Genomic DNA, 141,264 nt, shown 5'->3' on the forward strand with positions numbered 1-141,264 from the left:
AAAGCTGGGAGCCTGGAGGCTGTGTTGGGCTGTGACTGGCGGTGAGGGAGGAAGGGGGAACGTGATGATGGGCCAGACTGGGGCCTGCCCTGTGATACGATGCTCCTTGCGCGGCTGGACACGGTGTGGAGGGAACCAAGACAGAAGCCAGGCCCTGGAAATGGGCAGGAGAGGAATTAAGGGCAGATTTCATTCACTTCTGTCTCCAGCCCGTCCCGCTCTGCCGAGCCCTCCACTGGGTTGTCTCAGAGGCACCTCGAACTTAACACGTCGGACCCCTCACCCCCACCCCCAAGCACATGAACAAAAGTAAAGCCTGCCCCCTCCGGTTCGTCACCGTCTCGGTCCATCCTCCCAGTGGCCTGGGTCAGGTACTTTGGCACCATCCTTGACTCTTTTTAAATTTTATTTATTTATTTATTTATGGCTGCCGCTCGGCTTGCGGGCTCTTAGTTCCCCAACCTGGGATCAGACCCAGGCTGCAGCAGTGAAAGCGCTGAGTCCTGACCACTGGGCCGCCAGGGAACTCCCTAGTTTAATTTTTCTTATTGTGATAAACAGCGCATGACATAAAACTTACCATCTTAAGCCCTTTTTAGTCGCACTGTTGTGTGGACGCCCCTTATCCTTCTGTCTTCTGCACCCCGTCAGTCCAGCAGTGTAGCGTGTGAGCTCTGCCTGCGGAAGATCTCCACGGTCTGGCCTGTCTCCCCACCCCCGCCGCGCCCACCCCGGTCCAACCACTATCACCTCCCGCCTGGACCATCTCAGTCTCCTCCTCCTGGGGCTCCCTCCATCCCCTGCCCCCCACCGGCTATTTCCCTCACTCAGCCAGCAGGACCCTGTTGTAACCTGAGTCAGCTCACGGCCCTTCTCTGCTCAGAGCCCTCCGGAGCTCGCCCGAGAACTCTGCTCACCAATGCGCTAACCACTGGGTGAGCTGTGAGTGTTAAAAATGTCAAAGACTTCGAAGGAAGGGGGAAAAAAGTCAGTTCCCCATGAATACTATTTTTATATGGATGACACGTTGAAATGATCATGTTTGTATATATCATATTACGTAAAATGTATTATTGAAATTAACATACGTTAAATTCACCTCTTCTTTCCGCTAGAACATGTAGAATCACATGTGTGGCCTGCATCGCCTTTCTGGGGGGCAGCGCTGCTTCAGAAGGCACCTCCCCTACTGGGTTGTCAGAGGGTGAATGAATGCACATAGTAAAGCTTTGAGGGCAGTGCCTGATACGTCTAATGCAACATGTTAGCCGTTATTGCTTTTTAATTGTGGGAAAATGTGCATACCATAAAAGTTACCATTTTCACCATTTTTAGGTGTCCAGTTCAGTGGCACTAAGTACATTTATGGTGTTGTGCAACCATCACCTGTATCCATTTCCAGAACTTTTTCGTCATTCCAAACAGAAACTCAGTACCCATTAAACAATGACTCCCTGTTCTCCCCTCCCACCAGCCCCTCGTAACCTCTCATCTACTTTCTGTTTCCATGAATTTGCCTATTTTATGCATCTCATTTTGAAAATTATTTTATTTTTTTATCTTTTGGCTGCGCCCTGCGGCATGTGGGATCTTAGCTCCCCGACCAGGGATGGAACCCGTGCCCCCTGCAGTGGAAGCGCAGAGTCTTATCCACTGGACCGCCAGGGAGGTCCCATATGGTCTCATCTAAATGGAATCATACCATATTTGTCCTTTTGAGTCTGAGTTATTTCACTTAGCATAATGTTGCCAAGGTTCATCGATAATGTAGCATGTATCAGAATTTCATTCCTTTCCAAGACTGAATAATATTCCAGTGTGTGGCTGTACCGCATTTTGTTTCTATCTACATCCCTCAGGTGATGGGCACGTGGGTTGTTTCTGCCTTTTAGCTGCTATTATTTTTAGTTCATGATCTGACCCCTGGCTTTCTATCTATCTAACCTCATCTCCCACTAACTACTCTCCCCCTTACTTACTCCACTTCAGCCTCACTGGCCTCCTTCCTTGACTCAGACACGCATCCACCTCAGGGCCTTTGCGCTTGCTATTCCTCTGCTCCATGATTCCCTCCCTCCCCGCCTCAATCAAGCCTGCCTTTATTACTCTAGTTAAAATTACAGATACCTTGTCCTTCTTTTTCATTGCTTTTCCTCCACAGCACTTAGCAACTTCTGACATAATATTTATTTTACATTTATATTGATTTTACATGTCATAATCTTTTGTAACATTTGTATTTTAAATATTGATAATTCTATACATGACATATTCTAATATCTATTCAATATTTATTCAATAAATAAAAGCTAAATACATGTAAATTAAATATTTGTAAATACTTAGTATAATCTGTTATATTGTTCTTTCTTTGTTTCCCTCCTTACCCTCCTCAAAAATGTAAGCTCCACGTGAACAGGGATCTTTGTTTTGTTCACAGCCGTCCCTCCAGCTTCTAGAACAGAGCCTGGCACGCAGCACATATCCCACGCTTTAATTGCTGAATGGATGAATATTTCGTGAATGAGGAACCTGGGAGGATGTGAATGAGCCAAAAGAAAGTGTGTTAATTGGGGAGAGGAGAGGAAGTTGGGAAGAGCAGAAAAAGGGCCCCGAGGCTTAAAAGCTGGTGTGATCAGGCCCTGGGTGAGTGTGAGGGACACTAGGAACAGGCTGGCAGAGGAGACACAGTGAGTGCTTTGCGGGGGGTGGGGGTCTGAACTTTACCTGAAATGTGGTTCCGTCATTTGCTGGGTAACCTTGAGTCAGTGACTTGCCCTCTCTGGGCCTCATCGCCTCATCTGTAAAAAGGGAGAAGAGCAGCTGTTTGTTCGTGAATGCAACATGAACATACATATTTTCTGCATTTCTGCCATGTGCCGGGCACTGTGGTAGATGAGGCAGGCAGCGTCCTCACCCTCATTGATCTATTCCAGGCCCCCACCTCCAGGGTCCTGTAGAATTAAGCACTGTGGTGAACCGCAGTTCCTGTCGTCAGGTTAGCTGTAGGCTTCAGCTTTCCTCATCGGTAAGGTAGGGATAGAGGTACCCACCGTGCATGGTTGTCATGGAAACCCGGTATCCCGTTTATGGTAATGGCGATTTCTAAATGGGGGCTTTGTTATTGGTGTGGTCTTGGGCTCGAGATGCAACTTGGACCCTTCATCACTGAGCTTATGTTTCTTTTCTTTTCTTTTTTTTTTTTTTTTTGACCACACCACGCAGCTTGCGGGATTTTAGTTCCCCGACCAGGGGTTGAACCTGGGTCCCCCAGGCAGTGAAAGCGCTGAGTCCTAACCACTGGACTGCCAGGGAATTCCCATGGAGCTTATGTTTCTTTTCAAAATATGAACTTGACGTGGCTTAGAACGCATTTTGTGGATGCTAAATCTCTGGCCTTGGATGTGGCCTCAATGCTTCACTAGGCTTTTCTGAGTTGGGCACACCTGTTGTACTGTGAGGCGTCCAGAGACTCAGTTTCCTCTCCTCTCGTCTCTGGAACTTCAGCAAAAGATTCTTCGTTCAGCAGGCTGCTGAGTTAACCAACCTTCATTTGGGGGGTGTGTAAGTTAGCACAGGTCATGCTAGCTGCTGTAACAAATAAGACCTTTATTCTCAGTGGCTTCAGTGTACTAAGTGGCTTCAAAGCATTTTTCTCACACATGTTATAGACCAGTGAGGGTGTTTCTGGTGGGGCAGCCTCATGTGAACTCACTGAGAGAACCAGACTCCTTCCCTAGAGTGGCTTTGCCCTGCCCTAAGCCTGTGGAGTCCACTGTAGATGAAGAAGTGTGGAGGGATGTCTTTTGTGGCAGGCCTGGAGAGTACGAATGTCACTTTCACTTATGTTCTGTTGGCCAGAATTCAGGCATGTGACCATACCCAGCTACAAGGGATGCTGGGAAATGTAGTCCAGGAAAGAAAATGGTTGGGGGAAACATACAGCAGTCTTCACCATAGTGGGTGTGTATTTGTAGATGCCTGCGTGGCCAGTGGAATGAGTGGGAAGGTCTCAGTCAATGGGAGGGGACATCTGGATTAGCTGTTTTCCTGACCTTTGGACCTGCAGTCTCTGATAAGACATATATTTCACACCATGATCCAGGAGGGATACACACACACACACCTGAAACAAAGTTTTGTGGAACACTTAGCTGAACCATCTTTGAGTCATTCAATATGTTTTTTCAATTTTCCTTCATTTGTTTCAGTGATGGTTGAGACTCACTATACTGATTTCATCATTGCTCAAATTTTCCAACTCACAATTTGAAAAGCGCTGAAAATGAAAGTAGAAATGTGAGGAACCGTATGGGCAACTTCTACACTCCTGAGAGAGTACCACCTCAATTCCCCATGCGTCCCAAGCCCAGTTCCAGAAGCGCGTTGGAGGCATTGGGGCAATTCTGGAAGGTTAGAACACTTAGAACAAAATCTACTCGCTTCCCATGCTTACTGCCCCCCCACCCCAGCTACTTCTCTGACATCCTTTCCAGTGCCCTCCACCCACCTCACAATGATCTAGTTGTTCTTGGTGCCTATCAGACACATTCCTGCCTTAGGGCCTTTGCACTCACTGTTCCCTCAGCCTGGGATGCTTTGCCCCCATCTGTTTGCATGGCTCCCTTCATTTCAGTCTCTGCTTCAGTGTCACATGTATTGACCAGCCTGTTTTAAAACTAAAGCCTCCCCTTCCCCATCATTCCCTTATCCTGCCTTTTGAGCTCCTCCTGGCCACTTGCCACTAGCCAAGATCACGTAGATGACTTTTTTTTTTTTTTACCAATTTATGGTTTGCTTCTTCCAGGAGACTTTAGCTCTATGAGGGGTCTCCCAGGGCCTGGGGCATAGTAGGTGTTCACTGAATATTTGTTGAGTGAATGAATGCAAATGTTTTGGTTTTGTGTTTTCTTCTCCCTGCCCAGTGGGAAAGCAGCTTCCTCTCATCAGCATTTTGGGAAGGTGAATTGTCCACAGGGTGTTGTAAGAGAGGGTCTGGGTGGGGGTCGGGTGAGAGGGGGAGAACCGAGCTGGGAAAGCTGTTCCCAGGAATTCTGTGGAATCAATAGCTTGGTTGCTTGACGTGAGAACATATGTCTATAGATGATTATTTCATAAAAGAATCGCTTAGGAACTGTGTGTGTTTTTCTGTCTCCCTGCTGAAATAACAGTCCTAAATCTCACCTCCTAACCAACTTAACCTCCCAAGGCACCGCAGAGCGTGGCGGGGCAGAGGGGGGTTCCCTCAGGTCCCTCTGGCCTGATTTGCTCTGTGTGTGTGTGTTTTCACTTTTTGTTGAAGTCTAAAGGTTTCTGTGTTTGCTTGGTTTTGTGTTTTGAAGTATAAAGGTATTTCTGCCTCCGAAATCAGCACTTTACACACTTAAAAAATTCTACAAACCCAGCACATTTCACATGCCTTTGTGGTTTGTGTGTTTTCTTGCCCGTTTTTGGCTTTGGTGGGGTTGGGGGGTGGGGTGTGGTGGATGGAAAGAGAGGCTAAAGCGTCACACTCACCTCTCACACGTGCAGCCCCCATCCCAGGGCCAGTAGTGGGTACAGAGGGCAGTGACCCAGGGACGTGCTGGGGGTGTCCCCCCTGGGTCATGGAGGGCACCCAGGAAATTCAGCGAGGGCTGGAGGCGGGGGTCCGGGCGCTGCCCCGTGCGTTTGGGGGGCGGGGGCCGTGCTGAGGGAACATGTTCTGGGAGGATGTGCAGCCTGGTAAGTGCAGGTTGGGAGTCATGGTCCGGGTGGGGGTGGGGGTGGGGGTGGGGATGGGCCATGTGACCGGTTCCTTCCTCCCTCTCTCCCTCCCTCCCTCCCTCCCTTCCTCCCTTCCTTCCTGTTTTTCCTTGCTTAAAATTTTGAGCAGCTTTATTGAGATATAATTCACATAACCATAATTCCCCCATTTAAAGCATACAGTTCATGGTTTTCTGGTACATTCCCAGAGTTGTGCAGCCATCCCCACAACCTAGTTCCAGAACATTTTCATCCCCCCAAATGGGAACCCCGTCTCCTTAACAGTTGCTCCCCATTCCCCCTTCCATCCAGCCCCTGGCAAGCCCTAACCTGCTTTCTGTCTCGTGAATTTGCCTGTTCTGGACATTTTCTATGAATAGAACCCTACACTATGCGGCCTTTTGGGTCTGGCTTTCGTGCAGTGTGTTTTCAGGGTTCATCCACGTTGGAGCATGGATCAGTGCTTCATTCCTTTTTTTTTTTTCTTTTTAAACATTGAGATATTTGCATACCATGAATCTCTCCCCTTTAAGTGTGCAATTCAGTGGGTTTTAGTACATTTACAGAGTTGTGCAACCATCCTCACAGTCTAGTTCTAGAACAATTTCATCACCCAAAAGGAAACCCTGTATATTTTCCCCTAATCCCTGGCAACCATTCATTTACTTTATCTTTGGGGATTTACCTTTTGTGAACATTCGTACAAACGGAATCGTGCGAGATGTGGTCTTTTCTGTCCGGCTGCTTTCATTTCACGTATTGTTTCCAAGGTTCATCCACGTTGGAGCCTGGATCAGTGCTTCATTCCTTTTTATGGCTGAATAATATTCTGTTGTACAAGTGTACCGCATCTGGTTTATCCACTTGTCAATTGGTGGACATTTGGGTTGTTTCCACTTTTTGTCAACTGTGAATAAAGCTACTTGGTGGCTGTTTCTTCAGCTGAGGTGGGAGATGGCATCTCCAGCCACCCCCTGCCCAGGCCTGTGCTTCCTTTGTGTGCTGACAGGTACACAGGCTTCCCCTTCCCTCTCTCCCTCCCCGCCCTTCCTCTTTTCCTTTCTCTTCCTCGTCTTCCTGTTCTTCCTGTGTTGTATCTCCCCCTCCCCCGGCCTCAGCCGAGGGCTTAGGAGTCTGGAAATCATTTCCAGGGAGCCCTGGGCAGTCCCACAGGGCGGTTCTGCTCTCCCAGCAGGGAAGCCTCAGCCCTGCCTGGCCTGCCACCCCTGGGAGGGAACAGAGGGGACAACCAGATCCTTCTAACCCAGCCCCAGGGGAGATGTGTGGGGACAGGGCCACATGTAGGAAACAGCTTTTCTTTGGGGCTTAAAACAATTTTTTTTCCTTTTTTTTAAATAGGAACAACGCACCCAAGTAGAAAACTCGAACAATATCAGAGATTTCTAGTGAAAAGTCTCCCTCCCTCTCCCACCTCCCAGCTATCTGTACCCACATCCTCTTCCCAGAGGTAAATTTGGGGCCCTCTTTTCAAACAGACATTTTGTGCATGTGTAAGCATCTCTCCCTCTCTCTCTTCTCCTTCTCCCTCCTTCCTTCCCTCCCTCTCTCTTCATGCCCCACCCCCCCCATTTTTTAAGGCACTAATGACAAGTTATTCTAACACTGTTCTGCCCTTTGCCTTTAGCTTTTAATGATATATCCTGGAGGTTCTAACTTGTCAAGTTCTGTGTCTTTCTCAGCTGCATGGTATTTATTCCATTGGAGGGCCCTAACTTGCTGAACCAGTCCCCATCTGCTGGAAACTTAGGTTAGTTCTAGGCTATCACAAACAAGACCACAGTGAGGTACCGTGTGTACACCTGTTGATTTGCATGAATGTGAGTTATGTGAGTACCGTGTAAGTTAAAAGCCCAGAGGTGGAATTGCTGGGACAAAGGGTGTGCAGAAGAAAAAAAAAATTTATTAATGAAAATTTCCAACTGTATACAAAATTAGAGAGAACTGCATAATGCACCCTCCTTACTTATCCCCAGGTTCCATAGATCGAGATCTGGCCACACTTGCTTGTATCGATATCTTTTTTGTTGCTGTTGAAGTATCAATATTTTAAAGCAAATCCCAGATCTCCTGTCATTTTAATTCTACAAACTCGTGTGTATTTAAAAAGCAAAGCTAGGCATTTTCTTACATAGCCACGATGACATTGTCAAACCTAGTAAAAATTATGGTCATTTGGTATCATCAAGGGATGTGCTTTTTTTTTTTTTTTGGTACGCGGGCCTCTCACTGCTGTGGCCTCTCCCGTTGCGGAGCACAGGAGCTCCGGATGCGCAGGCTCAGCGGCCATGGCTCACGGGCCCAGCCGCTCCGCGGCATGTGGGATCTTCCCGGACCGGGGCACGAACCCGCGTCCCCTGCATCGGCAGGCGGACTCTCAACCACTGCGCCACCAGGGAAGCCCCGGGATGTGCTTTTTTTAATGACTTTTTTTTATGGAGATGTGATTCACGTACCATAAAATTTACTGTTTGAAAGGACACAGTTCAGTGGGTTTTAGTATATTTACAAGGTTGTACAACCATCACCGTTTTCTGATTCTGGAATATTTTCATCAGCCTCGAAAGAAATCCCATTTCCATGAGAAGCCTCCTCATTTCCCCCAGCCCTCCTTCCCCATTACAAGCCCGTGACCACCATTAATCTACTTTCTGTTTCTATAGATTTGCCTGTCTGGACATTTCACATGAATGGAATCATACAGTATGTGTGTGGTCTTTTGTACTTGGCATCTTTCACCGACTATAATGTTTTCAAGGTTTGTCCATGTCGTAGCATGGATCAGCGCTTCATTCTTCTTTCTGGCTGATTAATGTTCTATTATATGAATATACCAGGTTTTATTTATCCACTGACAGACATTTGGGTTGTTGCCACTTTTTTGTCTCTTGTGAATATGCTGGTATGGGCATTTGTGCACAAGTCTTTGTGTGGTTGTATGTTAATTCTCTTGGGTCTATACCTAGGAGTGGAATTCCTGGGTTAAATGATTACTCCGTGTTCAGTTATCGAGGTACTGCCGGACTTTTTCCCCCAGCGGCTGCACCAGTTTACTTTCCCACCAGTAATGCATGAGGATTCCAATTTCTCTCTTCTAACATAACCATCCTACTGGGTGTGAGGCGGTATCCCATTATGTTTTGTTTTTTAAAAAATTTTTTATTTATTTTTGGCTGCATTGGGTCTTTGTCGCTGCGCATGGGCTTTCTCTAGTTGCAGCGAGCAGGGGCTACTCTTCATCGCGGTGCGCAGGCTTCTCATTGCCGTGGCTTCTATTGTTGCAGAGCACGGGCTCTAGGCGCGTGGGCTTCAGTAGTTGTGGCACGTGGGCTCTAGAGCGCAAACTCAGTAGTGGTGGCGCACAGGCTCAGTAGCTCCGCGGCATGTGGGATCTTCCCGGACCAGGGCTCGAACCCATGTCCCCTGCATTGGCAGGCAGATTCGTGACCACCGCGCCACCAGGGAAGCCCCCCATTATGGTTTTTACTTGCATTTCTCTAATGGCTAATGATGTTGAACATCTTTAAATGGGGTGGGGGTGTGCATCTAAATTCTCATCTCTGTTTCCACTTGGCGGATGGGACCACTGTTTTTCACTGCCTTGTCTTTAATTTTCCCCCAAACACTCTCCTTCCCTCTTCCCTGCCTGTTTTCTCTGCCCCTGCTTTCTGTGTCTTGAGTGAGTAGTCTTTGTGTACAGAGACCTCCAATCCTTCTTGCTGCCTGTCATTCAGGGGATGAAATCTGGGCTTCATGGTGGTGTGGGCTCATGCACTTCTCTGGGGCAGCATGCAGTGTGCAGTGTAGGGGGTTGGTGGTGTCAGCCTGCCCAGTGGGGACCCAAGCTCCACCCCTTACTTGCTGTGTGACTTGGGGCCAGTGCCTTCACCTCTCTGAGCTTCAGATCCTTGAGGTTAGTGGTGAAGCCCATTTCTTTCCATCTTCCCTTGTGCTTTCTCCTTCTTTTCTTTACTAGATACTTATGGAGCATTTTGCAATTCACATCCCCAAATGGGAGTAACATGTATCCCTTAGCTCACTTATTCAGCAGTTATTTACTAAGTGCCTATTGTATGCCAGGCACTATTCTAGGAGGGGGGATATAGCATGAACAAGACAAAAATTCCCGCTGTCTGGGGACTGACTGGCTGGTGGGGGAGACCCATGATAGGACTCATCAGAAGGTACTGAATGCAGTGGAGAAAAAGGGAAAGTGGGTGGAGAGGGCTGGTGGTGCGAGTGCCCTCGCTGAAAATGTGACATTTGAGCAAAGACCTGAAGAAGGTGAGGTGGAAGCCCCGTAGCTATCTGCAGGAAGGGTGTTCCTGACAGAGAACAGCAAGTGCAAAGGTCCTGAGGCAGGGAAGTGAAGATACTTGCCCCAATTCACAGCTGGTAACTTGTGGAGTCACAGTTTGAACCAGGCAGTCTGGAGTTAGAGTTTGTTTTTGTTTTGTAATGAACTTCATTAAGCTATAATTTATATTTAATGTGATACATCCGTTTAAAAATGTTTTTAATTTAATTTTTTTAATTGAAGTGTAGTTGATTCACCATGTTTCAGGTGTACAGCAAAGTGATTCAATTATACATATATATATTCTTTTATTTATTTATTTTTGGCTGCATTGGGTCTTCGTTGCTGCGTGCGGGCTTCTCATTGTGGTGACTTCTCTTGTTGCGGAGCACAGGCTCTAGGTGCATGGGCTTCAGTAGTTGTGGCTCACTGGCTTCAGTAGTTGTGCCTTGCGGGCTCTAGACCACAGGCTCAGAAGTTGTGCCACACAGGCTTAGTTGCTTCGTGGCATGTGGGATCTTCCTAGACCGGGGCTCGACCCATGTCCCCTGCATTGGCAGGCGGATTCTTAACCACTGCGCCACCAGGGAAGCCCCATATATATATTCTCTTTCAGATTCTTTTCCATTATAGATTATTACAAGAGATTGAGTGTAGCTCCCTGTGCTATACGGTAGGTCCTTCTTGTGTATCTATTTTGAATATAGTAGTGTGTATCTGTTAATCCCAAATTCCTAATTTATTCCTCCCCCCAAGTGATTCATCCATTTTAAGGGTACTTATTGGATGCATTTTGACAAATCAGTACTATTGTGTAACCGCCTTCCCGGTCAAGGCACAGAACATTTGCTAGCGTTTGATGTAAGCAGAATCACACAGCCTGTATTCTTTGGGGTCTGGCTCCTGCCACCCAGCACAGTGATTTTGAGGTTCATCTGTGTTGCGCATCTTAGTGGTTCGTTTCCTTTTGTTGCTGTGCAGTAATTCCATTGTGCAGATATAATACATTGCGATCTGTTTATCCCTTCGGCTGTGGGTGCACCTTTGGGCTGTTGCCAGTGTTTGGCCATTACACACGAAGCTGCTGTGAACATTCGGGTACTAATCATTATGTGACATATGCCGTCCTTTCTCTTGGGTAAATACCTAGGCATGGAATGGCTGGGTTGGATGGGGATATGTTTAACTTTATTAGAAACTGTCAAGCCATTTGACAAAGTGGCCGGAACATTTAACATTACCCCATCCGTGCATAAGAGTTCCAGTTGCTCCACATCCTCACCACCACTTGCTGTTATCAGTCTTAAAAATTTTCAAATGGGTATGTAGTGGTGTCTCATTATGGTCTTAATTGAAATTTCCCTCATGACTAAAGATGTCGAATATCTCACTGGCTTAGGCGCCATTTGTAGGTCTCCTTTCGCTCGTTTTTAAATTGGGTTGTTGGTCTTCTTATTGTGTTGTAGTATTTCTTTATATATTCTGAATATATGTCCTGGTCTGATATATGTGTTGTGAACATTTTCTCGCAACATGTGAGTCCGTTCTTGTTATCTGCAGTAGGTGTGTTCTGTAAAGTTGACAAAGTCGCCACATTGGGGTCTTTTCAGAGATCCTGCTGGCTTTCCAAGTGGCGGGTAGCTAACTGAGGCCGCAGCTGATGTGCCGCTGTGGTGACTCCCCCCACCAGCTTACATCCCAATCCAGATACCTCTCAAGACCACCCTGTCTCTTCCGCAAGCGCCCTGGCATCCCCGTTCCCACCTGATGCCTCCTCTGGTGCTTCTCTTTAAATGGCTTTATGGGATGTAGTTCGCATACCCTCCAGTTCACCAGTGGCTCTTCGTATATTCACAGAGTTGTACCACCATCACCACAATCAATTTTTGAACATTTTCATTCCCCCCTAAAAGAAACTGGGAACAGTCCCCTGCCAGGTGGCCCTGGACAGACAGGCAAGGGAGAAGAAGGTTGAGGAGGCCCATGTCGCTGGAGCTGAGTGGAAAAAGGAGGGAGGGAGGGCAGGGAATGAGGGCAGTGGGAACAGGGCCAGTTCCTATGTGGCCTGGTGGGCCTCCGTGAGGACTTTGCTTTGACTCCGAGTGAGTCAAGAACTCTGCTCGGATTCAGGGCAGAGGAGGGACAGGAGGTGACTCAGGGTCAAACCAGATCCCTAGACTGGGAGTGGGGGTGGGGAGACTGTTGCGGAGGCTGCTGAAGAAATGCAGGCATGATGTGGGTTCGGGAACTATTTATTGATTTTTGAATTGAATGAAGGAATGATTTCAGCAGAGCAGTAGGAGGCATTTGCTGAAGCAAATGTGCAGGGAAGAGGGCTAGAAGGTCAGTCCCAGCCACACTCCAAAACCAGCCTCTCGTGCTTCTGCCCCCTAGAACAAGCAGGGTATCGGGAGGACCCAGCCACTTAACAACCGAAAGCCCGGCTTCCAGGCAGACCTACTTTGTGACCTGGGGCATGCTCAGGGGGCTGTTGCCTCAATTTTCATTCTGTAAAATGGGAATAATCAAGTGCCTGGGTGTGGTTAGTACATGTTCGGTAGTTTTCTTTTCTTTTTAATTTTGAAATAGAGTGTTCATACAGAAGAGTAGAAAACGTGTCTTCCACCTGACAATGATCAACTAACACTCTCACACTTTTTTTTTAAACAGCTTTATCGAGCTTCAATTCACATATCATACCCATTCGCAGAGATGGTAACCATCACCATTTCAATTTAAAACATTTTCATCACCCCCCAAATAAACACTGTGCCCCTGAGCCATCACCCTCCCCCGCCGCTCCCATCCATCCCAGGCCTGGCAGCCACTGATCTACTTTCTGTCTCTGTGGATTTGTCTATGCTGGACATTTCATATAATCAGAATCATATAATATGTGGTCTTTTGTGCCTGGCTTCTCTCACTTGGCGTGATGGTTTCTCTGTTCATCCATGCTGTAGCATGTGTCGGTGCTTCCTTCCTTTTCGTGGCTGAGTAATATTCCATTGTATGGATGGACCACATTTTGTTTCTCCGTCCATCAGTTAATGGGCATTTGGATTGCTTTTACCTTTTGGCCATTATGAATAATGCTGCCGTGAACATTTGTGTACATGTTTTTCAGTGCATACGTATTTTCATGTTTCCTGGGTAATGTAGCCAGGAGTGGAATTGCTGGGTCATAGGGTCACTCTGTTTAATCCTTCAAGGGGCTGCCAGACTGTTTCCCACGTGATCACGCCATGTTACATTCTCCCAGTAGTAGATGCGGGAGACAGTTATTCTTTTGTATTCTTCTGTCTTCTCCCCCTTTGGGGGAAACTTTCTGTTGAATTACAACATGGAGAAAAGAGCACACATCATAAATGTCCAGTTGGATGAATTTTTTGCACATTGGACACACCCATGTAACTGGCTCCCAGATTTAAAAACAAAACACACAAAAACCCCCCAGAACATGACCCCCTTCCAAAAGATTTCCCAACCCTTTCTGGCCCCTCCATATGCCCCCCACTCCTCCAACCCCCAGGGAACCGCCATCCTGATTCTAACTCCATAGTTAAAAGTGGGTGTGTACTTTACACATGAAACCATACAGTGGTGTTTTCTTTCACTCAACATGATGTTTGTGAGATGATGCCATGTTGTATATACCAGTAGTTTGTTCCTTTTTCATTGCTGTGTAGTATTCCATTATGTGATGGACCGCAGCGTATTCATGCATTCTTCCGTTGATGGGCATCTGGGTTGTTTCCAGTTCAAGGGTGCTGTGAACATTCTAGAATGTTCTACACCTGCCCCATTATTCGTAAGGGTGGAATTAGAGTAGCCCCAGGCTCTGTGTGATGCCAGGTAGAAATTATCTGTAGGCTCCCCTCCCTTCTTGACGGAGGTGTGCCCCCATCGCATGTTCTAGAACCCTCCTTTCTGAGTGAGGGTTGAAAGCCATCATGGCAGTCCCTGCTGCTGGTGTTGGTTATGTAACTCTTGGTCTGTGGACTTGAGCGATGTTGTCTTCCACAGCGCCTGTGAACGAGCCGCCCACAATGTCAGTGGGGATGCGGGCGTTGTCTGGGGGTCCTGCCCCTGTGGAGGGTTCCTAACCAGCTTGACAGGGTTCATCGGGGTGGTGTCTGTACACATTCTGCACACTTGCTTGGAGTTTTTATCGTCTTCCATATTGGGGTGGCTCCTGGCATTTGGGGCAGGAGCCACTGGTGTAGACTGATTGGATTAATTTGCCTCCTGGGTTGGTGTGCAGGGTGGGGCGGGTGGTAAGTCCTGTGGAGCATCCCCCCACTGTCCTGGGAAGATGCGCCCGCCTCCTCTCTCTCTCCGTGTCTGACTGTCTCTGAGACGTTCTCTATGGCATCGGCCCCATCAGCACCTCTGCTCAGTTCTTCCTTCTCTGAGCAGCTTTCTGTGGTGAGGCCCAATTTCACCCCTCCCCCACCTGTGACCTTTCACCTCCTCTCCCATCTGCCCCTGACAGGTTCCCTCTGGGCCCCTGGGCCTTGCTCTCATCCCAGTGGCCGGTCCCCCATTGTGAGCCCTGCCCTATGGGTCCCTGGTCAGCCTGTGATGTGTCCTCCCTGCCCACCACGCCCTCCCCCAAACCTGGTCACACACCTACTCTGTTCAGAATCAGCTGTGACCACTGAGAATGGTGCCCCTCTGTCATTCAGTCCATGTTTACACAGAGGGAACACAACAGACCGAAACCTGGGCTCACCCGCTCCTCCTTGCAGCGTCAGGCAATAGATAAGATAAATCAGAGTCACGCGTGAGATAGTAATCAGAGCTTTGAAGTAAAGCAAAGCAGGAGAGGGAGGTGAAAGTGCTGGGTGAGGGGGTGGGGATCGTGACTGCCAGCAGAATCAGGTTGAGCCTCACCGATCTGGTGCAAAGGTCCTGAGGCAGGTGTGTGCCTGGGGCGTCGGAGGAATATGGAGCAGGCTGGTGTGGGTGGAGGGGAGTGAAGGAGGGAGAGAGGGTGAGAGGTGAGGACAGAGGTGGGATGGGGTCAGATGGTCACAGTAAGAACTTGGACTTTGATTCTGAGTGAGGCAGGAGCCATGGGAGAGCTCCGAGCAGAGGAGGGACGTGAGCGGACTTGCATTCTAACATGATTCCTTTGGTCACCATGTGGGGATGAGATTGTAGGAGAACCAGGGCAGAATCAGGGGGACAGAGGGGACAGAACCTGGTTGATGTTTGTCACAGCCAAAAACCAGCATCACTGTGAACCCAACTCCAGAATTGATTCAGATTTCCTTAGTTTCCCCCTAATGTCCTTTTTCTGTTCCAGGACTCCACCTAGCACACCGCGTTATACGTTGCGTCGTCATGTCTCCTTAGACCTCTCTTGGCTGTGACAGGTTCTCAGACTTTCCTTACTTTTGATGACCTCGACATTTTGGGGGACTACTGGCCAGGGATTTTGGAGAATGTGCCTCTCTCGGGATTTGTCTGATGCCTTTCTCGTGATTAGACCAGGGGTTAGGGGTTTGGCAGGAAGACCACAGAGATAAAGTGCCCTTCCCATCTTATCACATCATGCTATCCACTTGACTTATGATGGCTGACGCTGATCTTGATCGCCTGGCGGAGGCCACAATACTTTTGATTCCTTAAATAGCATTATATTTATCAATAGTCATTACTAATGATAAAACCTAAAGTCTCTATTTTGAATGATGTTCTTGATAATTAAAGTTTCAGTCAACTTTTTGCCAGTTCTGCTGAAAACATCACTGATTTTACTTTTTTTTTTTAATTTATTTTTGGCCGCGTTGGGTCTTCTTTGCTGCACAGGCTTTCTCTAGTTGCGGCGAGCGGGGGCTACTCTTCCTTGTGGTGCGCGGGCTTCTCGTTGCAGTGGCTTCTCTTGCTCCGGAGCACGGGCTCTAGGCACACGGGCTTCAGTAGTTGTGGCACGTGGGCTCAGTAGTTGCGGCTCGCAGACTCTAGATCGCAGGCTCAGTAGTTGTGGCACACAGGCTTAGTTGCTCCGTGGCATGTGGGATCTTCCCAGACCAGGGCTCGAACCCGAGTCCCCTGCATTGGCAGGCAGATTCTTAACCGCTGTGCCACCAGGGAAGTCCCTGATTTTACTTTTTAATGTGGCTTAAAAAGAGCTTACAATAGGAACAGCTTACAATAGGAATGGGACCATCGTCTTTATTTTCTGCTTACATTAACTGTGTTTTCTTTTTTTGAGATAACATTCACATAGCATAAAAATTAACCATTTTGAGGGGGAAGGGATAAATTAGGAGTTTGGGATTAACAGATACACACTACTATATATAAAAGAGATAAACAACAAGGACCTACTGTGTAGCACAGGGAACCATACTCAATATTTTGTAATAACCTATAAGGGAAAAAGCAACTGAAAAATTATATATATATATATATATATATATATATATATATATATATATATATATATATGTATATCTGAATCACTTTGCTGTACACCTGAAACTAACACAACATTGTAAATCAACTATACTTCAATTTTAAAAAGTTAACCATTTTAAAGTGCACAGTTCAGTGGCTTTTAGTACGCTAATAACGTTATGCAACCATCACCTCTATCTAGTTTCCTGCCAACCCACCTATCTAGGATAATTTCGTTGCCCAAAAGGAAACCCTGTACCCATTAAGCAGTTTCTCTTCGTTTCTCCTCCCCCAGCCCCTGGCAACCCCTAATTTGCTTTCTGTCTCTGTGGATTTGCCTTTTCTGGACATTTCTTAGAAATGGAATCATACGATATGTGACCTTTTGTGTCTGTAGCTTATGATTTTTAATCTTTGGGTTTCTTTGTGAGTCCTTTCTTATGCCCTCTGTCTCTTTTTGTGAGGATAGTTTCATTAAAAGTTGATAACGTGATCTATAAGTCAAGTTACTTGAGAATGTATTGTCAAGCAAAGGGACATCACGGTCTCTGCTTTGGGGACTTTGTACCCTTCTGAGGCACCTTGCTGCCTGGACTGTCCATCACCTTCTGCCCAGCATCAATCCATCTATTGATTACCTGTCCAGCTGAATATGTTTTATCTCCGAGATTAGGGAATAACTAGAAATTGACATTTTACTAATGGAAACGAACAGAGAGCCCAGGATGAGTACGGACATCTGGTCTGAGGCCAGAGTGGCCAGTGGCCACATTGATGGGGAAGGGAGAGACTTAATAAACCAAGCTGGGGACCAAAAACTAGTCATTCATTTGGAAAGAGATGAAATGGGATCCCTGCCTTACACCGTATACCCCCAGATGGTTTAAGGATTCAAAGTCAGATGTAAACCGCCAATCTCAGTTTAGACTTTGGGGAAAGGCCAGGTTCTGAAACAAGACACACAAAGAGCTGCTGGGTGAGGAAGAGTTGAAGGCTTTGCACATCTCAGCTATTTTTCTCTGTCTCTGAGGCTCTGAGCAGCAGCCCTCCCTGCATGGTCCTGGGCGGGAGGCCAACCCCTCTCCTAATAAGATAATTAGTAGCTTTGGGACCATCAGAATACCTTAGCGAGAAATGGCCTTAGCTGGAGCAGTTGCTTGACCAACCAAGAGAGCTGGTGTAAGGGCGCGTGTGCACTTCACATCCTGCCTGGCCGCCCACTTTTAGCTGCTCTGCCCTGCTGTCCGGCTCAGATTCCAGCGGGCCCTTGACTCTGCTCTTTCCCCTACGCTTCCTGGTCAGTCCGTCTGCAGACCCCGTTGCTTTGCCATCAAATCCAGTCTCCAACCACTTTTCGCCTCTTCCCCTGCCACCATTGCCTCCTCTCTGGGCTCCCTGCTCCCATCCTCGCCTCCTGCAATTTGTTCTCCACTCAGCAGCCGGAGGGATCCTGTGAAAACCCAAGTCAGGTCACGTCCCCGGACTCACCCAGAATAAAAGCCCGAGTCCTCACCACGGCCCACCAGGCCCTCTGTGGCTGACCCTCACCGTCTCCTCAACCCCGCTTCACCTCCTTGCTGTTGCTCAAGCATCCCCAGCATGTTTCTGCCACAGGACCTTTGCATCTGCTGTTCCTTCTTCCTGGACCACCCTTCCCTGGGTGTCTGGATCGCTCCTTCCCTTACCTTCTGCACATCAGCTCAGACTCCCTTCTCTGTGAGGCCGCCCCAACCACTTTCGCTAAAAATGCACCTGCAGCCCTCCCCGCCCCCTCCCCACAGCACCTTTCTCCCGCCTCCTTGCTTTCCTCCTCTCGGCACCATGTCTTTGTTCATGGTCTGACTCCTGTCCTAGAACGTCACCAGGAGAGTAGGGATGTCTGTTGTCCTTGCCGCTGTCTCCCCAGCAGTGAGTGGGGCAGTGGAGAGTCCTGGGAAGGACGTGACCTCAAATCAAATGGATCTCTTTGGCCCGAGTGGGGAGCTGAGTTTAGAAGGGACCCGAGAGGAAGCCAGAGGCCGGTTAGCGACTCCCCTGCAGCCCTCCAGGGGTGAGCACAGATAGGGTTAGACGGACGATGCTGCTTGTAAGTAGGCCCTGGAGGAGGGTGGGGGGCATTTGTTAAGAAACAGGATGAAGTGTGGCATCTTGAAACCAGGACCACAAACCCATGACTGGCTCAGGACCTGTCCACCCAACTCCCTGGCCCTCGTGGGGTAGACCTCAGGCCCCCACTTCTCAGGACTCCCCAGTGGTTCTGCCTCAAGCATCATGTGAGAGAAATCGGGCCATGATTAGGGAAGGCTCCTGACAAGTTCAGGAAGAAAAGAATTTCCGCCGGGGAAGGGTAGAGGGAAGGGAGGTCGTGCCAGCAGATGCCCAGTTTCGCAGCATTTTCCTGGACACTGGAAATGAGGCAGTGGGGTGTCCTGGAAGGCAGTCCAAGGATTTGGTGTCCCAAAGTCTGGGTTCAAATCCCAGTGCTTCCTTTTACCACTGAATAGCTTTTTAGTTTGTGTGCATTTGGCTGCAAGTAACAGTTTACGCTGATGAGTGATGGCGGAAACTGTCCCCTTTTTTTTTTTAACACATTTTTAAAAATGTACTTTTTGGGGAATTCCCTGGTGGTCCAGTGGTTAGGACTTGGAGCCTTCACTGCTGTGGCCCGTGTTCAATCCCTGGTCAGGAAACAAAGATCCCGCAAGCCTCGGGGCATGGCCAGAAAAAAAAAAAAAAAAAAAAACTTTTGGTTTTTGGAATGGTTAGGACATTGGCTGAAAAACCAAAAACTATTTTTGAAAAATTTGCAGTGGAGTGTCTCCGTCCCATCTTTGTCCCATCTGCTGGGTCCCCCTCCTAGTTCATAAGTGGGTTTAGTGCTGTAGAGATCCTTCTGGAAGTTCTTTAGACCTAGAAAGGCATTTAGGATATATAGTCTTTTTTTTTTTTTAAGTGGATGTATAGTTGATTTACTAGAATATATATTCTTGTATCTCCTCCCCACTGTCTTTAAGCGGATGGTGACGTTTTATACACACTGTTCTGCATTTTACTTTCCGCACAGAACAATAGTCATGGAGAACTTTCTCTGTCAGTATATGGAGAACATCCTTGTTCCTTTTTTAAAAATAACGTCTTTGGGGCTTCCCTGGTGGCGCAGGGGTTGAGAGTCCGCCTGCCGATGCAGGGGACACGGGTTCGTGCCCTGGTCCAGGAGGATCCCACATGCCGCGGAGCGGCTGGGCCCGTGAGTCATGCATGGCCGTTGAGCCTGCGCATCCGGAGCCTGTGGTCCGCAACGGGAGAGGCCACAACAGTGAGAGGCCCGCGTACTGCAAAAAAATAAAAATAACGTCTTTATTAACATATAATTCACATACCATGAAATGTACCCATCTAAAGTATACAATTCAGCACTTTCTAGTATATTCACAGGTTATATATTCAAGATTATATAATGTGCAACCGTCACCACTATCTAGTTTCAGAACATTTTTATCACCCCCCCCAAAAAAAAAAATTTTGTGCCCAAGAACAGCCACTTCAAATTCCTCTCTCTCCACAGCCTCTGGCAACCACTAATCTTTCTGTCTCTGTGGATTTGTCTATTCTGGACAGTTCATAAAATGGGATCATACAATATATGGTCCTTTGTGTCTGGCTTCTTCCACTCAGCATGATGCTTTCAAGGATCATCCGTGTTGTACTGTGGTGTATCAGTACCTCATTCCTTTTGATGTCCGAGTAATATCCCACCATACCGAGAGACCACGTTTTGTGGATCCGTGCACCCATTGGTGGACATCTGAGTTATTTCAACCTTTTGGCTATTATGGATAATGCCGCTATGGACATTTGGGTACAAGTTTTTGTGTGAATGCATGTATTCATTTCTCTTGGGTATCTATGTCGGAGTGAAATTGCTGGGTCACGTGGTAACGGTGTTTAACTGTTTGGGGAGTTTCCCAGACTACTTTCCACTGAGGCCCCGCCATTTTCCATTCCCACCAGCAGTGTCTGAGGGTTCTGCTTTCTACACATCCTCACCAGCACTCATTATTGTCTGTCTTTTTGGTTGTAGCCATCCTAGTGGGTGAAGCAGTCTCCACTTGTGGTTTCGATTTGCATTTCCCTGGTGGCTAATGGTGTTGAGCATCTCTCCATGGGCTTGTTGGCCATTTGCATCCTTCATTCTTTTTTTTACAGCTGCATAGTATTCCCATGTAGATGGACCCAGTTTAGTTAACCTGTTTTCCACTAATGGCCAGTGGATTACTTCCAATATCTCGCTGGTAGACACACACCTTGCCCTAAAAACCTCCTAAATGTATAATTTTGGATATGTCAGGTTGTACCTGTAGGATTAGGCCCATGAGTGAAATCTCCGGGTAAAGGGTAAATAAATGTGCTATAATCTTGACCAGTATTTCCCTGTACAGTTGATTCTCGTTCCCCCATGCCATATTTGTGAATTCATCTACCTGCTAAAATTTCTTTGTAACCCCCAGATCAGCACACCGGGTGTTTCCCAGTCATTTACAGACATGTGCAGAGCAGGTGAAAAATTTGAGTCGTCCTGCGTGCCTGTTCCCAGCTGAGATGGACCAGGGCGATCCTCTGTCTTCTTGTTTCAGCTCTTACACTGTAGCCAAGTGGCTTTTTCTTGGTCTGTTTAGTGCCGCGTTTTTCACATTTGGGGGCTTTTTGTTGCTGATTTAGCTGTTTAAAATGCCCCCCAAACATTGTGCTGAAGTGTTGACTAGTGTCCCTAAGCTCCAGAAGGCTGTGATGTGTCTCAGATGAGCTTCGTTCAGGTGTGAGTTACGGCGCCGTTGGTTATGGGTTCGCTGCGAATGAATCCGCTGTATATATTAAATCAGGTGTCTTTAAACAGAAACACACGTTAAAAACAAGGTTATGTATTGATCGGTTGATGAAAATGTTGGGACCAGAGGCTCATGAGAAGCTGTATTTCCCCCAGGAGCAATAGTTCCTTATTCTCTAATTCAGTGTTTGTGGCAACTTTGTAGAACATAACTGCCATGAATCACAAGAGTTGGTTGTGTAGGGTTTTCTTTGTTTTTTGTTTTTTTAAGCTGTGCTTCACCGGGATACAAATTAAGTATAATAAAAGGCACAAACCTTAAGTGCGCTGCTTGATGAATTTTGGCAAATATTACCTATGCAACCATCACCCAGATCTAGCTACAGACCGTTTCCTTCATCACAGAAGATTTCCTCGCAGACCTTCCTAGTCAGTACTTAGCCCTCTCCCCCTCCTGCTGCCCCCTTAAGGCAATCACACCTCCGATTTTTTTCCCCATCAGTTTCACTAGAACTTTACTTCAAGGGGATCGCACAGTGAATGGTCTTCTGTGTCTGGCTTCCTTTCCTCAGCATGGTGGATTTGAGATTCATCCATGACCTTGCCTGTATCAGTAGTTTATTCCCTTTCATTATTAAGCTGTATTCAAGTGCATGGATATAACATAGTTTGTTTCTCCATCTACCAGTCAATGGACACTGTGCTGTGTCCGATTTGGGGCTTTTGTGAATAATGCTGCTATGAAAATTTCTGTACAAATGTTTCTGTAGACATACTTCTCACATCCGTTAAGTCAATACCTTGGAGTGGAATTTCTGGGTCATAGAGTAGGTATATGTTTAACCTTAGTTAATTCAGGCTTTTAGTTGTCTCCTGGAACAAAACATCTAGTTGAAGGCCATTCCAGGGATATTTGGTAGCTCAGTGTTGCCAGGACGCTGGGTCTGTCTCTGATCCACTGGGCCTTCCCCCTCAGGAGTGCAAAACGGCTGCCGTAGCACTGGCCATTGTCACCATGCTTCACATCATTCTCTCAAGCAGGAAAGAGTAGGGGCAAGTAATTCTTCCCAATGTAAGGCTCTGTCTTTTTTATCCAAATGTAAAAATCTTCCCGTGTCCACACTTGGCTGCAAAGGAGGCTGAGAAAGGAAGTTTCTGGCAAAGGGGCAAAAGGCCTATACTTACCGTGAGTCATCCTCTTAGGAGGGTACATTGCTGAATGGAACCAAATCCAAGTTCTGTTTAAAAGGCTATCAGACTGAGACTGGATGTTGGACCCTCCTGAGCCTCGGAGAGGACCCCGTGAGACCACATTGTCAGGGGCCTGGACACTGGCTAGGAACTGGTGGCTTGTGTTCTATACAAGAGCAAGAGCCCCAGAAGGAAAACTAAAGAGACAAAAGCTTCTAGAGCAGTGGTCCTCGGACCAGCAGCATCAGCATCACCTGGGAACTTGTTAGAAATGCAAATTTTCAGCACCCCACCCCCCCACCCCCCCCACCCCCCGCCCCGCCGCCCCTGCCCCCAACCTGCTGATTCTGAAATCCATTCTTTTCATTCTTTATTTTAAAAGCCTTCCAGGTGATTCTGCCTGCCCACATTTAGGAACAAGTGGTCTAAAGCATGTGTGGAATGTTGTAGGGACTTTTCTTTCCCCTTCACTTCACTTAACTCCATTTTTTCCTGAACTTGAAGTGTTGATGCCCTGGGCAGCCCTGTGTCCGGTCAGTGTAATCCCTGCTCTTGTTCCCTTCACCCCACCCCGTTACCTGTTTCACTCCTCAGAATCTCCCCCTGTTTTTTATACACTCGTATTAAGAAAAAATGCAAAAACCTTTTCGGATCCCTGATTTTCTCGGCAAGTCTGTGACTTTGTAGCTGCATTTAGGAGAGCGGTGAATGGCAAAAAGGGAAGAGAGAGAACATACCAAACATTTCTAGTGTGTCACTACCTGTGTAAACAAGGCTTTTAGGAGCTAGACACCAGTTGCTTTATGAGCAATCCAGGTTTTACAGGGCACGCTTTTATGTTGTTAAACTAATTCAGGGATTTTAGAACTCTAAAGGTCACTGAACATAAAGGTGGTGTCGATTTTAATTGCTCTCCAAATAGCTCTTTCTTTCTCTCTCCCCAAAATTCTGGCTGGATGGATAGATGAAAAGAGAGATGGTGAGGCCTGGATCTGGGCAGGAATAGTGGTCATGGAGAGGAGGAGATAAAATGGAGAGATTTGGGAGGTGGAATGGGTAAGGCTTGGGCGAGGGACTTCCCCGGTGGCACAGTGGTTAAGAATCCACCTGCCAATGCAGGGAACATGGGTTCAATCCCTGGTCCGGGAAGATCCCACATGCTGCGGAGCAGCTAAACCCATGCACCACAACTAATGAGCCTGCGCTCTACAGCCCGTGAGCCACAACTACTGAGCCCGCGTGCCACAACTACTGAAGCCCGTGCACCTAGAGCCCGTGCCCCGTAACAAGAGAAGCCACCTCAGCAAGAAGCACGTGCACCACAACGAAGAGTAGCCCCATCGCTGCAACTAGAGAAAGCCTGCATGCAGCAATGAAGACCCAATGCAGCCAAAAATAAATGAATTAATTTAAAAAAAAAAAAGAAAGAGTTGGGTGAGTCAGAGGTGTGAGGTCAAAGTTGGTACTTAGTCTCTAGAGAGGGCTGTATCAGCTAGCTGCTGCCACATAACAAATAACCCCCAACTTTAGAGGCTGTTCTGGTTGCTGTTTAACAAATTACCCCAAAATATAGCAGCTTAATGGAACAATTGTATTATGCTCACAGGTTTTATGGGCCAAGAATTTGACATGGAATTTGACATAGTGGGTCTCTGCTCCATGATGTCTGCGGTCTTGGCTGGGAAGACTCGCAGGCTGGGGGCTGAGGGCTTGTTCATATGCCATGAATGGCACCTGGGCTGGGATGACTTGAAGATAAGACCGTCAACCAGAGCATCTACTCGTGGTCTGTCCATGTGTCTAGCTTAGGCTTCCCCATAGCGTGGTGGCCTCAGAGCGGTCAGAATTCTATTAAGGTGGCTTAGGGCTTCCAGGGTAAATGTCCTGGTGGACATGGCAGAAACTGAATTGACTCTTACGACCTAGCTTCAGAAGTCACATAGTGGCACTTCTGTTGCACTGTCCTGGTTGAAGTAGGCACAAAGTTTCCTCAATTCAAGAGGACTGGCAAGATCGCACTTTGGTAGATCATGGGAGGTTGGAGACATTGTTTCAGCCATCTTTGGAAAACACAATGCGCCACAGTGGATTAAAACAAAACGGTGATTCTAATGGTTGGAATTTGGCCTTGGGTACCTCTGGCTACTTCTGTCTTACCTGGGTGTGTACAGCTGTAGGTCAGCTAGGCGGCTCTGCTTCTAGGGCTTGGCTGGCTGTGAGCTGGGATGATAGAGGTGATGGGCATGTGTCTCTTGTCCTCCAAAAGGCTAGCCTGGACTTTGTCACATGGCATCTGGGCAAAGAGTAGGCTCAGAAACGCACACCATCACTTCCACCACATTCTGTTGGCCAAGGCAAGTCAAAAGGCCAGCCCAAGTTCAAGGGTTGGATAAGAAATAGGAGGAGCTCTAAACATGGGACTAGGGAGAAGAAGAGTTTTTGGCCCCAGTGGACTTTTTTTCAGATCCCCTTACCATCAGCCCTCTCTCATGTTGCTGGGCCTCTCTTCTCAATCAGCGGATTCACAGAGTACAGTCCTTGACCCACGGAAGGCTTTGAGAGTCCTTGTGATGGGCTGCAGAGATGTCTAGAAATGCCAACTCGTTTGTGTCAGGTTGTGTTTGACTGCAAATAACGGAAAACCTAACAGTGGCTTAAACTGTAAAGATTAAGAAGTCTGGAGGCAGGCAACCCATGAGGAGTTGTTAAGAACCTAGTCTTTTTCTCTCCTCTCATCAGTTATCCTCCGTAGGTAGGCTTATCAGCCTCAGATTTATTGCCTCATGATTGCAAAAGAGCTGCCACAGCTCCAGTCTTCTCAACTGTATTCAAAGCTGGAAGCAGGAAGCAAAAGACTTTCTCCCTAGAGAAGCTCTGTCTTTATATTCTGGAAGAAAAACTTCCCCAAATTCTGTCTTCCCCAGAAGATTCATTGAGCAGAACCCCACTCTGTACATTTTGGCTTTTACTTATTTGCAAAACTATGGCTAGCCTAGCTGCTAGGAAGCCTGGGAAAGTGAGTGGCTGATAAAGGGGATAGCAGTGCCCCTGGCCTCGTCCAATTATTTTAAAGCTATTTTGGCCACAACCCACAGTAGGAAATATGTACACACAGAGACACACATAATTGAAACCAGTATCACAAACTGGTGCTTTTGCTTACCCTGTGTGATGCTTTTTAGTATTTTCTATTCTATCCCATTCCATTTGACCCTATACTCTTTAACTTAAAAAAAAAAAATTCCTCGTCGCAACCTGCTAATTTGATTTCACAACCCTCAAAGGCATGACCCATAGTTTGAAAAAGACCGACTGACTCAGAACAGCGTTTGTTTACATCTTGGAATTGGCAGGGGTTACCCCAAGCAGCACCAGGCTTCTGTGAGCAAGGCGAGGAGGGGTGGGGAAACGGTGTTTGGAAAAGCAACAGCTAGACTTTGCCACATCCTCTTCTCCACCTATCACTTCCCATCAGCAAATGGTAGAGTTCCGTCGACTTTCATTTTTATGACTTGCAAATAACCCGAGGGTTACTAGCATTAAATTAAATCTAAATTAAAATTAGCCTGTTTCTGGAGCTTCGCGGGGACTTTTAATTCTGTATCCTGCTCAGCAGCCTGGCTTCTGCACAACTCCTGATGACAACGCAAAACTCCAATGGCATTCCAAGTGCCGGAGGAATTCACACGATTTTCTGGAAGGACACTTTGTCATTGTTGCATCATGGCTGTTCTCTTGAGCTGGTTGTGGTTTCGCAAGCCCAGCTTTTCCTGCTTTTTATAGCCCCGTGGTGGAGAATGAGGTTCTTCAGAATCACAGGGTCTGAGTTCAAATTCTGGCCTCACAGTGTGGTTTGGGGCAAGTGTCCTGACCCCTGGGAGCCTCAGTTTCCTGCGCTGTGGGAAACGTTCCTCCTGCCTCCCCGGGGACTGGGAGGAATCAATAGCTGTGGGGTTAGCCCAGGGCCTGATACCAAGGAAGCACTGGGGCAGGGTGGGCTCTTCCGAGATGTATCAGTCAGCTTCGGCTGAGTGACTTGCAGTAATGAGTGAGCCCTAGATCTCAGTGGCTGACAACAGCAAAGGCTCCTCTCTCGCTCACGTGTCCGAGCTTCGTGCATTGGCTGTGGCTCTGTCCGTGTATCCATGTCATGCCAGGACTTGGGCAGAACCACGCGATGGCTTTTAAAGCTTCTGCTCTGAAGGAACGCAAGACGTCCACTCCCCTGTGCGTAATTTGGGCTTGCAGCTTTGCATGCTAACTGTGTGTCCCCCGCCTCCCCTGGTCACTTTTTCAAAAGCTTTTTGAGTATGTGTGTGTCGAGGAAGGAGAAGGACGTCTAATGTCACCCCTGGTTGAGAACCACTAGTCATGATCTTCCCCAAAGTCAAGGACTGGGTCTGCTTTTGTTCATGACGGTATCCTCAGCTCTCCCCCGTGCTGGCCACAGAGCGGGAGATCAGTAAATGCCTCTCTCACCAGGCTGCTCTTTGAACGAATGATTGGGTTTGTTTAACCCCCTGTGCAAATTCATTTGTTCACCCCACAAATATTTAGTGACACCCTACCATGTGCCATGCTCTGTGCAGGCTCTGGGTGTCCCACAGGGAACAAAACAGACAAAAATCCCTGTCCTTGGGGTGGTTGACATTTTGGTGGGACAGACAATAAAAACTCAGAGAGACGTATGATTTTTTGATGTTCAAGTATTTTCAAAGTAAAAAATTTTCATTTTGGAAAACCACAAATGTGCACAAAGTAGAATAGTAAAACATGGACCCCATCAACCAACTCTTTGCCAATTTTCAGTTTTCTGCCACTCTGACAGACCAGCGCTGTCCAAGAGAGCTTTCTGCCACCATGGGAATGTTCTAGATCTGCGGTGTCCTGTGTGGTAGCCACCAGCCACGTGTGGCTGTCAAGCCCACGAAATGCCGCCACCGTGACCGCGAACTAAATGTTTAATTTCCTTTACACTTTTAAGGTAAATCTTTTTGATTTAAAACTTCCATATTCCTCATTGTTCCCTTCTTTTCCCATTTGTTTATTGCAGTAAAATATACATAACAAAACTTACCATCTCAGCCATTTCCAAGTGTGCGATTCAGCGACATGAAGTGCGTTTGCATAGTTGTGCAACCTTCACCCCCATCCTTCTCCAGAACTTGTAGCATCTTGCAGAACTGAAAGTCTGCACCCACTAAACAATAACTCCCGGTTTCTCCTCCCCTGCCCCCAGTCCCTGGCAACTGCCATTCTACTTCCTGTCTCTCCGTCATAAGTGGAATCAGATGGTATCTTTGTCTTTTTGTCACTGACTCACTTCACCTAGCTTAAGGTCATCCATGCCGTAGCCTGTATCAGAATTTCCTCCCTGAATGATACTCCATTGTAAATAGACACCACGTTTGGCTTCCCCATTCATCTGGTGATGGACACTTGGGTTGTTTCTACCTTTTGGCTCTCGTGAATAGTGTTGCTGTGAGCGTGGGTGTATACATATGTCTTCAAGACCCTGCTTTCAATTCTTTTGTGTATATATCCAGAAGTGGACTTGCTGGGTCATATGCTAATTCTATTTTTAATTTTTTGAGGAACCGCCAAAGTGTTTTTCACAGCAGCTGCAACATTTTACGTTCCCACTAACAGAGCACCAGGGTTCCAGTTTCTCCAGGTCCTCGGCAAGACTTGTTAATTTCTGGTTTTTTGATAGTAGCCATTCTAATGGGGGTGAGGCAGCATCTGTGGTTTTGATTGCATTTCCCTAATGATTGGTGGTGTTGATCATCTTTTCCTGTGCTTATGGCCATTTGTATATCTTCTTTGGACAAATAACTACTCAAGTCATCTGCCCTAATTTCATTTCATTAGCTTGAACTTAAATGCGCGTAGTCACACATGGCTCGTGGCTTCCGTATTGGACAGCGCAGGTCAGTATGCCCCTGAACTCCCAGAACTGGATTATTTTGCAGTAAATCACAGACATTTTATCATTTCACCCCTACGTATTTTAGGATGTATTTCTAAAAGGTAAGGACTCTAAAGGGAAAAAAGCAGAAAAACAAAACCACGATGCCATTGTTATACCTAGAATCTTAATCACAATTTCTTAGTATCATCAAGTATCCAGACAGCGTTCAAATTCTGTCTTTCCACTCTTAGTGGGTTCACTCGTGTCTTTCAAGGCTCCCTCTGTCTGCCAGGTTGAGAGCTGCAGGATCCTGGGTAGCCCTGTGCATGAATGGGCAGGGGGCACGTATCACTGGTTGTGTGCAGCCCACGGTCTCCCATTCAACACTCTATTTAGCCTCGTTTATCTCACCTAACAAATAGGGTAACAACAGGGGTTTGGAAGGACCCAAGGAGACCTGGTACCTGGCAGTTTAAGTCGGGCCACGTGCATAATCAAATGATATGTAAACCCTTCCCTATGGTAACTCCATTTTTAGTTTTTTAAGGAGCCTCCGTACTGTTCTCCATAGTGGCTGCACCAATTTCCATTCCCACCAACAGTGCAGGAAGGTTCCATTTTCTCTACACCGTCTCCAGCATTTATTATTTGTAGACTTTTTAACGATGGCCATTCTGACTGGTGTGAGGTGATACCTCACTGTAGTTTTGATTTGCATTTCTCTAATAATTAGCAGTGTTGAGCATCTTTTCATGTGCCTGTTGGCCATTTGTATGTCTTCTTTGGAGAAATGACTATTTAGGTGTTCTGCCCACTTTTTGATTGGGTTGTTTGTTTTGTTTTTATTGAGTTGTACCAGCTGTTTGTATATTTTGGAAATTAAGCCCTTGTCAGTCATATCATTTGCAAGTATCTTCTCCCAGGCTATAGGTTGTCTTTTCCTTTTGTTTATGGTTTCCTTTACTGTGCAAAAGCGTATAAGTTTGATTAGGTCCCATCTGTTTATTTTTGCTTGTATTTCTATTGCCTTGGGTGTAAACCCTTCAAAATGTGCTCAAGGGCCAAATGTGGCAAAAGGCACCAGGTGGAAAAGCTGGGGCCTGGGGACTTTTGTCCAACCTGACTGTGCTGTGGCCAGAAAGCTTTGGGAGTTGCCACGCTAGGTAAGATTCACATGGCAGCTAAAATGATTGTGTAACAGGATCTGTCGCTTACGAAATGCTCTACTGCACCTGAGGATTAAAGGCCTAAGAGCCTCTCCACTGCCGCACGCGAAAATAAGGACTATGATTGTGCCCATTTTACAGATGAGGACACTGAAGCCTAGAGCAGTGAAGTCACTTGCCCGACTTCAGCCCATGTGTGGGGAAGTGGGGATTTGAACTGCTGACTCCAACCCCAGACTGTCACCCCGTGCTGGGCCTCTTGGCATCAACCTGATAGCGACATAGATGCCAACCCTGGCACCTGAACGGGGGACCCATCTCAGAGGAACCCCGGACCTGCTGATCATCGACACATGGTTTTCTTTTTATTATGGAAACTTTCAAGAAGACGTAAATTAACTAGAATGGTGTACTGAAGCCCCCAGGTAGCCATCATCCAGCTCTCACAGTTACCAACATTTGCCATGTCTGTTAGCTCTCCTCCCCCACTCCAACTCTATGCTGATTATTTATTTTGTACAGTTTTTTAAAGGTAAAATTAACATGCGTTGAATTGACATGTGTTGACATACACAAATCTGAGCTGTGAATTTTTAAACCCCCATGTAACGGACACCCCATCACCATGCAGAGCCTTGCCGTCTCCCCGGAAAGTCCCCCTCATCCATTGCTCTGCTGTGACCGTCTGAATGAAAACACATGGATAACAGATTCTCACAGGCTGGAGCCTCCCACTGGACATTCACCCGCAGATCCCGTTTGGAGAGCCCTGTTCAGGAGACACCCACCTCCTGGCTCTACTTCTGGTCCGACGTTTACAGAACTTGGGCCACACCCAAAGCGTGGGGCAGGGAGGAGGGGAGAACCCACATGCAGCTGGCGGCTCTCACAAAGCCGCCTGGTCCAGGGCAGCGCACCTGGAATCTAGATGGGCCAGGATCCCGTGTTCCTGGGTCTTGTGACAGATGCTTTCTAGATCTTTCTGGGGCCTGGGGCTCTCCATAAAAAGGAGAAGCAGCTTCCGTTCCTCCTCTCTCTTCCATCTGCTCTCGCTTTATCGCTTTTTTGGATCTGAGCTATCCCAGGCATTCACAAAATGCTAACAAAGGCTGTCACCCAGCTTCATCTTATCTTGACGCTGTGGCCATGTTGGCTTCACATTTAAAAGAGAAACAATATGGGGCTTCCCTGGTGGCGCAGTGGTTGAGAGTCCGCCTGCCGATGCAAGGGACGCGGGTTCATGCCCTGGTCCGGGAGGATCCCACGTGCCGCAGAGCGGCTGGGCCCGTGAGCCATGGCCGCTGAGCCTGCACGTCCGGAGCCTGTGCTCCGCAACGGGAGAGGCCACAACAGTAAGAGGCCCGTGTACCGCAAAAAAAAAAAAAAAAAAAAAAACCAAAAAAACCCAATACGATGAGAGGACCGTCTGTGGGATAGTGATTAAGGGTGGGGACTCTGGAGTCAGCCTTCCTTGGCTCAGACCCCAGCCTGACCACTGACCACTGGAGGGATCTAGGGCATATGGCTCACGGTTCTGAGCCTCGCCTTCCTCATCTGTGGAATGGGGCTGCGAAAAGCACCTGCTTCATAGGGATTCAAAGATGGTGAACAGGCTAATCCGTGCAGAGTACTTAAAACCAGCAGCCACCATCATCGTCATCATCACAGCCACCATCATTATTGTCATCAGGTCAATCCTTGTTATTCGTGGATTCCATATTTGTGAATCCGCCGATTTACTAACATTGATAACCCCCGAATCAATACTCACGGCGCTTTCCTGGTCACGTGCAGACGTGTGCAGAGCCATGAGTCTATTTGAGTCTCGCGATGCACGTGCTGCCAGCTGAAGTTGAACGCGGCGACCCTCTGCCTCTCTGTTCAGCGCGAGAGCTATAAACAAGCATCCTCTTTAGTGCCCTGTTGTTTTGCACTTTTGTGCTTTTTGTTGGTGGTTTTGCTGTTAAAGACAGCCGCTCCCGTGTAGGGCTGAAGGGCCGCCCAGTGTTCGTAAGCACAGGAAGGCTGCGATGTGCTCTGGAGAAATCGCGCGTGTGAGATGGCCTGCCCTCAGGCGTGAGTTATAGCGCTGTTGGCCTTGAGCTCAGTGTGAGCGAATCAACGATTTATATTAAATAAGGTGTCTTTATTGTTTTTATTATTTTTAAAATAAATTTATTTATTTATTTATTATTTATGGCTGAGTTGGGTCTCCGTTGCTGTGCGTGGGATTTCTCTGTTTGCGGCGAGTAGGGGCTACTCTCATTGCGGTGTGCGGGCTTCTCATTGTGGTGGCTTCTCCTGTTGCGGAGCACGGGCTCTAGGCGCATGGGCTCAGTAGTTGTAGCACACGGGCTCTGTTGCTCCACGGCATATGGGATCTTCCTGGACCAGGGCTCGAACCCGTGTCCCCCGCATTGGCAGGAGGATTCTTAACCACTGCGCCACCAGGGAAGTCCCAAACAAGGTGTCTTTAAACAGAAACACACATAAACCAAGGGGATATATTGATGGGTTGATGAGAATGGGACCAGAGGCTGGCAGGAAGCTAACCCCGTCTTTCCCCAGGGACGGCAACTCAGTGGCCATAATCCCAAATTCACAGTGACCTTATGGGACATAAGCGCCTCAGATGACAAGACCTGACTGTATTTTGCTAGATTGAAGTGCTGAAGGATTATATCATATAATGTTATATACTATTGCATGATGTGTGTGTGTGTGTGTATATATATATATATATATATATACACACACACACAGCCACACACACACACACAGTATATGTAGATATAGTGCGGTGTGTCTGCTTATATATATGTGATAATGTACAGTGTTGTTTCCTGTAGTTTTAAACTTGTATTTGACCTCTCGTCTCTCTGGCTACATCCTTCTCCTTTTCACTGACTGTCCCACTCACAGCCTCTCTCTCATTCTCTCTCCACAGCTGGCCCCCGAAAGGACGCTCCCCACGTCCCCAGCTGGGGGCCCCGCGTAGACCTGGAGTGGACACCCCCTCCTTCCCTTCATGATTCGTTTGTAGCGCAGGTAACCAGCCAAGCATCCCGCTCATTCCCGGAGGGGCCGTGGTCCCCCGTCCACCTCCCCGGAAGGGACGTTCCTTCTTGGAAGAGCCTGGCTCAGCCACATCCTTCAGCCCCGCCCTCTCCAGCCCGGGCCCCCTGGGTCATTCGGGCCATTCCCCCAACCTCCATGCCATCTGCAGCCAGGATCTCCCTCCCCGCTTTCCGTCTTCTCCAGATTCTCTGCAGATCCTGCCTTGTCATTCCCTAGCCAGGCCTTGCCCACCTTAGGCTGGTTGGGAAGGGCAGGGGCTCGTAGGCCACAGAGCTGGTGACCTGGGAAGACAGTGGGTGTGGGCGGAGATATGAAGCCGGAGAGAGTGTGTTATCTTGCTGCACCGACGCAGCAAGAGCCTTGGAAGGGCCTCTCTGGGGCAGTCCCCGGGGCCAGCTCTAGAGGCGAGGGTGATTGGTGTGTGAGGCTCCGGGGCCGTGTGTGTTTCTGTTCTAGACTGGGCTTGTTAACCCAGGGCCCACGAAGTGTGTACGTGTGTGCATCGGTATGTGTGTGTCCCGTGACACACTTCCCCCTGGGAAAGAACGTGTGACATTTCTGGCCCACATGCATGTTTCTGGCAAGAGGGTCTTTTGCGTTCATCAGACTCTCCAAGGTACTGTTCAGAGAAGACCCTGAACTAACCATGTGGGGTCCCTCCCTGAGATTCTTTGTGTCACAGAGCCGTCGAGGGTAATAGGGGCTGTAGTGGCGATCAGGAAGTTCAGAGAATGCTGTTGGGGGTTAGGGGTTGTGACCCAGCTGAGAGCACAAGTAAGATTTTGTGTGTGTTTGGCGGGGGAGAGGGGGGCGGTGCACGACAGTCACCATGTCCTCACCATCCCCCTCCCCCTACCAAGAAGAAAAAGAGAGGCTAAGAACTCCACAGCCCTGGACTGGGATTGTGTGTGATTTCTCGTGTTCTGTCTGCGCGGTTGGGAGGGAAGGATGTGTGGGCTGATGGAAGGATAGGCGGATGGGGACTTCCCTGGCGGTCCAGGGGTTAGGACTCAGTGCTTTCCCTGCCCGGGCCCGGGTTCAGTCCCTGATTGGAGAACTGAGAGGATGCAAGCCTCTCAGTGTGGCCCAAAAAAGTAAAAAGGAGGAGTGGGTGGAAGGACGGGTCAGTTTGTGTGTTTGGAAGACGAGGAAGATGGGTGGTTGGGTGGAAGTTTGGAAAGATGGGTGCGTGGAAGCTTGGTGGGATGTCCGGAGCAGTGGTGGTTGGCGCAGGGGTGGATGGGCAAACACAGAGAACTTGTTTTCTCACTTGTAAAATGGGGCACACGGCATCCCTTTCCCATGGGGGCTGAACAAGCTAACATTTGTGAAACGCTTGGGACAGTGCCTGGCATTTGGTAAGCAGGAGACAAATGTTAGCCGTCCTCATCATTCCGACAGGCTCAGCCCGGCTCCGGCGGTTCCTCTGCCTCAGAGCGCCCACCCTCCTGGTCCCTCTCCCTCTCTCTTCCCTTCCTTGAGAACCACGCTGCATGTGTCTTCCAGGGGGACCCAGAACCCGGGCCCCTTCATGCCGCCTCCCCTCCCTCCCTCCTTCACCCAGTCACGTGTAGGACAGGAGCACAGGCTTGGGGCCAGACTTCTGGGTTCAGGCCTGGCTCTGCCACCTGCTAGCTGGGAGGCAGAGAACCATGGTCTCAGCTCTTCCTTTTACTCATCTGCAGAGCGGGGGTGGCAGGACTCACCTCGAGGGATACTGTGGGGATTAAATGAGTTACATGTGTGTGAAGCACTTAGCATGGGGCCTGCATGTGATCAGGACTCAGTCTGGGTTGATGTCATCACCATCGTCATCAGATGCTGGGGAGAGAGAGGGAGGAGGAAGAGGCAGCTGTCTGTCTCTGATCAGGAGGTTCTGGTACAGAGGGCACCTGCCCCACCCCTACCCATGCCCCTAGACTTAAGGGGACAGAAACCCTGACCCCTCCAGGGGTCTTGGCCCCAGGGAATGGTCCTTGCAGGGAGGGTCCTGGCACGCTGCCGACATCTAACTTGTCTCCCTTGCCCTCTTCCCGCCCCGCCCCGTCCAGTGGCGATGGATGATGAGGACGGGAGATGCTTACTAGACGTGATTTGGTGAGTAATGGTCTCCCCACCCCACCCCGCCCTCCCCCACCCTCTCCCTCCCCTCCCCTGTCCCTCATCTCCTCAAATGTCTCTCCTCTTCTCTCTTTCAGTGACCCTCAGGCCCTCAATGACTTCTTACATGGATCTGAGAAGGTGAGTGCTGGGGCAGGGAGAAGCATCCCCAGGGCAGGGGCCTGTGGAATTGGGAGCTGAGAGACGCTCCCCCCCGATTCAGTAGACATCTGCCCCTTGCCTTCCATGAGCCAGGCGTAACCCAGGGTTAGGGCAGGGAGTGAAAGAGCTGGCAAATCCCTGCCCTCACTCCATACACATCTCCGTGGTAAACAGAGCAGCCAGAGAGCTAATAAAGGTGATGGTGGGAAGCACCACGCAGAGCGGCATAAGGAATAATAATGGCACTTGCACAACAAAAGAGGTTTAAAAGAAATTGAATGGGAGGCAGAAGCAGGGGCTTCTCTAGCTGGCGTGAACCTGAGGGAGCAAAGGGAGGTGCCCATGGCACTCTGGGCAGGGGAAGGACAGGTAGGAAGGTTGGAAAGTTTGAGAAAGAAGGCCTGTGGGGCCGGAATGAAGGGGAAACTAGAAGGTGGTAAGACTGGAGTGGACAGAAGTCACCAGGTCATGAAGGGCTTGGAGGACCTTGATTGAGGAGTTCAGACTTTATTCTGAACGTGACAGGCAGTTCTGATGGGTTATTAAGCAGGAGAATGCCACATTCTGTTTGCACTCCAGAGAATGGAACAAAGCAGGGGAGAGTGGATGTCTGTTGAGCCATGAGGAGCTGTATCAGTCACCTACAGCTGCATAACAAGTTATCCCATCACTTAGTGACTTAAAACAACATTTGTTAGAGCTCTCAGTTTCTGAGGGTCAGGAACTGGGGAGTGGCTTAGCTGGGTGTCTAGCTCAGTGTCTACCCTGAGTAGCAGTCAGGATGTTGCCTGGAGCCGCTGTCATCTGAGGGCTTGTCTGGGGCTGGAGGATGTGCTTCCACAATGACTCACTGCCGTGGCTGTTGGTTGGAGACCTCAGCTCCTCACCATGTGGGCGTCCCCATAGGATTGCTTGAGTGTCCTCACAGCATGGCAGCTGGTTCCCCCAGATCAAGTGACCCAAGGGAGAGAGCCAGGAGGAAGCTCAGTGCCTTTTATGACCTAGTCTCCAAAGTCACACACTGTCACTTCCATCATACTGCATTTACTAGAAGCGAGTCACTAAGCCCGCCCACACTCACAGGGAGGGAACGGAGCTCTGCTCCTTGAGAGGGGATATATCAAATAATTCGTGGAGCGGAGGCGAGTGTGGAGTGGAGGTTGGTGGCCTGGGGCCCAGGGCAGGCACAGGAGCAGGTGCCAGGCGCTGGCTCTGGGATCTGTCTGGGAGGCAGAATCACTAGACTTGCTGGTGGATTAGATGGTGAGGAAGAAGGAGCATCCAGAATGCCTCTTGGACTTGACCTGAGCAGCTTAGTGGGTGGTGGTACCGTTCTCTGAGACTGGGAGTTCGAGGTGGATTGTAGAAGTCCAAGGGCGGCTATTGCATATACCAGTCTGGGGTTCTGGAAGAAGATCAGCTGGACGGAGAAACTGGGGAGGCTTGGCTGTGGACAGACATTCATTGGGCGCTTGGGGCCTGTTCTAGGCATTGCCCATGTCTGCGGGAACGAGACAGGTCCCTGTGCTCCTAGACACGGGAACAGCACGCACATGAGGTGCCCGGGTGGCAGGGCGTGCCGGGTGCTTGGGCTGGGCGGTGGAAGGAGCGACTTAGTAGGAAGGGACTGACGGTTGTCGGGAGGACGTGACAAAGGTGACAGGCCCTGCCAAATGTGTTACCAAAGACGCTTGAGCAAAGCCACGGAGGCAGGATTCTAGAGTTCAAGGCAGGCGTGTCGGGAGAGGCTCGGACTCAGTGCTGGGGTTGCCTCGCATTTTAATCTTGCAGCCAAGCCCCTTTCTTTGGGGCGTCTTTTCTGGAGGCGGAGTTTCCTGTACCCCTCAAATCTCCCCCTCAACCCCCCCACCTCGTCTTTGTCTTTTTGTCCCATGTAACCCTAAATTGGTTTTTGTTCTAGAGGTGGGCCGGCTCACTGCCCAGCTGACCTTTGACCTTGGGTGGGGGCGGGTCTTGTTGCAGCTTGACAGTGATGACCTCCTGGATAATCCCGGGGAGGCCCAAAGTGCCTTCTATGAAGGTCCTGGGGTAAGTGGCCCGGGGGCTCGGGGCCTGTGGTGGCAGCCAGTGGGGGAGGGGAGAAAGGGTCACACTCGTCCCCTGAGGCACTTTGCCGGGAGGGGGTCAGGGGGCCAGGGGGCAGTCACTGAGAAGCAGTGTGGGGTGGAGGTGAGGCCGGAGTTGCTGGACCCCCAGCTGTGCCCTCAGGCCCCTCAGAGAAGGAGGTGTGGTCCTCAGTCCCTGGCCTTGGAGGGCAGCTGCTGCAGAGGTGGTGCAGAGGCAGAGGCTGGTTGTGGAGTTCACAGTGGGCAGGGCGGGGTGGTGCTCCTGAGGAGCAGTGCGGTGCGGGGGGGGGGGGGGGGGGAGCTGGGGGGCCCTGTCCCGGCCCAGCCATGGGTGGGGTATGTGACCTGGGGGAAGGGGATCGACTGTTGTGGATCTCAGTCTCCACCTGGAAGACGAAGCCTGGGGTGATGAGCAAAGCCCAGAGCAGGGAACACAGTGGACTTCTATTGAGCACCTACTGTGCGACGGGCCCATTACTCAGTGCCAGCCGGCCCTCCCTCTTCTTCCTCTCCTGTGGCCTCTCCCCTCCCCACTTCGCTCCCCATCCCTCCCCCTCCTTTTTCCTCCTCCCCCCCCTTCTCTCTCCCTCCCACTCCCCCCCCCCTTCATCAACATAACTATCAGTTACCGAATACCTATCATATACCAGGCCCTTTACAGTAATTTTCATTTAATCCTCACAACAACCACAGTAACACTCCAAATACTTTATCTGGCATAATATAAATGACTAAATCCAGAACCCAACAAACCAACCTTATGTTCATGTCATTACATTTACATGTTATTTACATTACGTTACAATAACAATATGCATTATTCTTACCCATGCAGTCCTCTTTTAATACCCATAACGTCCCTGGTCAGGTTCTCAGTACCTCCTGTATGTGACGTCAGTGAATGTCACGACTGTCCTAGGAGGCGGGTTTGGTTATGGCCATTTAGCCGTTAGGAACTCAGAACTGCCTGGTCCTTGGTTGGGGGCTGAGCCGGAGCCCCATCCTGCCAGGCACTGCCCTCCACTCCGCAGCAGGGTGACCCCTTTCCCCGGTCTGGGAGGCAAGGAGGGAGCAGTGCCCACCTCACTGGGCTGTTATTAACAACAACATGGACAGTAATAATGACAGTAACAACGCTAGATGTTTCCCGCGTGCCAGCCAAGAGCCAGGTACTGCTCTGAGCCCTCCACTTGGATTAACTCAGAATCTTTCAAACTACAGGTGTTGTTGTTCTTTTTTTTTAATTTTATTTTATTTATTTATTTTTGGCTGCGTTGGGTCTTCATTGCTGTGCGTGGGCTTTCTCTAGTTGCGGCGAGCGGGGGCTAATCTTCGTTGCGGTGCGCGGGCTTCTCATTGCAGTGGCTTCTCTTGTTGCAGAGCATGGGCTCTAGGCGTGCGGGCTTCAGTAGTTGTGGCTTGCGGGGTCTAGAGCGCAGGCTCACTAGTGGCGCATGGGCTTAGTTGCTCCACGGCATGTGGGATCTTCCCGGACCAGGGCTCGAACCCGTGTCCCCTGCATTGGCAGGCGGATTCTTAACCACTGCGCCACCAGGGAAGCCCCCGAACTACAGGTTTTGATCCATTACCTGGTCAAGTATCAGTGGGTTTTCCATGCCATTGGCATGATTATTACTTGTGGAATATTTGCTCAAAAATGCATGCATGTATCGATTACACACTCGTGTCCTGGATTGCCATCCCGGAAAGCATTTAAGAAACATCAGGTTCGGGACCTCCTCGGTGGCGCAGTGGTTGGGAGTCTGCCTGCCGATGCAGGGGACACGGGTTCGGGCCCTGGTCTGGGAAGATCCCACGTGCCACGGAGCGGCTGGGCCCGTGTGCCACAACTGCTGAGCCTGTGTGCCACAGCTGCTGGAGCCCGCCCATCTAGAGCCTGCGCTCCGCAACAGGAGAAGCCACTGCAATGAGAAGCCCGCGCATCGCAACGAAAACCCAACGCAGCAAGCAAGCAAGCAATCAATCAGTCAGTCAGTCAGTCAGGCTCACATCGCGCTGGGCACCAAGTGAGGCTCCCGTCCGGTAGCTGCTGCCGCTGCTGCCTTTAACAGAACCGCACGATCTTTTATCTGAAACCTTTGGGGCCAGGCTTGTTTTGGAATTCAGGGTTTTTCAGATACTGGAAAGGTGATGCAGAATATGTGTGTGCTGCGTGTAACATAACACACTCGCTTTTCTGTGGTCAGACTTAAGGCGAGTCATGTTACGTGGATGAATTATGCCTTTCCCTCAGAGCATCACCTGAGTTCCGTTCAGGATTTACAGCCTACAGTTAGCAAAACGTTTGCAGTTTTCAGAGCCTTTCGGGTTTGGGAGTTGCAGATATGTATTACGGGCCTGTACGGCTGTTTAGAAAATGGTTTTTATTACATTCTGCTGACGTGCGCAGATGGGGAAACAGGCTGGATTAAGCAAGCACCAGGTTGCCCAGCCCAGCCCTGGCAAAGCTGGCATTTGAACCCGGGTCCAGCCACTTCTAGGTGGAAGGTTCTTCCTATCCCTGCCGCCCTGACTCCGAGTGCCCTTTGCTTCCGCGGTGCCGAGCCTGGCCCCTTGCTAACCTCGGCTCTCTCCTTCACACCTTACCTGCCTCCAGCTCCACGTGCAAGAAGCTTCTGGCAACCACTTGAACCCAGAGCCCAGCCAGCCGGCCCCCAGCGTGGACCTCGACTTCCTGGAAGATGATATCCTGGGCTCACCGGCGGCGGGGGGCGGGGGCGGCGGGGGCACCGACCAGCCCTGTGACATCCTCCAGCAGAGCCTCCAGGAGGCCAACATCACCGAGCAGACACTCGAAGCCGAGGCTGAGCTGGACCTGGGCCCCTTCCAGCTGCCCACGCTGCAGCCTGCGGATGGCGGGGCTGGCCCAGCGGGGACCGGAGGGGCTGCCGCCGTGGCCACGGGGCCCCAGGCCCTCTTCCCGGGTGGGGCTGACCTGCTGGGGCTGCAGGCCCCGCCCACCGTGCTGACCCACCAGGCCCTGGTGCCGCCCCAGGACGTGGTCAGCAAAGCCCTCAGTGTCCAGCCCTTCCTGCAGCCCGTGGGCCTGGGCAACGTGACCCTGCAGCCCATCCCAGGCCTTCAGGGCCTGCCCAACGGCAGCCCCGGGGGCGCCGCGGCGGCTACTCTCGGCCTGGCTCCCATCCAGGTGGTGGGCCAGCCCGTCATGGCACTCAACCCGCCCACCTCCCAGCTCCTGGCCAAGCAGGTGCCCGTCAGCGGTTATCTGGCCTCGGCAGCTGGCCCTTCAGAGCCAGTGACCCTGGCATCGGCCGGCGTCTCGCCGCAGGGGGCTGGCCTGGTCATCCAGAAGAACCTCCCTGCCGCCGTGGCCACCACGCTCAATGGGAACTCGGTGTTCGGAGGGGCGGGAGCCGCCACGGCCGCGGCCAGCGGGGCGCCCTCGGGACAGCCGCTGGCGGTGGCCCCGGGCCTCGGCACGTCGCCACTGGTTCCGGCGCCCAACGTGATCCTGCACCGCACGCCCACGCCCATCCAGCCCAAGCCTGCCGGCGTGCTGCCCCCCAAGCTCTACCAGCTGACACCCAAGCCGTTCGCCCCCGCGGGCGCCACGCTCACCATCCAGGGTGAGGCAGGGGGCCTCCCACAGCAGCCCAAGGCCCCCCAGAACCTGACTTTCATGGCGGCGGGCAAGGCCGGCCAGAACGTGGTGCTGTCGGGCTTCCCGGCGCCTGCCCTCCAGGCGAACGTCTTCAAGCAGCCTCCCGCCACCACCACGGGCGGGGCCCCGCCGCAACCCCCCGGGGCCCTGAGCAAGCCCATGAGCGTGCACCTCCTGAATCAAGGCAGCAGCATCGTCATCCCCGCCCAGCACATGCTGCCGGGCCAGAACCAGTTCTTGCTGCCCGGCACGTCGGCAGTCCAGCTCCCCCAGCCGCTCTCGGCCCTGCCGGCCAACGTGGGCGGGCAGATCCTGGCGGCCGCAGCCCCCCACGCGGGCGGACAGCTCATCGCCAACCCCATCCTCACCAACCAGAACCTGGCGGGCCCGCTGAGCCTGGGCCCTGTGCTGGCCCCCCACTCCGGGGCCCACAGCGCAGCCCACATCCTCTCGGCGGCCCCCATCCAGGTGGGCCAGCCAGCACTCTTCCAGATGCCCGTGTCGCTGGCCGCGGGCAGCCTGCCCACACAGAGCCAGCCGGCACCCACCGGCCCCGCCGCCACTACCGTCCTCCAGGGGGTCACTCTGCCCCCCAGCGCCGTGGCTATGCTCAACGCCCCCGACGGTCTGGTGCAGCCCGCCACCCCTGCCGCCGCCGCCGCTGGGGAGGCCGCGCCTGTCCTCGCAGTGCAGACGGCGCCCCAGGCGTCCCCCGCGGTCAGCACGCCGCTGCCTCTGGGCCTCCAGCAGCCACAGGCACAGCAACAGCAGCAGCCCGCACAGGGCCCCGCCCCGCAGGCCGCCCCGGCTCAGGCCTCCACCCCCCAGCCCAGCCCAGGCCTGGCGTCCAGCCCGGAGAAGATGGTCCTGGGGCAGCCGCCCTCTGCCGCCGCCACGGCCATCCTCACTCAGGACTCCCTGCAGATGTTCCTGCCCCAGGTAACCAGGGCTGCCGGGCAGGGGCGGGGGTCTGCGTGGAGAGGGGCCAAGAGCTGGAACCGGGTGTGGTTGAAGCAGCGGGTGGGAGGGTCCTGTGGGTTAGGGAGAGCGTCTCAGACACGGCCCCCCTGCTCCAGGTCCCCGAGGAGGAGGCCTGAGGGTGACAGGGCCAACTGACTGACACAGAGACAGACAGACAAGGAGAGTGACTGGCTGACAGACTGCCCACTTGCTGGAGGGTTGGAGAGGGGTCACACAGAGAGAGTGGCTGAGACATGGACGGACAGATGGGACAGGAGAGATGCACATTGGGGTGGAGCTGGAAGATGACTCACGGGACTGAGGGTTCGGAGCTGCCCCGGGGTGTGGCCTCCTGGACCCTGGGGCTCCCTCCCAGCCCCCGGCCTTGGTGCCCCCCAGCCGGTTCCCACCACCCGCTTCCCTGGTGCATCAGTGGGGGCGGGGTGTCAGGGTGGGGAGGCCGCGGGTCCGTGGGGATGGCCTCTGACCCTGTGCGGGCTGCCTGTTTCAGGAGAGGAGCCAGCAGCCCCTCTCCACAGAGGGCCCCCACCTCTCCGTGCCCGCCTCGGTCATAGTCAGCGCCCCGCCTCCCGCCCAAGACCCAGCCCTGACCACCCCCGTCACCAAAGGAGCTGGCCTTGGCCCTCAGGCCCCCGACAGCCAGGCCTCCCCGGCGCCGGCCCCCCAGGTAGACGAACCCCAGCAGCCTCTGTCCCAGCGCAGACCAGCCCTGCCCCTCGCCCCCCTTCCCCGTTCCCTCCGCTCGCTCCCTGGCTGCCCTGCCTGCCTCTCTGTCTCGCTGGCTTGGGAAACGGTGCTCTCCTTGGCTCCCCAGATGTTTCCTGAGGGTCTCCGGACAGTCATGGATGCTTGAGACCACACTCTAGTCAGGGACACAAGGTCCACACAGCAGGAAATGGATTAGGTCTTCGAATGATCATTTTCCTATCTGGGTAACTAATCTTCAGGTAGCTCACATTTTAAGGAAGATACCAAGAGGTCTAGATCAAAGCCCCCTCTCCTGCTTTCCCTCCCAAGGCAGTTTCTTGCACTCCTTTCCCACGCATAGACGAGCAAAATGACAACTGGATTCCTTCCCTTCCATTTTTACCAAAGTGATAGTGTACTCTGCATGCATTCTGCACCTTTTATGATTTAACAGTTCATCTTGGAGACTGTACTTCATTCTTGTATAGTATTCCATTGTGTGGAGGTACTATTATTTATTTAATCAGTTGTCGTTGGGAATTTAGATCACTTTTGGTCTTTAGCTGTGGTTGAGCAAGGTTGCAAAGAAGAACTCTACATATGTCTCTTTGTAGGATAAGTTCTTTAAAAGGAAATTGCTAGGTCTAAGAGCAAATGTATTTGTAGTTTTGACAGATATTGCCAAATTGCTCTGGAGTGTAAATTGGTTTAACAGATGATCAGCAATATATGATCGGTGCCTTTTTGCCCCCACCCTCAGCAATATTGAACTTGGCCGATCAGATAGGTGAAAATAGTCTCTTGTTTTGTTTTAATATGCATTTTGTTTTACGGTAAATGAGGCGGGGCAGGTTTTTATAGATTTAGAGCTATTTGTGTTTTCCTTTCTACGGAATTGTCTGTTCATATCCTTGGCCATTTTCAAATTTGGGGTTAACGGTCATTTTCTTGTTGATTTGTAGAAACTCTTTACATATTAGAGAAGTTAGCCGTTGTCTTATATAAGTCATTAGCACATCAGCATTTGAGAGGATGGATGTTGTACTCCTTTGAAAAGGACCGGTGGGTAGGTGGATTAGGGTAGGCAGGAAGAGGAGGGAATAACATAAGCGAGGTCCAGGAAGGCAGAAATCAGCTGGGCCTTGGCCTTAAACAGCCATGATTTCATTCTCAGGCTCTGCTACTCACCATGTGACTTGAAGCAACTAGTTTCTTCATTCCATCAACAGTTGTTTGGGAAAGGGGTGCACTACGTATGTGTTAGGCCTTGTGCTAACCCTGGGCGAGTCCCTGTAACTGCCGAGCCTTGATTTCCTCATCTGGAAAATGGGAATAATAGTTTCTTTATAGGTCTGTTAGGACAAATAAACCAGTTAATATGTGCTTTGCACAGGGTAAGCACTCCATAAATATTTGCTATTATTATTATTATCTTAGCTATTGTGTTTATGGGTCAGTCCAGAGGGACATGGGGCCAGGATGTCCTCAGGTCATCTCTACCCAGAGAGGAAAACCAGGCAGGAGTAGGGGAGGGGCGAGGGGCCGCCTGGCCCATGAGAGACTCAGGTTGGAAGCACTGTCTCTAGAGTGGTCGGACCGGGCCTGGGTCCCTGGGGCCAAGGGCAGTCCCCTCTCCGAGCCTCACGAGCTCCCGTCCTCGGCTGGAACGTGGGGCTGGTAGGAGCCCTTTTTCTGAGTGCTGTGGTTGAGAGCCAGGCCAGGGCACACGTGTACTCTGCCACTTTAATGTTGCACACCCTGCAGGTACTTGTCTCGACTCGCTCCTTGGGTGACCAACCAGCCCAGTTTACCCAGTACCGAGGAGGATCTCGGGAGACGGGACTTTCAGTTTTAAAACTGAGACGGTCCCAGACAGACCAGGACAAGTTGGTCACCTTCCTGACTCCTCCCGGCCCTCCCTTGCCACCTTCCCTGCTTTGCATTTCTCCATAGCACTGACCACCCTCTGACCAGGCCGCCTGTTTTCCCTGTTAACTGTCTTCACTGTAACGTGAATGCCTCTCTGTAACGTATACGCTTCACTATAACGTAAAGTCCACGAGGCAGAGAGTTGTGTGCGTTCAGGCCCTGCTGTCTCCCCAGCGCCCAGAACAGTGCCTGGCCTGCAGCAGATGCTTGGTGAGCATTTGTAAAATAAATGAGTGGAGGAAGGAACCCAGCCACGCATACGAGCACCCGCCCGGCGCTGAGCGGCCCACCGCGGGAGCAAAGGGAGAGCCATTACCGATGGGCACTAGGTGTGCCTTGAAAACCACTGTCCCGGAGAATTGTTGTTAGGGGAAGTTAGGAACAGGGACTCTGCTCCCGACCCTGCCACTTACAGGCTCTGTGACCTCCACCAAGTCCCTTACCGCTCTGTGCCTCAGTTTCCTGACCTGTCAAACGAGGAGGATGATAGTGGCATCTACTTCATAGGTTGTTGTGAGGGCTAAATAAGTTAATGTATGTAAAGTGCTTGAACAGGGCCGGGCATGTTGAAAGTCCTGAAGGCGTGAAAGAAGCCGGGTGAATTTTCCACGAAGGGCCAACAGGAAACATTTTAGGCTTTGCCGGTCTCTGTCATTATAGCCCAGCAGCAGTTCTAGATCTAGATTCTAGATAAATGAATGCGCATGGGCGTGTTCCAATAAAACCTTATTTATGGACACTGAAATCTGAATCCCCTGTCAGTGTCCCAAGTCAGAAAATATTCTTCTTCTTTTGACTTCTTTTCAACCATTTAAAAATGTATAAAAACTATTCTTAGCTTGCGGGCCATACAAAATGGTCAGCTAAGCGGGTGGCAGGCCAGATTTGGCCTCTGGGCCATAGTTTGCCAACCCTTTTGATGTCTTTATTTCATTACGTAGACACTCAAGTCTTCATTTATTCAGTCCCCTATTCATGAATACTTAAGGTGGTTTCCCGTGGAATTGGTAACAGACCACACTGCCCTACGTATTCTTGTATCAGGCTTTGCACATGCATGAGAATACCCGTAGGGGTAAATTTCTAGAAATAGAATGGCTGGACCAGAGGGTATACAGTCAGCCCTCCGTATCCACAGGTTCTGCGTCCCTGGATTCAGCCAACTGCGGATCAGAAATACTCGGGGAAAAATATTCCAGAAAAAGCAACATTGGATTTGCTGCGCTCAGACAGCTATTTACATAGCATTTACATTACATTCGATATTATAAGCGATCTAGAGATGATTTAAAATATACGAGAGGATGTGCATAGGTTATATGCACACACGGTGCCATTTATATAAGGGACTTGAGCATCCTTGGATTTGGGTATCCGAGGGAGTCCTGGAATCAATCCCCGTGGATACAGAGGGTTGACTGTAAGTGCTTCCCAAGCATGTTATGGACCAAACCGGTTGCTCCTCTGTGAGGTCTGTGCCAGTGAAGGCCTTCTCCCACGGCTTCCTCAACCCCAGATCAGCAGCCGGCTCACTGCTGGCCAGGCGGAAAAATGCACTCCTCCTCCTTCGCTTCTCTCTCATTCTCTGCGTCAGTCGAGCATCTTCCCATCTCCTCACGGGCAGTTGGAATCTCTCAGTAAACAGTCCACTCATGTGGGAGCTTAAAAAAAAGTGATTATAAAAATAATTTCCTGCTTCTTTAGAGAATTTAGAAAATACAGAAAAGAACCAAGAAGAAAAACAAATCACCCATAATACCAGCACGCAGAAGCCACTGGTAACGTTTTTGGTATGACGTTTCCTTTCGGCCTTGCTTTTTTTTCTTCCCATCCATTTAAAACGTTTGTCCTTTTGACATTAGGTATTATAGTCCCATGGTTCGATCATGAAAAAGCATTTTTAAAGTACGGGGAAAAGCATCCCACCCCATGCCTGCATTCCCAGCCCCCGGCCCTTCCCCATAGCCTCAGCACTTATTTTTTCTATCTCCTTCCAGCTCTGTGTATGTACAGCCTCGTGCAAATACGGGTTTACATTTCTCTTTCTCCAGCAGGTAGCACGTTATCCACTTACTTGGGGTAGCACATGGGGAGTTTCCTTGGTCCTTTGTTACAGCGGAGAAGTATTCCTCTGTACAGATAGGGATGGGTGAGCATTCATCCCCGGAAGTGCTGTCCTGATGCACGATAGACCACGTCCAGGCTTTGGTCCTCCACACAGAGCTGCAGTAAACAACTCATCCACCTGTCATTTCCCACATGTGCAGGCGTATCTCTCTGGTCACTTCCTGGAAGCCTGTTTGCCGGTTCAAAGCACAGGTGCACTTAGAATTTGCACAGCTGCTGCTGAATCGCATTCCTCTGAGGCTGTAGCAAATGGTGCCAGTTTAGACCCCCAAAGGCAATGCACGAGTGTCTTCATGAGACATACGGTTTATTCCTAATGCGATGCCTGAACATGGTTCCATAGGGTGTATTGATTTGCGTCTCTCTTATTACAAGTGAGGTTGAACATCTCTTGATACAGTTCAGCCTTTTGTGTTTCTTTTTCTGCACACTGTCTGATCATCTCCTTTTTTCTCACTGCTTGTTATTATTTGTGATTTCTAGAGGCTCTTTGTATATGAGAGAGATGAGCTTTGTCTAGGCTATGAGTTGCAACTCTTTCCCCCAGTATGTCATTTGGTTTTTGACTTGGTTTGGGGGGAGTGTGTATTTATCTCTGTATTTTTAATGAGGATGAGATTCTTTTTTTAATTTTTAAACTTTTTTGGTTAATTTTCTCTTCGTTCTTTCTTTTTTTTCTTTTTTTTCTTTTTTTTTTTTTTGGCTGCACCATATGGGATCTTAGTTTGCTGACCAGGGATTGAACCCGTGCCCTTGGCAGTGAAAGCACGGAGTCTTAACCACTGGACCTCCAGGGAATTCACTAAACTTTTCATTTTAAAATCATTTCAAACATACAGCAAATTTATAAGACTAGTACGTGGGAATAATACTCATGAGAGTTCTTTACTCTCTGACCAGATGTATTGGTTGTCTATCGCTGTGTAACAAATTACCACCACCACCACCACCCCCCCCCAAATGTAGCAGCTTGAAACAACAGACATTAACTTATCTCACATGGTTTCTAAGGATCAGGAATCGGAAGCAGATTAACTGGAAGGTTCTGGCTTGTGATCTCTTAGGAGATTATAGTCAAGGTATCAACTAGGACTGCGGTGATAATGAAGGCTTGACCCGGCTGGAGAATCTGCTTCCAAGATGGTGCACTCATGCAACTGCTGGCAGGAGGGAGGGCCTCTGTAGAGACGAACTGAGGCTGAGGCCTCCCCGAAGGGCAGCTCATAACGTGCTCTACAGTTGGCTTCCCCCAAGTGCCTGATCCAGCAGAGAGAGCGCAAGAGAGCACCCAGGATGGCAGCCACAGTCTTTTTTATAGTATAACCTAATCTTGGAAGTGACGTGTGGTCGCTTCTCCTGAGTTCTCTTGGCCGCTTTTGACCAGAGACCAACCCTGATACAATGTGGGAGACTGGATACGAGGAGGCGGGGATCGCTGGGGGCCGCCTCAGAAGCCGGCTGCCCCGCCACGTTTACCCGCTGTAAATATCTACCTGGCTGCGATCGCTCTAGCTGTAGCCCTCTCAGCATGTGTACTTTTTTTTTTTTCCCCTGACTCATTTGAGAGTAAATTGCAGACATCATGCTTCTTTACCCCTTAATATTTTAGCATAGTATTTCAGCCCTTGAGAATAAGAGCATTCTCTTACTCGATCACAGCAGAGTTATCAAATTCCGCACATCTAGCCGTGAGACGATACAGTTAGCAAATCCACTGTCCATAATGCAGTCTAGCCAGTGGTCCAGTGATCGCATCATGGACCGTTCTCCTTATCTCCCTTAGCATCTGGCACGGCTGTGTTGCCACTTCACCAAGCCCTCGGAAGCCTGTGCTTGGGGGGTGGGGGGAAGTGTCGAGTGGGCCGGCTCCCTTCACCCTTACTCACTTCAGCTACTCACCTGCTGCCGCCATTGGGTTTCTTCTCCTGTTTTCTCTATTGTAAATAGTCCCACAGTGGCCAGCCCTGTGAACGTGCGCCTGAATGCCCCTTATCCCAGATTCCTGGAGGGGGCATTACCAGGTCAACTCGAGGGTCTTTCAAAACCACCAGATCAAACCGCCTTCCAGACGGTTGTCCAGGTGACAATCTCACCAGCCCCTTGAGAGCCAAGGTCCAAGCTTCTGATACCTCCTTAGAGGTGGCAAGCCTTTGGGGACGTAGAGAGTGGTTGATAGGTTAGTTGGTTTTTTAACTTTGAAGTTATTCAGGGCCAAGCCTGGAGGCTTAAAAAGCAAGCCATACTCCGGAATTGTCAGTTGGCCCACTTTGGGGGCTTGAAGCAAAGAGCCCGAGCTCTGGAGCGTGGCAGCCGTGGGTGGCCTTGGGCAAGTCCCCCGAGCCCTCTGAGCATGCGTCCTCCTTGCTCAGCTTGGAAGTCACTCACTGGGGGGTGTAGATAAGCCAGGGAGATGATGAGCACCTGTGCAAGACTCGACCAGTACTTTTGGCTCCCTGGCCTCAATTTCTCATCTGTGAAATGGGTCCAATATCATCACAGCTCTCGGGACCGTGGAGAGACCACACGAATGGGTACAAGTTCCCAGCCGTACACGCTGGATCAGTGTGCACCGTCACTGGGGTACAGTGAGCAGAAAGGCGCCACCAGCACAGTGTCAGGTACCCGGTGGTGCTCGCTGGTTCAACAGTAGCTGCTGAGGTTACGGTTCTTGGGGAGGTGACCTCTGAGGGAAAAGAGTGCAGAGGGCTAAGGCGCTCTGGCTGAGGTGTGTGGTAGGCGAGGTCACTGTACGTGTTACAGAACGAGTGCCCGGATTGTGTGTGCAAGTCTGACACATGAGTGTGCACACGCACGCACACACACATGCACGCCCATACCTGCAGGCTCACGTGGCTCCCAGGTAGGCGTGCAGCCACGGCCACACAGGCACACGGAGGCAGCGGCCACGGACACTTAGAAGGGGACCCGTAACTCATGGGCTGGTGTCCAGAGGGGCCTGACCCTGACCCTCAGTTTCAGTCCTTACCCCTGCCTCCCTGGATCCCCTAGTCCCCAGCCGTGCGCTCCTCGGCCATCAGCCCCCCGCCCCAGTACGCAGCCACAGTGTCTGTGCTGCTATCTGTTTTCCTGGGTTAGCTGGACGGTCGGGCCAGGGCCGGCGGCTGGAACGCTGCCCCCGCCTGGCCACCTCCCTCCCCCCCTTGCTGCTGTGCTCGCGCTCCCCGGCCCCCCCGCCTATCCGCTGGGCAGCTGGCGTAGTGCCCCCGCCGCCGCCACTGCTTCCTATGCTGCTACCCCCAAAGCCTGCAGAGCTCGCCTTCATCTGGGGGGACTGGGGGGGTACATGGGGAGGGGTGTGAGATCGGAGGGCAGAGGTGTCGGGGGATGGGAGGATGGATGGAAGGCGGAGGTGGGGACAGACAGTGTGGGGGAAGGTGGGGGGCGGATTGAGGGAATGAGGTAGGTGGACGTGTGCAGGGCTTGAGGGGGGCGGGTGGAGCGGTGAGGTGGGGAGTTCAGAAGTGAGAGGCGGGAAGGGTGGTGGGGTCCTTTCAGGACAAGGGATGGCTAAGAAGCGGGGGTTTCTGGTGGGAGCGGCCGGGGTCCCCAGTGTCTTGGGGCAACGGGAGCCAAGGTTGGTTCTGACCCCGCCCCCTCCGCTCTCCCTCCCTCCCCTGCCCAGATCCCAGCGGCGGCTCCGCTGAAGGGCCCAGGCCCCTCGTCATCCCCATCACTACCTCACCAGGCCCCGCTGGGAGACAGCCCTCACCTGCCCTCCCCGCACCCTCCGCGGCCCCCTTCCCGCCCGCCCTCCCGACCCCACTCCCGCCCACCTTCTCAGCCCCAGAGCTTGTCCCGGCCACCCTCAGAGCCCGCCCTGCACCCTTGCCCTCCGCCCCAGGCCCCCCCAACTCTGCCTAGCATCTTTGTCATCCAGAACCAGCTGGGCGTCCCCCCACCTGCGAGCACGCCGGCCCCCAGTGCCCCAGGCCCACCGCAGCCCCCTCTGCGACCCTCCTCCCAGCCCTTGGAGGGGCCACTGGCCCCAGCCTCCACCTCCTCTGTCGTGGCCTCCTCCTCCGAGACGTCCTCCAGGCTGCCAGCCCCCACGCCGCCCGACTTCCAGCTCCAGTTCCCCCCTGGCCAGGGGCCCCACAAGTCCCCCACGCCCCCTCCGACCCTCCACCTGGTCCCCGAGCCCGCCGCGCCCCCCGCCCCGCCTCCTCGGACCTTCCAGATGGTGGCCACCCCCTTCCCGGCGCTGCCCCAGCCGAAGGCTCTTCTCGAGAGATTTCACCAGGTAATCGGAGGCAGGGACCGGCCCCGCCCGCCCCGCCCCACCTTCAGTCCCATTGGAGCCCCTGGCACTCCATGGCTTTGTCTTCGCCCCCAGCCCTGGTTCCTGGCCGCCCCCACTCCTAGCGTGTGCCCCCCAGCCACCTGTCGCCCTCCTCAGGTGCCGTCCGGAATCATCCTCCAGAGCAAGGCTGTGGGCACCCCCGCCGCCCCGCAGACCTCCGCCAGCCTGGGGCCCCTCGGCAGCCCCACCGCCTCCGGGCTGGTCAGTGGGCAGGCCCCATCTGGGACCTCCACCGCCCCCAGCCATGCCCCGGCCCCGGCGCCCGTGGCCACTGCAGGTAGGGGAGAGGTGGCCCACGCACGAGGGCTGGGGGGCCCGAAGGTGGGTGGATGGGGGGCTGGGGGCCGGGGAGGACGGGCTAGGGCAGAGCCTGGGGGCGTGAGCCCAAGGGGTCGCCCAGACCTCCCAGGACAGGGAAGGTGGAGGAGGAAGGGCCGTCTCTCCAGATGTCCCTCCGGGGGCGCTCCCTCCAGGGCTGACACAGCCACTGAGGCCAAAGAAGCAGAGAAGTGAGGGGTGCAGGGTCGCGTCTTTGGAGGCACCTTCGCACCAGTGACCCCTGAGTCCTGTCTGCCCCACCTCGTCCCCAGGCCTCCCTCCTCTGCTTCCCGCCGAGAGCAAAGCCTTTGCCAGCAACCTCCCCACCCTGACTGTGGCCAAGGCCGCTGCATCTGGGCCAGGGAAGTCCTCCGGGCTGCAGGTAAGGGGCCACCAGAGTGGAGGGCTAGGGCCCGAGCGACATCGCCGGGAAACTGGGACGGGGACCGGAGGGGGGCAGGGGGTGCTGACCGGCAGACAGAGACGAGCAGATGAGACAGCCTGGCGATGGGTGGGACACCAGGACGGTCTGGGCGGGGCGGGGGGGACACACGGGAGACCGAGATAGTTGGACAGAGACCCCTCCCGGACACCAAAATGACAGGGTGATGATAGGAGAGATGGCTTGAGTGAGAACCCCGACGGCCACTGGGGACTGGAACAGGTGAGAGGTTGACTGTAGGAGGAGGGGCTGCATGGGCTCGGGACAGGTGGGGTGAGACCCTAGACGGAGGGGCAGGGCGGGGTGGGCAGTGAGACACTGAGTCAAACAGAGACGGCGGAGATGGAGGGGGGAGGTTGAGGGGAGAACTAGGATAGTGGTACCCAGGCTGGAGGGACGAGACAGGGAGTGTGCGGGGTCTGGGGGAGACCGAGGCGGAGACCAAGATTCGAAAGAGCTTGAGAGGGAAGACCGGGCATGAGCAAGGGAAGTCAAGAGAGAGATTTAGGCAAAATGAGAAGAGTCTGCAAATCAGATGCCGGACAAGGACGAGGGATTCAAGGGCCATTTGGTGGGCAGGGAGGGAGACACCAGGCGGAGGCCGAGAGGCCCAGGCCGGATAAGGGGCTGGAGGGGACCCAGGTGGAGGGCGCCGAGGGCTCGAGCCTGCCTGTCACCCTCTCCTCACTGTGTCCAGCCCGGGTCTTCCCCGCAGGTTGAAGCTGCGGTAGAGCGTCCCGCAGCTGGGACCAGGACCCCATCTCGGGCGACGTCGGCCCCCTCCCATCTTTGTCCCGGGCTGGGGGGTAGAGAGGGTCAGGCTGCCAAGGGAAGGCTCCTCCGTCGCAGTACCTCTCATTGGCGTCTTCCCACCCCCCACCCCCCACCCCCGCAGTATGAGTGCAAGTTGAGCAGCCTGAAGAAGCCACCTACCCTTCAGCCCAGCAAAGAAGCCTGGTGAGTTCAGTGCCCGGTCCTCGTGCCTTCCCTCCACCTCCCATTAGCCCTGTGGTTTGGGCAGTGCCACTTCCCTGAAGACCCTCAGCTTCCCCCTCTAGAAAGCGGGGTGGGAATAGTAGTGATAATAGGGTGATGGGTGAGGATTTGGTGAGGCTGTGTTAGGAGCACTCATGAGACAGCTAGGCTGCAGGCTTCAAGAGGGAGGGATTTGGCATGGCTTGGTCACCTCTGCACCCCCAGCATCGCAAACAGGCCTGGGGCAGGCAGTGCTTCGTATCAGGGGATGGGCGATGAGCATTTGGGCGGGTGGAAGAACGCATGGGGGCCTGGGTGAGTAGATGGACGGATGGTAATGAGACGGGTGCGTGGCTGGTCCGGTGTTTGGGTGGATGGACGGCTTGCCTGCGGTCTGTCCCTCTCTTCTGCCCTCCTTCCACCGAGAGTTGGTCGTGTCCTCATACGGTGCCCAGCCCTGTGCTGGATTCTGGAAACACCAGCCAGACCAGGTCCTGCCCCCGTGATGTGTAGGGGCTGCTGGTCTAGAGCACAGGGTACAGCCAAGCATGTCTGGTGGGACATTATGTCTGGTGTATGATGTACATTCGTACATGTTTACGTGCTGGGCTAGAAAACAGCCCATTGAGAGAACAGGATCTTATCAACCAACCAACCAGGGGCCCAACCTCCCCGCCCGCCTCCCCAAGCCTGCTGCTGGGTCAGAGGCAGAGCGGGGACATGCTGACCCCAGGTGGCAGGAGACGGTATTGCATGGAAGCTGAGTCTCAAGCTCTGGCCTCTGACTCCCAGCACTGCCTCTTCCTCGCTGTAGGTGCTTTGGGTCAGGGACTTCACCTTTGTGGACCCCAGTTTCCTCATCTGTGAAATAGGCATAATGATAGCGCCTACTGCCTTTGGTTGTCACCAGAGATGCACTGAGGCAGAACAGGCACATTCAGCACCCATTAACACATACTCCCCGAGCGTTCCTTTCCCTGTCCTGTCATTTTCTGTCTTGTGGCCTGGGGCTCAGGGTCCAGGATCTGCTGTCTCCTGGCCTCACCACCAGCTCTGTGTGTGTGTGTGTGCGCGTGTGTTTGTGTGTGTGTGGGTGCTGTGTGTGTGTGTGGGTGTGTGGTATCCTCCCCAACCCCCAGCTTCCTGGAGCATTTGCACAAACATCAGGGCTCCGTCCTGCACCCTGACTACAAGACGGCCTTCCCCTCCTTTGAGGACGCCCTGCATCGCCTCCTGCCCTACCACGTCTACCAGGGTGCCCTCCCCTCCCCCAACGACTACCACAAAGGTGAGGCCTCCCCTGGGACTCTCCCCACCCTGCCCCCGGCGTATGGAGGCGGGTGGCGAGGACTGAAGAGGGTGCCGAGGAGCAGATGCTAGTGCAACTCTGCACGCGCCCTTGACTGTGGGTCAGGATGCGCCCAGCTCCGTGCGCATCTGCGGGTCCCTAGGTCCCCAACATCTGGGCCTCCGGACCCCTTCTCTTCCTCCACAGTGGACGAGGAGTTTGAGACGGTTTCCACGCAGCTGCTGAAACGCACCCAGGCCATGCTCAATAAATACCGCCTCCTGCTCTTGGAGGAGTCCCGGGTAGGGTGGCCATCACCTTCTTCCCCGGGGGACCCTGCCCTTTCCCCTCACCCCCTCTGGGCAAGAAGGAGGGAGCGGGGCTGGGTGGGATCACAAGGACAGTTTGGAATGTGTTCCCATCCATGCCGGTGGCTCGCGTCCCCTCCCCCACCTCACCTCTTCACTTGCCCATCTTCTCTTCTCTCCCGCCTCAGAGGGTGAGCCCCTCAGCGGAGATGGTAATGATCGACCGAATGTTCATTCAGGAAGAAAAGACCACGCTGGCCTTGGACAAGCAGTTGGCCAAGGAGAAGCCTGGTGAGAGGGGAGAGAGGCGGAGTCCCCCACTCCTACCCGCGTAGTGCCCAGTGCCAGAGCCGCCGAATTAGACTTGGGGCGGGAGCAGGGTGCATGGCCTTACCTCACCCCACCACTGGGCGGCGCCCGAGTCCCGCCTTCCTGCCGCGTGCTCCCGGCTCTGAAACCACAGAAAGCTGAGCTCACCTTCCTCCTCCTCCATCACCAAGTGTCCATTTCACCTCTCCGATCCTGGCCTGGATGGAGGGAACATTCTGCCACCCCCAGGGGATAGAAAGGCAGGGGAGCAGAGCCAGGGCTGGGGTGCAGCAAGCGAGGTGCCTGGGCTGCAGAAGTGAAGGGGGCGTCCCCTCTCCGGTGCTGACCTGTGCTTGCACACTGGGGGGACTTGGGAATTGGGGAAAGGGTCCTACCTAGCAGTATGTCCTCAGGACTCGATGCGTCAAGGGCTTCGCCCCGGGCCTGGCAGGTAGTAGGCGCTCACTGTACGCCGGCTCCTCGCAGCTCTGCTCTGCAGGCGCCTCGTGCTTTCCCTAACCCCCTGGGTTTTCTTGGCCCCCTTCTCCTGCAGATGAGTATGTGTCTTCCTCGCGCTCTCTCGGCCTCCCCCTCGCCGCCTCTTCCGAGGGACACCGGCTCCCCAGCCACGGCCCATCACCGTCCTCAGCGTCTGGGGCCCCGACCCAACCCCCTCTGCACCTGCCCACCAAGCTGGTGATCCGGCACGGTGGGGCGGGCGGCTCTCCTTCCGTGAGCTGGGCCCGGGCGTCCTCCTCCTCCCTGTCCTCATCTGCCTTGTCCTCCGCTGCCTCCTCCCTGGACGCCGACGAGGACGGCCCGATGCCTTCCCGTAACCGCCCGCCCATCAAGACCTATGAGGCCCGGAGCCGCATTGGCCTCAAGCTCAAGATCAAACAGGAAGCCGGACTCAGCAAGGTCGTCCACAACACAGCCCTGGACCCGGTGCACCAGACCCCGCCGCCACCCCCCGCCGCCCTCAAGGCAGCCGAGCCCCCGCCCCGGCCCCCGCCGCCGCCCCCCGCCACCGGCCAGATGAACGGCACAGTGGACCACCCGCCGCCGCCGGCCGCTGCCGACCGCAAGCCACCGGCGCCGGCCCCCCACTGCCCCCGCCTGCCCCTCCGCAAGACCTACCGCGAGAACGTGGAGGCCTCGGGCGGCGGGGCGGCCGAGGGGGCGGCGGCGGGCAGAGCCCGGGGTGGCAGCCCGGCCCCGCTGCCCACCAAAGTGGACGAGGCCACCAGCGGGCTCATCCGCGAGCTGGCGGCGGTGGAGGACGAGCTGTACCAGCGCATGCTGAAGGGCGCCCCGGCCGAACCCGCGGCCGGCGCCGGGCAGGGCAGCGGCAGCCGGGAGCCCGGCTGGGAGGCGCCCCCGCTGCCCCCGGCCAAGCGGCGCAAGTCCGAGTCGCCCGACGTGGACCAGGCCAGCTTCTCCAGCGACAGCCCGCAGGACGACACGCTCACGGAACACCTCCAGAGCGCCATCGACAGCATCCTGAACCTCCAACAGGCCCCCGGCCGGACGCCCGCTCCCCCGTACCCACACGCCGCCCCGGCGGCGGTCACGCCTGCCTCCCCGACGCCCCTGCACAGGCCGGAGGCCTACCCGCCCTCCAGTCACAACGGTGGCCTCGGCGCCAGGACGTTGAACAGATAACACCGGGCTGGTCTTCCCTTCCCTGTCCCCTCGCTCCGCAGGGACGCCGCGGGGAGGGGGGAGGGGGGCAGCCGGGCGTCCGACCTCAGCCTCCTGGGGGACACGAGCCGGGGACCCCTTCAGTTTTTCTTGCCTAAGTTATTTGAGTCACAAAGGCCTCGTCCCCCACCTCCTGCTTCAGCCGGGTTGGTGGGTGGGGGTCGTGGATTAAGGGGAGGGGCTGTAATGTAAACTATCCCCCTGCCAAAGGAGGGGGTAATCCTGGTGTGTCATTTCCTATTTCTTCCCATTTCCTGCACACTCCGCCCCCCCACCGGGGGACACGTGCGCTTTTGCCAGGGATGAGGGCTTCCTGGCTGTCCCGACTGCTCACGCGTCTCCGGGTACCGGGCCTGTCCGTGTAGCTTCACGGATCCCTGCGTGGAGGGCGCTCAGAGCCGGCAGGTCCTTGCGAGCTGCGCTCAGCCTCTCCCCACCGTCCCCCACAGGCCGAGAAAGGAAACGCACGGGAGGGGCGGCGTGAGCCTGCATGCCGGGACCCCCAGCTGGGAGCGCTGTGCCCGCGGGCAGCTGTGTCCCATCCATGTGTGTGCGTCCCGCTCCCTGTCCTATGTCCCTCTGTGTGCGCTCGAATGAGAACGAGAGATTGCGAAGCCTCCAGTCCCTCGACTGAAATCCGAGCACCTCCAAAACAGGAAACCGGGGTCTTCCTCCCACCCCCTCCCCAGCCAGTCTTCCCTCTGTTCTTCCTGCCGCCAGCCACCCACGCCAGATTTCGAAATCTTGGAGACAAAACTAGTACTGTAAGATAAATTTTTTTGTACTGTATTTATTGTGTATAACGATTTTTTTAAAGGAGAATTCTGTACATTTAGAACTCTTGTAAATTAAAAATCGATCCTTTTTTTTAAAACTGTACTGACGGCCCCCCCCCCCGGCCCCCTTTGCTTTCGGGTCTCTGGGGACTTGTTTGGAGTCCGGGGGTAGGGGCGACAGGTGGGTGGAGAGGGGGATTGCGAGGGCTTAGTCCACATACACATGTGAGCCCCTACTGGGCGCCAGGCCCTGTTCCAGGCACAAGGTGCAGCTGAACAAGACAAGTGCCTGTCCTGGGAGGGCCAGCTTGGTGGTGGAGAAGGCAGACAGTGAAAAAGTTCAACCAAACGCAGGCGATTCGTATCATTCCTGCTAAGGTTCTGTGGTCTCTGGGAACACGGAATTAGCAAATACTGAACCATCGCTCCTGGGGGGGAAATACAGGGTTAGCTTCCTGCCGGCCTCTGGTCACGTTTTTGTCAAGCCGTCAAGACATCGCCTTGTTTTATGTGTGTTTCTGTTTAAAGACACCTCACTTAATGTATAGTGCTGATTCGTTAACGTTGAACTCACGGCCAACGGCACTATAACTCGTGCCTGAGTGAAACTTCTCTAACCCGTGTTTTCTCCGTGAGGCACATCCCAGCCTTCTTGTGCTTAAGCACTTGAGACAGCACAAAGCACTACACCTGGGGGCCACTTACAACAGAGAAATCAGGACTTCCCTGGTGGCGCAGTGGTTAAGAATCCACCTGCCAATGCAGGGCACACGGTTCGGTAAGATCCGACTAAGCCCATGCGCCACAACTACTGAGCCTGCGCTCTAGAGCCCGTGCTCCGCAACAAGAGAAGCCATGGCAATAAGCCCGCGCACTGCAAGGAAGAGTAGCCCCGGCCCGCCACAGCTAGAGAAAGCCCGCGCGCAGCAAGGAAGACCCAACACAGCCAAAAATTAAATTTAAAAATATATATATGAAAAGTAAAACAGCGAAATCAACAAAAGCACAAAAAATGTGAGACATGTGGCACTAAATAGACCCCCAAAAGGATACTTCATTTCCAGTACAAGGGCGCCGCCTTAGCGACTCAACGTTTTTGCCACTCTGTGCGTGTCCATGGAAGTGCTGCGAGTTTGTGGCATCACAGACATTTTAACACGTGGACTCATTCACAAATAGGGCACCTGCTCACAGTGAGGACTGACCGTAAACGTGTACAGTGTCAGAGATGTGGGGAAAATCAAGCAGGGTGTGTTAGTTTCCCATGGCTGGCATAACAAAGTACCACCAATTGGGTGGGTGGCTTAAAAGAAAGAAATTTATTCTCTCAGTTCTGGAGGCTAGAAGTCTCAAATCAAAGTGCGAGCAGGGCCACAGTCCCTCTAGAGACTCTAAGGGAGGATCGATCCTTCCTTACCTTTTCCAGTCTCTGGCCCTCCCAGGTGTTCCTTGGTTTGTGTCCGCACCACTCCAGTCTCTCCTTCCAAGCCATCTTCCCTGTACCTCAGTGTGTCTTATAAGGATGCCAGTCATATTGGATTAGAGCCTATCCTACTCCAGTATGAGCTCATCTTAACTTGATTCCATCTGCAAAGACCCTATTTCCAAATAAGATCACATTCACACCTGATTCACTAGGGGTTAGGACATTGATGTATCTTTTGGGGAGCCACAACTCAATCCATGACACAGAGTGAAGGAGTGGACAAAGCAGCTGCTATCCCCTAGAACCCCTTTGTGTGAACTAGAAAACAGCACCCGTTTCTCCTAGAGTTTGGAGAGCAGCATGTGACCTGGAGTCCAGCCCCCTTCATACAAGCGAGTGCTTTGTGTAGTGAACAACCTGCCCAACTGCACGTGACGGCCCTCAGGATCAGGTGGGAGCGGAAGACTTCTTTGAGGAGGTGACATTTGAGCAGAGAGCCGCATGAAATAAGGGAGGGAACCACGGGGAGATCTAGGGATAGAGCACCCAAGGCAGTGAGAACAGGCAGTGCAAAGGCCCTGAAGCAGGAGCGTGGGTGGAATGTTAAACAACGAGGAGGCCCTGTGACTGGAACCTAGGGAAGAAGGGGGTGCAGACAAGAGGTAAGGCCAGAGAGAACAAACGGGGCCTATCCTGAAGGATCTTGAGCCCCACGGTGATGACAGCTTTGACCGGTGATGACAGCTTTGACCGTGAGTGAGGCGGGAGCCCCAGGAGGGTTCCGAGCAGAGAGCTGAGCTGTTTTAGGTTTCCCAGGCGCCCTCTGGCGGCCGTGTGGGGAACCGACATGGCGAGGAGGCGACTGCCATAGCCAGTGGGAGTGACGGCGGCTGAACTAGGATGATGCTCCCCGTCCCTCTTCAGGCCCCTGGGGGTGTTTGAGGGGGAGGAGCATATACATGGGATCTCCAGGAGAGGGACCGCCCCCCTTCCTAGCTCTAGACCTACTTCCCCCGCGTACGTAATAAAGCACTGAAGGAGAATGGCAGTTCTTAACATCCTCTAATCCCCTGCAAGCTCCCGGAAGACCTCACGTGTCCTGGCCGCGTAAAGAAGTTTGCCAGTGATTTCCACCTGCTCACGGCCTCAGTTCTGAAAGGCTGGCTGCATGCAGCCCGAGCAGAGGAACACGATGACTAACGTTTTCAGAACACTTACCAAGGCACTGCTCCGAGCCCTTCACCTGGGATATCTCACAGAAGCCCCCGTGTGGGAATTGATAGTCCCACCTCGCAGGTGAGGAAACCGAGGCCCCGAGGGATGCAGTAAGTGTCAGACTGGGCTGCAAGCCCGGCGGTCTGGCTGGGAGCCTGCGACCTTCCCCTATGCACACCCAGCTTGGGGGGAGGGGTGTATATAACAGCAAGCCTTGGCCCGCTGTGCAGGAGCCAGAGACGCTCCCCCTCCCGGGCCCCTGGGCAGGAGACCAAAACTGATCTCAACTCCTACGGTTAGTCCTTGGGACCAAACTTCTTTTTTCCATGTGGACCATTTTTAAAGTCTTTATTGAATTTGTTACAATATTGCTTCTGTTTTATGTTTTGGTTTTTTGGCCGCAAGGCAATGTGGGATCTTAGCTCCCCCATCAGGGATCCGGCCCGCACCCTTTACACTGGAAGGCGAAGTCTTAACCACTGGACCGCCAGGGAAGTCCTGGGACCAAACTTCTTAGATACTTCCTCTTAGACGCTAGGAGCAGCAGAGTGGGCATCTGGGGGTCCCTTTTCTACAGCTGAGCCATCTGGAAAAAGAGGCCAGGAATGGCTACCTCAGGGCCCAGATCACCTGGACACAGAGCAGGATTGGAACCCAAGATTGACAGTGTCCGAACTACAAGCTCACTGGCTGCCTTCTTCATCTTTTTTTTTTTTTTTTAGTTTATTTATTTATATTTATTTATTTATTTTGGGCTGCGTTGGGTCTTCGTTGTGCGTGGGCTTTCTCTAGTTGCGGTGAGCAGGGGCTACTCTTCGTTGAGGAGCACAGGCTCTAGGCGCGCGGGCTTCAGTAGTTGTGGTGCATGGGCTTCAGTAGTTGTGACGTGCGGGCTTCAGTAGTTGTGGCGCACGGGCTTCAGTAGTTGTGGCTCACGGGCGCTAGAGTACAGCAGGCTAAGTAGTTGTGGCACAGGGGCTTAGTTGCTCTGTGGCACGTGGGATCTTCCCGGACCAGGGCTCGAACCCGTGTCCCCTGCATTGGCAGGTGGATTCTTAACTACCGCTTCACCAGGGAAGTCCCTGAAGGCGTATTCCTAACCACTGTGCCACCAGGGAAGCCCCATCAGTATATTTTGAAAAATCCACAAGTCTGGTACTTTCCTGGCGGTCCAGTCGTTAAGACTCCACGCTTCCACTGCAGGGGGCCCTGGTTCGATCCCTGTTTGGGGGACTAAGATCCCACATGCCGCACGGCCAAATAAAAAAAATTTTTTTTTTTTAATCCACAAGTTTGTGACATGGTAATAGGGGCTGGTGTATCAGCTCACGATTAGCTGTGGGTCTAATCAGCGATGAGTGAACAATCCCTAGAAATTCCAAAACAACCGAAGTGTGAGAACATCCGCGATTCCTCTTGCTGACAGTCTAAAATCCCTGCTCTCGTGGAGCTCATGTTCTCGTGAGGGAGATCGTTCGCTGAAGCAGAGAAATGTGAAATATGTAGAGTGGTGATAAAGACAGCAGAGAAGAATAAAACAGCGATAATGGATAAATCGTGGGAGATCAGGGAGGGCTTCTCAGAGGAGGTGACATTTGGGTGGAGACCTGAAGGAGGGGAGGGAGGGAGCCGCTTGGATCCCTGGGGGAGACAGCATTCCAGATGGAGGAACAAGAAGTGCAAAGGCCCTGAAGTTGGAAGGTTGTATGCGGAACAGCGAAGAGGCCAGTGTGGCTGGATCTGAGTGAGCGAAGGGGAGAGAGAAGGAGGTGAGGGCAAAGGGAGCCCGCAGATCGTTCAGGGTCTTGTGGGCCACTCTGAGGGCTTTGGCTTCTACTTGGAGTGAGAGAAGAACCAAGGAGTGTTGTGAGCAGAGGAGTTTCATGAACTCGTTTAAGTTTTAAGATTATTATTACTGATAATAAATTATGATTAGTATTGGTGTTATTGTTTTATTATTACTATTCCCATGTTAGGAAGGGAGACAGGGATGGAGTTTGAACCCGGGACCGGGAGCCCGCGCACTCACCCATCTCGCAAAGGCGCCCTGCCACTCCCCACCGGGGGGCGCCAGAGGCCCGGCGCCCGGTTTCGTGGGGGGTGCGGGGGGGTGCGGGGGCGCCTTGTCCCGCCCCTCCCGTCCCTCCTCCCTGCTCTCGGCCCCACCCGGCTCAGACGGCTCCGGACTGGACCGCGAGCACAGGCCGATCCGCGGGCGCCTTGAATCCCCGCGGGACCCCCGCCCAGCTCGTCCGCCCGGTCCAGCCGCCTGCGCGCCCCATCGGTGAGTGGTCCCCGACTGCAGATGTCGCCTCCCAGCCTCCGCCCGCGGAGCCCCCGAGTCTGCCTTGGCTCTGAGTTATCTCCCTGCTCGCCAAAGACCCTCAGTCCCCACCCCAGTCACTGTGTAACGGTCTCCCGGGTCTCCCCACTCCCTTCCGAAACCTCCCTGTCTCCCCCACTCCCCCCAGCCCCTTCCAGTCTTAACAGTGTCCCCCACTCTCCTCCTCCCTTCCAGTGTCTCCCACTCCCTCATCCTCTCAGCCAGAGGGGATCCCCTCCTTGGGGTCTCCCTCCACCGTCCTCATCCATCTCTGTCCTATTTGGTCCCTCCTCCCACCCACAAGCTCCTTTCCTACCTCACCAACCCGATCGCCTGTCCAGTCAACCCCAAAGCGGCCTCCCCAAGATGTCCCCCAGGTCCCTCCCTGCACAGGGCACCACCCAGGGCTCCCTCCCTCTGCCAACATCCCAGGTCCTGGCTCCAGCCTCTCCTTCACCTCTCTGGCATACCTTCCCCGAATTCTTTTCCTTTTTTTTTTTTTTTAAGTATCATTATGATTTTATGTATTTTAACATATTTGATTTGCAGTTATTTTTGATGTTCAAATCGTCCCATCTCTGGCCGGCGGGAGTCCTGTCTAGCTGAGTCTGTGTCCCTGTGACATGCCCCGTCTGTGTTTGAGCACGTCCCCACTGTCTGACCCAGGCTCACTTGTTCTTACCCGACCTCAGCCCCAGAATCAGCCATTTCTTCAAGAAGCCTCAGTTTCTCTTTTAGTGGAAAATGGTATTTAGAGACTCCAGTCTGACGAAAAGTTGGTTCTGTGAAAAGATCAGTGCAATTATAAACATCCAATTAGACTGATCAAGGGGGAAAAAGAAAGAAAGAGCAGACTGATATCAGGAATGAAAGAGGGGACATCACTACAGATCCTACAGAGCATGAAAGGATAGTAAGGAAAGGTAGAGAACATGATCTGGGCGCTGCAAGGGCTCACTGCTGCTGGGTTGGTAGTTATTTCTCTCCCTAACTCCTTAGACCTATGATAGGAGTGCAGGATCTGCGGTCAGGTGGCCTGGAGTCCCAGCTTGAGCACTTTCTAGCAAAGTGATCTTGGGCAAGTTATTGCTATCTTCTTGAACCTACATTTCCTTGTCAGAAGAGTGGGGATAATAACAGCCCCACCTGACAAGGTTTTTGTGAAGATTAAATGAGTTAGAGCAGTGTCTGGCATGCAGTGATCGTAAATGTTACATTCTTGTGAATGCCCAAGCCCCATCACGATCTGGGGGGACCCAGGCAGTCGTTCAGAGTCGTTTCTCATCCTTGTGCCCATGTGTCCAGCCACTCTGTCCATCCATTCCACAGCTCCAGGTCATGATATTCCCCACCCTCTCTGCCTAAATGCCCTTGTCATGCCCACTCTTTAGGGAGCAGCTCAAAAGGCAGCCCCGCCAGAGCTTTCCCAATCCTGTGGTTGGCTCACCACGTCCCCCTCTGGTGCCTACAAGTCCACTTGCCCGGCATTTCCCAAGCATCATTGACTGCTTGGTGCCCAGGTTCTGTCCTCACTGGAGGCTCTGACTGTGCGGGGCCGGGGGGAGGGGGGTGGACTGGTCTCTGAAGTATTTTTGCATTCATAGCTCTTGACACATGGTGTGATTTCAGTGAAAATGTGCAAAATAATGGGAGGGGTGGAGGAGAAAGAAAAAAGATGAAGGAATACACTTCTTCCAATCAGCTTCTGCATCGTTCCCTTTGTGTATCTCTTGGTCTTCCACCATCAATCCCCCTTCTTCAATCATGCCATTGTTACTCTGTTTCTCGTCCTCCAGCTGGAATAATCACCTTCCTCCTTCAGCCATCAAACTCCTGCCATCCACCAACAGTGCTCTAAGAAGCTCCCCTTCCCTACCCATTCCACCATCTTTCTGCATCTATTCGACCTCCTGGCTCTCTTTCTTCTCCACCTCTTCCTCCAGGCAGTCCCCCATCAACATCCTCTCCTCCCACAGGTAGCTCTCCCCCTGTGCATCTCCATCAGCGAGCTCAGCAGGCAGTGCGCAGCCACCATGTTCAGCTGGCTGAAGCGGGGCGGGGCTCGGGGTCAGCAGCCCGAGGCCATCCGCACGGTGACCTCAGCCCTCAAGGAGCTGTACCGTGAAAAACTGCTGCCTCTCGAGGAGCACTACCGCTTCGGGGCCTTCCATTCACCAGCCCTGGAGGATGCTGACTTTGACGGCAAGCCCATGGTGCTGGTGGCCGGCCAGTACAGCACGGGCAAGACCAGCTTCATCCAGTACCTGCTGGAGCAGGAGGTGCCCGGCTCCCGGGTCGGGCCCGAGCCCACCACCGACTGCTTCGTGGCCGTCATGCATGGTGACACCGAGGGCATCGTGCCTGGCAACGCCCTCGTCGTTGACCCAGACAAACCCTTCCGCAAACTCAACCCCTTTGGAAACACCTTCCTCAACAGGTGTGCGGCCAAGAGCCAGGAGTGCATCTTCCTGTCCCTAGCCCCCAACCCTGCCCCATCCCTGTCTGTGTGTCTCTCCTTTTCAGCCCCAATTCCCTTCTCTCTACTAGATCCTTCCTCTTCCTGCCTTCTCTAGGGGAGCAGTTAAGCCAGGGACGCATGGGTTCAACCGCTGTCTAGCTGGGTGGCCTTGGGCAAGTGACTTAACCTCTCTGTTTCTCTCCTATCCTCATCTGGAAAATGGGGATAACCATCCCTGAACCTGATTCTCCTCGGTGCAGTCCTGGGTTCCCTTCTTATGTGTCCTCTCCTCCCGCCCCTCCCTGCACTGACCCCTGACCTTCCCTCTACCCCAGGTTCATGTGCGCCCAGCTCCCCAATCAGGTCCTGGAGAGCATTAGTATCATCGACACCCCAGGCATCCTGTCGGGGGCCAAACAGAGAGTGAGCCGCGGTGAGTGAGGCCCGGATCTCTGGGTCTGAGGGGGGAGGGGCTGGGGGCCTGGACTTTTGGGTCTGAGGCGGGAGGGTCCCAGGGTCTCTGCTAGGACTTGGGCCTGTGTCCGCGGGCCCTGAGCTGGTGGGGTAGCAGAAGGGAGCTGGTGGAAGGCTGTGATTCCTCCATGTTGGCACACGTTGAAGGGTGGGGGAGGCGTGTGGGTGAACACGTGCGAACGGGCTGCAGTTGCATATCTGGGTGGGTCTGGAGGATGGAGGGGGAGAGATCAAGAGAGGCAGAGAGAGACACACAAAGTCAAAGATGGACAGAGATTCAGAGGGCGAGGCAGAGATACAGAGAGACAGGAGACCCAGCGAGGAGGCCGAGCCGGGCAGGCAGGCCCTGGGCCCGTGTGAGCTCTTGGCTCTGCGTCTGGGCCCCAGATGGGGCTGAGCAGGACCTGGGAAGGGGAATCTGGGCGGGCGCCAAGGGCGGCCTGGAATTTATAAACAGCTGTGCAGGGGGAGCGTAGAGGGGAGGGGGTGCATTCCAGCGGGGCCTCCGAGGGAGCCCGGCCCCCACCCTCATTCCACCCAGCATTTCTGTCCCCTTCCACCCCTGTCCCACAAGGCCTCGGAGGCCAGAAACTGGGGCAAAGGAGGCTGCAGTGTGGGGCAGAGGGGAGTGGGAGGCCACTGCAGGGAGGCAAGGAGGCTGGGCCCCGGGGGGAGGGCGCGGACGGTTCCGGGAGTCCCTGGCCGCTGCCCAGGAGGCGCTGTTCCCCGGAAGAGAGGCAGGAGGCAGCTGCAGAAGCAATGGTGGGGGTGGGGAGCTTGGGGCGTGGGCCTGGGAGAGTCGGAGGGGAGGGAGGCTCCAAGCCAGGGCAGGGGTGCAGGGTGGGAGCCCAAAGGAAGTGGGGAAGAGCAGAGAACAGGGTCTCCTTCCCTTTCAGCAGAGGTAGGGGAAGAGGAGAGTCCGCCCATCTGTCTGTAAGGGTGTGTGTGTGTGAGTGTCTGGGAGTTTGTGCCCACGATTGTGGCAGGGTGTGACTTTGTGTGCAGCTCTGAGGGACTCCGGGGGTCTTTGTGGGATTGTGTGGGACAGTGACTGGTGGTGTTTCCATATGTGGTTGTATTGTGAAATGTGTGTGTGAGCGTGTTGGGCAAGGGAACTCTTCTGTGACTGTGTGGATCATGTAGTGTGTGTCTTGGAAAGTGTGTAATTGTGGGTGTGACTCTGAGGTGTCAGGGCTGTGCTTGGGATTGTACCTGTGTGTGACCGTGTAGGAAGGACTAAGGGGATTTTGTTGGATTGGGTGTGACCACATGCGATTGTATCTCTGTATACAGTCGTGCCCTTGTGTGTACAGTGAGGGGGTGTGTGTGTGTATGTGCGTGAGTGTATCTTTTGTGTAACTACATATGATTGTGTCTCTACTTTGGTGCGTGTGCACGTGTGCACGGCCTTGCGTGTGCCCGCTGCTCTTACTCTGTGCGGGTCTCACAACGTCTTTGCAGTTGCGTGACCACGGATATCAGTGTAGGTTCCAGATTGCGAGCGGGGGTGTGTTTGGGAGTGTGCATCTTGTAGTGTGCGGCTCTGATGGTGTCCAGGTGTACGCTCCTGAGTGCACGAGTGTGTGTGTGCACGTGTGTGTGCATGTGTGTGTGCACTGGTGGAGCATGCGGCCTCTGCCTGGAATATCTGTGAAGGCCACACGTGTGTGATTGTAGCAGAGTGGAGCCTTCTGGCGGGGTTCAGATCTGGCCTCTGCTCCTCCTAAACTGTGGGACCTTGGCTGAGCCACTTAACCTCTCCAGGCCTCAGTTTTCTCATCTGTAGAACGGGAACGTGATAGTATCAGCCTCATAGGTTGCCCTGAGGGTTCAATTTAAATGTCGGAATGTGTGAAGCGCCTAGAGCAGTATTTGGCACACACAGGGTGCTATGGAAGTGCCCGTGATGACTGCTTTTCCTCTGCAAGGCTGTCGTTGTGCGCCCCCGGGCGCCTCTCTGCCACGTCTCCCGTTCCCGCGCTGACTCAACCTCCCTCCCTCTGTCCCTCCCTGCATGAGACACACTTTCCAAAGCCGGGGCCGCTGTGTGTGTTTGTGTAGACATCGGGGAGGGAGGAGGGGCCCCAGCTGCTGGTGACCTGGCCCTTTCTCCCCGCAAAACAGTGTCACCCACGCCCACCGCATCCCATCCAGTCCCCAGTGGCTGCAGGAGCCTGCTTCCTCCCATGCAGGATTGGCCTGGCACCAGCTCCCCAGCAGAGCGTGGAGGCCCACGGGGCTGCTGCTCTGTTGCTTCCTACCTGCGTATCTGGAGTAAATCCCTTAACCTCTCTGTTCCTCAGTTTCCCCTTTTGGAAAATGGGGGTCATAAGGGTGCCTGTCTCCTGGGGTCGTTTTGAAGATTCAATAAGTTGCATCGGGAAGGGCATGAGGTGACTTCGGGTGAATCAGCGATGGCTCCCTGTTCTGCCCGTTAACTCCTCCATCCCCCAGGTTGCCACTCTGTTCCCTCCTCCTGGAAGCCCTCCCTGACCACCCAGGCTGGGTCAGGCGCTCCCCTCTGGGCTGCTGCATCCCAGCCTGACCACTCTGGACTGTGAGCCCAGTAAGGACAGACCTGGGGCTGCCTGAGCCACACTGTGTCCCCAGCACAGAGCAGGCGGCTCTGGGCGTGGCTCCTGGATGACCCCCCCAGCGGTGTCTCACAGGCATCATGAGTAATGTTTGTTGAGAGCTTACCATGCGCCTAGCACCGTTTTTTTTAATGAGTTTTATTGTGGTATAATTTACATGCCTAAAGCTCACTCATTTTAAGTGTATAGTTCAGTGCCAGGCACTGTTTAAGCTCTTTATATATCTTAGCTCATGTGTATTACTTAAAAATTTTTTTTTAATTTTATTTATTTGGCCGTGTGGCATGTGGGATCTTAGTTCCCCCACCAGGGATCGAACCCGCGCCGCCTGCATTGGAAGCAAGGAGTCTTAACCACTGGGCCACCAGGGAAGTCCCCTCATGTGTATTCTTTTAATCTTCACACAGTTCTAGGAGGTAGGTCCTACGATGATTTCCATTTTACTGAGGAGGAAACAGAGGTTCAGAGAGGTTACCTGCTTGCTTTAGGTCACCTAGCTGATGGGGGCAGAGCCGGGATTCAAACGCGGGTCTTCCCAACTGCCAAGTCGGGGGGTCTCAACTGCTCCTCTCTCCCAAGCATCACTTGTTGCTGAATGAATGAGCGAACAAGCAAAACAGCAAACAGCGTGAATGAATGAGTGCGTGAGGAAATGAAAGGTGAAAGGAATGAATGGATGGACCCAGGAGCCAGCTGTTGGGATGGGTGCCCCACGAAGGCAAGGACCTTGTCTGATGTTCTCTGTGGGACCCCCCAGTGCCCAGGACAGGGCCTGGCACACAGAAGACTCAGTAAATGTTGTGAATAAATTTAAAATATTTAACATCTGCTATGGCAAGAGCATAACCAGGGCCCGAGTGAAATCTTTAGTTGCTGGATGGTGGGGAGATCTGACAGATCCTGGGGAGGGGCTGGGGTGACGGAGGCACTTGGGGGCCTTGCGGGGGGTAGGGGTGGTGGGTTGTCCATAGAAGCACAGGGAGTCTATTAGGTACACTCGAGTGTTTCAATCACTGGGCCAATGCCCGCTGCTAATATCTGCCTAAAGAATGAATGAAAAAGGGGAGGGTGTGATTGTCGCCTGTAGTAGATGGCTTGAGAGACGGGGGGCCAGAGTGATGGGGGAAATTCTGAAGGCTGTGGAGACAGAGCTGTGGGGCACTCTCGGGGCCTCAGCTGTTTCTCACAGACAAAAATTTCGAAGGTTAACAACCTGAACATCCGGTACAGTCTAACTTGAGTCCAAAGGAACGGCTGCATCCCCGTGGCTGGAGGCTCGGGTGCTGACCTCTGCCCCCGGCGCCCATGTATCACCCCCTCCCCCTAGGCTACGACTTCCCGGCCGTGCTGCGCTGGTTCGCCGAGCGCGTGGACCTCATCATCCTACTCTTCGATGCCCACAAGCTGGAGATCTCAGACGAGTTCTCGGAGGCCATCGGCGCCCTGCGAGGCCATGAGGACAAGATCCGTGTGGTGCTCAACAAGGCCGACATGGTGGAGACGCAGCAGCTGATGCGCGTCTATGGGGCGCTCATGTGGGCGCTGGGCAAGGTGGTGGGCACGCCCGAGGTGCTGCGCGTCTACATCGGCTCCTTCTGGTCCCAGCCCCTCCTGGTACCCGACAACCGGCGCCTCTTCGAGCTGGAGGAGCAGGACCTCTTCCGCGACATCCAGGGCCTGCCGCGCCACGCCGCACTGCGCAAGCTCAACGATCTGGTGAAGAGGGCCCGGCTGGTGCGGGTGAGCAGTGATGGGGGGCTGGCTGAGCAGTAACCGGGGCTGGGGAGGCAGCAGCGGCAGCTCTTGCCTTTCCTCTGATCCTCCCCTACGTGACTGCTGGTCCCTGGCATCAACTCTCTGATTAGTTAAGTTCTCTAATCTGAGAAAGTTCTCCTGCTGTGCCTGGCCCTGTGCCGGGTGGTGCTGGGAACACAGCAGTGACCAAGGCAGTCCAGGGGAGAAGACCACCGCATCCCCAGACAGTGACCATCCGACATGGTCAGGGCTGAGACTGGGGAGCCCAGGGGAAATCCAGGAGGGCTTCTTGGAGGAGAGGGCATCTGAGCTGCCAACTGGAGGATGAGGAGGACAAAGAGGGGAAGAGATTCTAGAAAGCAGGACCAGCAAGTGCGTGGACTGGAGATGAGAACATGGCCAGTTCAAGGAAGAGGAAAAGATGTCAGTGTTGAAGCCAGTGTAGACAGTGGGAGTAACTGAATCTGAGGCTAGGGGCAGGGGTGGGGTGGGGTGGGTGAGAGATCACCCAGGGCTGTGGCCTGGAACTTGTGCTTTGTCCTGAGGGCACTGGGGAGCCATGGAAGGATTCAGAGCAGGGGAGGGACAGGGTCAGACTCTAGCTGCCTTCTGGAGGGTGGATTCAAGGGCAGTGAGACTCGGCTCCCAGACCAGGGAGGAGGCTGGGGATTGAGGGTCAAGGAGGAGCCTGGATCAGGACAGGGCCTCCGGGACTGGGAGGGCAGAGCACTGGTTTAAGAGCGTTTTGGAGGACGAATGGAACATTCACAGGGGAGGCTGCCTGCCAGGGTGGAGGTGGGGCAGGAAGCCGGGCAGGCAGGGAGGCCTGGAAGGTTATGGGGGATGGAGGAGCCTGAGGTGTTGGTTTAAGGAGCTGCAGAGAGGGGGTGAGTCAGAGCCCCACCCCCACCCCAGGAATCCTCCTTGGGAGGGAGCCGCCCAGTGTGGTCGGCTCCTGAGGGCTCCAGAATCCACCTTTCTCTCGTCCTCTGCCCCGGCCCTGGACTGTCTCCGTCTGTCTTTCTGTCTCTCTCTGTGTGTGTCTCTCTCTACATCTCATTTCTACCTCTTTCTCAGTTTCTCTCTCTCCCTTATTGTCTCTCTTTTTTTCCTCTTCTCTTCCCTCATTCATTCTCTTTTCTCTCTCTCTTTCTCCGTTCTCCCTCTCTCAGTCCTCCCTCCCTCAGTCTCCCCCTGGGTCACCCTCTTCCCCTACGGACCCCGGTCCCCCAGGTCCCTCGGGGAAGCAGACAGCAGCGGGAGGGGGAGCCCAGGGTCCCTGGGACCCAGGGGTGGGGTGGGGCCGGACACCTGGTGCCCCCGCCACGCAGGAGGTGGCTCCGGAAACCCAGACAAACCCCGGAGTCCGGGACCCGCGCCCCGGCCCACCCCGCCCACCCACGTTATCTCTTCCTGGCACCTTCCGCGGCTTCCTCTCTGGAAAAGCCATTAGTGCCTGGCCTCCTCCTGTCTTCTGGGTTCCCGAGGAGCCGCCCTTAGGCCCCGTCCCCTCTCCCCGTTGGCCCGCTCTCGCAGGCCCCACCCACCGGCCTGGCCACACCCCTGCCCTGATTGGCCTTCTCAGACCTGCAGACCACTCCTTCCCCTTCCTCCTGCAAATCCGTCTATGGCTCCCCAGTGCCAATCAAGACACAGGGTCTACAATGACCAAGCCTTGTTGCTTCTCCCCTGCCCCGTGTCACCCGCTCATCCCCCACGTGTGATTCTGCCACACTTGGTCCAGCCATCAAACAACAGCACACACCGTTTACCTCCCCATATGCTCTCCCCCAACAGTACAAGGCCTTTCCGCACTCTCGGTAACTACCCCTCTGTGCCTCAGTTTCCCTGTCTGTCCCAGTGTCCGATGTGGATGAGTCCTCTGGCTCTGCCCGTTGGTTGAAGTGGCAGCTGCTGCTAGAAGGGACGATTTCACTGTGCTGTGACACTTGAGGCCAGGGTCTTGGGAGGTTCTGATTCTAAGGAGACCAGGATGCCGTGAACCTTCATACCGAGCTCGCTGAGGTGACTCGATAGCATTGATTCAACAAACAATTATTGAGCACCTACAATGTGCTCCTGCACTGTTCTAGGTCCTGGGGATAGAGCAGGGAACAAAACCAGATAAAGTTTCTTTTCTTGTAGAATTGCTTTTTAATTGGGAAGTGGATGTTAAACAAATTAATCTCTAATATTATATTGTATGTAATAAGGATTATGAAGAAAAATGAAGCAGAGAGACTGGTGAGAGGCTACTTTAGGGTCATTGGGGAGGGTCTCCTGGAGTAGGCGATATTTGAGCAGAGGTCTGAAGGAGGGGAAGGGGTGAGCAGAGTGGAGATCTGGGGGAGACCATACCCAGGCAGAGGGAACAGCAAGCGCAAACGCCCTGAGGCCGGGACGTGCTTGAACGAGGAGCCCAGGGTGGTGGAGATGGGAGATGAGGATTCAGAGCCAGCCAAGGTACCACCAAAATGTTTAGCATTCTAAACCTATGACTCATTAAAAGGACTTTTTATTTTTAACGTCTTTATTGGAGTATAATTGCTTTACAATGGTGTGCTAGTTTCTGCTTTATAACAAAGTGGATCAGCTATACATATACATATGTTCCCATATCTCATCCTTCTTGCGTCTCCCTCCCACCCTCCCTATCCCACCCCTCCAGGCGGTCACACAGCACCGAGCTGATCTCCCTGCGCGATGCAGCCGCTCCCCACTAGCTCTCTATTTTACATTTGGTAGTGTATATATGTCCATGCCACTGTCTCACTTCATCCCAGCTTACCCTTTCCCCCTCCCCGTGTCCTCAAGTCCTACATCTTCATATCTGCGTCTTTATTCCTGTCCTGCCTCTAGGTTCTTCACTAAAAGGACTTTTTAACGAGTGCTTTTAATTGAACATTTAAGACCATCTCATGGGAAGGCACTCATGTCTGTCAAACGTGCCCCCTCCCACCTCTGACCCCAATGGCTCTCAGGTCCTCTTCCTTGCAGGTAACCCCCGTGAGTAGTTTCTTGTGTCTTTTTCCAGATACATTCTATTTTTATTTAAGCCTATCCATTTAATTATTGAGCTTCCTATTAAAAATAGGACATATGAATGGTCATTTTTTTTCTCTCCTTGCTTTCTTTTTTTAATAAAAATATTTATTTATTTATTTATTTGGCTGCGGCGGGTCTTAGTTGCGGCGTGAGGGGTCTTCGTGGCGGCGTGTGGGATCTTCAGTTGCGGCACGTGGGACCTTTTAGTTGCAGCATGTGGGATCTAGTTCCCTGACCAGGGATCGAACCCGGGCACCCTGCATTGGGAGTGCAGAGTCCCAGCCCCTGGACCACCAGGGAAGTCCCCTCCTTGTTTGCTTTTCGATAACTTATGAGATCGTGGCTCAAAGGTTCTCAAGTTCATTGGTTTATTCCACAAATATTTCTTGAGTCTTTTCTCTGCACACTGTGCCGGCGCTGGGGACAGAGGGAACAGACAAGGTCCCAGCCCTCCTGAAGCTCACATTCTGATGGAAGGAGACAGAATAAGTAAACTAACAGATAAATGAAATAATGATGAATTGTGATAAGTGCTGTGAATGAAACAATAAAAGTAAAGGTAGAAAGGAATTGGATGGTGGTGCTTGCGGCACCTGCTTCCCATAGGATGGCCTCTGTGAGGAGGTGACGTCAAAAGGAAGCTGAAGGAGCCAGTTGTTGGGAGACTAGGGCAGAGTTCCAGGTGGGGAGTAGCACGTGCAAAGGCCCTGAGGTAGGAAAGTGCTTGGCATGCTGATAAAAAAAGGACGGCAGGTGAGGAAGCTGGAGCAGATGGAGGGAGATAAAGTTGCATGAAGTGGGAGGAGCCAAGTCGTGTAGAGCAGTCTCAGGCCCTCATTACACTCTTAAAAATTATTGAGGCCCTTGGGCTTCCCTGGTGGCGCAGTGGTTGAGAGTCCGCCTGCCGATGCAGCGGACATGGGTTCGTGCCCCGGTCCGGGAAGATCCCACATGCCGCGGAGCGGCTGGGCCCGTGAGCCATGGCCGCTGAGCCTGTGCATCCGGAGCCTGTGCTCCGCAGCGGGAGAGGCCACAGCAGTGAGAGGCCCGTGTACCGCAAAAAAAAAAAAAAATTATTGAGGCCCCCCAAGAGTTTGTATGTACACGGATTAAATCTTTCTAAATTAACCATATTAGAAGTTAAAACTGAGGGTATCCCCTGGCGGTCCAGTGACTAGGACTCAGCACTTTCACTGCCATGGCCTGGATTCAATCCCTTATCGGGGAACTAAGATCCCACAAGCCTCGCGTTATATCCAAAAACAAAACAAAACAAAAAACAGTAAGTTAATACTGAGAAAATGTTTCATATTTATGTCTCTCATAATATTAATTAACCAACAATACTTATATAATTTTTTATTTCGGCTGTGCCGCATGGCTTGCGAGATCTTAGTTCCCCGACCAGGCATCAAACCTGTGCCCTCAGCAGTGAGAGCACAGAGTCCTAACCACTGTACCGCCAGGGAATTCCCAAACAATACTTATATCCTTATTAATAAGTAACATTTATTATAAATGTTACCTATACATTTTGATCATGTCGATGTATACTAATGAACAGATATTGATAATAATTAACATTGTAAGATCATTTAAAATAGCGAGAAAAAATCTACTACCTGTTAACCTAAGTAACAGATGTTGTATGAAAATTAACTGTTTTCCAAACCCAAAAAAAAACCCAACTTAGGGAGGACAGTGGCCCTGTTTTACATGTTTGCAAATCTCCTTAATGTCTGGCTTCAGAGGAGACATCTGGATTTGCGCATCTGTTTCTGCAGTCAATTGCAATATCTTTTAGCCTTTAAAAACTCGACTGTCCACTGGGGAGGAAATGAGAGTAAAAAGACACACAACACCTTAATATTCTTATGAAAATAGTTTTGAGTCTGCAAACCCCTGAAAGGGTCTCGGGGACCCCCGGGGCCACGCTTTGAGAATTGCTGCAGTAGGACCTTATCAGCTGTGGGAGGAATTTTGCACTTGGATAAGAAGCAAATCGATACATAGTAGCAGTGTCTCATGGTGCCGCACTTGTTCCTTAAAAAAGCAAAACCAAACAAAACAAAAACGACCCTCCAGTTGCTACTTCATGGGGAAAGGATTGGAGGGGCTGGAGGGGCCAGAGGAAAAGCCAGGAGTCCAGTGGGGTGACTGGAGTGTCCCCCCAGGCAAAAGATGGGACTGCTGGGATTGGGGGTGCAGCAACTGAGGTGCAGAGAAATGGAAAAGTAGAAGAGAGATTTAGGAGTTAAAAGGGCTCGCTGATGAAATAGATGTGGCCAGTGAGGAGAGAGAATCAAATCAGGAATATTTTCAGATTTCTGGGCTCCACTGGGTAGGGAGAGGTAGAGGTGCCGTTTGTCTCCCGAGATGGGCACAGCTGAGAGGGGCACAGCTCTGGGAGCTGGACCTGAATTCCATTGCGGGCGTCCTAAGACGGAGCTGTCCAGGAATGTTGACAAGGCAATCAGCTCTGAGTCTTGAGCTCCAGGGAGAGGCCAGGGCTGGTATGTAGGTTTGGCAGTGGACCTGGAGGGATGTTTATGCCACGGGAGGGGCTGAGAGTACCTAGAAGAGATGGGAAGCCCTTGTACCCACGGCAGCAGCAGCTCACCTGTAATTGTTAGAAATGCACATTCTCAGGCCCCACCCCAGACCTAGTGAATCAGAAACTCCGGGCAACCCGTGTTTTAACGAGCCCCGCAGGTGACCATGAGGCAGGCTTAGGTGAGAACTCTCCTCCCCACAGGTTCACACCTACATTATCAGCTACCTGAAGAAGGAGATGCCCTCTGTGTTTGGGAAGGAGAACAAGAAGAAGCAGCTGATCCTTAAGTTGCCCGTCATCTTTGCCAAGATTCAGCTGGAGCATCACATATCTCCCGGCGACTTCCCGGACTGCCAGAAGATGCAGGTGGGAGGCCGCCCAGGAGCAAGGCATCAGGGGTGATGTGATGGGAAGGTTGGCTTCCATGGGCTCCGGGATGGGACCTTGAAGACTAGAGGGATGGATGGCAGGTTCCTGAAAGCACTTCCTGCAAATGATTCTGTGGGAGCGTGGTTTTGTGAATTAAGGGAGTGAACAGCAAACCCAAAGCAACTGTGGCTTCGTTAGGATAGAAGTTTATTTCTCTCCTTCATAAATGTCCTGCAATATGGTCCAGGGCTGGTTTGGTGCTTTACAGAGCCAGGGACCCAGTCTCCTTCTGTCTTAATTCTCCTCCAAGTCTGGCCTCCAGTCCCAAGAACCCCGTCATGGTACAAAATGGCTGTGGAAACTCCAGCCATTGTGTCTGCATTCCAGCCAGCAAGAAGAGGGGGAGGAGCGGGGCGGGAGGGGAAGCTAATGGTACAGTCTCTCTCTTTAAAAACACTTACTAGAACAGTGCTGTCCAATAGTACTTTCCATGGTGACTTTCTATGCCGTGCTGTCCAATGTGGTAGCCATTAGCCACATTAAAACTGAAAGTTTAGGTTTTAGTTTTAACTAATTTAAATTTAAATAACCACATGTGGCTACTGCATTGAACAGGGCAATTCTAGAGTTGCATGTGCAACTCGCGCTGACATCCAATTGGCTAGAACTTAGTCACATGGCCACAGCTGCTGCAAGGGAAGTTGGGAAGTGTAGTCTTTTCTCTAGGTGGCCAGATACCCAGGTAACGTTCAGGGATTCCATACTGAGGAAGAAAGGAAGATGGATATTAGGGGATAACCGGAGGCTCCTCACATGTCCCGGCCTAGGATTAACCAGTGTCGGGGAAAGCACTGAGTCTGGGTGTGGCAGTGTGGGGTAAATGAAGAGCCGCAGGAGGTGGGCAGGGCAGGAGTGACCAATGGACGTGGGGACAGAGGTCCAGGCTCAGGCATGGAGGCAAGGACTAGCGCCCCTAACCCAGCCTCTGTTTTGAGGTTGTGTTAGGCTGATACTGAAAGCCTGTGACCTTTAGGTCTTAGATATTTCTAGTTCAATACTGAACAATTATAATAGAGTGAATTTCCCCTTGGTCACTGACCAGCTCTGTGAACCTGGTCAAGTCACTTAACTTTTTTGAGCCTCAGTTTCTTCAGCTGGAAAATCGGCATCCTGATAGTATCTACCTTGGATGCTTAATTGGCCAGTGTTCGCGACGTCCTTAGACAGTGTCTGGCACAGAGTTTGGGCTGAATCAAGGTTTCTCAGCCTCCACACTCCTGACATTTGGGGCCAGGTAATTCTTTCTTGTAGGGGGTGTCCTGTGCATTGCAGGCTGTTTAGCAGTATCCCTGGCCTCTGTTCACTAGATGCCAGTAGCACCCCCGAGTTGTGACAATCAAAAATGTCTCCAGGGGCTTCCCTGGTGGCGCAGTGGTTAACAGTCCGCCTGCCGATGCAGGGGACACGGGTTCGTGCCCCGGTCCGGGAAGATCCCACATGCCGCAGAGCGGCTGGGCCCGTGAGCCATGGCCGCTGAGCCTGTGTGTCCGGAGCCTGTGCTCCGCAACGGGAGAGGCCACAACAGTGAGAGGCCCACGTACTGCAAAAAAAAAAAAAAAAAAAAAATCTCCAGATATTGCCCACTGTCCCCTGGGGGACACCGTCATCCCTGGTTGAGAGCCGCTGGGCTAGATAAAGAGCAGCTGTGAATATTACGCTGACGTTTATTGAGCACTTCATCCAGATGAATTCATTTCACCTTCCCGCCTCCCAGTGAGGGGAGTGCTAGTTCGCAACCTGTTTTACACATCTGGAAACTGACAGGGAAACCAGAGAGGTCAAGTCACTTGACTGAGGACACACAGCTCCCAAGTGGCAGAGCTGGGTTGGAACCTGGGCAGCCTGGCCCTGGAGTCCTCCGTACTCATCACCATTAATCACGCCCCCGTCTCTTTATGGTCATGATCAGTGGAGCTCTCTGCCTTGGCTCTGGAAATTAATGTGGTGCTGCGATATGGATTGGTCTTTGCTGCAACCCTTCTGGGGCAATCGCTTTAACAGCTGCACGTGTGAGAAGCAGCGTGACCACAAACCCAGCCCTGCAGCGGCTCTAGCACCAGATGACTTCTTGCCCCGGGGGTGGGGGGTAGTCCCAGGATCTCCTGATGACCTGTCCATCCCAAACCTAACCTGCAAATATAGAGCAAGCCGCTTAGCCCTTTCTGTGAGGTGAGGTAACAGAGCCAGCAGGGTGGCAGGAATTGCATTTTCTCAACTTGCATAATGGTGGGGATGCTGACTGGGCAGCTGGGGTACCGTAGAGGGTGGGCAGGACGGAGGGCTGATGGGTGTGCTCTGGTAAAGCCGTGGCTGATGTCAAAATGTTGAAATCCTTCTCTACCAGCTGGTGAAAGGCCCCTGCTCTCCCTACTGTCCAGGGATTCTGGGGTCATGCCTGGCACTGGGTGGGGTGGGGGGCACCGTGGGACCTTGCTGCCCAAGTCTCTTCTGAGTGGTGGGTACCCAAGCGGATTGGGGTGTTCAGATAATCAAATACTTCTGCACCTCTCTGTCAAGAGCTGCCCGGAGCCAGCACGGGGCTGGGGGGCTTCGGGATGGTGCCCCCTGACTTCTCTGTGTTCCCCTCCCCACAGGAGCTGCTGATGGCTCACGACTTCACCAAGTTCCACTCGTTGAAGCCGAAGCTGCTGGAGGCGCTGGATGAGATGCTGACCCACAATATCGCCAAGCTCATGCCGCTGCTCCGGCAGGAGGAGCTGGAGAGCACGGATGTGGGCGTGCAGGGGGGCGCTTTCGAGGGTACGCACATGGGCCCCTTCATAGAGCGGGGGCCCGACGAGGTCCTGGAGGACGGCGAGGAGGGCTCGGATGATGAGGCTGAGTGGGTGGTGACCAAGGACAAGTCCAAATATGATGAGATCTTCTACAACCTGGCGCCGTCCGATGGCAAGCTGAGCGGCACCAAGGCCAAGACCTGGATGGTGGGTACCAAGCTCCCCAACTCTGTGCTGGGCCGCATCTGGAAGCTGAGCGATGTTGACCGAGACGGCATGCTGGACGACGAGGAGTTCGCCCTGGCCAGCCACCTCATCGAGGCCAAGCTCGAGGGCCACGGGCTGCCCACCAACCTGCCCCGCCGCCTGGTGCCACCTTCCAAGCGGCGTCACAAGGGCTCCGCTGAGTGAGCCAGCCGCTGCCTGCCGGCCCTTCCTCCCTCTTGCCCTGCTGTGGCTCCCCAGCTCCGGATGGCTGCACGCACATTCCCACCCTGGCCCACGTGCACCCTGCCTGCCCACTCTCCCAGCTGCAAGGATGGGGGTCCCTCGACAGTGGGGACCAGGGGAGGGGCAAGGCTTCTCTGCCCACCCTTCACACCTCTACCCTCACGTACACTTAGCACATCATTCCGACACTAAAACACACACACACACACACACACACGCATCCATCCATGCTTCATTCATTCAAAAATTTGTTTGAGCACCTACTATGTTCAGGGCTCCTTCTAGGCACTGGGGATTACAGCAGAGAGCAAAACAGACACCTCTATATGCCCTCATGGAGCTGACATTCTCAGGAGAGACCACCTACAGAATCACTCAAACACACAGAGACACACCCCCAGGCCTAACCCGTCTGATCCGTGATTCTGAGCAGGACCCCTCATACGTGAGCGGCCACTTGGTTGAAACGACTAACAGAGGGTCCCCTTGCCCTGCTTCCTCTTGCCCAGCCAGGCGGGGACCCTCCACCCCATGGCGTCCTCAGGTCTTGGCACCACTGGGGGCTCAGGGGGGAGCCACACCTCCTACTTCCTCAGCTGGACCCCTCAGCCCCTCCCCCCAGTTCCTGCCACACCCCTTTCTTTAAGAAGGATCCTCTGCAGACCAAAAACCGCCTTCCATCCCTGCTTCTCCCAGAAGGCGTCCGCTCTGAGGCCTTTCTGTCCTCCACTCACCTGCCCTGGATTGAAAGCCCAGCCTGCGCCCCCCACCTCAGGCTCCCCACAGCTGGTGGTCCGAATTTTAGACTGCTGGGGCACAGGGCCCACCATCAGTCCATATTTAAGTGGAGCCCCTGCCAGATAGGCCCCAGGATGTTATTTTAGTCCCCTTTTCAGGGACGTCGTGGGGGGAGGGGCTCTTGGTGCTACAACCCTCCCTCCCCTCCCCTAAAGGGAACTCTCACCCCCCCCTACACACACACCTTTTCCTGCCTTCACTACGTATTAGTGCTTGACCCTGGTGGGGGACCACACGGAAAAGATGGGGAAGCGCGAAACAGATGGGGACGATGCCCCTCCAGGGTGTTCGCTGGGATTCCCACGCCCATCACCCCTCACCCCGTGCCTGGGAGGGGATTGTGAACGTAATAGCGTTCCCACAGTGCAAATAAAGCCATGGCTTCTTTCTCTGTGGGAGTCAGGCTGTCTTGGGACAGGTTAGAGGTGGGGATCGCTCTCCCCACCAAACCCTCTGGGGAAGGAGAGCCCTGGGCAGAACTTCAGGGGGGTACCCTCCAAGCTCTCAGGGACAGAGGTGGAGGCCGTGACTCAATGCTGCGGGAGCCTGATGACTCAGGCCTGGGCTGGGGACCAGACCGACATATTTTCCGAAGAAAAGTTACTCTGAGGCCCTCCCTCCGGGACATCCCTCCCTCAGACCTCCTGCCGCGGGGGCCTGGGAACCAAGCCCTGGGCCGTGGGGTTGTGTGTATGTGTGTGTGTGCCAACTTGGTTACAAGGTGCCCCCGTCCTCCTCCCTGCCCGCCGACGTCCACCCACACAACCTGGGTACATAGCTTCTGACACAAAACACCGAGGACAAGCGGGCTCCCGGAGGGGTAGGAGGTGATGCTGCCCATTAGGATCACCAAAGTGTGCGCACGCGCTCGCTCACGCCCAGGGGGGACCCCGCTCGTGGTCTCGCCGACTCACACCCGAGGCCACACCCACGGCCCCCTGGACACTCTGGCCTCGCGCCCTCCCCGCCCACGCGCGCCCGGTGGCGCGGCTCCTGGCGCCCCCTGGTGGACACACGAGAACTAGGCTGGCCTGTCGCTGAACCCCCTGCCCCAGGTGGTGGGTGATCAGGTCTCCAGGGCCAAATCCCGGGCCTGTCACCTTCCCCAGGCCGAGTTCCGCTGTGTAACCCCGGAACACAGCGTGGCGCCTTCCTTCTCTGTGCCTTTTTTCTTTTCGAGTGGAGAACGGCCTTATGAGGCTCTGGATCCCTACGGTTGGTTGCCAGGGCCCAAGGGCATCTGAGCTCCTTTCCTTATTTGTAAACAGCATAGATTAATCGGTTCTAAGATAAAGTCTCAGGGGGCGAGGTAATAACAATAGTTAACATTTAGATCCCGGCACAATCGTAAGGGTTTTGTATATATTACTTTGTTTAATCTCCAGAATAACCTATGAGGCAGATGAACCATTATCGCCCCCATTTTACGGATGAAACAACTGAGGCACAACTGTGTAGCTTTCCCAAGATTAATGATTCTGAGCCTGTGCTTCTAGGGTTCTAATAATGTATGTTTCTAACATTTCTCGCACGTGAATGTTCTGTGCTCCCAACCTCGACATTCCGAAAACTCTGATTTCCGAGATTCTAGGGTTGGAACATTGACAGATCAAACGTTCTGAGATTGGAAAGTCTTGTGTGCCGAATCTGCCACTGACAGGTATAACTTTTCTTTTTTAAGAAAACTAGATTTTTTTTAAATTCAACAAATTAAAAATGATACTCAGATTTTAAAAGTATTCCTAGGCGGCCAGGAAAGGTATTTCGCCTAGGGCTAGAGCCCCAAACCTACAACCTGGGGCGGACCGGAGTCTGCAGAAGAGGGAGGAGCCAGTTATCCTTTACCAAGATACTAGCCTCCCCGCCCCTTTGCGGCTCCAGCCACCCTACCAAGATGGCGGACGCCGGAAGTAGGTCACGGGAAGGGGCGGGATTTCGGCGCGCGCATGCCCCAAACCGGATTTCCGGGCGCCGGAGAAGTTGTTCTTCCTTTAACAAGATGGCGGTGGGAAGCGGTGGTGGTGGTGGCGGGCAGTGCTCGAAAAGGGAGGCCAATGCCGGCTTCCTGGGGCTGCGGCCCACTTCGGTGGACCCGGCGCTGAGGCGGCGGCGGCGAGGCCCAAGAAATAAGAAGCGGGGCTGGCGGCGGCTCGCTCAGGAGCCGCTGGGATTGGAGGTCGATCAGTTCCTGGAGGACGTGCGGCTGCAGGAGCGCACGAGCGGGTGAGTGGGGCGGGACTGCGGACAGGTGGGCCAAGTTCTCTGTGGCGGGGTGCGAGGCCGAGCTGCCTGGGGGGACTTCCGGGGGCCTGGGAGCCCCTGTCTGGCACCGCTGGGGAAGCCGAGGGGTTAGACTGGGAACTCAGGGTGACGGCCTGTGGGACTTGATAGGGTCACCGGGTACAAGACGCCCAGTTAAATTAGAATCTGGGTAAACCACAAACACTTTTCTGATATCAGTACGTACCACGCACCCAGCCTAGTTGAGTGCGTTTTACGTAGGAAATTCTGCAAACTGGAGGGAGGAGCTCTGGCCTGGAGGGGTCCCAGGCGGGAAGCTTGTACTTGAATGAGCATAACAGGAAAGCTGAGCCCGGAGAGGTTAAACCTGTTCCTTTCTTAGCTTCATGCTCCTCTCCCCAACATGTATGGCTGACATTCTGAATTTCTATCTTCCAGTGGCTTGATATCAGAGGCCCCCGATGAAAAACTCTTCTTCGTGGACACTGGCTCCAAGAATGAAGGTGAGAAAGGGTTTTTGTGGCGGGTGTGTGGCGATGATTAGTCCTTAGTGAGGCTCTCTCAGCCTCTAAAAGGACCTGTGTTAATGACGTGGCTTGGGTGGAAAACGCCTGCAAAAAAAAGGTATTTACTATGTAAACAAGAGGACCTGGAATGAACAGAAAGCAAGTTAGGGACTAACCTAAAGAACTCATTTTTTTTCCTGAGGTTTCAGAGAGGTCTCAATGCCCAGGGAATCCAGTCGGGGTCTGCCTTGTTGAGTAGATAATCATAAATCAGGAGGTCTCCGTTAATTTGCAGAAAACCAAGTCAGGGACTTGCTGTAAGGACTCATACCTGTTTTTCCTTTAATGAGAACAAAAGGATCAACCTGAATAAGAGATCCCTCTTGACCCGCTTGCTTTAATTTGCCAAAATGCAGGATCGGGACCTTCTAAAACAAGTGGAGGAGAAGCAAGGTAGGGTTTGCTTCAGTGAGTAATAAGGTTCACTGTCAATACCTGGAGAAACAGATGAAGGATAAGCGACTTGTTTTAAGGAGGGGCTAGAAAAGCTGAGGAGTCCGTTTGAACGGGAAAGCCGATAGCTTTAATGAGCAAAACGTCAGGCTGCTGTAGCAGCAGGATGGCCTTGATGAGCACGTATGAGGTCAGTCAAGGGGTCTGGTCTAAGGGAAGTGAAAGGACCTCTTGGGGGAGAGCGGTCTTTGAGTGAGCAGGTAAGGAAGGGGTATTAAAGAGGTAGACTTTCACAGGAGTGAGGAGATCTGCTCTGTGAACAGAAGAGTAAAGGCAGGGAGCTGCCCTGGTGAACAGGCGAGGAAGTAGTTACAGATTCTGCTTTAGATTTTAAAAAAAGCAGAAGGATAACAGCGATTGTGCGCTTTCACGGGTGATCACTGTGCTGTGGAGTTGAAATACAATGGACCCTTGAACGATGCAGGGGTCAGGGGTGCTGACGTTCCATGGGGTCGAAAATCTACATATAATTTGTAGTCGGCCCTCTGTACCTTGGTTCCACATCTGTGAATTCAACTAACTGCAGATCGTGTGTTCCTGTAGTATTTGCTGTTGAAACAAACCTTGGTATAAGTGGACTCTCGCAGTTCAAACCCATGTTGTTCAGTGGTCAGCTGCAATTATTGGGTTGGCCAAAAAGTTTGTTTGGGTTTTTTCGTAAGATGTTATGGCAGACCCCGAACGACGTTTTTGGTCAACCCAGTACATCTCCGCCTGATCCTGTGAGGTAGGCATTAAACCTCGTTTTGGCAGCACAGAGGAGGAAAGTCACTTTCATGAGGTCCCTTAGCAAATGGAAGGCTGCGGATTCCATCCTAGTATGTGGTGTTCTAGAGTCCTTTTTTCTATTAGGCTTTAGAAGTAAAAGCAGAAAATTCCGTTGTGCTGAGGATCGGCTGTCTTGGGTCCTGAGTCCAGCTCCCTGGGCCTCATGTCGCCTGACCACCTGCTTTCTTCCTTGTTAGCGTTAGTGGTTCTGTGGCCTCTTCCCTGTTGCCTCTGGAAGCCCCTTGTCTGCAGGGCTGTGGGTCTGACTCCTCTGTGTCCCCAGCACAGGGCTGCCTCCAGCTGGCCCAGGAAATGGGTGTGGTGTGGGGAGTCACAGCTTGGGCACCCTGGGCCCTGCCCTTGCGGGGGCCTCTTTCCTCAGGTGGGAGCCTGGGGTCAGCCTGGGCCCTCCACGTCTGTACTGGGATGCAGGTCTCCAGAGGAGCCGGAATGAGGGGAGTGGGAAGTTGGTCTTGGGTAGTGAGGAGGCCTGAGGCCTTAATTCTTTCCTTTCTTCCACCCCCAGAGCCGAACAAGAAGAGGACCAAAGGTCAGAAGAGGTCGCTGCTTCTCAAGAAACCCCTTCGGATCGACCTCATCCTAGAGAACACGTCCAAGGTCCCTGCACCCAAAGAGTGAGTGTCCCACTAGCCCCAGACCCTCCTTCCCCTTTGGTTCTGGCCTCACACCCTTCTGTGCAGGCCCTATTCACTTCCTGACCCTAAAGGAATTCTGGGGAGGGAGGGTGATAGGTGAAGGGCACTGGAAGGGAGGATGGGGTCGGATTTGCGCTTTGGAGAGCGGATTGGAGGCAGTGAGGCTGGGTGCCAGGGTGCTGTGGCTGGGCAGGCGAGGATGGGCCTGGACGTGGCCGAGGGCTCTGGGGATGGAAGGGAGGGCTGGGTGGGCAGCCACGGCCAGGGGATGGGTTAGGCAGGGCTTAGTGACTGACCCTTGAAGTGGGGGTGGGGCGTGGATGGCTGATGGGGCGGACAGTGGAGCGATGCTGAGGTTGGTTGTGAAATGGTGTGTGAGGTCCCTGGGAGACATCCAGGGCAAGGGCCCCAGGGGCTGTTGTGTTGTTAGGTCTGGGGCTCAGGAGAGAGACCTGGGCTGGGGGCAGACATGGGGAGGTGGTCTCTGAAGCTGCTGGATCGAGTGAGGAGGCCCCCTGTGGAGGGAGGAGGTGCTGGGATGCCTGGCGGGGGCAGGGGGAGCTCGCCTCACCCGCTGCGCCTGTGCCGCTTCTCCCCGGCCCAGCATCCGCGCCCACCAGGTCCCCAACGCCAGGAAGCTCAAGCGGAAGGAGCAGCTATGGGAGAGGCTGGCAGAGCAGGGCGAGTTGCCCCGGGAGGTGCGCAGGGCTCAGGCCCGGCTCCTCCACCCTCCTGTGGCCAAAGCCAAGCCGGGGCCGCAGGACACGGTTGAGCGGCCCTTCTACGACCTTTGGGTCAAAGACAGTGAGTGTCGCAGCTGCGGCGCGCCGTGTCTAAGGGGGGCGCCCTGTGGGGGTCGCTTTGAGGGTCTTCGGCAGAGTCAGGAGTCTTGAAGTGGCACCGTTTTCCTGCTCGCGCTCCCCTTTTGCAAGTGGGCTGGCTCCTGCCCCTCCGCCTGGGGTCTCCTCTGCTTTCTGGACCCCGTCCACATGCTCTTTTGCCTGGCGTTCGAAGCCCTCTGGGGTCTGAGAGTCAGTCCTTCCCGGGCCATCTTGCAGTCAGTGCTTCGGTGCCGTATTGAGGGAGGAGGGCTGGGAGGGAGCCCCTCGGGGCCCCGATGTTCCCCCAGCAGCCGCCCCTCGCTGCCTCCGCAGACCCTCTGGACCGGCCCTTGGAGCGCCAGGACCCTTTTTTCCTGGAGCAGACCAAGAAGAAAGGTGTGAAGGTGAGAATTCGTCAGAAGGGCGTCCTGGGGGATAGGGGTCAGAGCGCGGGGCTGGGGAGCGTTCAGGCCGTAGAGCCTCAGCGTCAGAGCCCGACCGTCCTGTGACCGGAGCCCACTTGCTGGAGCCAGGCAGGCAGTGCCGCCTCCAGGGCACAGAGCAGGGTGGTGGCAGGTCGGTGGGACGTGCTTCAGGGAGATGAGAGGAACCTTCACTGGAAAGTAAGATGGTACTAAGGGGCAGGAGACCTGGTGTCGTGAGCGAGCCTGCAGAGATGGGGGGCGGAGGCCCGCTGGTCGGGGGTGGGAGAAGGCTGCGGGAGCCCACTTGGGGCTGTGGGCTTTTATCCTAAGTGCTTTTGCACACGGGAGCGGTGGGATTGTGGGATGCTCTGAGGAGGTGGGACAGGTGGGGCCGGGCACCCCAGCGCGGCGGTGAAGGGGGTGACCCAAGGCAAGTCCTCGGGCAGAAGCACCCAGCCTGGCGGGCAGTTGGCTGTGGGGAGGGGCAGGGGGCGTCGGGCGACCCCCAGGCTTCTGCTGTAGACGGGGAGCCTTTGCCGGGGTGGAGGCCCGCCGGGCAGGGACGCGGCAAGTCCAGACGGGGAGATGCTGCTCAGAGCTGAGCGTGCACTCGGGTCCCCTGGGGGTTTGTTAAAGTGCAGGTTCTGGTTAGCTGGTTTCAGATGACCCCGTGGCCCTGCGTTTCTCCCAAGCTCCCGGGGGCGCAGGGCTACACTCTAAGTGTCTGTCAGCCCTTGTCTGCGGTGTCCTGCACTGACAGACACAGAACTCATGCCCTCTGCCAGGCACAGCTGCCGATCTCAGCGATGGCCTGATGACCGTACCATACGGTTTTGCAAGTGTCACCCCTCCCCACCGCTCTGGCGACAGGAACCCTACTCAGGAAAGACAAGCGGAGTCCCTGCGTGCTCGTCCTGGGGTTGCCGCGCCTGCGGTACCAGCTGTCCATTGTTCCAGCTGCCGCAGGCACCTCCCAGCTTGAAGGCTGTGCGCCGTGCTGAGGCCTCTGCCGCCTCCCGGGCCTGGGTCCCAGCACTTGTGGGAGCTTGAGTCATGGCGCTCCCGGGCCTTAGCCTGCCTTGGTCTTGTCCTCCTCCAGCGGCCGCAGCGTCTCCACACCAAGCCGTCCAAGGCGCCTGCCGTGGAGGTGATGCCTGCGGGAGCTTCCTACAACCCGACCTTTGAGGACCACCAGGTACGCCGCCCCGCCGGGCCTCTCACTCGCTGCTTGGCCATTTGGTCAGCATGCCCTCCCAGGGCTCGCGGTCCAGTTGGGGAGACAGAACTGTTCCCGCACAGTGATGACCCAGAGTGGGCAGGGCTGGGATGGAAGGGCACGGGGGGGCATCAGACCCAGCCTTGGGAGTCAGGGAGGGCTTGCTGGAGAATGGGGCATCAGAGCTGAGACTGGGGGCAGTTTGTTATGGTAAGAGAGGAAGGAATGGGGGTGTTCCAGTCGGAGGGAACAGCATGTGCAAAGGCCCAGAGATGGGTGAGACTGTGGTACGTTTCAGGAACTCTGGGACATAAATGCAAAAGGCTTTCAACTAAAAAAAAAAAAAAAAAGACGACTTTCAACTGTTGGCAACAAAACGTGTGACCTAGTAAGCTTTGTGCAAGGGTGAAGGTAGTTTAGCAACAGGAAAAGCTGGTGGCAAGAGTCAGTGTTTATCTCACAGAAATCTGTCGGGTACAGATGTCACGAACAGAGAGGGGACAAACCCCCGCCCTCTGGGAGCTCAGGTTCCTGGAGAGAAATCGAGGTCACTGAGTAGACGCAGGTGCTCCTGTGAATGCTGTTCAGCGTTGTTCCCCGTGAGACAGACTCGTAGCTGACCAGGGGCAGGGGGCCGTGTCCCTCTCCCGGGGAACAGCATCTACGGGACAAACAGCGCCGCGCGAAACATTGAGAGGATGAGGTCGGCCACAGGCAGAGGAGGCTGCTCGCAGAGGCTGTCGCTCACGGGGAGATGTTGTCGTTTTCTTTTTCTCTCTTTTTTAATATAATCGTTTTATCAGGATATAATTTCCATGCATGTGATTCACCCACCTACAGGACACAATTCAGTGGTGTTTAGTATATGCAGAGTTGTGTGGCCATCACTACAGTCAAATTGAGAACATTTTCATCACCCCAGAAAGAAAGCTAATGTCCATCAGCCGTCACCCCCAGTTCCCCATTTCCCCTGGTCTCGGGCAGCCACCACTTCTTCCTGTCTGTGCGCGTGCCTGTTCAGGGCACTGCCTAGACGTGGAACCCTGCGGTGTGTAGAGACCAGACTGTCCTTTAAGAGGACAGGCAGAGCAGATGTGAGATTAGGGATTAGAAGCCCCCTTTGGCCGGTGCAGGGAGGCCAGGGAGAGGAGGGGGTGCCTGGGCCATCGAGGCCTCCAGGGCCTGGGTCCTCACCTGCATCCCCGCCCCCTCCCAGACCCTGCTCTGGGCGGCTCATGAGGTGGAGCTGCTGCGGCAGAAGGCAGCAGAGAAGCTGGAGCGGCAGCTGGCCCCGCCGGCCTCAGAGCAGGCCGCCACCCAGGTGAGCCCAGGCCCACTTGCCCACCCTTCCCACCCGCTCCCTGCCTTGCGCCTGACCTGCCCCCTCTCCCCAGGAGTCTGCCTTCCAGGAGATGTGCCAGGGGCTGCTGGAGGAGTCGGATGGGGAAGGGGAGCCCGGCGAGGGCCAGGACGAGGGTCCCGAGGCTGGAGGAGACCAGGCGACAGGAGCCGAGGCCTCGCCCACAGCCGTCCGCCCGGCCTCCGTGGAGAAGAAGACGGAGCAGCAGCGGCGGCGGGAGAAGGCTGCCCGGATGCTGGTGAGCACCCTGGGCTCCAGTCTGCTCTGCCCAGTCCCACAGCCTGGTTTCTCCTGCCTGCAGCCTGCTTTTTTTGGGCTGTTTGGGATCCTTGAAGCTCCTTTGTCAGCTGAGACCTAGTTCCCGGCATCCTCCAGATGCCTCTCTGGGCTCAGAGGATGCAGCGGGGAACACGCCAGGTCAGGCCCTGCTGCCCTGGTGATGATGTTCGGGGGTGGGGGCTGGGGAGGGTTTATGAACCACAGACAGAGAAAAACGGATAAGGAAGGTCAGTTCACGAAACAAGCACTGGGCTTCCCTGGTGGCGCAGTGGTTAAGAATCCGCCTGCCAGTGCAGGGGACACGGGTTCGAGCCCTGGTCCGGGAAGATCCCACATGCCACAGAGCAACTAAGCCTGTGCACCACAACTACTGAGCCTGTGCTCTAGAGCCCGTGAGCCACAACTACTGAGCCCGCGTGCCACAACTAATGAAGCCCACGTGCCTTGAGCCCGTACTCTGCAACAAGAGAAGCCATCACAACGAGAAGCCCACACACTGCAGTGAAGAGTAGCCCCCGCTTGCGGCAACTAGAGAAAGCCCAGGCACGGCAGTGAAGACCCAGTGCAGCCAAAAACAAATAAAATTTTTAAAAAAGGAAAGCAAGCGCTGTGGAGAAACAGCTGCTGTGACCTGGGAGCAGGTGGAGGAAAGGCCCCCCGGGGCGAGGTGGTGCTCGACCTGTCCCCTGACCTTGCCCGTCCCTGCAGAGGGTGCAGCAGGCTGCGGTGCGGGCCGCCCGGCTTCGGCACCAGCAGGTCTTCAGGCTGCGCGGGATCAAGGCGCAGGTGGCGCAGCGGCTGGCGGAGCTGGCTCGACAGCGGGAGCGGCGGCAGGCACAGCGGCTGGCAGAGGCGGACAGACCCCGCCGGCTGGGGCGGCTCAAGTGAGGCCTGGGCTGGGGGCTCCCTGGGAGTCTGGGAGGGGTCCAAATCCCCTATCTGGCGCCTTCCTATCTTTGCTCATCCTGGGCCTCTCCTGGGAGACCATCTCTTTCCGCCAGAGTTCCGTGTTCTCAACCCCACTGACCGGCCTCTTGTTCCCAAGAGGGGTCTTTGGCCCTGTGTCCTGGGCCAGGCTCGCCTCACCCCCCCTCCCACCGGACGCCCCGCATTCCCCAGGTATCAGGACCCCGACATTGACGTGCAGCTCAGCTCGGAGCTGTCTGACTCACTCAGGACCTTGAAGGTACTTGTCTGGCTGGGGGGCTGGGGGGTTGGGGGGCTGCAGGGGAGACACCCGTGCCTGGTGATGATACCCATCCTTGCTCCCCGTGTCCCCCAGGGACTATGGGCGACATCATGGCTGCCCCCAGGCTGGGCTGGTTGGGCTGATGCCTGGGGGCTGAGGGCACGGAGTCCCCGTGGGTGAGGGGCCGAGTGATGGATAGTTGCAGCCTGGGGCCCTCAGAAGACCGTTCCTCCTGGCCAGGTCCCATTGTAGCCCCTGGTCTGCGGGCCCCACTCCCAGCGTCTGCAGTCCCAGAGGGGTCTTTCTAAAGCTCAGAATAGACCCTGTTCCTCCCCCACTCGGAGCCTGCTGTGGCTCCCCAGTGCCCCCGGGAGGAAGCCCAGCTCACACAGCCACAGACCCTGTGTGGTCTGACGCGCCTTGGGGCTCCAGCCAGCTGTACTTGTAGTGGGCCGACCGTGCACCCTTCTTCTGACCCCACCTCTGCCCCTGCGCTCCCCTGCCGGCCACACCCATTCTCCCTTCTCCAGCCTCCTTCGTGTTGCTTCCTCCAAGCCCAGCTCAGGGCCGGCCCATGGGTCAGTACCTATCACCCCACGAGCTCAGGGCCAGGCTGAGCCCCTGGTGTACGTGAGGCCAGACTCGGGGCCTTAGCTAATGGGGGGACTGCGGGGCGGACTCCCCCCCTCCACTGGACCCTGTGGAGCGGTCAGGGCCCTGGGGTTTCTGCCTAGCACCAGCTGAGGCCTCCCTGTCCGTGTCTCGCAGCCTGAGGGCAACATCCTCCGTGACCGGTTCAAGAGCTTCCAGAGAAGAAACATGATCGAGCCTCGGGAGCGAGCCAAGTGAGAGCCGGGGCCTGCCATGTGGGGCGGGCATCGGGAACCTTCCCCCGCCAGATGGGCGCCAGATGGGCTTAGGTCGCCAACTGCTCTCTTCTCCCTCCCCCAGGTTCAAGCGCAAGTACAAAGTGAAGCTGGTGGAGAAGCGGGCGTTCCGCGAGATCCAGTGAGTGGCGCTCCCCTTCTCCCCAGTGGTCTCCAGCGGTCCCGGGGCCCCTCCCAGACCCGGTTGCTGTAGCCAGTGATGGAGCGATGCTCCCTCGGCCAGGCCTGGGACAGGGTCAGCCTGCCAGAGCCACCTGACCCCAGAGTCAGGCCAGGGAGGGTCCCCGAGGGGAAATGGAAGGGCCCAAACCGGAAGAAGGGGTGTCACGTGGAGGAGGATGTGGCCCCCCCCATCCACCCTCAGCCTCCCCTCTGTCTCCAGGTTGTAGCTACCACGAGATGTTGGAGCCCCCGCCCTTCAATAAAGCACCTTCTGACCAACACCTCAGGCCTCGCGTGTGACTTGTCTCCCTCCTGAGGGCAGCTCTGCCTGTTCCCCTCTAGCACACAGGGATGTGGGTACCAGGACCTTTGTCTCCACCAAAGGCTGGTGGGAAGCCAGGGCGTGGCAGAGGGCTTGTCCGGCAGAGGCAGGGGCAGCCATCCCGGGAGCGAGCAGCGTCTTACAGAAGTAGGCGGAGGGGACGGAGGGGACGGGCCAGCTGCTGTTGGGTGTGGGAGAGGGGAGGGCTGCACTTGGGTTTCTGGTGGGGGGAGGTGGCCCATTGCACTGCAGTGAGGGGGGAGGCGGACCTTGACCTCAGGCACCTTGACTACAGGCTTGTCACATTGTTTAGAGCAGTAGCTGACTGTTCGCTGCCCGCCTATCCTTTCTATTCAAGCCCTGACAGCCAGTTTAGGAGGGCTGGAGTTACCTATCCCCGCCCCGCCCTGCCCTCTTTTTCTTATGCCGCACCATGTGGCATCTGTTACCTGACCGGGGATTGAACCTGCGCCCCCTGCAGTGGAAGCGCAGAGTCTTAACCACTGGGCCACCAGGGAAGCCCCCGTCCCTATCCCCTTTTTAAAGGTGAGGAAACTGAAGTCCATGAAAGGAGGTTGATCCTCCCCCCCCCACCCCCACTATAAAGGACTTTTAAAAACACTTATTCTGCAAGTAATAAAGGACTGGTCTCACTGTAAGTCATTGATACGGTTCATACACATAACAAAGAAACGTGACCATCACCCTTGACCTTTGCCCTCCTTTTTTTCCCCACCCCCCCTTTCTATAGAAGGGGAAACTGAGGCTCCTGAAGAAGTAATTCCCTCAGTGTTACAGGAGGAAGGAGAGACCCAGGGCAGAGAGGGGAGAGAGGTGTTTGGGTTTTTGATTTGTTTTCTAATATAAATTTATTTATTTTTGGCTGCGTTGGGTCTTCGTTGCCCCGCGTGGGCTTTCTCTAGTTGCGTTGAGCGGGGGCTGCTCTTTGTTGCGGAGCACGAGCTCTGGGCGCGCAATTAGTAGTTGTGGCTCACAGGCTCTAGAGCACAGGCTCAGTAGTTGTGGCGCATGGGCTTAGTAGCTCTGTGGCATGTGGGATCTTCCTGGACCAGGGCTCGAACCTTTGTCCCCTGCATTGGCAGGTGGATTCTTAACCACTGTGCCACCAGGGAAGCCCTGCCCTCCATTCTAATCCTCTGCAGAGGTAGCCGGCTCTGCAGTTTGCTCTGAAGGGTTCTGTCATGTTCCACGTGTGAGTCTGTTAAATTACATACGTATACGTTGGAAAATAGAAGTGTTTTAATTTTTCTGTGTCTGGGATAGGATCATACCATATGTGGTTCTGTAACTTGCCATTTAGTGCATGTTGAGGAATTTATGTCTGTGTAGGGTGCATCCTCATTCTTTTTCACAGCTGCAGAGAATTCCACGGTACGACTGTGCTGTGATTCCACTCACCCAGGCCCATGTTGCTCCTGGTGAAGCTGGAGGGGATACCTGTGTACCTGTGCCATTTCACATGTGTCTGTAGGACAAGTACCTGCAAGTGAATCTCTGGGCTACAGGGAAAGTGTATCTAAAAGGTCATTTGGATCCAGCCAAAATGCTCTCTGCTTACAGGAGCCCCCCCACCCCTTGTTTGCTCATAGCTTTACTACGGTATGGTCTTACTATTTTTATTTTATCGTGCATGGTTACCAGTAAGGTTGAGCACCTTTTCATATGATCACTGGTGGTTTTTTCCATGCTGGTTCAAACCTTTGGACCATTTTCCTCCTGGGCTGTTTTCTTGTTTGTTTATAGTAGCTCTTTATTTATTATGGATCCGAAGACTGTCATACATGTCACAGACATTTCTTCCAGGCTCTTCCTTTGACTTTGTGCATGGTATCTTGTCAGAAGTGTCCACTGCTTTTAGTTTTCTGTTAGTCTTCGTCTATTTTTTATCATGGCCTTTAGGCAGGTTGCTCCAGGACAAGATGTTTATAAAAATAGAGCAGGCAATTTATAAAACAAATGGCTGAAGGGAGAGACTAACGTCAGAGCCTCCTCCTTCCCCCCACATCACAATTTAAGGAACTGTTCCTGCTGTTCCTCCTCCTCTCCCATCTTAAAAAGGACTGTTGTATAGACAAGAAAACTGCAGTGTGCGTGTGTGTATAGGGGAGGGGGCAGAGGATGGTAAGTTGAGGTGCAAATGGAAGCCATTTAGTGTCTGCTAAAGCCTTAAGCCCCAGCCTTTGACCCAATAACTTCGTCCTGGGAAGGGAGTCTGAAGGAAGCTGCTGGAAAAAGGGAGGAAACTCTTAATGTCCAGAGATGGCCAGCAGAGCATCTGTCAAATGCTGGGATACCCGGGGGATGGAGTGGTCCCAGCTACCCGAGGGCAGATTCTGCCAGCCGGGGCATTGGGCAGTGTCCTCAGGAAGTTCTCAACTGTTTAATGTCCTGGGGAAATGCGTCTGTTCTCCTGTGTGCAAAAAACACAGGGTAGCAGCAAAGACAGGTTTGTGGGTTTCCCTGCATGTCAATTATATTTCACTTCTGATTTTTACATTAAAAGAAAAAACTTAAAAATGCTGAACTCTAGGTAAAGATTTGCAAGCTGCAGTGGTGCCCTGATGTCGGCAACTTCTTTTTGAAATGCACAAAATAAAGGGGATGAACAGACAAACAAGTTCAGGGAAATGTTAACGGTAGAATCTGGGTGCTGGTGCATGTGGGTGCTCCCAGGAAAACTCGCTTGCCTTCACTGTTTGAAAATCTTGCTAATAATTATTGGGAAAAAGCACATTGGGATTTAGCGTGATGCTGATGGAGGCTTAAGGTTCAAAGTCAATTAATTAACTTGCACTGGTCCCTTCCAAGGTCCTACACCTCCTTTCGAACTTGTAACTTACAATTTTTCCTGTAGCGGGTCCCCCAAATTGTAAAAGCTTCAGACACCACAAAACCTGAATCTTCCCAATTGTGGTATTAAAAAAAGTGAATTACCCACCAGTTGAGTGGTGCCTGAATAAATGATAGTGCATCTATACTGCAGAGGGAGCTAGAGTTGGTTATTTAAAGGGTGGAGGCCATCTGTAGGCAGCAGCCTTAAATTGTGGTTAGGAGCATGGACTTGGGAGCTAGAGTCTTGATTTCAAATCCTAGCTCCGTTACATACTAGCTGTGTGACCTCGTGAAGGTTACTTCACCTCTCTGTGCCCCAGAGTCCCCATCTGCAAAATGGACATAATGATAGTGCCTACTTCATTGGGTTATTCCAGGGGTGGATTCTGCATACAGAAGTGCTCAGGACAGGGTCCTGGCACAGAGTAAGCCCTAGAGGAGTGTATTATAACGTTAGGGAAAAACAAAAATGGGAAAAAAAAAAGTGTGGAAACTTGGAATCTGTGCCAAAGACTCCTCACACATGCTCCTTTGACCCACTGATTGCACTCTTGGGAACATGCCTGAAGGAAATGGCCGGAAACTTGGGGAAAAGCATAATGCAGAGGCAGGTCGGTCCGAGTGCTGTGTAGAATGGAAGGAAGCGTGGTAATGGCCGTGGGCTGGGCCTGGCCACTCCGGGGAGGGAGGCCTCTGCGGCCACTAACCCAGGGGTCGGAAGCACGTGTAGTAACTGGAATGTGTTTATGTTCTGCTCTTTTGTGGAATAGAGCAAACAGGATCTGCCCCTGTCCACGCTGGGGTTCATTGAACTAACCCTGTGCCCAGAGTCTCGGGTGGGGGATTCCAGGGGATGCGTTTTCCATCTTCAGCCTTTTTCGAGCTTTTCCAAACTTTTTTAAAAATAGGAATTCAAAATGTGGCCATAGATGCCTTGATGTGCTGTTTGAAAGATTAGAAACAGAAACAGTCCAAATATAGACGATGGGAAATGGGTTTTTATAAGGGAGATGTCTACACAATGGGGTATTTCATCACCATTTAAGGAAAAAAATAGCTTTGGGGAAAATATTTTTGGGGGGGATGGGGAGGAATTTTTAATGATCGGCGGAAATACTTACGGTCTGTCTCAGAGAACTGTTAAATGGGGAAAGGATTATGACTCTAACTGGTTTAAAAATGTAAATAAACATAGGCAGAGAAAGGCATTTCGGAAGATGTACACCAGGGTTACCAGGGACTACGCTCGGATGGTGAATGGTGCTAGATTTGTATCTTCCTCCTTAAATCTGCTTTTATGTATCTTCTCCACTTCACTGGGGCAAACCCTGGGTGGGCTTTGCCAACCCCCACCCACCCTCCTTACAGCAGGGGCTGGAGGCAGCAACTGCATTTCCCAGACGCCCTTGCAGCTGGATTCTAGGTGTAGAACAGGCCCCAGCGGTTAGAGTCCCTCCAGAGACATGGACGGCAGAAGTGACCCCAGGGTCACAGCCAGTACTGGGCGTTCTTGATGCCCAGAGGTTCCCTGGAAGCAGGTGGGTTCTGTGCAGCCATCCTGGGCATTATCCCTAGAGCCCAGCCTAGGGCCCAGCCTAGAGCCTGCTGCCCCAGACTCCCTTGGTTTTGTAAGCACCTGATTCCCTGTATTAAATCCCTTCCTGTTTAAAACACCTGGAGCGGTTTCTAGTTAGGCTCTGATCCCTGCCCAAGATGCATTGTTTTTACGCTCAGGAAAGTAATTTTTTAAATTCTAAGAGCTTTCTGAAGTCTGCAAGAAACTAAACCATTTCTGTGACGTTTTTGCTGTGTTCATTTGCCATCCAAAGAGATGTTGGCCCAGAGAGGACAAGGGGCTTACCCAAGACCACACAGTTGCTAAGAGTCAGGGGCCAGGCAGAACTTTGTCCATTCCACTTAGAGAGCCCAGCCTTCCATGAATGAGGCAGGAGCACAGATAGATAGATGGCTGAGGACACCTCCAACCCTTTGTGCTCACCTGCCCCACAAGTTCATGGCGGGGGGAGGGGGGAATTGACCTATGGTCTAAAATCCTCCTGTGACCCAAACTCTAGAGTGACACATTAAGTCCCCCAGGCCAAAAACCTGGCAACATCATGGATTCCTCCCTTTCCTTTAATGATAATGTCATTTAAACAATTAATACTTGTTCCATAATTAGAAGGCTGTCTCTGTCCCACGTCCTTGTTCTGGTCCCAGTGTGACAGGCGTTCTTGTGCTCCCCCCACCTCTTTTTTTCTTTACCATTGAGGAATCTGAAGCACAGACAATGGAAGTGACTTGTCCAGATTTGAGATTCTACCCGGGTCATGTCCATTCTCCCTTTGAAAGAGCTCTTGCATTTGTCCCCACCCCCACTTACCCACCCAGGTACTAACTCCAAAATACCGAGTCCTCTCCTAGTAATTGACATTTGAGCAGAGACTGGAATAAAACAAGGGAGGCAGCCATGAAGATATGACAGGAAAAATTGTTTCCAGGTGGAGAGAACAGCCAGTGTAAAGGCCCTGGGGTTGGGAGCCTCAGGAAGGGCAAAGAGACCTGGGCGCCTGCAACCAAGTGAACCAAAGAGAGAATGTGGGATGTGAGGCCCGTGATGCAACCTGAGACGGCATCATGCAGTGCCATTCAGACCATGTGAGGAGAGAGAGTCCCTCTGGCCGTGGTTGGGGAACAGACTGTTGGGGGCAAGAGATGAAGCGAGAAAGCAGCTGCAGTAGTCCAGGTGGGAGATGACGGTGCTGGACTAGGGTGGAATCAGTGGAGGGGAGAAGCAGTCAGATTCTGGATTTTGAAGGTGGAACGCCCAGATTGGCTGAGAGGTTGCACGTGTACGTGAGAGGGTGGAGAGAGACCAAAGATGACACCGAGGATATTCTGGGTGGAACATTTGGATGGGATGCTCGATGAGGAGATGGGACATAGATGGTTTGGGAAACACAGGTTCCAGGAAGCAAAGCACTAACCCGTTCCTGGCTGGTGAGGAGAGGCAGAGGGAGACAGAGAATGAGTGAGAACTGAACGGATGGAGGGGGAATAGTAAAAACCTGGTTAACTGAGATGGGGACAACTCAAGTAAAAGGGGGCTTGGGGCAGAGAGATTCGTATTGAATTTTGACCAGATCGAGCCCGAGTTGCCTATCCGGCTTGTAAAAGGCAAAGTGGCGGAAGTGGCCGGACCCAGGAGTTCAGAGGCCTGGTCGGGGAGAGACTGGGGTGGTCAGCAAGTGGGTATTGGTGGCATTTGAGGCAGTGGGAGCTAAGTAAACAAAAGCAGGAGGAGAGGAGAGAGGGGGATGGGAGAGGGAGGGAAGGAGGCGTGGAAGCGGGCGGGGATCAGCAAAAGGGGCCCAGCAAAAGCGCCAGAGAGGTGGGAGGGAATCTGGACTGCAGAGGAACCACTCCCACGGGCTGGACGTGCCCCAGCAGGGAGGAGGGTTGGCCAGGAGGTCGGGTTCGGGATGGATTGCTGAGAACTGTCCTGGGGATCCAGGGCGGGGACGCCCCTGGTGACCATACCTGGAGCGGTCTCATGGCGCCGCCCGTGGTCCTGCGTGAACATTAACGTCCCCCTCTCCCAGAGTGTCGGGTGCGGACCGTCAGATGCAGGATCTCGGAAGTTCTAGACCCTAGCGAGTAGAGATGCTGGAGAGACGGTGGCCGCCAGGGGAGCGCCGAAAGCCCACACCCGGAACCAGCTGGCCTGGAGGTTCCCAGGTGACCCTAACTCCCCCTCCCCCTTACTCAAGACCCCTCAAAGGACCACATTGCAGCAGGCGGGATAAAAGCTAGACCCCACCCCCCAGGCGAGGGGCAACGCTTTCTGAATGGATGGAGCAGATTGGAGGCAGGGGGTCGGCAGGGGTCCTCGACATGGAGAGGTGATGGAAGGGCGAGGGCCAGAGGGACCATAGGAGAGACAGGGATCCTGCCATGAAGGGCGTGTGTAGATCCCGGTGGGGGCGAGGGCAGGAGGGGCAGAGACAGTTACTCAAAGGTTCTTGTCACTTTGCTGTAGGCAAGGCGTGTCAGGCCTCACCTCTGACTACTCCCCTGTCCCACCTGCCCTGTACCTTCCCCCATTTGCCAGGCAGAGACCTTACCCAGAACCCCTAGGGGCTGGCAGGCATCATTTCATCCCATCCATCCATCACTGGATCCATCTATCCATCTATCAATCCATCCATTTCCATCCACTTATCTGTCCATTGGTCCATCCGTTTATCCATGCAACCAAACATAAAGAGTGCATGCTGAACGGAGCCCGCGTTTCCGCAGAGTTGGAACTCCCGGCTCGGGGTCTCTTCCCTCCGCCGTCACGGAACTGCCCCGGAGCCCGAGGGGAGGGCGGCCTCACTGAGGCTGCCGGCTCTGGAGGGGCCCCGGCGGCTGAAGCCACGACAGTCGTGCGGACGGCGGGCCGGTTGTTTCAACAAGTAACTTAAAAACAAAATGGAAAAACAAGGAGGTTTGTGCCTGAGATCATGTTGATGTGAAACCAGGGATGGCCACCTTGTGCCAGCCGTGTGGATAAAAGGCTCTAGGTGCTGCAGCCCGGAGTCAGTGCTGAGCCTCTGAGGTGGGAGAGCCAACTTCAGGACACTGGTCCACAAGAGGCCTCCCAGCTCCACGTAATATCAAACGGTGAATGTCTCCCAGCGATCTCCATCTCAACACCAGCACCCAGCTTCATTCAACGACCAGCAAGCTACAGTGCTGGACCCCTATGCCAAACAACTAGCAAGACAGGAACACAACCCCACCCATTAGCAGAGAGGCTGCCTAAAATCATAATAAGGCCACAGGCACCCCAAAACACACCACCAGACGTGGACCTGCCCACCAGAAAGACAAGATCCAGCCTCATCCACCAAAACACAGGCACCAGTCCCCTCCACCAGGAAGCCTACACAACCCACTGAACCAACCTTAACCACTGGCAGCAGACACCAATAACAACGGGAACTAAGAACCTGCAGCCTGCGAAAGGGGACCCCAAACACAGTAAGATAAGCAAAATGAGAAGACAGAAAAACACACAGCAGATGAAGGAGCAAGATAAAAACCCACCAGACCTAACAAATGAAGAGGAAATAGGCAGTCTACCTGAAAAAGAATTCAGAATAATGATAGTAAAGATGATCCAAAATCTTGGAAATAGAATAGAGAAAATGCAAGAAACATTTAACAAGGACCTAGAAGAACTAAAGAGGAAACAAGCAATGATGAACAACACAATAAATGAAATTAAAAATACTCTAGAAGGGATCAATAGCAGAATAACTGAGGCAGAAGAACGGATAAGTGACCTGGAAGATAAAATAGTGGAAATAACTACTGCAGAGCAGAATAAAGAAAAAAGAATGAAAAGAACTGAGGACAGTCTCAGAGACCTCTGGGACAACATTAAACGCACCAACATTCGAATTATAGGGGTTCCAGAAGAAGAAGAGAAAAAGAAAGGGACTGAGAAAATATTTGAAGAGATTATAGTTGAAAACTTCCCTAATATGGGAAGGGAAATAGTTAATCAAGTCCAGGAAGCACAGAGAGTCCCATACAGGATAAATCCAAGGAGAAACACGCCAAGACACATATTAATCAAACTGTCAAAAATTAAATACAAAGAAAACATATTAAAAGCAGCAAGGGAAAAACGACAAATAACACACAAGTGAATCCCCATAAGGTTAACAGCTGATCTTTCAGCAGAAACTCTGCAAGCCAGAAGGGACTGGCAGGACATATTTAAAGTGATGAAGGAGAAAAACCTACAACCAAGATTACTCTACCCAGCAAGGATCTCATTCAGATTTGATGGAGAAATTAAAACTTTACAGACAAGCAAAAGCTGAGAGAGTTCAGCATGACCAAACCAGCTTTACAACAAATGCTAAAGGACTTTCTCTAGGCAAGAAACACAAGAGAAGGAAAAGACCTACAATAACAAACCCAAAACAATTAAGAAAATGGGAATAGGAACATACATATTGATAATTACCTTAAAGGTAAATGGATTAAATGCTCCCACCAAAAGACACAGACTGGCTGAATGGATACAAAAACAAGACCCATATATATGCTGTCTACAAGAGACCCACTTCAGACCTACAGACACATACAGACTGAAAGTGAGGGGATGGAAAAGGTATTCCATGCAAATGGAAACCAAAAGAAAGCTGGAGTAGCAATTCTCATATCAGACAAAATAGACTTTAAAATAAAGACTATTAGAAGAGACAAAGAAGGACACTACATAATGATCAAGGGATCGATCCAAGAAGAAGATATAACAATTGTAAATATTTATGCACCCAACATAGGAGCACCTCAATACATAAGGCAAATACTAACAGCCATAACACATTCATAGTAGGGGACTTTAACACCCCACTTTCACCAATGGACAGATCATCCAAAATGAAAATAAATAAGGAAACACAAGTTTCAAATGATACATTAAACACGATGGACTTAATTGATATTTATAGGACATTCCATCCAAAAACAACAGAATACACATTTTTCTCAAGTGCTCATGGAACATTCTCCAGGATAGATCATATCTTGGGTCACAAATCAAGCCTTGGTAAATTTAAGAAAATTGAGATTGTATCAAGTATCTTTTCCAACCACAATGCTATGAGACTAGATATCAATTACAGGAAAAGATCTGTAAAAAATACAAACACATGGAGGCTAAACAATACACTACTTAATAACGAACTGATCACTGAAGAAATCAAAGAGGAAATCAAAAAATACCTAGAAACAAATGACAATGGAGACACGATGACCCAAAAACTATGGGATACAGCAAAAGCAGCTCTAAGAGGGAAGTTTACAATCCTACCTTAAGAAACAGGAAATACCTCGAATAAACAACCTAACCATGCACCCAAAGCAATTAGAGAAAGAAGAACAAAAAAACCCCAAAGTTGGGGCTTCCCTGGTGGCGCAGTGGTTGGGAGTCCGCCTGCCGATGCAGAGGACGCGGGTTCGAGACCCGGTCCGGGAGGATCCCACATGCCGTGGAGCGGCTGTGCCCATGAGCCATGGCCGCTGAGCCTGCACGTCCGGAGCCTGTTGCTCCGCAGCGGGAGAGGCCACAACAGTGAGAGGCCCGCGTACCGCAAAAAAAAAAAAAAAAAAAAAAAAAACCCAAAGTTAAAAGAGGGAAAGAAATCGTAAAGATCAGATCAGAAATAAATGAAAAAGAAATGAAGGAAACGATAGCAAAGATCAGTAAAACTAAAAGCTGGTTCTTTGAGAAGATGAACAAAATTGATGAACCATTAGCCAGACTCATCAAGAAAAAAAGGGGGAAAAAAAAGAGAAAAAGGGAGAAGACTCAAATCAATAGAATTAGAAATGAAAAAGGAGAAGTAACAACTGATGCTGCAGAAACACAAAAGATCATGAGAGATTACTACAAACAACTCTATGCCAATAAAATGGAAAACCTGGAAGAAATGGACAAATTCTTAGAAAAGCACCACCTGCCAAGACTGAATCTGGAAGAAATAGAAAATATGAACAGACCAATCACAAGCACTGAAATTGAAACTGTGATTAAAAATCTTCCAACAAACAAAAGCCCAGGACCAGACGGCTTCACAGGCGAATTCTATCAAACATTTAGAGAAGAGCTAACACCTATCCTTCTCAAACTCTTCCAAAATATAGCAGAGGGAGGAACACTCCCAAACTCATTCTACGAGGCCACCATCACCCTGATACCAAAACCAGACAAGGATGTCACAAAGAAAGAAAACTATAGGCCAATATCACTGATGAACATAGATGCAAAAATCCTCAACAAAATACTAGCAAACAATCCAACAGCACATTAAAAGGATCATACACCATGATCAAGTGGGGTTTATTCCAGGAATGCAAGGATTCTTCAAAATATGCAAATAAATCAACGTGATACACCATATTAACAAATTGAAGGAGAAAAACCATATGATCATCTCAATAGAGGCAGAGAAAGCTTTCAACAAAATTCAACACCCATTTATGATAAAAATCCTGCAGAAATTAGGCATAGAGGGAACTTTCCTCAACATAATAAAGGCCATATATGACAAACCCACAGCCAACATCATCCTCAATGGTGAAAAACTGAAAGCATTTCCACTAAGATCAGGAACAAGACAAGGTTGCCCACTCTCACCACTCTTATTCAACATATTTTTGGAAGTTTTAGCCACAGCAATCAGAGAAGAAAAGGAAATAAAAGGAATCCAAATCGGAAAAGAAGAAGTAAAGCTGTCACTGTTTGCAGATGACATGATACTCTACATAGAGAATCCTAAAGATGCTACCAGAAAACTACTAGAGCTAATCAATGAATTTGGTAAAGTAGCAGGATACAAAATTAATGCACAGAAATTTCTGGCATTCCTATACACTAATGATGAAAAATCTGAAAGTGAAATCAAGAAAACACTCCCCTTTACCATTGCAACAAAAAGAATAAAATATCTAGGAATAAACCTACCTAAGGAGACAAAAGACCTGTATGCAGAAAATTATAAGATACTGATGAAAGAAATTAAAGATGATACAAATAGATGGAGAGATATACCATATTCTTGGATTGGAAGAATCAACATTGTGAAAATGATTCTACTACCCAAAGCAATCTACAGATTCAATGCAATCCCTATCAAACTACCACTGGCATTTTTCACAGAACTAGAACAGAAAATTTCACAATTTGTATGGAAACACAAAAGATCCCGAATAGCCAAAGCAATCTTGAGAACGAAAAACGGAGCTGGAGGAATCAGGCTCCCTGATTTCAGACTATACTACAAAGCTACAGTAATCAAGAGAGTATGGTACTGGCACACAAAAACAGAAAGATAGTTCAATGGAACAGGATAGAAAGCCCAGAGATAAACCCACGCACATATGGTCACCTTATCTTTGATAAAGGAGGCAGGAATGTACAGTGGAGAAAGGACAGCCTCTTCAATAAGTGGTGCTGGGAAAACTGGACAGGTACATGTAAAATTATGAGATTAGATCACTCCCTAACACCATACACAAAAATAAGTTTAAAATGGATTAAAGACCTAAATGTAAGGCCAGAAACTATCGAACTCTTAGAGGAAAACATAGGCAGAACACTCTATGACATAAATCACAGCAAGATCCTTTTTGACCCACCTCCCAGAGAAATGGAAATAAAACCAAAAATAAACAAATGGGACCTAATGAAACTTCAAAGCTTTTGCACAGCAAAGGAAACCATAAACAAGACCAAAAGACAACCCTCAGAATGGGAGAAAATACTGCAAATGAAGCAACTGACAAAGGATTAATCTCCAAAATTTACAAGCAGCTCATGCAGCTCAATAACAAAAAAACAAACAACCCAATCCAAAAATGGGCAGAAGACCTAAATAGACATTTCTCCAAAGAAGATATACAGACTGCTAACAAACACATGAAAGAATGCTCAACATCATTAATCATTAGAGAAATGCAAATCAAAACTACAATGAGATATCTCACACCAGTCAGAATGGCCATCATCAAAAAATCTAGAAACAATAAATGCTGGAGAGGGTGTGGAGAAAAGGGAACACTCTTGCACTGCTGGTGGGAATGTGAATTGGTAGAGCTACTATGGAGAACAGTATGGAGGTTCCTTAAAAAACTACAAATAGAACTACCATATGACCCAGCAATCCCACTACTGGGCATATACCCTGAGAAAACCATAATTCAAAAAGAGTCATGTACCAAAATGTTCATTGCAGCTCTATTTACAATAGCCAGGAGATGGAAACAACCTAAGTGTCCATCATCGGATGAATGGATAAGAAGATGTGGCACATATATACAATGGAATATTACTCAGCCATAAAAAGAAACGAAATTGAGCTATTTGTAATGAGGTGGATGGATCTAGAGTCTGTCATACAGAGTGAAGTAAGTCAGAAAGAGAAAGACAAATACCGCATGCTAACACATATATATGGAATTTAAGAAAAAAAATGTCATGAAGAACCTAGGGTAAGACAGGAATAAAGACACAGACCTACTAGAGAATGGACTTGAGGATATGGGGAGGGGGAAGGGTAAGCTGTGACAAAGCGAGAGAGTGGCATGGACATATATACACTACCAAACGTAAAATAGATAGCTAGTGGGAAGCAACCGCATAACACAGGGAGATCAGCTCAGTGCTTTGTGACCACCTAGAGGGGTGGGATGGGGAGGGTGGGAGGGAGGGAGACGCAAGAGGGAAGACATATGGGAACATATGTATATGTATAACTGATTCACTTTGTTATAAAGCAGAAACTAGCACACCATTGTAAAGCAATTATACTCCAATAAAGATGTAAAAAACTAAATAAATAAAAACAAACAAAACAAAACAACAACAAAAAAGAGTGCATGCTGTATGGTTTCATTTATACGAAGTTCTAGAACAGGCCAAACTCACGTATGTATGGTGAGAGGATTGTGGTGACCCTTGTTGGGTAACTGACAGGGAAGATGCATGAGAAAACTTCCTGGGGAACCGGAAATGACCTATATCTTGATATGGGAGGTGGTTAAATGGTGTTATACATGTGAAAATTACACTGAGCTGTAACTTTTTTTTTTTTTTAAGTGTTTTTTGTTTGTTTTGTTTTGTTTTTTGCGGTACGCGGGCCTCTCACTGCTGTGGCCTCTCCCGTTGCGGAGCACAGGCTCCGGACGCGCAGGCTCAGCGGCCATGGCTCATGGGCGCAGCCGCTCCGCGGCATGTGGGATCCAGGGAGGCCCTGAGCTGTAACTTTAATATTTGTGCACTATACTGTGTTAAAAAGTAATTTAAAAAAAAGAGGATGGGGCTTCCCTGGTGGCGCAGTGGTTGAGAGTCCGCCTGCCGATGCAGGGGACGCGGGTTCGTGCCCCGGTCCAGGAAGATCCCACATGCCGCGGAGCGGCTGCGCCCGTGAGCCATGGCCGCTGAGCCTGCGCGTCCGGAGCCTGTGCTCCGCAACGGGAGAGGCCACAGCAGTGAGAGGCCCGCGTACCGCAAAAAAAAAAAAAAAAAAAAGAGGATGGTCAGGGAAGGCCTCGCCTAGGAGGTGACATTTGAATAAACACTCCTGTCACCAGCACCACCGAAAGTTCCGAGGCTTCTGCAGGTACCGTATTCCTCAGTGTAGCCCGCACCAAAATACTTGCCCTAGTTCCTTTGGGTACCATATTCACCAGAATATGTCACACGAGATTCCTGCCTCCTACCGTTTGCACCTGTGTCGGTGGCTCAGTATGCCCCATGTGAATGAAAGAGGCCTGATGGAAACTCGGTGGGACTTTGGACAAATCTGCCTCCAGTGGAAGAAGAGCCTATAAGCCCTACTTTACAACATTTAAAATTGGAAATATGCCCTTTCCCTTTAAGGATGTAAATTGGCTTCTGATCAGCCAAGGTCCAGTCTGCAAGGAAGTGAACCCCCTGCCCCCACTCTCCCCCCTTCAACTTGCCTGAATTCTAAGCGCCTGGTACTCGCCTAGAAAGAGATAAGAATTATCACAGGGAGAGGAAGATAAGAATTCTCCTGGTGTTAACAAATGACCTAGTTTGCATTCCTGTTTCACAGACATTTAAAAAAAAATAAATTTATTTATTATTTTAGGCTGTGTTGGGTCTTTGTTGCTGCGCGCGGGCTTTCTCTAGTTGCAGTGAGAGGGGACTACTCTTCGTTGCGGTGCACGGGCTTCTCATTGCGGTGGCTTCTCGTTGCAGAGCACGGGCTCTAGAGCACACGGGCTTCAGTAGATGCGGCGCGTGGGCTCAGTAGTTGTGGCTCACGGGCTTAGTTGCCGCGCGTCATGTGGGATCTTCCCGGACCAGGGCTCGAACCCGTGTCCCCTTCATTGGCAGGCAGATTCTTACATTTTTTATACCATTCAATTGTACCCATTAATATAAGAGACTCTCTAATAAGCTTACTAAATATTTTCTTAAAGATACGTTTATCTGACAAGTATTTACTAAGTGCTTGCCGCGTGCCACTCACCACTTTAGAGGCTGGACACATACCAGGAGGGAAGAAAAAACAGAAAAACACGGAGTGCACATTCTAGGCGGAGGAGACGGCTAACAGCTTAAAAAAAACCAAACAGCAAAAAACTAAAGTAAGATACATAGACTGTCAAGGGCGTAAGCGCCATGAGAAAAAGGGGGTACAGAGGGCTGGAGGAGGTGTTGCAATTTTAAAGAGGGTGTCAGGGAAGAAATGACATTTGAGCAAAGATCTGAAAGAATTGAGGAAAGAGCCCTGTGACTGTCTGAAGGAAAAGTGTTCTAGGCTGTGGGAACAGTAAATGCAAAATCTCTGAGGTGGGGACTTCCCTGGTGGGCCAGTTGTTAAGAATCCGCCTTCCAATGTTGGGGAACTAAGACCCCACATGCCGTGGGGCAACTAAGCCTGCGTGCGGCAACTACTGAGCCTGCGCGCTCTGGATCCCATGCACCACAACTACAGAGAAGCTTACGCGCTGCAACAAAGATCCTGCGTGCCGCCACTAAGACCCAACGCAGCTAAATAAATAAAAAGATAAAACAAACAAACAAACAAAACCCAAAATCTCTGAGGTGGATACATGCTAAAATACAGACGAACCTCGAAAAAGTTATGCTAAGTCAGACACAGAAGACGATGTAGGGACTTCCCTGGAGGTCCAGTGGTTAAGACTTCGCCTTCCAGTGAAAGGGTGAAGGTTCATTCCCTGGTCAAGGAGCTAAGATCCCACATGCCTCGCGGCCACAAAAAAAAAAAAAAAAACAACATAAAGCAGAAACAATATTGTAACAAATTCAATAAAGACCTTAAAAATGGTCCACATCAAAAAAAAAAATCACGTATTGTATGATTCCATTTACACGAAATGTCCAGAACGGGCAAATCCAGAGAGACAGAAGGTAAATTAGTGGTTTCCAGTGGCTGGGGGGAGGGGGGAGTGGGGAGTGACTGCTTAATGGATACAGGCCTCCTTTTGCGGTGATGAAAATGTCTTGGAACTAGATAGAGGTGCCGGTTGCACAACACTGTGACTGTACCAAATGCTTCTAATGTTAAGTGTTAGATTAGGTGTATTTTACCAAAATTAAAACACACACAACTCTCATCTCCCATCGCCACCATTTCCTATAAGAAATGATCACGAGACCATTTTTTAAAAATACAGGATGTACTCTGTGAATGTACCAAATGCCACTGAATCGTACATTCTAAGATGGTTAATTTTTTTTTTAAGATGGTTAATTTTATGTGATGTGAATTTAACCTCAATTTTTAAAAAAGGAAAAAACGCCACAAAACCCCAAAAGCCACTGAAGAGGCGTGTCAGTTTTGTTCCGGGAAGAGCAAAGAGGCCAGAGCAGTTGGAGCGTAGTGAGGAGGCCATAAGATCAGAGAGGTAAAGAGGGGGTCAGAACATCTGGGCCTGTGGTCCACGGTGACTTTGGGTGATGAAGCCGGGAGTGAGCAGACGCTGGTGGGGACCGGCGTCCCCTGGCGGCCGCATAGGGAACAGACTGTGAGGGAAAGTAGGGCAGGGCAGGAGCTCCCTGAGTCCTTCCCGGAGGTGGTAGGGTCTCCAACAGCGCCCGCAGGTGGAGGTGCAGAGGGGTGGGTACATCCGGGATACATTGTGAAAGTAAATCCACCATCACTGACTGATCTACAAAGAAAGAAGCCAATGGACTCCAAGGGTTTTTTTGCCTGGTCTGGAGTTGCCATTTCGAGATGGGGAAGACCGGAGAAGGAGGGGCCCAGAGGTGGAATGGGCGAATCAGGACCTCAGGTTGCTGGTGTCCGTTAGACGCCCAATTGTCGGTGGCAAGTAGGCAGTTGGATGTAAAAACCTGGCCATTCAGGAGTGGAAGTATGCATTTGGAATTTGCATTAATTATATCCCAAATCCGTGAAAAATGCCCATTCTCTCCGTACCTAGTGCAGTAGAGTAGAAATTTCATAAAGCGATTCCTGGCAGCCCCCTCAAGCCCACACACAATGGGACAGCGAACAGCGTGGCGTGGTTTGTGTTTTAGACTTTTTCTTTTGCGTACCCTCCGTCCTCTGGGTCTGACCAGGGTTACCAGTTGTGTCAGGGTCCCCAAACCAGCCCCGTGTTCAGGGATTTGCTAGAAGGTCCTAGAGGAGTCCGTATAGAGTTGATGGATTGATTTCTTTTGGCCGTGCCATGCGGTTTGCAGGATCTCAGTTCCCCGACAGGGATTGAACCCGGGCCACAGCAGAGAAAGCCGGGAATCCTAACTGCTAGGCCACCAGGGAACTCCCTAGAGTTGATTTATTATAGTGACATAGTAGGACACGCAGCGGATCATAATGGGAGAGTCTGGAGAAATCCGCGTGCAAGATTCCTTATGTTCACTCCCTCCCATGAGGGCTCACCCTGAGCACGTTTCCCCAGCAATGAAAATGCGGCAATGTGTATGCAACGTTTCTGCACAGAGAAGCCCATTAGAGGGACTTCCTTGGTGGCACAGTGGATAGGACTCTGCGCTCCCAATGCAGGGGGCCCAGGTTCTATCCCTGGTAGGGGAACTAGATCCCACATGCATGCCGCAACTAAGAGTTCGCATGCCACAACTAAGGAGCCCATGTGCCGCAACTAAGGCTCGGTGCAACTAAATAAATATTTTTTTAAAAGTTATTAGTTAAAAAAAAAAAAGAAGTCCATTAGAGACTCAGGACCCAAGCGTTTTGGGGAGGCTATTCACGTAGGTACCCTCTACCCAGCATGTACCCAAATTCCAGACTTCCAGAAAGCAAGCAGACATCAGCAGCATAAACCATATTGTTTCGTACAGTCTAGGCAGACTGAGCATTCGTATCTTTAGGAAAGTTTCATATCCATGGAGGAAAATGTTTATCAGCCAATTTCCCCAATGCTAGGCGAGGGCCAGCCTTGCATGCAGACTTTTCTAAGGCTAGCCGACCCAAGACTGCTATAGTAACTGCTTCTGACACTCTAGCTCCGTCACCCCCTTGATGCCTGCAGGTTGAATCTTTATCTCTCCAAGAGGCCAAGTGGCAGTGATGGATTTGAACAAGATGAGAAGCCAGATAAGAAAAAAAAAAAAAGCATAAGCTCTAAAAGAAGATATAAAACCCTTCAACTTCTCTAAGAAAATAGAGGAAGAAATTTTAGTGACCTTAGGTTTGATGTAGATACCTTATATATGACACCCAAAATCATGAAGTATAATTAAAGGAAAAAATACACTGGACTCATCAAAATGAAAGTCGTGCTCTTCAAAAGACACTGTTGCAGAAAGGAAAAGGCAAGCCACAGACTGGGAAAATATTTGCAAAACAGATATCTGACAAAAGACATATCTAGAATATATAAAGAACTTACAATGTAATAAGAAGAAGACAACTCAATAAAAAATGGGCGAAAGATAGACACTTCATCAGAGAAGACATAGGACTGGCAAATAAGGGCATGAAAAGACTTCATTAATATTTAGGGAAATGCAAATTTAAATCACAGTGAGATACTTCCCTAGGTCCATTGGAATGCTGAAATTAAAAATACTGATTCTCGGGCTTCCCTGGTGACGCAGTGGTTGAGAGTCCGCCTGCCGATGCAGGGGACACGGGTTCGTGCCCCGGTCCGGGAAGATCCCACATGCCGCGGAGCGGCTGGGCCCGTGAGCCATGGCCGCTGAGTCTGCGCGTCTGGAGCCTGTGCTCCACAATGGGAAAGGCCACAGCAGTGAGGGGCTCGCGTACCACAAAAAAAATAAAAATAAAAATAAATTTAAAAAAAGACTGATTCTCCCAAGTGCTGGCGAGGATGAGGATGGAGCAACTGGAACTCTGGCGCCCCTGCTGGTGGGAATATGAACTGTTACAACCACTGTGGACAACAGTCGGGCAGTTTCTTGAAAAGTTAACCATACACCCACCCTCTGATCCGGGGCTTCTACACCTAGGTATCTGCAAGACAGAGGAAAGCAGGTGGCCGTGCAAAGACGTATGTGCATGAAGCTACAGAGCAGCTTTGTGAAAAGCTGAGGGAGCCCCCCAGGCAGGACCAAGCCCTGAAGTCCACGGGGCTCCCGGGACAGGTCTACCGGCAGGCGCTGCTTCTAATTGCTAAAACCTCAGGCCTTGGGACGGGCTCAGGGCCAGCACCTCATGGGGAGGGCGAGGCTCAGCAAGGGGTGGACTTGCCAAGGCCACCCAGCCAGGTCTGGCTCTTGGGACCTGCAGGTCCCACGTCAGCAGTCCCAGAGAAGGCAGAGTGTGGGGAGGAGCGAGGAGGTAACCCCAGACGGCGAGGGGCACCCTGAGGTCACTGTCCTGTCCCTCACGTCCCCAGTGGAGGGCTTCCCCCAACCCCCGCCTGGGCTCACGGTATCTCGGTTCGTCGCTGCCCCTGGCCTCCTGCTCCTGCGTGTGCAGCACCTTGGGGATGTTGGCGAAGATGCAGGTGGGGTGCAGCACGGCACCCTGCTTGGTCTCGGTGTGGGAGATCTGGAGAAGCTGAAGGTGGGCGCCGGTGACAGAGGCCTCGGACCTGCTCTTCCTGCTGCCAGGTTCCCTCCTCCTCGTCAACTCAAAGTCCCCTCCTCCAGGAAGCCCTCCCTGACCTCCTCCCAGGCTGGTCAGATGCCCCCTTTGGCTGCCTCCAAACTTAGCCCCGCCCACTCTGGGTCTTCTCCGTCTGGGGAGAACATATATCAGGGTCTCTGTGAATGTTTGTTGAATGAATGAATGAAAGAGTGAATAGTACTAAACAGTTTGGACCTGTCTAGAGGGCACTGGGGGGCCCACAGAGAGGAGTGACAAGGTCAGGTCAGTGCTTCAGGACACGCTCCAGGCTCCCTCTCAGGCGGGGGCCTCTGCACGTGCTGGTCCCATGAATGGTGGAGTCAGGGTCCTCCCCAGACAGGCCCGGTCTGCGGAGGGCTCAGTGGTCGTCCCTGGGGTGGGGGTGGGGCGCACAAGGAGGAGCCACAGCCTCAGGGAGGCCCTGGCCCCGTGCAGAACGACAGTCAGATGGGGTGCCCCGCCGCTAGCCTTACCTGCATCAAGGTGTTGAAGACACTGAAAGCGTGATGGGGTTCCAGGTCACTCTCCAGGGCCACCAGATTAGACACAGAGTCTTGGGCAGCGTCTTCCCTGGGGCAGGGGTGGGGCAGAGGCTGGACCTCCTGGCTTCTCAGAAGTCCAGGTCTCCTTCACCCCTTGGAGCTTTCGGGGTCCCTGACAACTCCCCATCCCACCTGGCCCACCCCACCTGCCCACCCCACCTGCCCACCCCCCTTTTCTCCGTCTTGCTGACAGGAAGGTGGTTCAGAGCACAGGCTCCACAGCCAGACAGCGGGGTCATATCCATGCTCTGTGCCTGGTGTGACCTCATCCAAGTACCTCAGTTTGCCCATCTGTAAAATGGGATAACACATTTCCTGCCATTTAGGCCCGAAGGAGGCTTTTGTTTCATTGTGTATTTAATAACAGAGCTGCCTTCCCTGATCTATTTACAAAACTCCCCAGCCCAGCACTCCCTGCCATCCTTCCTGGCTTTATTTTTCTTCCCAGCACTCACTATGCTGTAAATAAATAGGAATCCTTATTTATTTATGATTTCCCGTGTCCGTCTCCCTGACCATCACATAAGCCCCAGGAGGCAGGGACCACGTCTGTTTACTGCGTGTGCCCGAGCCTGGGCGTGGGTCACCGTGAGGCTGTGAGTGGGAGCCTGCATGTGCTGTGTGATTGGGCTGCAGTGTCTCTGCCTGGGTGTGTCCCTGGGGTGGTGTGTGGTTGTGCAATGGTGTTCGTGCCCAGATACATCCAAGTGAGAGTCTGTCTGGGTTATTGGTAGGTTAATGTTGTGTGTGTGTGTGTGTGTGTGTGTGTGTGTGTCCGTGGGCATTACTGATCATGTCTCTGTGTACAGCTGTGCGGTTGTGTATCAATGTCCGTGGCCAAATTCAGCAGTGTGTGCTCTGTATACAATTGTGTGCCCCAGTAAGCGGGATCTCTGGGTGAGCTGTTGTGTCTCTGTCCGGATACATGTGTGTTGTGTTATTGTCCAGGGTACAGTTGTGTGTTCCACCACGTGGCCAGGTAGAGGCGGCAGCCATAGTGCGTGAGTCGCGCATTTGGAGGTGTAGTTGTTGTGATCCTGGCTGGGTAGGGGCTGCGCTGTTGTATAGGGAGAGCCTGGTGTGTTTTTGTGTCATTGTGTAGCAGAATAGAGGTTTGTGCTGTTGCGTTGTGTCTCTGGCTGGGCTGTGGTTTGTCTGAATGTGCAATTGTGTAGCCAGGTAAGGGGGAGAGCTGTGTGTTACCATTTGTGTGTGTGTGTGTGTGTGTGTGTGTGTGTGAGAGAGAGAGAGAGAGAGAGAGAGAGTGAGCAAGGGATGCATTCCCAACCCCAGAAGCGTGACTACTGTCTCCAGCCTCCTCCACTCCTGGGCAACAGAGACCTCTTTGTTCTCAGTGGCAGAAGGGGGGCGTCTCTCACTCTTCAGTCAACAAAACAGCCTCTGAGCATCTGCCCTGTGCCCAGCCACTTGCTGGGTGTGCTGAGAAAACGTCAGACCTGGGACAACCAGAGTGGTTGGGGCAGTGATGGGGGAGCCCCATGGGGACCCTGGCCAGCCTGTGGGGTTTGGGTGGCCTTCCTTGAAGACAGCATTGTTAGAAGATAATTTTGGGGAAAAAAGGGAAAATCATGACTCATACAGATCTGAAAGCGAAAACATGTTAAAGATTTCGCTTAACACTGTCAGGTGTTATAACTGGTTCAAAGGAAAATAAACAAACAGACGCATTTATAGACCAGGAATATTGAAACAAAAATGCAAATAGAGGCAAAACATTTGGGGGGGCCTTATGGTCTGAATGTTTGCGTTCCCCTGAAGATGATGGTATTAGGAGGTGGGGCCTTTGGGAGGTGCTCAGGTCATGAGAGTGGAGCTCTCATGAATGAGATTAGTGCCCTTATAAAAGAGACCCCAGAGACATCCCCTGCCTCTTCCATCAGGTGAGGACACAGCGAGAAGGTGGCAGCTATGAACCAGGAAGAAGGCCCTCACTCAACCATGCTGGCACCTTGATCTTGGACTTTGAAGCCTCCAGAGCTGGGAGCAATAAATTTCCGTTGTGTATAAGCTATAAACTGTAGGATTTTGTTATAGCAGCCCAAACAGACTAAGGGAGAGAGGGTTGTCCCTCCACCAGACAGAATTCATTTGCACGCCTGTACAGAAGAATTATTTTGTAATGCCGTCACTTATCTACAGTTTATGGAGTTGTAAAACAGAACCCCACAGAATCAGATAACTCTGAATGGCTTGTTACAGGCTGAATTATGTCCCACCAGAATTCATATGTGAAGTCCTAACCCCCAGTACCTCATAACGTGACCTTATTTGGAAACAAGGTTGTTGAAGATGCAATTACTTAAGATGAGGTCATACTGGCATAGGGTGGGCCCTAATCTAAAATGACTGGGTCCTGGCAATTCCCTGGTGGTAAGACTCCGCACTTCCACTGCAGGGGGCATGGGTTCGATCCCTGGTCAGGGAACTAAGATCCCACATGCGACGTGGCATGGCCAATAAATAAAATAAAATAAAGATAAAATAAGAAAATAAAGTAAATAGGGAAATTTGGACACAGACATGCACACAGGGAGAGTGCCACGTGGAGTTGAAGGTAGATATTGGGTGGTGCTCTTAGGAGCCAAGGAACACCAAAGGTTGCCAGAGAAACACCAGAAGCTCGGAGAGAATCATGGAACAAATTCTTTCTCACAGACTTTAGAGGGAACTAACCCTGCTGACACCTTGATCTCTGCCTCCTGGCCTCTAGAACCGTGAAATAAACTTCTGGGGTTTAAGCCCTTCAGTTTGTGGTGCTTTGTGATGACAGCCCTAGCAAACTAATACAGATGCAATATGGAGAAGGTATAGTTTATCACGACACAAAATTTTCCCTACGATATGCTGGAGCTGATTTCTGGAGGATGAACAGGGTCAGGCAGTAGGAGAGGGTAGAAAGAGCGTGTGCAAAGTCCCAGAGGCAGGTGAGTGGGTGAGGTCCCTGATTCCACATGGCTAAGGCACTACGAGAGGGGCAAGAAGGGAACAATGGGACCAGTCAGGGGCAGAGCATGCTAAGGCTTGGGGTTCTTTTGCTTGTTTTCTTGGCCAAGCCGGGCAGCTTGCGAGATTTCAGTTCCCCCACCAGGGACTGAACCCCGGCCACAGTAGTGAAATCCCGGAATCCTAACCACTAGGCCACCAGGGAACTCCCAAGGCTTGGGTTTTTGTTCTGAGGACCTTGGAAGCCTGAAAAAGACCTCTATTAATGGGACACCGACTAGCCCAGCCACATGTTATCTGCTCTACATCAGAGGCTCATTGTATCTTCCCAAGACCACTGAGATCAGAGGACACACAGCCAGCAAAAGAGGTGGGGTGGAACTTGAACCATGTCTGCCAAGTGCCCCGAGACGTCAGGGTCACAGCAGGTGAGAACCAGCGGATCAAAGACAGAAGCTGCGGTGGGAAGACCTCGGGCAGAGCTAAGGGCAGGGACTTTGTCTATTTTTTCACTGCTGTATCTTCGGAACCTATGACTGCAGGTAGGTACCCAGTACGTATTTCTTAGATGGGTAAATATTCTCTGAAGGCGATTATACCCATCTTCCGGAGGAGGAAACTGAGGCTCAGAGAAAGGCATCGCGCCCTAAGCCTTTAACTCAGCTGCCAGCTGCCAGCTTCCAGCACTCTCCGTGAACACCTTGCCACAGAGAGGGCTGGAAGGCGCAAAAGGGGGGGTTGCCAAGCTGATCAGGGCGCCCGGGTGCGGATGCCAGGCTTTAATAAGGCAGCAGGGGCCCTGGAGCGCTCACTGGAAACCCCAGCTTCAGGGGCTGCCCTGAGTACCCCAAATCCTTTCGGACTCAGCCCTCTCGGCCTCGCTGCCGCCCTCGGCCTCCCCTCCGGCCCCGCCCCCCAGGTCCTCGCTGCAAAACCACCGCCTTCGCTTGTACTTCCGTTTCCTCCTAGTAGCAGTCGGCCCTGAACCCCCGCCCCGCGAGGCCATACCATTCCAGGCCGGAGGGGGAGATCCGGGAGGGGGCGCGCAAAGGCTTCTCCCGGGACTCCCTCTGCCGGTATGCTCTCTGGCCTCACAGGGCGAGAGGAGGGAGATTTGCGTCGGGGCCCTCAGGGTGGTGGTGGGCCGTAGGGCCCCCTTCGTCCCCGCTGTGGGGCCTTTCTCCCCTCATCCCCCCCCGCGGCGTTGGTCCGCTCTGTGGAACGCCCAGTACCAGGCCTCTCTGCGCATGCTCCGCCTCGGGGCTCCCACCTCGCCTTTTCTCGCCGGAGTGCTGATCGGGCGTTCGGACTGTAGCGGATGCTCCGGTCCGGAATCATGGCTCTTCCCGTTCGAGTCGTTTATTGGTGAGCACGAGGGCCGGAGATCCCCTCTTCGAATCCCGCCCGGGCCCCGCCCTGCCCCAGCGGAGCTGGGCGCTGGGGACGTCGGGGGCAGGACCCATGGGGATCCTTCCACTGGGAAAAGGATTCCGTAGGGGTGGGAAACAGAGGGCGTTGATTTCTCTGCCTTCCCCCCCCCCCCGTCCCCAGTTTGTAACATTCTAGATGTCTCAGGTCACAAAAGGTAGAACTGCGACATGTGTGTGTTGTTTTAACCCCCCCGATTCCGGGACTCTGTGTGGGGAGCAGGTGGCGGTCAGTGTGTAATGGGAGAGGAGGTTCCGTCAGCGCCTCGGTTTCCCCTCCCCCAGTACCTGGAACAGTCGCGGGGTGGGGCCGGCCAGAGTCGAGAAGGTTCGAGAAGTTTCCGACGTGCGTTTGGCAAGGACTTGAATGCATACAGTGGATGCCTTTCGCTACTAACCCTAGTCTTTTTCTGACCTCGCTTTTCCCGTCTGTAGAGGGAGTGATCTTAACGTTACCGCGGAGGGAATACTGTGTGTTGGATGTTAAACATTTGATCTGATTGTTCCGTTCAGAGTGAAAAAGTGCCAGGTCGGCAGCGAATGTTCTGTCCTGTAGACTGCTTGATCGCCCTGGCCCCTAGGACTGTGCTGGCATGCACAGGCATGCTGGCCTGTAGGCGCTGAATAAATACATGTTAAGTGAATTTCCTCTCCCGGAAACCCTTTGAGTGGGGGTGGGGGAGGGGGTGTGTCTAGCTCCATTTTACAGGTGAGGAAACTGAGGCTGGGAGTGGGGCAGTGGCAGGTCGGTAGCTCAAGGTTCAGGCTGCAGATCACAGATTACCCGAATCTGGGTCCATTGGCTGTCATGTCTGTGAGATGTCCAGAGGGGCTTATGAAAGGCTCACATCTGTCACAGCATTAGCGGTGTCCCCGGCCGCTCGGTCACGCAGGGGGTGAAGTGAAATTTTGAGGCCCGGTGGGGGGGGGGTGCCTGTGCACCAGACTCCAGTTCCAAAATAGCCTCCCGTGGGGGGTTGGGGAGGCGTTTAAATTTCATCCTCGGGCCTGGCAGGGCCTTGGGGATCCAGGAATAATGGTTTCCCTTGGACGGGCGGGGGTGGAGCTGTTATTTCAGCAGTTGTCCTAACCCAGTTCTCTCCATTGTCTCCGCCTCTGCTCTGCTTCACGCTGTGGCCTCTCGTCACCCCCTGTTTGAATTTCCTCGCGTGGGTGGCTCTCCCCTTCCTGTGCCCCTGCCTCCCCATCTGTGTGCTGCCCCCCAACACTCGGTGTGTCTCTCCTCTCTCTTGAGGGTGTCTGTGCCTTGCTTGGTTTTGTCATCTGTGTCCCTCTTCATTTCTTCCTGCTCCCCCCCATTTCCCTCCATCTCTGCTCCTGCCTCTCCCTGGATCCCCACCGTCTCCCTCTCTCTCCCGGGACCCACTCTCTTGGACACTCTCTCACCAGTGGCGCTTGAGGCTACAAGTCCAAGGTAAGCAGAGTGGTCCCAAGAGGCACCCCTGGAAGATGGGGGAGGGGGGCTAGCTGGCGTGGCCCCTGTGGACCCCTGTTGTGACCTCCCACCCCCTTTTGCAGTATCTTCAGCTTAAGAAGAAGTTAGAAGATGAGTTTCCTGGACGCCTGGACATCGTGGGTCCTGGGGATGGGGAAGGAGTCAAACATGGGTCATGTCCATCCTTCAGCCCTGGATGGCAGTGGGGGTGGTGTGGGTCAGCCCCACCCTTCGCCCCCATTCTCCATTCCTTGGGCAACGGCGGGTGTCCCCAAGAGGGCATCTCAGCCCTGCCAACACCTCTCCCTCTCCCCAGTGCGGCGAGGGGACGCCCCAGGTCACCGGTTTCTTTGAAGTGTTGGTAGCGGGGAAGTTGGTTCACTCCAAGAAGGTATGTCTGTCTGTCCATTCTGCCCCATTTGGGGCTAGTGGGGTTTTGGGACTGGGGTTGGCATCTTGGTCCCGCTTATCCCTCGCCTCTTCCTCCCTTCTCCAGGGAGGCGATGGCTATGTGGACACGGAGAGCAAGTTTCTGAAGCTGGTGGCCGCCATCAAAGCCGCTTTGGCTCAGGCCTAATGGGCCCTGAGGGCAGAGGTGAGGGGGACCCGGCGCCTAGACGACAATTGACGACTCCTGTTCCTAACGTGCTCCAGACCCGAGCACTAGTGTCCAGCCCAATACCAGAACAAGTAGCGGTTTCCATGTTGTTCTCTGGACCGTAGAACTGCTTTTCAGCACTTTCTGAGCCTGCTTTTCAGTTTTCAAGCCTGTACGTTCTAGATGAGCCCCAAACCCAACCTGTCCTGGAACTGGGCCCTGGTTACTAACCAAGCCATAACCAAGCTCTGGCTCCTGGCTTTTGAGAGCCTAGAAGCACGTTCTGCCCCCCTCTAAGCTTGAGTGCCGGTTCCCACCCTGCGGTGTGCTAGCACTGAGTGTCCTGTGCCAGGATACTGGGGACCCAGGTACCTGCCCCCAGCATGCTTTGCACCAGGAACCTGGTTCTGAAACGCTTTGAACTCAAGTTCCATTTCTTATCGTCCTCACTAGAGCAGAGCGAGGTTGCTTTCAGTGGGAATTTGGACCCGCAAATTTGAATTAAAGCAGTACAAAAATATGAATGTCTTGCCTCCTGTGCAGGTCTGAAAAGAAGTGAGTCTCCCCAGATTAAAAAAAGAAAATCAAGAATTTCATAATTCCAAAGCTGCATGAGCTGGCGATGTGTGGGCTGTTGCTGTGGGGGGGTGGGGGGTGGAGGGGGGGCCACCTTTGTGGGGTTTGAACTCCTAAAGACAAACGGCGCATCCCTTGCATAAACACACCATTTGCCGCCTCCAAACTGTCAGTAACTCAAGGCATTTGCTTAAATCAGCACAAGGTTTGCTTAGATTCAGAGGAGTCCACCAATGGGTGATTTCATCTAAAATAAGCAAAAATGGGATTTATGTAAGAAAAGAAAGGGGGAAGAATGATTCTTGTTCGCATGGTTTCTGAGGGCAGTTTCAGGAGTTTCGAGATTACCGCCAAGCTCAGCGATTCTCTTGAAGGACTCACAGAACTCAGCAGAGCTGTTTTACTCATGGTTGCAGTTTATTACAGCGAAAGCTTAGAGATTAAAGTCAGTGAAGTGACTCCCTTTAATCTGGCCTCTCTCCCTGTAGTCTGAAGCCCCCTCCCCCCTTCTCTCTGCGCAGTCCAGTGACCTTGGCCCAGCCCCTCTCGGCAGACGCTTCATGACAGGAAGGACTGAAATGTCTCGTGGACGCCTGGTCCTTCCCTGATGTTCTCACGGCTGCTGGTTGGGGTAGAGATGGACACCCCTGGTCTTTGCCTGCGTGTGTGGGAGTGTGCGTGTGTCCCCAGGAGTCTAACTTTGCACGCTGGTCCTGCTTCTTCCTTTCCCCCCCTGTCCCTCATCTCCCTGCACCCCGCCATGTCTTCCTTATACCCTCTGGTGTTTGGGGCGGTCCTGCTCCAGGCTTCCTTTTCAAGGGGAAGCTGAGAGCGGGTCAGGATGGGTGAGTCTCACATTTCAGCAGTGATTGCAGCAGTTCACAGCTCAATAAATGTTGATGAAGTTAACAAAATGTGCGTGTGTCTGCGTGTGTCCATTTTACCCTGGAACCTCCTCCCCTTGGTCTCCAGTCCAGGAAATTAGTGATTTGATATGTACAGAGCTGTAACTAACTTCAGGGTTGAACTTTCAGTGTCCCCAAAGCCAAGGTTACGGTGGTCTCTGGATGCCACCTGGAGTTGCGTGTAACCATCACTGGTGTAAGTCCTCCAGGGTGAAGTGGGTCCCTGGTTGCTGTGTTCAGGAGAAAGCTGGCAGTGGTTGGAAGAAAGGTGCTGGGTGGTGTCATAGATTGTGTTTTGGGGCCCTGTATTTTATCCCCTCCTCGCGTGTATGCCTTACCCCCTTTACCGTCCTCACACTAGAGATGAGCTGTGCGTCCTCACCTCCTAACTTTGGGTTTGATCACAAGACTTGCTTTGGCCAATGGAATGAGGCAGAAGTAACGGGGGTCAGGTCTGAGCCTGGGTCTCGAGATGCCTTGTTCTGCCAGTGTTGAGAACACTGGGAAGTGCCTGGAGGGCTCACGGGCCCACTTCCTAGTATTTCATGTGACAAGACTAAGCGTTAGGGGTGACTGGCCACTTTTGTACAAACCACAGTTAATTCATTTTTTAAGAACTCCGTCTTGACATTATCCCAGCTGATTACAGTTGGGATGGAGCCTGAAGATGTGTGTGAGTCACTGAGGTTTTAAAAACTACCTTTAGGATCCATTTTGTAAAGGGTACGTCCTGGCGGGTATTAATAAATAAAGGTTTCGAAATTTAAAATAGGTTCTTTCAGAAGTCCTTTCACTGAGGGCCATTATATCTTACATGCATCTGCGTATCCTGAAAAGTTGATTCAAATCGTTAGGACATATGAACAGAATTTAGTCTGTATAAAATCCACTAGAATATTTATAAAGGGCCCAAACAGGAGGATGGTATTTTTGTTCTGACGGCTCTCACCTTCATTGTGGGCTGACAAATCGGGAGCTCTAACAGTTCTACAAAAACTCTGGAAAATACTGTAGCAAATGAACCATGCCTGGTTATGCCTCAGTTCACCCTCTCTGGGCCAGGCCGTCGGGTGGCCTGGGTGAGGTGAGGAAATCCACTAGACGCTGCAAAGAAGCCCCTGGATGCAAAAGTCCCGTCTCGAAGGTTTCTAAGTTGGAGACGTCTACGAAACCACAGCTGGAAGAGACCAGTCATTGGGCAAAAGATAAGTGTCTGAAAACTAGAAAAAATCACAGCCTCAGAAACACTTTTTTCTTTAAAAATAGCTTTACTGAGATATTACATACCATGCAATTTACCCATTTAAAGTATACAGTGTTCTTTAGTATTTTCACAGATATTTGCAACCATCACCACAGTCAACTTCAGAACATTTCATTACCTCAGAGAGAACCCCCGCATGCTTTAGCACCCCTCCAGTCCCCAGCCCCGAGCAACCACTAATCTACTTTCCGTTTCTATAGATTTCCCTGTTAAAATGGATTCATACAATATGTGGTCTTACGTGTCTGGCTTCTTTCACTCGGCATCATGTTTTCAAGGTTCATCCATGTCATGATGATGTAGCTGGCATCAGAACTTCACTCCTTTTTATGGCTGAATAATATTCCACTGAATGGATAGACCACATTTTGTTTATCATTTCATCAGCTGATGGGCATTTAGGTTGTTTCTACTTTTTAGCTACTGTGAATAGTGCTTCTATGAACGTTCGTGTACAAGTTTTTGTTTGAACACCAGTTTTCAGTTCCTTTGGGCATACACCTAGGAGTGGAACAGCTGGGTCAACAGCAATGATTTTTTTTATAACCTTCCTGGCAGAAGGTCACATGAAGACCGTTAGATTCCCTCAGAATTGAGGAACTCTTAATGCTTTTGATGGTCATGAAGTCCACACTTACCTCAAATATAATACAATTCTAACCCGATGAACTCTCAAACCTTGAGCCGCTCGTTCTGCGAGGACAGAAATTGTTTCTCTCCTAAGACAAATGCTGATGACCCATGAGACTGTGCCTGTACTCCATGGGTCCATTCCCAGTGTCATCTGGGAAAACTCCCATGACAACCATCAATAATAGCGACAAGAAACAAAGACCCCACACGTCTTCATTTCTAATGATTCTGACAGTTCTCATAGTAAAACAATTCTTTGGAGGTTTAGATCTAAACCGGGTAGGTGGGGACAGACCACAGAGAGAGGCTAGTGAGCAACTAAGCCTCGATGGAGTTTGATCTTAACCCCACTGGAGTCTGCATGGTGTTACCTTCAGCTCTCCATTTGGTTTAGCCAAGTCACATTACGCCACCACTTGATAATTTAAATGACAGGGCTTCCCTGGTGGCGCAGTGGTTGAGAGGCCGCCTGCCGATGCGGGGGACACGGGTTCGTGCCCCGGTCCGGGAAGATCCCACGTGCCGCGGAGCGGCTGGGCCCGTGAGCCATGGCCGCTGAGCCTGCGCGTCCGGAGCCTGTGCTCCGCAACGGGAGAGGCCACAACAGTGAGAGGCCCGCGTACCGCAAAAAAAAAAAAAAAGGAAGTAAATGACATAAGACTCTCAAATCCTTTGTTTAAGCAAGAAATCTGGTGGGTCAGGCTAGGCTGGGTTATGCTTCAGTGGAAATACACAAAACCAAACCCAAATCTCAGTGGATTAATGCAACACATGCAAAGCCCTCTCCAGGGCAACTGTCCTCCCTGCACCCATTCAGTGGCCTAGAGAAGTACTGTCCAATAGAATTTTCTGTGGTGATGGAATTTTTCTGCATCTGCTCTAACACCATGGCCACTGGGCACATGACACATAGTGCTTTCGAGAGCTTGAAAGGTGGTGGATGTGACTGAGGAACTGAATTTTTATTTTACTTTATTTAAACACATTCAAATTCATGGCAGCTGTGGCTAGTGGCTATCTTATTGGATAGTGCACATCTAGACAGATGGACACTGTTCTCCTGTTGCTGCTCCTGGACCAACAGCATCCTTAGTCCGCATGGCTGGAAAAGAGCACAAAGAGACACGTGCTAGCTCTTAAAGACATCAGCCGGGAGGTGACGCCCGTCACCTCTAGTTGCAGCCCGTTGGCCAGAACGGTCACACAGCCCTGCCCACCTGTAGAACCTGCCTGGGGACTGTAGTCAGGAAGAGGAAGAGAGCTGGAAAAAACGGTGAGCGCTAAAAGTATCTACCACAGTCCTTTTATTTTAATTTTACCTTATGCATGGAGGAGAAAGAGAAAATGCTATGATCCCGTTTTGGCTAAGACAATTCACGTCTTCAAGAAAAGGAGGGGACTTCCCTAGTGGCGCAGTGGTTAAGAATCCGCCTGCCAATGCGGGACACACGGGTTCGAGCCCTGGTCCGGGAAGATCCCACACGCCGCGGAGCAACTAAGCCCGTGCGCCACAACTACTGAGCCTGCAATCTAGAGCCCTCGAGCCACAACTACTGAGCCCACGTGCCAAAACTACTGAAGCCCGCGTGTCTAGAGCCCATGCTCAGCAACAAAAGAAGCCACCGCAATGAGAAGCCCTCGCACCACAACGAAGAGTAGACCCCGCTTGCTGCAACTAGAGAAAGCCCACGCGCGGCAACGAAGACCCAACGCAACCAAAAATTAAATAAATAAGAAAAGAGAATTCAGCAAGAGCGTCCCTGGAAGCCTGAACCGGAAGAAACAGCGATTTCTTTTCCGACAGCGACACCATGTGACCAATTGGGAGAACTGCACCTTCCTCACACCACCTTGGATCACTAGGAATCAATATGGGACCATGGAATCACTTCCGTTCATTGAGATTTAGTGTAAAGAAAATCACCAATTCCCTGACATGACACTTTTCAAAGAAGTCAGGAAGAGGGAAAAATACATCTTCTGTCTTTTCAAATCCTTTCTCTCTCTGGACCCCTACCTGTCCCAGCTTCACCACTTGCTGGCTGTGGGACCTCAGACAAGTGACCTCACATCTCTGGGTGAAGATTTGGTGGAGGGAGGAAGCAAGGGAAAAGGGAGTGGGGGACCAAGGCAGCCCCAGGCTGGGATTGGGCATGACTAAGATCACGTGCAGAGTGATAGATTTTACCCTCAGTGCCTCTGTTGCCTCCTTCTTCCCTTCTTGACTCAACTGCTTCTTATGGCTCCCTGCCTTTCCTCACTTCTCTCCATCCAGGGAAAAGACTGAGTCCTCCTGTCCTCTTAGCTTAACCCTTCGGCCGACTCCACTTTGCAGCACCTCATGACAGGCAGCTCCATCCCCCCCCACCCTTTTTTTAAAACTTCAAGGATATTTATTGTTAAGAAGTCTTAAGGTTGGTAGTCAGCTCAACAATGTAATCAAGGTTTCAGAATTTTTCTATCTTTTCACACTCTCCTTTCTTTAGCTTGTTGGGTTTTCATCCACTTGGTTTTTGCCTCATGGTGGCAAGATGACCATTGCAGCTCCAGGCGTCACATCTGTGTTCAAAGCAGGAAGAAAGAGGAAGGCACCCTGCCAGCGCACTTTCCTGTTGTGCCTGTCCTCCTGCCATTTAAAAAAATTGAAGTAAAATACACATAACATAAAATTTACCATTTGAAAGAAGCCAGACACGAACACATATTGCATGATTCCATCTGTATGAAATATTCAGCGTAGGCAAATCTATAGAGACAGAGAGTGGATTCATGGTTACCAGGGGCTGGCTTCTTTCACCTGGCATAATGTTTTCAAGATTTGTCCATGTTGTAGCATGTGTCAGTGCTTCATTCCTTTGTATGGCGGAATAATATTCCGTTGTATGAATGTACCATATTTTGTTCATCCATTCATCCTTTGATGGACACCTGGGATGATTCCATCTTTTGGTTATGGTGACTAATACTGCTATGAACATTCATGTACAAGTTTTTGTTTGAACAGCCGTTTTCCATTCTTTTGGGTTAATTTTTGTTTTTACAGGACGACAAAGCCATCATTGCATCTAACAAAATTAGCAGTAATTCCTGAATATCATATAATCAATCCCTGGTCCATTTTAAAATTTCCCTGATTATGACAAAGATGCCTTTTTACAGTTGGTTTGTTTGAATATGATTCCCAAATAAGATAGACACATTGTGTTTGTCCCATATGTTCCTTGGATATCTTTTTACTCCAAACCTGTTCTCTGTTTCCCCCTTGTTTGTTTTTTTTTTTGCGGTACGCGGGCCTCTCACTGTTGTGGCCCCTCCCGTTGCGGAGCACAGGCTCCGGACGCGCAGGCTCAGCGGCCATGGCTCACGGGCCCAACCGCTCCGCGGCATGTGGGATCTTCCCGGACCGGGGCACGAACCCGTGTCCCCTGCATCGGCAGGCGGACTCTCAACCACTGCGCCACCAGGGAAGCCCTCCCCCTTGTTTTTATTCTATTATTTAATAATGCCTGTCTTAGGAGGTTGTTACCCTCCCTGGTTATGAAGCTTTCCATCAGCCCTCTACCTAAATGAGGTGCTTCCTAACCTTGGCTCCTCACAGGAATCACCTGGGGAGAGATTTGAACACTCTCCGTGCTCAGCCCGCACCCAGACTAATTCAGAACCCCCAGGTGTGGGGTCAACGTCCCTATTTTTAGAATTTTTATTTTTTAATTGAAGTATAGTTGATTTACAATGATTCAGGTGTACAGCATAGTGATTCTATATATATATATATTCTTTTTCAGATTCTTTTCCCTTATAGGTTATTACAAGACATTGAATATAGTTCCCTGTGCTAACAGTAGGTCCTTGTTCTTTATTTTATATATAGTAGTGTGTATCTGTTAATCCCAAATTCCCAATTTATCCCTCCCCCGTTCCCCCTTTGGTAACCATAGGTTTGATTTTTATGTCTGTGAGTCTATTTCTGTTTTGTAAATAAGTTCATTTGTATCATTTTTTTAGAGTCCACATATAAATGATATCATATGCTATTTGTCTTTCTCTGACTTACTTCACTTAGTATGATAATCTCTAGGTCCATCCATGTTGCTGCAAATGACATTATTTCATTCTTTTTTATGGCTGAGTGATATTCGATTGTATATATAAATATACATACCACATCTTCTTTATCCATTCATCTGTCGATGGACATTTAGTTTGTTTCCACGTCTTAGCTATTGTAAACAGTGCTGCTATGGACATTGGGGTGCATGTATCTTTTCAAATTAGAGGTTTCATCTCCAGATATATGCCTAGGAATGGGATTGCTCGGTCATATGGTAACTCTATTTTTAGTTTTTTAAGGCAGCATCTGTATTTTAAATTTTAAACAGCCTTTATTTTTTTAAGAGCAGTTTTAAGTTTGTAGCAAAATTGAGCTGAAAGTCCAGAGATCTCCCTTACACCCCTCCCCACCACACATGCACAGGCTCCCCGCACTACCAACATCCCCAGAGTGCTGCGTTTGTTACAATGGATGGAGCAACACTGACACGTTATATCACCCGAAGTCCGTAATTTACGTTAGTGTTCACTCTTGGTGTTGTATATTCTGTGGGTTTTGACAGATATATAATGACGTGTATTCATTATAGTATCATACAGAACCGTTTCCCCGCCCTAAAAATCCTCTGTGTTCCTCCTATTCACCCCTCCCGCCCCTCTAACCCTTGGCATCCACTGATCTTTTTACTATCTCCATAGTTTTGCCATTTCCAGAATGTCATAGAGTTAAATCACACAACACGTAGCCTTTTCAGATTGGCTTCTTTCACTTAGTAATATGCGTTAAGTTTTCCTCCCTATTTTTTCATGGCTTGGTAACTCATTTCTTTATAGTGCTGAATAAAAGCCCATTATCTGAATGTACCACAGTTTAGGTATTCATTCATCTATTGAAGGATATATTGGTTGCTTCCACGTTTTGGCCAGGGTGAATAAAACTGATATAAACATCTGTGAGCATCTCTATGTTTAAAGCCCCCCCCCCCATTCCAGTGTGTATCCAGGGTTGAGAATCACAGGGCAGATGGTTTGGTGTCCACTGATGACGACCGTTTACTTTCACCATCCTATATGGTAGCCCCCAGCTACCTGTGGCTATTTAAATTAATTAATATGATATAAAATTAAAAAGTCAGCCCTTCAATCACAGTGGTCACATCTCAGGTGCCCATTAGTCACTTGTGGCCAGTGGCTACTGGATTGGACAGTGCAGATATAGAATATTTCCATCATTCCAGAAAGTTCTACTAGGCAACACTGGCCTAAACCCTTTATTTCACAGGAGATGCAAAAAGAGATTTCCTAATTCCATAATTTCTTCATTTGTTGGCTGTAACTCTTCTACAAGGAAGAAACCTCTGTTTAGCTGTCTGTTTACTCTGAATTACAATTTTCACAGGAAAGGCAGGAGACACACACGATTCTATTTACTTTAGTAATGTTTAAATCAGAGCCTCAACAGATTTCTTTTTTTTTTTTTTTTTTTTTTTTTTTGCGGTACGCGGGCCTCTCACTGTCGCGGCCTCTCCCGTTGCGGAGCACAGGCTCCGGACGCGCAGGCTCAGCGGCCATGGCTCACGGGCCCAGCCGCTCCGCGGCATGTGGGATCTTCCCGGACCGGGGCACGAACCCGTGTCCCCTGCATCGGCAGGCGGACTCTCAACCACTGCGCCACCCGGGAAGCCCTTTTCTTTCTTTTCTGAGGACCATAATGAACCTGTGGGTTTTTACGTATTTGATGTCTTTCAATCTGCTGCTAATGTTCTTCTTCTTTATTTTTTAAAAAAAATATTTATCTATTTTGGGCTGTGCCGGGTCTTTGTTGTGGCATGCGGACTTCTTAGTTGTGGGATGCATGCGGAATCTAGTTCTCTGATGAGGGATCGAACCCAGGCCCCCTGCATGGGGAGTGGGGAGTCTTACCCACTGGACCACCAGGGAAGTCCCTGACATTCTTCTTTTGAAGCTCAAATAATTCCACCTTTGGCTTCTTCAAGTTGGCCCCCAAGTCTCTGGACAGAACCCCAGTCATCCTGGAGAGCTTCATATTTTTGGTGTGACAAGATGTTCTAGGCTTGCCTTGATTATTCCTGCCTCTGACCTGGAGCCAGCCTTTACGCCAAAACTCGGGTTACTTCCCAGAGGGAAATAATATTTTAGAGACAATAATCTGTACTCTTAGCAATCTAGATGAGAGATAACAAAATCTCCAGGCTCTCAGCGGTCAAGACGCCCAACATTGCCCACCTGTCTTTGAGTGGGAGAGACTCATTCTAATTGGTCAGTGCCTCTGCCTCTCGGTGTCCCTTCTCTGCTCCTGTTTCCTCAGTGCGCTTCTGTATTTATCCCCAACAGGGTCTGTTAGACAAGCAGGAGAAGCTTCTGTTATATCCTGGTAGCCGCCAGGGCTGTCCGCCCTGTTACGTCTGTCCACCCCCTCTCCCCAACCTCTGTAAATAACCTGTCACATGACTCCCTTCCCTCTCTCCAATCTGATCTAATTCTCTCCCTGCTCTCTCGGGCCCTCTAATGCTCTCTCCTAGGCCGGCCTGGCATAAGAGGATTGGAGAATTTGCTAGATGGGACCAGGACAGGGTCAGAGGACCGGCTGTGGGGAGACTCAGGGGCCAGGATGGCCACAGGAGGGCGGTAGAGGAATGGGGAGACGGAGAGACAGTGGGGCAGAGAGGAGTGAGTGATGCCCCCGCCTGAGACGGGGGTGGGGGTGGGGGGACGGACGACAGGGGGAGGGGGAGAGGACATGCTCCCTGGCCGTGATGGTTAGCAGTATTTGCATGGTCACTGGATACATATTTATTCTATTTTATTTATTTATTTTTAAGATTTAATTGTATTTATTTTTGGCTCCATTGGATCTTCGTTGCTGCGTGCAGGCTTTCTCTAGTTGTGGCGAGCGGGGGGCTTCGTTGCGGTGCCCGGGCTTCTCATTTCAGTGGCTTCTCTTGTGGAGCATGGGCTCTAGGCGTGCAGGCTCAGTAGTTGTGGTGCACGGGCTTAGTTACTCCACAGCATGTGGGATCTTCCCGGACCAGGGCTTGAACCCATGTCCCCTGCATTGGCAGGCGGATTCTTAACCACTGCGCCACCAGGGAAGTCCTGGATGCATATTTAAAAAATAAAATAAGGTAAAATACAAATGAAGAGGGTGTGAGAAAAAAAGGGATGGAGGAACCGAGAGACAGAAGAAACACTGTCTGGAATTTCCAGTGGTATGTGCTAGGCATTGTGCAAAGAACTAGGATTCCATCAACTCCTCATAAACCTCTTTTATATTAAATATATACAAAAACTCTATATATTTAATGTACACAACTTATTGAGTTTGGAGATAAGTGTAATGAAGTTTTGATTAAAAATGCAAATACAACCGAGTATGTCTCTGAATCTCAACAACATGTTCCACCCACTGCTCGGGTCATCGCAGATAAATCAGGGAAAGGACATTCTGCAGCTTCATCTTTTCTTCCTGAGAGCATCTCCCCGGGACTTATGTTGGGAAGGGCATTCCAGAGACCCTGACAGCACCAACTACTGAAATGTCAGTCTCATGGCCACCAAGGAAGCGGGGGTTTGAGAAAGGTTTGGACAACATCTGCCAATATGTCCCATGTCCCCTTCAGCTCTCCTCTGACCACACTGAGATTCTGCAGGTGCTGGCCTGGCCTAAGAGGTTGGGCCACGTGGTGAGTCAGACTAGGTCATGGCCAAAGAAACCTGCTGGGGAGAAGCCCAGGGACTGAGGGGGAGGGAGAGAGACCAGAGAGGGAGCGGAAAGGGGAAGCATGGGTCTCCGCAGGGCAGAGAGGTGGAAGACGGGTGAGTCAGAGGAGGGAAGAGTTGGAAGTGGGGGTGGGCGGTTATTTCCACGGCAGAAGAGTAAGGCTGCCCATTTCCTCAGCACTTCCAGTGTATCAGGCTCCGTGCCCAGTGTGTAAATGACACACTCTGTGTAATTCACACCCACCCCCAGGTGGTTGTTACCCAAAGCGTCATGGATGTCCCGCTGTCCACATGGCTTTCTCTGAACGGTCCAAGAAGCAGATAGACTTGGTAAGACTCGAGAGAGCAGAGGGGTTAAGGGCTGTGGTCTCCGGCTGGGCAGCCTTGTTCACGCTCAGCTCAGATGCCTGAGGTCTTCTCAGAAAGGCACTTGAGTGCTCTGATATTTGGTGTGACCTCCTGTAGGCGAGGGATTAGGCTGCTGGCCTTAAAGGACCTTTTGTAAGGGTATTAGAGTATAAAGGGCAGCAGCTGTCACATGGGGAGTGACACAGGCTGGGGGGACCTTGCCAGTCTGGGTTTTGAAAGCAAGACTCGGCTGCCTCAGTTTCCTCTCCTTTCTGCCCCGTCCCCATCTCCCCCTCTCTGCTCTGCTGTGTCCCCTCTCTCTGCCTCTGACCTGCCTCCTCCGCCCCTCAGTGTCCTGGAGGGGTCTTTGTGTTTTTTCTGTCTCCATTCCTACCGGGGTCTCTCTGATAAGCACAAAGGGTCTCATTCTATCCTGGCAATTGTCTCTCCACCTCCAAACCACAGACTGTCATGTGGACCTCTAAATCCCTGTTAATTCTCGCTATATTTTGCTGAGGCCGGCCTGGCCTAAGAGGATTGGAGCATTTTCTAAATGGGACCAGGACGGGGCCAGAAAACTGGCTGTGGGGAGACCCAGGGGTCAGGATGGCCACAGAGAGCAGCAGAGAAACTGGAGACAGAGGGAACATGAAATTGGTGCAAGGTTATAAGGACCATGGACCCCAAATAAAGACTTTGTAGATATCTATCCATCTATGATTGGACCCTTGACTTATGACAAATTACCCAGCCTCTCCATAAACTGACCATTGGAAATCCATGAGGAAAAACCAGAAAGAAATCCCTATCTCACAGTATACATCCACAATCAATTCTAGATGTTTTAAACCCAAAATATGGGAGTTAAAACTGTAAACATTTTAGAGAAGAAGACAATATCTTTATAACCATGTGATAATGAAATGTCTTAAACAAGAGAAAAGAAAAAGCAATAACGCTAGAAGGGAAAAGAACAACTCCACCCCCCCCCAAAGCCCTGAGCTATATTGAAAACAGGCTGGGGATCTCAGGCCGATGTTATCTGTAAACCGTTTTCAGTGTGTGACAGGGCAAGTAGACCTTGAACTTCAGCTTTTATAAACTTTTATGTCAACCTGAAAGTGGGGGCATATCTTGTGAAAATAATTTTAAATTTATAAAAAATAAATTTATTGTTTTACAGAATCTCAGCTTGCCACTGATGGAAAGGAAAACACTGGTTCATCACAAAAGATAATGAGAGGCACTGAAATACACAACATTAAAATAAAGAAATTCTACTTATGGAAGAAATACACATCGGAAAAATGTTTGTGACACTTTAACCACCAAAAGGGATAGACACATAAATCCAAACAAATTAAGAAAAATGGGGGAAAAGGACAATTTACAAGTATTCCTAGTGTCCGATTAACACGTGAGACGATCTTGCTTAACTTGTCCATCATTGGAGACATCAATATTAAAACTACAAAGGAGCCACAAGACGGCAGATCGGCAAACATTAAAAAGTCTCAAATCCTAAACGGCCGACAGGCTGGGCTGGAGCGCTGCGCTAATGTTGTTGGTTCAGGTCGCATAGGAAGTTCTCCGGGAGCGTCCGCGAAACCGGAACACACACCGCGAGCAGCAATTCCACAGCTCACTTAGGCATTGACAGAAATGCCCACGGGCGCCCCGAATAACGGGGCGGGGGCGGGGACATTCAGAGCTGCGCGACCGGTGACACAAAAATATCCCCTCCCCAGGCTGGATCAAGGGAGATGCAGTCACGCTGCGGAGAGTAACCGGCTGTGAACCCCAAGCAGCCACATCTTCCCGCACCGCGTGGGCGCCAAGCGCAGGCCCCCAACGCCCTAGTCCCCTCTGGCCCCTCGGGGTCTGCAGGGCTTTGCGGGGACAGGTGACCCTATAAGTCATAAGTTCAGTAACCTATAAGTTCAGTAACCGCTTGGGGTCTAAGTCGTTCTCATCCACACACTCATCTCTCTTTCGGGACCCAGACATCAAGGGAGAGGGGGATCCGGGGGAGGGGTCTTGGGGTAAGAATACCACTGTAAAATCTGGAATTGGAAAAGGATCTGGGCCAAAGTTGGGGGCGTAGGGGTCCAGAGACCAGACTGGGGCCGGGGCCGGGGCTGAAGCAGCCCGGACGGGCGCCTGGGCGCCTTGTGCCGGGGCCCACATGGCCCGGCCGTGGCTGGAGATGCTGGGCTCTGGCGCTGGGAGCATCCCCGCGGGGCTGCGCGGAGGCGGGCTGCGGAATCCCGGGCCGTCTGGGAATGTGGGGCCGGCAACCGCGGCGGCAGCGGCAATGACAGGGGCAGGCGCGGGCCCGGGGGCGCCGGGCGCTCCGGGGTCCGTGGGAGCATCGCGGGCCCTCTGGCTTCGGCCCTTGGCCAGTCGCTCCAGCCGCGAGCGTTGGGCCCGGCGGTTCTTGAACCACATCTGGGGAGACAGGGGACCGGGAGGAGGCGTTAAGAGGCGAGAGGCTGCGTGCACTCGCCTCTGCCCCGGGTATGAGGCTGCCCCGCCCGGGTGAGAAGCCGGCCTCCCCTCTCCCTCGGCCCTCCAGACCCAATTTGTTGCCCCTGGTGTTCAGGAGGCCGCCGGGGAGGGGTGCAGAGGGCAGGAGGGCCTGGGGGCCAGGAAAGGGTCTGCCTGAGAGCTCCGCGGGTTCAGAGGCCCTGAGGTCTGGGCACGGGGAGACCACGGGGGGCATCAGTCCCGGCCGGATGCGCTTGGAGGGCTTGTATGGCACAGGGTTGAGGCGGACTCGGCGTCCAGCCCTGGGTCCGCACCCGGGAGACCCCTTGCTTGCTGCGTGACCCAGGGCAGCACCGGACCGCTTTGGCCTTGCTGATCCCCTCCTGCAGAGCGAAGAGGGCGGAAAGGTGGCCCAGGGGCAGGGCACTTGCTAGGCGGCGAGGTGGGAGCGCGTCTGGCGGGGGGCGGGGAAGGGCGGGGCCTGGTGGGGGCGCGTCAGACCTGCAGTTTGTGCTCCTCTAGGCTGAGCCTGGTCGCCAGGCGCAGGCGGTCCTGGTAGCCGGGGTACTCATTCTTCTGGAAGTATTCCTTGAGCACGTCCAGTTGCTCTTTGGTGTACACCGTGCGCTCCTGCCGCTTCCTCTTTGGGGGTCCTGAGCTCCGTGTGGGGCCTGGCCAAGGGGGAAGCAGGGTCACATGAGCCCCAGCAACAGCCCCCAGCCCGCCTGGCACCCTCTGCCTACCTGCGCCAGGCCCTTGTGAGCAGCCGGGGGGCTCAGGCCTGAGGGCGGCAGGCAGTGCGTGGAGAAGCCTGCGGCATCGGGACCAGATGTTCTTGGTCAGACTCAAGCTCTCCGTACTTCAGCCCCAGCCCCTGTACCTCTCTGGGCCTCAGTGAACACAGCTTTGAAATGGGCCTGATCACAGCTCCTGGAGTACTCCAGGTCCCCCAGCCTGGGAAGGCACGCAGGACATGCTCCTTAGCGCTCCCCCTCTCCCATCCAAGGGCTGGAGCCACCCTGACGTTTACAGGGGACCACTGCGTGCCAGGCTCTCTGCTCATCTCACCCCAGTAATGTAATTCCATTCCCCAGACTCCGCTAAGCCCTCCCCACAGCACAGCGCAAGAAGCGCTCTCAGACAGCTGGGCCCTTCTCTGGATGCCCAGGAGGCCTCCCAGCCTTGGCCCTAGGACACCCCTTGCACAACCCCACCGCCGGCCCAGAGTCCTCCTGGTGGCCCAGACTCACCCATGAGAGACTTGGGTTCTGCTTCCTCCTCACTGCTGCTCTGCTGTCTGCATCTGAGGCTCTGCTCACAGGGCCTGGGGCTTACATCCCAGCTTTATGCTGTGCCCACCTGGGCACACCCTAAGGGTCCTGGAACCCACCCTGTCTTGCCCCACCCTCAGACTCACTCCCTTGCAGGAGATGCAATCATTGATTAATCCTTTTTGTATTGAGCAGCAGCTACTCGCTGGGCCTTTCCTGGGAGCTGCTAATAGCCCTGTGTGTTAAGACAGCCTGGGTCCTGCCCTTTTCCCTTTTGGGATGAATGAAGGGTCTGGTTTGCCTGTGTGACTCAGGATCTTGGGTCTCAGGAGCCCAGCTTTCTGCCTCTCCCGGCCGCATAGACCTGGGACTAAACATCAGACTGAACTCCTGGGTCGTGCCAGGGTCTCCTGGGGTCAGGGGGGACACAGCTTAATATGCTCATCCCCAGGGGACTTTTATTATCATCAGTGGGAGATGACAATTAAACAAGTGATCAAGTACAACCTGAAACAAAGCAGAGAGAACTCGTTATTCGATTTACGTCACTCTCTGTTGCTCACGCGGGTGTCCTGCCATTTACTCTGCTCCTTTTTGGCAACATTCAGCCATAATTGTACGTCTTTTCTGCTTCTTGGGCAGCTGGGAACACACTGGTCACCAGGACAGTCGATGGTGCTGCTGTCGACAGGGGAGAATCTAGTAATGTCCTTGATCTGTAAGATGTGACTCGAGGCCACCTTCTCCCTACTTTTTATTTATTTATTTATTTTTTGCGGTACGCGGGCCTCTCACTGTTGTGGCCTCTCCCGTTGCGGAGCACAGGCTCCGGACGCGCAGGCTCAGCGGCCATGGCTCACGGGCCCAGCCGCTCCGTGGCATGTGGGATCCTCCCGGACCGGGGCACGAACCCGTGTCCCCTGCATCAGCAGGCGGACTCTCAACCACTGCGCCACCAGGGAAGACCCTCCCTACTTTTTAAAGGAGATTAAATGGAACATCGTGATGTTTAGATGGGCAAAGATTGAGAATAGGCTCCATGCCAGGAATTGGTAACCGAGGGGTTGGGGAATCTGGCTGTCTCACGCTTTGGGAGTGTAGGCTGGTGTCGGAGACATTTCGTGATAGCTGCCAATTCCCTCAGCCAAAGACCATCAGGGAGAAACTGGTGGGGCATCTGTTCTGTCCAGACACCTGAGTGGGTGACTCCATCCTCTTTTGGCAGGACCTTCATGGGGTCAGGGGTCAGGGAGTCAAGGCAGAGCACAGCTGAAAGGCTCACAGTTCATGGTGCTGGAAATACGTGGCAGATCAAATTCAAAGTTAAATAAAATATTTAGATGTTGTTATTATAGGTCAAGTTCATTGTTTTTAACTTCTACTTAGTGTTAGATATAGTAATAATCCATCAGCTCTTCCCTAGCAGGCCTCATAAATCTGCTGGGAAAGCAGGAGTGACCAGAAAAGAAAGGTCCCTGCCCTCAAAGATTTTGCAGTGTGGTAGTTTATTTGGCCAATAAAAGCATAACTAGATGGACAAACTCACTGATACTATTTTAGGAAAATGTATAAATACGGAAATGTTCATGGCAGCCCTAGTCACAGGAACCAAAAGGTGGAAATTAAACAGAAATGTCCATCTATTGATGGAGGGATAAACAAAATGTCATTTATTCATACCATGGAGTATCTTTTAACCATGAAATGGAATAAAATACTGATCCACACTACAGCGTGGATGAACCTTGAACCCATTAGGCCAATAGAAAGAAGCCAGGTACAAAAGGCCACACTCTGTATGGTTCCGTTTATAGGCAAAGTCCAGCATAGACAAAGCCATAGAGACAGAAGGTGGATTCGCGGTTTCCAGGAACTCGGGAGAGAGGAAAATTGGGACCAACTGGTGACGGGTATGGGGTTTCTATCTGGGGTTATGAAAAAGTTCCAAAATGGATTACAGGGATGGATGCAGAACTCTGTGAATACACTAAGGAGCATTGAATTGTATACTTTAAATGAGTGAATTTTGTTTTGTGAATACCTATCATAAAACTATAGAAACGAATGCAACGCTCATTTTATTGCCTACTGGATGGATCAAGATGGGTTGGGGCACAGGACGGGGAATGTGTCTTTCTCTCACTGCTGATGGAATGAAGGTTGGTAAAAGATTTTTGGAGATTTTGGAAACTGAATTGGTGAGACTGAATAGGAGCGAATGAACGTAGTACCCTTTGGTTTTTGTCAAGAAGAGATTTGTCCTGGGAGGATTCTTGACCCCTGTGGGCATCCACGAATATATTGATATTTTCTTGAGCTACCAATCAGCTGAGTTAATGGGATCAATCTGTGTCCCTGAATAAGAGAAAGAATAAATAATTCTTGGTAACTTCAGACTGTGGAGTGCTAATTAACAATTAAAAGGACTGAGGGGTATTTAGTAACAATTGATGATTTTCAGTGTAGCCTTTGCGTTCTTTGCCTGGTGTATCTTTTTGCCAAAATAAATGTGTCCAGACAGAGTTCTTGTTAGGTATTTTTTTTTTCGCCTGAATCTCCTAGAATGAGAAAAACTCAAAGTTGATGACTAATGGTGTGTGATTGGATGAGTGTGCAGTTTTTGACATGGAGTAATGTCTCAGACACACTGTTCATTTCTGAGAATGTATACAGTCCATAAGCACATATTACACACACACGCACACACACACACACACACACACACACACACACCCCACAACATATATCCATAATATATCTGCATTGACAACAGCAACAAAACACCCAGTAAAAATGAATTACCCAGGGGCTGTGGAGAATGATGTATGTTCATTTTCTCTTTCCTACTGCTTCACTATTATTATTTTTTCATTTGCAAGCAGGAAAACAAGGCCAATTTCTGTCTCTGGATGCCGCCTGGGGCCACGTGGTTGCCTTGCCTTCTGTTCTGACCTCATTCTTCCCAGGGCTGGATGGAAACCCAGAGGGCAGAGCCCACCCAGGAACAGCTGGGGGAGCAGGGGCTCCTGAGTGTTCCTCCTTGGGTTTCCCAGACTGCCGTCCCATTCCCAGATTCAGATGGATGGGGAGGGTCGTCTATGGCCCAGAATCCCCTTGGGCAAAAGAGACAGAGATGGGAAAGGAGTCGGTAAAAATATGTGCTAAGAGGAGGAAAAAAGTAGTTCTTTTATTTTTGATTCAATCAGAACAGAAACAGTGGCTTTCTCCCTATCCATCAATTCCTTGATCACCTCTGCAGCCGCTTCCCGGGCAAGCCCTGCATCTGGTCCTCCCCGTTTGGTTGATCTATCTCTGCCTCCTGCCTGGGAGATGCCCACAGACAGCGAGACCTCTCCAGCTCTCTGCAACGAGAGGCATCACTAAAGGAGCAAGCTGGGCTTTGAAGACAATGCTGGGGAGATGGAGAGAAGATGGGGGAGGGGGATTTGATCTCTGCCTTTTAGAACTTCCTGGCCTGTCTTTCCATCATTGGGGCTCTTCTCTAGGTCTCTAGACATTGCTCTCTGCCTCTTCTTTCATTCTTGAAATATAGTCTATTTGCAGATTCCCTATTTGCCAATTTGCCTACTCGGTAAAATTTCTTTGTAACACCCAAAGGAAGACTCCTTTTCTTGTTATTTGCAGACGTGTTCAGAGCTGTGAAAAATTCGAGGGGCCAACCTCGTGTGTGCTCGCAGCCGACCTGGAACACAGGGACACTCTGCCTTGTTGTTTCAGCCCTTATACTACAAACAGGTGGCCTTTCCGAGGTCTATTTGGGGCCGCATTTTGGAGGTATTTTCGTGCTTTGAAAATTGTAAGATTTTATAATATTAATATCGTTTTAACCATTCATAAGTATACAATTCAGTGGCAGTAGCTACATTCACGATATTGTGTAACCATCACCACTCTCTATACCTAAAACCTTTTCATCATCCCCAACAGAAACTCTGTACCCCTTAAACACAACCTCCCTTTCCACCCTCCCCCCAGCCCCTGGTAACCTTTGCACTATTTTGTGTCTCTACGAACTTGACCACTCTAATTAACTCCTATAAGTGGAATCGGACAGTATTTTTTCCTTCTGTGTCTGGCTCATTTCACTAAGCAGAATGTCTTCAAGGTTCTGCCACGTTGTAGTGTGTGTCGGAACTTTATTCCTTTTTATGGCTGGAGAATATTCCATTATGGATGTATATACCACATTGTGTTTCTCCGTTCATCTGTTGATGGACACTTGAGTTGTTTCCATCTCTTGGCTATTGTGAACAGTGCTTGAACAAATATTGGTTCAAGTCCCTGCTTTCAATTCTTTGGGATATATACCTAGGAGTGGAATTGCTGGGTCGTGTGCTATTTTTTTTTTTTTTTCTTCTGCGGTGCGCCCACTGCTGTGGCCTCCCCCATTGCGGAGCACAGGCTCCGGATGCGCAGGCTCAGCGGCCATGGCTCACGGGCCCAGCCGCTCCGTGGCATGTGGGATCTTCCCGGGCCGGGGCACGAACCTGCGTCCCCTGCATCGGCAGGCAGACTCTCAACCACTGCGCCACCAGGGAAGCCCGTCGTGTGCTATTTTTGTGCTTTTCGTTGGCGATTTCACTGTTTAAAATGCCCCTAAGCATAGTACTGAAGCGCTGTCTTCTGTTCCTTCCCAGAAGGCAGTGATGTGTCTTACAGAGAAAATATGTGTTTGAGATAAGCTTCCTTCAGGCACGAATTACAGTGCTGCTGGCCACATGTTCAACATGAAAGAATAAACGATATATGGTAAATATAGTGTCTTTAAACAGAAACGCACATAAAACAAGGTGACCTATTGACTGGTTGATGAAAAGGCAACTAGGGGCTCCCAGAAACATAGGAACAGAAACGAATTCGAGAATTCCATGTTTGAAGTATCTTTATAGAACGTAGCTGCTCAAAGAACCGCAGCAAAAGATGTCACAAGTGAACTCAGAGCTTGGAAAGGAGGGACCCCTCGGGGGCGTAACAAGCTCTGGGGTCTAATCTGGTGGGGGAGGAGTTGCGATAATTCCCAGCAAAGTGCCAAGTGCCCGGGAAGAGTTGAACCTAACAGTGACTCCCTGACCAGACAGCTTTCTGCCTCCACAAGTTCCTCTTGATGTCTCATCCCTGCCCTATTCAGTAGGTTCTGGAAAGCACATGGTATGTGGCATCTGTGAATTTCTGAGGCTCTCTTCAGACGGGGAGCCTGCAGACGGGGAGGTAGGGAGGTGAAGTTGTGGGGCGGAATGGGGATAGGGCTTGGGGGCGCTCCTGAGGGCAGCCCAAAGGCTGCCAACATCTGTCCCATAAAAACACACATGCCAACAATGAATAATTCTAGAGGAGGAAACAGGGTCCCTAAAGAGAGGAGAGATGGTCTGAAGCCGCAGGCAGAAGTGTCAGGCTCTTCGGTAACCACAGGGTAACAGCCAAAGGTGGGAAAACTCCCAGCATGAGGAGTAAGACATCTCGGCTCCCAGGTGCCCTCCCTGCCCCTCGGCGCCCCGCTTCCGTTCCCCCCCAGCCTCGCCTCTTCCTAGGGGTCTCAGTGTGTGAGAAGCCTCACACCTCCTCGTCGTGGGGTTTCACTAAGCAGGAGTTTTCATTCTGTTCCGACGGTCTGTCCCTTCCCCTCCCCCACAGTCCGTCACATGACTGTCCCCCTCCCAAATCTGATCTAATTCTCTCCCTGCTCTGCTGAGGCCGGCCTGGCCTAAGAGGATTGGATCATTTGCTAAATGGGACCATGACAGGGTCAGAGGACCGGCTGTGTGGAGACCCAGGGGCCAGGGCGGCCGCAGGAGGGCGTCAGAGGAGACGAGGGGAGGGAGGACCAGAGAGCAGGGGTGGCGGGGGGCGCGGGGGCGCGGGGGCGCGGGGGCGGGGGGGCGGGCGGGCAGAGGGCGCATGCGCACTCCCTGGCTGTTAAGGAAACATTTAAAGGGTAAGGAGGGTTCCAACGTGGTTGATTTCAAAAAGTGTATCCCGAGCCTGTATCCTGATTTCCTACCCACTCTCGCCTCTCTGTCCCTTTGGGAGTAACGGGGAGTTCTGGAGGAAGGGAAAGGGGTTTCATGTGTGGGAGTCTGGGGGTGTCCGACCACGGCTCTGAGAGATGACCTGAGGTTCCTGGCCAGGGAATGTTCTGGAAGGGTCTGACCTGCAAGCAATCTTCTGCAGAGCCCCGAGGTCTAGCTCAGCTTTGGAGTGTTCAAGGAAAGCATTCGTTTTTTAAAAAAATACAGTATTTAAAATATATTTTGGGACTTCCCTGGCAATGCAGGGGACACAGGTTCGAGCCCTGGTCCAGGAAGATCCCACATGCCCTGGAGCAACTAAGCCCGTGTGCCACAACTACTGAGCCCACATGCCACAGTTACTGAAGCCCAGGCGCCTAGAGCCTGTGCCCCGCAACAAAATGAAGCCACCGCAATGAGAAGCCACGCACTGCAACAAAGAGCAGCCCTCGCTCGCCGCAACTAGAGAAAGCCCGCACACAGCAACAAAGAACCAACGCAGCCAAAAAATAAATAAATTTTAAAAATTAAAAAATACATTTTTAATAAATTTAAAAATATTTTTCAAATGCCTCCGTTTTAACTTTGAATATAGTAAATAGCGATTGATATAACCAATCTCCACCAGGCTCCCTGGGTCCTCGGTAACTTTCAAAGGCTGGAGAGGCCCTGGGCTGTGTCTGTACGTCCCGGTGAAAGTCCCGTTAAGACTCTGAATTGCATGTAGCAGGGCTGTCGAAGACATTGGTTTCAATGGGCAAAGAAGCCATGGCCCAAATATCGCTTCTTTTCACCACTGTGTGTCTCTGCGCAAGGCGTGTGTTTCTCCTTTGTTTGCATCTCAGTTTTCCTCCTCTGAAGACCTGAGCTGATAATCCTCATCGCTGAAGCTGATAGTTTGTCCAGTATACACACCAGTATGGAGGTTCTAGCTGTTCTACCCAAATAAACTCCTGAGTTTGGTCAATATCCCCTCCCCAAAATAGGGGAGCAATCCTCCGTATTTGACTGGGTTCAGGGGTTCTCAGAATGTGGGGCTTTCAGTGCTAAAATGGAACAGTCCCAAGAAAACTGGGTTGGTTGGAGACCTTATCCCTATGTCCCTCTGGAGCCCCTGTGTGTCCTTATGGTCCATTCACTACAGGGTTAATATCATTATGGCCTGGTCCAGCACCACAGGCTCTGCCATCGCTATTGGGCCCAAAGAGTATTTTGTAAGTATAGACATACACATATACCTGCATACACCATATATCTGCATACACAGATATAAATGCAAATATATTAATGTAATATATATAATATGTCATATGATCTATAATATAATTATGATATATATAACATTACACACATATATGTCTGTTTATCTATCTAATACATGGTATTGTCAGCCTTCCATTTTAGGCATTCTAGTGCGGCATAGAGGCATCACTGTGAGGTCTTAATTTCCGTTTCCCTGATGATTGATGAAACTGCATCCTGTATTGTGAGTTGATGGACAATTTACTATCCTCACTTTAAAAAAAAATTTGTTTATTTTTGGCTGCATTGGGTCTTCATTGCTGCACGCGGGCTTTCTCTGGTTGCAGTGAGCAGGGGCTACTCATTGCGGCGGCTTTTCTTGTTGTAGAGCACGGGCTCTAGGCGCTCGGGCTTCAGTAATTGTGGCACGCGGGCTCAGTAGTTGTGGCTCGTGGGCTCTAGAGCGCAGGCTCAGTAGTTGTGGCGCACGGGCTTAGTTGCTCTGCAGCATGTGGGAATCTTCCCGGACCAGGGATCGAACCCATGTCCCCTGCATTGGCAGGCGGATTCTCAAACACTGCGCCACCAGGGAAGCCCTATCCTCACTTTTGAAATGTCTTTTTAAGTCTTCTGCAACCTGGGTGAATTTCAAGGCAATGGTGTTTCCTAATCCCAAATGGTGGAGCCAGGGAAATCAGCATCCGTGCCCTGGGGACCAACCAGTGGGGTTGGTGCCCTGGGGTTCAGGAGCTGTGAGGTCCAGGCTCCCACCTGAGCAGGTGCCCGGACAGGTGAGGCCTGAAGGCTCACATCCACTTTGTGGGTGGTCCTGGAGATAATCTACAGTTGGAGAAAGCAAGCCTTGGAGGAGGAAGGTGCCTGCCCCAGGTCAGGCAGGATGTTCTCCATCCATAAGGACCCACCAGTTGGAATCCCCAGCTGCTCAGACACGGCATCCAGGCCCTAGGGAATAATATCTCAGGGAACAATAATCCAGTGAAAACTTCCCACGAGGTAGGTCTTATTGTCATCTCCACTCCACGGAGGAGGAAACTGAGGCTCGGAGAAGCAGAGTCCCAGGTCCCATCACACACATAAGTGACAGAGCCATGGCTGAGCCAGCACCGGCCCCCCAAGCCTGAACCCTCCTGACCACGAAGCTATATGGCCTAAGATGCTCACCACAGCCCCACGGATGTCAGATGTCCACTTCTCAGCCGAGAGAGGTTCTGTCAATTCCCAAGGACACACAGGGGTGAGTGGCACAGCCAAGAATAGAACCCAGATATCCTGGGTCCCAGAGCCCTGCCCTTGACTCCTCAAATCTACCTGGAATCCCCCCAAATAGGATGAGGCCAGTCCCCTCCCCTGCACTCACTGCAGCCCAGGCCTGTGACATGGGCTTCTCTTGGCTCATCTGACTGGATTATGGTGGTAACTTGTTATTGTCCCCACTTTACAGATGAGGAGACCGAGGTCCAGAGAGGTTATGTGAATGGCCCAAGGCCACACAGCGAGTAAAGGGTGGGCTAAACATCAGCCCTTGGCAAGACTCCCCCGACTTGGCTGGTTCACGCTCTCTCTGCAGGCCTGGGTGGCTCCCGTGTCCACTGGGGACAAGGAGCTGGGATTGACGCCCTCACTTCCTGACATGGGAGGTGGGGGAAACCTGGATTCATGGGTTAGTTAGAACCCAAAGTAATCAGCTCAGCAATAATGCGATCCCTGAAGCATCCGGCATCCCAACCTCACTCCCTTCTTCTGCCATCATGAGTCCCTGGTCCTTTTGGTAACACCACACCACAACTTCCCTGTGTGCGTGTCTACCTGCCTCTGCCCCTCTGCCATTCATTCCG

The 141,264-nt window shown here is 52.0% G+C and overlaps 4 protein-coding genes across 6 annotated transcripts; all 4 read left to right on the plus strand.

Annotated features, from left to right (window-relative positions):
- Window positions 1–27,414: 27,414 nt before the first annotated feature.
- BICRA (BRD4 interacting chromatin remodeling complex associated protein) lies at window positions 27,415–55,975 on the plus strand (the record flags this gene model as incomplete). Its single annotated transcript, XM_082862677.1, has 15 exons — window positions 27,415–27,465; window positions 32,506–32,606; window positions 34,688–34,733; window positions 34,835–34,877; window positions 36,882–36,947; window positions 39,603–41,567; window positions 42,100–42,276; window positions 49,996–50,613; window positions 50,770–50,950; window positions 51,264–51,373; window positions 52,329–52,390; window positions 53,548–53,696; window positions 53,904–53,998; window positions 54,193–54,295; window positions 54,867–55,975. Exons 3-15 carry the CDS (start codon window positions 34,693–34,695, stop codon window positions 55,973–55,975), a joined length of 4,719 nt encoding a protein of 1,572 aa, XP_082718803.1. The 5' UTR covers window positions 27,415–27,465; window positions 32,506–32,606; window positions 34,688–34,692.
- A 5,637-nt stretch (window positions 55,976–61,612) lies between these two features.
- EHD2 (EH domain containing 2) lies at window positions 61,613–79,374 on the plus strand. Its single transcript, XM_082862365.1, has 6 exons — window positions 61,613–61,715; window positions 63,731–64,191; window positions 64,548–64,645; window positions 68,608–69,020; window positions 74,836–75,000; window positions 77,658–79,374. The coding sequence occupies exons 2-6, from the start codon at window positions 63,788–63,790 to the stop codon at window positions 78,207–78,209; spliced, it is 1,632 nt and encodes a 543-aa protein (XP_082718491.1). The 5' UTR covers window positions 61,613–61,715; window positions 63,731–63,787; the 3' UTR covers window positions 78,210–79,374.
- A 1,533-nt stretch (window positions 79,375–80,907) lies between these two features.
- NOP53 (NOP53 ribosome biogenesis factor) lies at window positions 80,908–90,345 on the plus strand (the record flags this gene model as incomplete). 2 transcript variants are annotated; one of them, XM_082862682.1, is made up of 13 exons in its annotated part: window positions 81,046–81,269; window positions 81,726–81,790; window positions 83,601–83,709; window positions 84,335–84,534; window positions 84,885–84,955; window positions 86,076–86,171; window positions 87,409–87,513; window positions 87,587–87,790; window positions 88,540–88,715; window positions 88,951–89,017; window positions 89,789–89,865; window positions 89,972–90,028; window positions 90,290–90,345. In XM_082862682.1, the coding sequence occupies 13 exons, from the start codon at window positions 81,046–81,048 to the stop codon at window positions 90,294–90,296; spliced, it is 1,458 nt and encodes a 485-aa protein (XP_082718808.1). In that variant the 3' UTR covers window positions 90,297–90,345. The 2 variants fall into 2 exon arrangements, with proteins under 2 accessions (XP_082718809.1, XP_082718808.1); XM_082862683.1 differs by lacking the exon at window positions 90,290–90,345 and having other exon boundaries at window positions 80,908–81,269; window positions 89,972–90,200.
- Window positions 90,346–114,611: 24,266 nt separating this feature from the next.
- SELENOW (selenoprotein W) lies at window positions 114,612–118,355 on the plus strand. 2 transcript variants are annotated; one of them, XM_082861865.1, is made up of 6 exons: window positions 114,612–114,749; window positions 116,222–116,246; window positions 116,351–116,404; window positions 116,584–116,658; window positions 116,764–116,862; window positions 117,930–118,355. In XM_082861865.1, the coding sequence occupies exons 1-5, from the start codon at window positions 114,703–114,705 to the stop codon at window positions 116,842–116,844; spliced, it is 282 nt and encodes a 93-aa protein (XP_082717991.1). In that variant the 5' UTR covers window positions 114,612–114,702; the 3' UTR covers window positions 116,845–116,862; window positions 117,930–118,355. The 2 variants fall into 2 exon arrangements, with proteins under 2 accessions (XP_082717991.1, XP_082717990.1); XM_082861864.1 differs by having other exon boundaries at window positions 114,620–114,749; window positions 117,963–118,355.
- The last annotated feature ends 22,909 nt before the right edge of the window (window positions 118,356–141,264 follow it).

The sequence above is a fragment of the Leucopleurus acutus genome (assembly GCF_964270905.1).
Source record: "Leucopleurus acutus genome assembly, chromosome: 20".
Classification (NCBI taxonomy): domain Eukaryota; kingdom Metazoa; phylum Chordata; class Mammalia; order Artiodactyla; family Delphinidae; genus Leucopleurus; species Leucopleurus acutus.

Bases quoted from the DNA above. Each gene is read 5' to 3' on its own strand.
- EHD2 (XM_082862365.1), top strand. From the start codon at position 63,788: ATGTTCAGCTGGCTGAAGCGGGGCGGGGCTCGGGGTCAGCAGCCCGAG. The intron at 64,192-64,547 runs GTGTGCGGCCAA...CCTCTACCCCAG, and splicing joins GGAAACACCTTCCTCAACAG to GTTCATGTGCGCCCAGCTCC. The intron at 75,001-77,657 runs GTGGGAGGCCGC...CCCTCCCCACAG, and splicing joins CGGACTGCCAGAAGATGCAG to GAGCTGCTGATGGCTCACGA.